The sequence below is a fragment of the Narcine bancroftii genome, chromosome 7, assembly GCF_036971445.1.
Source record: "Narcine bancroftii isolate sNarBan1 chromosome 7, sNarBan1.hap1, whole genome shotgun sequence".
NCBI lineage: Eukaryota > Metazoa > Chordata > Chondrichthyes > Torpediniformes > Narcinidae > Narcine > Narcine bancroftii.
Genome location: NC_091475.1, coordinates 90745382 through 90889560, shown reverse-complemented (window position 1 = coordinate 90889560; position 144179 = coordinate 90745382). Strand labels below are relative to the sequence as shown.

General features: G+C 42.7%; 2 long non-coding RNA genes across 2 annotated transcripts; one reads left to right on the top strand and one right to left on the bottom strand.

The window, feature by feature from the left end:
• Nucleotides 1–29623: 29623 nt before the first annotated feature.
• LOC138739112 (uncharacterized) lies at nucleotides 29624–48139 on the top strand. The gene is made up of 4 exons (XR_011342012.1): nucleotides 29624–29727; nucleotides 32441–32542; nucleotides 36561–36839; nucleotides 47441–48139. It is a non-coding gene; the product is annotated as an uncharacterized lncRNA (long non-coding RNA).
• LOC138739113 (uncharacterized) lies at nucleotides 47764–89313 on the bottom strand. The gene is made up of 3 exons (XR_011342013.1): nucleotides 89149–89313; nucleotides 49302–49393; nucleotides 47764–48701 (listed from the first exon to the last, which is right to left on the bottom strand). It is a non-coding gene; the product is annotated as an uncharacterized lncRNA (long non-coding RNA).
• Between the last annotated feature and the right edge of the window lie 54866 nt (nucleotides 89314–144179).

Here is a 144179-nt window from a genome sequence, read left to right as displayed (position 1 = left end):
ACCGGGAGCCGGAAGTCAGACTACGAAGAATGAGGTAAGTTCAATGGGATGCAAGCTGTATTATGATAAACTAACGGCTCTGGTGTCAGATTTTTCACAACAGGTCACAAGTCCCAACAGAGAAGGGGAAACACCGATACCTTCAGTCGCGGAGTGGATTCTGCTAAAGGTCATCAAGAGAAAGTGGTCGGAGCCCAGGTGGACAGGACCCTACCGAGGGGTGGAGAGGACGTCCCACGCGGTTCGACTACAGGGAAAAGGCGAGACGTGGTATCATTGGAGTCAGTGTGCAGCCACGGACCCACCAGCACGGACACTGGAACAGATTCGTACGGCGGCGACTGAGAACCTGTGAGCAACTACGGACTAAGAACTTTCTGAACGGGTCCCTTTAAAGAACATATTGGACTCCGGGGACTGTTGATGGTAGAATCTATTGTTGTTTAAAAATCGATGACAATGGGCAAGCAGTAAAGGAGATTTCTTCAGGTATTCGCAAATTAGCTCACGTCCCGGTTCAGACCTGGCGACCCTTGGGCAGCGCATGGCTGGGAAATTTGTTCTCTGGAGACTGGGGATGGATACATACTATAGTGCTAGTTGCTGGATTTGTGGTTTTGGCGTTGATTCTGATCCCATGCATCCTTCCCTGCCTCCAGTGCCTCATTCAACGAGCGCTGTCACAGAGAGACATCCCCAGACCCCAAGGCATGTATTTGTCCCTACTGCCCTCTCAAGAGTGTAATGATTACAAGGGATCAGAAATGCCAACCCTGGCATGTAACCTGGATTTCTCTATCTAATAAGTTAACTGGTGGTTGGTCTCATTTTCATGAGACCAAAAGGGGGACTGTTGGAATCTAGGGGTTAAAACAGTATGAAGTAAATGATTAATCAATAAGTTTATTTGTACTGCATGAGTCAGGGAAAGAGGAATGTGGCTAAGTGGCTGTCACAGCATGGAGCAAAGTTGGCTGAACAAAATTGGCTGCTCCCAAGATACAGGGAGAGGATATGCATAAAACGATTTAGGAGGAATGCTCAACTGAAGGAGGTGGGAAGTAGCACAGGAGACACAGGCCAGATCAGAACAAAGAATGGCCCGCAAGAATCAAAGGGAATGGAAAACCAGTCTAGGAGGAAGATTAAGGCACGAGGAGGTGTTAAAGAGAACAGCAGAAATTGGCCAGACAGGGACCGAATGGTGATTAGAAATATCTGGGGATGAATTAATTTCAGATCTAAACAACAGGATAGTCTGGCCTGGAGGATTAACATGGGAATGCTACATCCCAGAAATCTGCAAAACAGGAGATGACTTGTGATAACCCTTATGCAAAAAGATCTAGCAGGGAAAACAACTTTTGTTCTGTGTGATAAGATTGACCTATATAAACTGTGCCAACTGGACAATAGGGGTCAGTCTCGGGGAGTAGCTCACTGGCAGGTGACCTATGAACTAACAGACTGACCCAGAGCTCTGTTAAGTTTTATTCTTGTGCTGTGTAATAAATTGACTGTTGAACCGAATACCTTCTCCTATCACTTCATTCAAAGAACGCGCTGGACTCAGACTACACATAGACTAAATTAAGAGTAAGTTAAAGCCAGAGTCCGACAAGAAACAAATAACTATCACAATACACCTTATTCTAATTGGCCAAGTGTCTAAACCTATCTCTCGAGATCGCTACGAGGGGACTCTAACCCTGTTCTACTAGGGGGACTCTAACCCCCTTTTTCTACAGGGGACTCTAACCCCGTTCTACTAGGGGGACTCTAACCCCCTTTTTTTGCAGGGGACTCTAACCCCCGCTTCTTACACGGGACTCTAACCCCAGTTCCTTACGGGGGACACTAAACCCCGTTTCTTTTATTCTTTGGCTTTAACTAGGGGTTTTGCAGAGTAGTGACAACACACAATTTTATCGTTGCCAATAGCAGAACTTCGTTTAAACAGGCGTCTGCTTACCTCCCTTTGTTGAATGGTCACTTGTTGTTATCACCACACCACAATCGACCGGTGTTTCGTATCTTTTTCTTCCGTCACTTCTCCATCTTCATCACGTCGGGGTCACCAAATTGTCGAACTCTGGCTTTACCTTACTCTTAACTTAGTCTATGTGTGGTCTGAGTCCAGCGTGTTCTTTGAATGAAGTGATAGGAGAAGGTATTCGGATCAACAGTCAATTTATTACACAGCACAAGAATAAAACTTAACAGAGCTCTGGGTCAATCGTTAGTTCATAGGTCACCTGCACAGTGAGCTATTCCCCAAGACTGACCCCTATTGTCCAGTTGGCTCAGTTTATATAGATCAACCTTATCATCCAGAACAAAAGTTGGCTTCCTTTTTGCTAGATTTCATTATCATACAGAACAAAAGTTGTCTTCCTTTGCTAGATCTTTTTACACAAGGGTTATCACAAGTCATCTCCTGTTTTGCAGATATCTGGGGTGTAGCACTCCCATCTTAATCCTCCAAGCCAGACTATCCTGTTGATTGGATCAGAAATTAATTCATCCCCAGATATCTCTAATTACTATTCTGTCCCTGTCTGGCCAATTTCTGCTGTTCTCTTTAACACCTCCTCATGCCTTAATCTTCCTCCTAGACTGGTTTTCCATTCCCTTTGTTTCTTGCAGGCCATTCTTTGTTCTGGTCTGGCCTGTGTATCCTGTGCTACTCACCACCTCCTTCAGTTTGAGCATTCCTCCTAAATCGTTTTCTGCATTTCCTCTCCCTGTATTTGGGAGCAGACAATTTTGCTCAGCCAACTTTGCTCCATGCTGTGATTGCCACTTAATCATATTCCTCTTTTTCCCTGAACCATGCAGTAAATATAAAATTATTAATTAATCATTTCTTTCATAATGTTTTAACCCCTAGATTCCAACACCTGTTACACTCCTTGTAGAAGAATCCTTCTTGACTGCACTGGTTATAATGTAAGACATAAAATGTATTTCAACCAAGTTCGAACACATGAATAATTTGTTTGCATAATTAATTGTTTCACAGTATGCGTGAATTGTTTGTATGCCTATCGTTGGCATATTGATACCAAAAGCAGAGGTGCAATGTAAGCCAACAGGAATCAAACTGGTGAGGAGACCAACATCCTTTAATATTTTCATTGATATTTTTCATATTTTGCATGAAAATTTTCAATACACGCAAAAGATTTTGGGGGAAAAACAAAGTGACAATAACATTTTTATTTGAAATACTTTGCTAAGATTGAAGGATAGCAATAGTCGAAAGAAAGATTTACAGATCACCCATAATCATTGTAGGATATCCTACAGCTCAATGACACATGGAGCACTTTCTATATATAGTCAAGGTTGTGTCAAAAAGCAGCCAAATTATACATAAAATTATAGATTAAAGGATGGAAAAAATATTGAAAGTAAAATAACACATTTAACATTCATAACCAGTCTATACATTCACAATGTTGACATCTGTTGTCATCAGGTTAATACATTCTCTGCGCAGGCACCAAATGCCACTCTTGTGGCCCCTTTGAACAATGCAACCACTTAGTCACCAGTGGCAAAAGGATCATAGGCTGTAGGCCTTTGAGCTTCAGTGCATCCGTCAGCATGTACTACTGATGTTTTGGAAGATCAATGCACTTCAGGCAGAGCAAAATGTGTCTTTCATGAAGTACTGAAGGATTTCAGTAGACCATCTGACAGGTGCTTATGTACATCTTCAAAATATCACTTCAGCAGTCCATCATCCCCGTAGGCTTCAAGACAGCTACCGTTATCCCAGTACCAAAGAGGCCAATGGTAAACGGCCTCAATGACTTCTGCCGAGAGCACTGACCTCCACCATTATGCAGTGCTTTGAGCATTTGGTGATGGAAAACATCAAAGCACACCTACCAGAGGCACTGGACCCATTTCAATTCCCCTATAGAAGAAACAGTTTCACAGACGGTGCAATTGTCACTTCACTTCATCTTGGCCACCTGGGGAACGATGCCTCTTACGTCAGGCTGTTGTTTATTGACTTCGGCTTGGCATTTAATATGATCATTCCTCAGAGGCTGGAGGAGAAGCTGTCCTCACTAAGACTCAACACCACTCTCTGTAACTGGATCCTGGACTTCTGTATTGGGAAGGATTGTGGCTGTCATGTGCCAGCACTGCCCCCACCTAGTAGGAGGACACAATAGCTACCAATCAAGGATTGGTTCCGCCCCACCTATTAATGCATTATCTTGCTGTTGGCTCCATGTAAATTACCAGGACTCCACTCCCCAGCTTGCTTGTACTTGGCCTTGGGCCATTGGCTATTGTAATTAGATTAACCCTCCTGCCACCAAGCTATTGGCCCCCAGTGAATGATGTGGGCTTGTCCCTCCAACACTATAAAGGTCCCATGTGCTCTTTGTTTTCTTTCTTTGCCATCTTGGGACCATCCTGCTTCACTCCAGGCCTAGAACTGTGGAAGGGTGCTGGAGAAACTGTTGGTAAGATGTGCACTGTTAAAAGTCTCCCTTGTAGCATAGAGCCGTGCCTGCACTGAGTCAAGGGGTGGTGGGCCATCGTAGTGATTTTACCCTGATCATTGTATGTACCAGTTCATTGTGTGTGTGTGTGTGTGTGTGTGTGTGTGTGTGTGTGTGTGTGTGCACTGCATCAGTTGCCATTTTCCCCCACTTGCCTTCTATAATTAAAACCCTTCCCTACATCAAAACTGTTCAGAATCCTTGCCTTTGAAACCTACCAAATCACAACAACTTCCAAAAGGAAAGAACACAGCCTGTCTGGATTGGTCGCAGAATGTTGAGCACAATAACGCTGGCATAGCTCAGGACTGGGTGCACAGCCCACTCCTGTTCACGCTACTGAGCCATGACAGCATCACCAAGCCAGCTCCAACAGAGTCATCAATTTTGCAGTCGTTGGCCTCATCAGCAACAACAATGCGTCGCACTATAGAAAAGAGGTGAAAAATCCCGTGAAATGATGTAAGAATAACAACCTGCACCTCAATATAGTCAAGAGAAAAGAGATTATTGTAGACTTCAGGAGGACCAGAGATGACCACACTCCATGATGCTGTTTACATCCGGTACTGCACGGATGGCAGTCTCTTCAATCTGAGGCGCCTGCAAGCTCACACCAAAACACAAGAGCAACTTGTCTGTGAACTACTCTTTGCAGATGAGGCCGCTTTAGTTGCCCATTCAGAGCCAGCTCTTCAGCGCTTGATGTCCTGTTTTGCGGAAACTGCCAAAATGTTTGGCCTGGAAGTCAGCCTGAAGAAAACTGAGGTCCTCCATCAGCAAGCTCCCCACCATGACTACCAGCCCCCCCATATCTCCATCGGGCACACAAAACTCAAAACGGTCAACCAGTTTACCTATCTCGGCTGCACCATTTCATCAGATGCAAGGATCGACAACGAGATAGACAACAGACTCGCCAAGGCAAATAGCGCCTTTGGAAGACTACACAAAAGAGTCTGGAAAAACAACCAACTGAAAAACCTCACAAAGATTAGCGTATACAGAGCCGTTGTCATACCCACACTCCTGTTCGACTCCGAATCATGGGTCCCGTACCGGCATCACCTACGACTCCTAGAACGCTTCCACCAGCGTTGTCTCCACTCCATCCTCAACATTCATTGTAGCGATTTCATCCCTAATATCGAAGTACTCGAGATGGCAGAGGCCAACAGAATCAAATCCACACTGCTGAAGATCCAACTGTGCTGGGCAGGTCACGTCTCCAGAATGGAGATCCATCATCTTCCCAAGATCGTGTTATATGGCGAGCTCTCCAGTGGCCACCGTGACAGAGGTGCACCAAAGAAGAGGTGCAAGGACTGCCTAAAGAAATCTCTTGGTGCCTGCCACATTGACCACCGCCAGTGGGCTGATATCGCCTCTAACCGTGCATCTTGGCGCCTCACAGTTCGGCGGGCAGCAACCTCTTTTGAACAAGACCGCAGAGCTCACCTCACTGACAAAAGACAAAGGAGGAAAAACCCAACATCCAACCCCAACCAATCAATTTTCCCCTACAACCGCTGCAACCGTGTCTGCCTGTCCCGCATCGGACTTGTCAGCCACAAACAAGCCTGCAGCTAATGTGGACATTACCCCTCCATAAATCTTTGTCTGCGAAGCCAAGCCAAAGAAGAAGAAGTGGAAAGAGTAGAGAATGCCAAGTTGTGATGAGTTCACTTAAGAATTGACCTATCCTGAACACACATCATCCCTTCACTTGTCAGGAAGACATAACAGCGACTACTTTTTGAGAAGACTGAGGCGGGCAAGGGTCCTCATTTCTATTGGAGCTCTATCGAGAGTATCCTGGCCAGCTGCATCATGGTGTGGTATGGTTGCTGTAGATCAAGTCAAATCAATTCAAGTAAAATTTATTGTTACCTGATTGCACAAGAAGAACCCAATGAAACAGAGTACTCTGTCCTCGGTGAAAAACATGCAGACAGACAACCAGACATAACACATGTACAAACAGAGAACGATAGAGCAGAGTACATATCCTTCAGCCCTCACTGTTGTGTTCACCCTTATATTCCTTTAAAAAAAGTACTAAACCCTCCCTGCTCCAAAACCCTCTTTTTATTTACATCCATGTGTCTGTTTGGGAATCTCTTAAATTTCATCCTCCATCATTATACCCACCAAGGCATTCCAGGCACCCACAACTCTCTGTATATATATTTTAAAAAGTTACCCCTGATGTCTCCCGTAAACTTCCCTCCCTCAACTTTGTACGTTTGTCCCCTGGCGTTTGCTGATCCTGCCCTGGGAAACAGTTGCTGGCTGTCCACCTGATCTATGCCTCTCATAATCTTGTAGACCTCCGTCAAGTCTCCTCTCATCCTTCTTCAATCCAAAGCGAAAAGTCCCAGCTCTGCTAACCTTGCCTCATACGACTTGTTTCCCAATCCAGGCAACCTGGATGTTTCAATTTATATGCAAATGCAGGACATCTCTACAAATAAATAAAGAAATATTGTTTCATGTACAAATCTCTGATGATTAGTGTGAGCTGTTCCTTTGGTCATTCAGGAGTTGAACTGCCCGTGAGAAGAAGCTGTTCCTCAGCCTGGTGGTGCTGGCTCTGATATCTTTATTTATTGTTCATACCATGCTCTCACAATAAAGATGAGATAGCATTTCTCGAGGACCATGGAGCATGTTTACATAAATATAAAAATATAATTTAGAAATGAAGTTAAACCCAAAAAAAAACATTAAAATATTAGGATGTATACAGTAAAAGTCCATGGTATACTATTCACAGATGTTCTGGGAATTCAGGAGCCCAATGGTTTGGGGGAACAAATTGTTGCCCAATCTTGTCATAAGGGCCAGAGTCGATACCTTCTACCAGATGACAGAAGGGAGTACAGTTTATGTGAGGGAGGTGTGCCTTTCACCTGCATCGAGTGTTATAAATGTTCTTTATGGTAGGAAGACAGCCGCCCATGATCTTTCCCACTGACTGCAGGGTCTTGCGGTCTGAGGAGGTCCAGCTTCCTAACCAGATGGTGATGCAGTTGCACAGGATGCTCTTAATACATCCTCTGTAGAATATAGTAAGGACACAGGGTGGGAGATAAACTTTCCTCAGCGTTCACAGGAAGTAGAGGCACTGCTGGGCTTTCTTGGCTATGGAGCTGATGTTAAGGGACCTGGTGAGATTCTCTGCCAAGTGCACTGCAAGGAACTTGATACTCTTGACAACCTCAACAGTCGAGCTATCAATGGTCAGTGGAGCATGGTCCCCCTTGGGTCCTCCTGAAGTTGACAACCATCTCTTTTGTTTTTCTTAATGTTCTGTTACAGGCTGTTGGCTCTGCACCAGTCTGTCAGTGACTGTACCCATCTCTGTATGGCTGACTCCTCATTCTTACTTATAAGACCCACCACGGTCATCTCATCAGCAAACATGATGATGTGGTTCGAGCTGTGTTCAGGTGCAGTCGTGTGTCAGCAGAGTGAATAGTAGTAGGCTAAGCATAGAGCCCTGGGGTGAACCTGTGCTCAGTGTGATGGTCTTGGAAGTGCTCACAAATCAGTGAGGATCCTTACTACCCCTTTCATACCATCTTCTAACTACTCCTGTCAGGAAAGAGATACAAGAGTATCAGAGCCAGAACCACTAGACTATGAAACAGTTTCTTCCCATGGGCAGTGGGACTCCTGAATGACAGATGATCTGCTCATACAAACCCTCTGAGATGACTATTAATTCAACACTATCTATTTATTTATTTATTATGTACACACACACACACACACACACACACACACACACACACACACACACACACACACACACACACACACACACACACACACACACACACACACACACACTATATACTTATGCATTGTTTTTCTTTTCGTTTTATGTTGGATATTTTTGCGCCGAGGACCAGAGAATGCTGTTTCATCGGATTGTACTTGTACAATCAGCTGGTGATAAACATGAACTTGAACTCTAGGTTGCTTATCTTTCAGTAACAGGTTCGTCTCTGTGTCCTGAGTTTGAGATGATCACCTATCTCTTTGTAGACTATATGTTTGCAAAGTTCTCGAAAAGAATTAAATGGTTCTTGTCACAATTCATCCCAAACAAGTGTGTTGCAGAAAATTCCCTGAACACTGGGTATTCCCAGTTTTGCTCAGTGATTTCAAAATTAACTTGTATCTCTCATAAAACAAAGTATATACAAGTACAAATAAATAAAAACAGTGATTGAGGGTAAGTGCTAGTACTGAATGAAGTGCACGCGGGGTGAGCAGAGGTTCGGGTAGGAACAGGTAATATCCTTCATCTTTTCAGACTGTGCATCTTAGCTCAGTGCAGTAGGGAGGTCAGTCAGAGCAGAGCTCTGCTCCTCCTGCAGGATAGATGTGGGACATCAGGGAGATTTCATGTCGCAGGTGACTAACTACACCTGCAGAAAGTGCATCAAACTGCAGCTCCTCAATGAACATGCTGAGAAACTGCAGCTGGAATTGGATGGACTCAGGATCATCGAAGAGTCAGGATAAATTGCAGATATAATATTGTGGTCATACCTAAGGTACAAGTTGCAAGGAATTGAGTGACTACTAGAAAGAATAAAGGAACAAGACAAATTACCCCTATGACCATTCCCCTTGGTAACAAGAATTCCTCTTTTGATATTGCTGTGAGAATGACCTACCAGAGGGTACCAACAATGGCCAGGTCACCGGCACCAGGACTGGCTCTGAGGATGAAGTCAGGTAAAGCAATAGTGATAGGGGACTCCAATAGTCACAAGCACAGATATGCATTTCTATGTTGGCTCCCTGATTCCAGCATGTTTCTGAGTGGGTACAGAACATTTTGAAAGGAAAGGGAAAGCAATTGAAGGTCATGGTCCACATTGGTACTGATGACATAGGTAGGAAGGAAGATGTGGCCCTGCAGAATTAACTCAGTGAGGCAAATTTAAAAAAAACATGATTCAGGATGGTAATTTCAAGATTACTCTCTTGTCAATTGCTAGTGATGCCACAGAAAGATAATGGCATGGCAAAGGAGCTGGAACAGGATGTGGATCATTGGTCTCTTCCAGTGAAGGTCAGACCTGTATAAGGGCGGAGAGGTTATACCCGAACTGGTAAAAGACCAATATCCTCACAGGGAATTCTACTAGCACTCTTTGGGGTTTTCAACTTAAGGGGCAGAGGGACTGGTAAGTTGAACAGTGGGGCAGCACGTGGAGGAGTTGAATCAATGCTGGGGAATACTCCGCAAGCCTAAAAAAGGCAGTAGGGGACAGATGAATGGTTCTAGGGAGACTGATGACCAATTATTTTAATACAAGGAATATTATGGGTGGGTCAGAATAATTTAGAACTTGGATTGTATTTGGGATTATGGGGTTGTGGCCATTATGGGAGACAAGGCTGCAAGAGTTTCAAGATTAGCAGCGTAATGTCACTGATTTTTTTACATTTTACGTGGGATAGGAAGGAGGAAAAAGAGGGAGAGTGTTTGCATTGTTCATCAGGGAGAGTGCCATAGCTGAACTCAGAGAGAACACAGAGCGGACCTGCTGACACAGTGGGGTGAGATCAGAAATAAGAAAGATATAATCACTCTGATGGGACAATACTATAGGCCGCCCAATAGCCAGTGGAAAGTAGAGGAACAGATATGCAGAAATATTATGGAAGGTTGTAAAAGCAACAAGATTGTCATTAGCATGAAACCTTAATTTGCCCACTATTGACTGGGACATCTCTAGCGCCAGAAGCTTAGATAGGCAGAATCTTTTTTAATACATTCATGAGAGTATCTTGAAACAACATGTAGATTGCCCAACCAGGAAATGTGGCAGTGGGGGGGGGGGGAGGTGGAATTCAAGGTAGTTATGGGCAAGAATAAGCTTGGATCTTTAGAAAAATATTTAATTTAGTGATTGCAAATTATGTCAGGATTAGATAGGAGCAAAGAGCAGCTATTTTGGACAAGCTCAGAAATTACATGTGAGAGTTGTGAAGGAATAACTAATTCCAGTCCAGCCCTGCATGTTCCAGTGTGAAGGAACAATAGGGCTGCCATGGAAAGAAAACCTTTCATGATGAGAGCTCTTGAACAGTGAAAAAGGCATATGAATGGTTCTGCCCATCAGCAGAGTGGGCACAGTTCTCCGTTACCATTGCCAGTCATATTATGACTCCAGGGAAAACTTTCACACTGGAGTCAGCCCATCAATGTCTGTCAGCATTGTGCTAAACGTAGCAGTTAGCACAAAGCTATTACAACACCAGCGACCCATCGTCGAATCCAGTGCTGCCTGAAGGGAGTTTGTGCATTCTTCTTGTGTCTGAGTGGGTTTCCTTCTGTGCTCTGGTTTTCTCCCACCCTTCAAAACATCGAAGGATTGTAGGTTAAATGGAGTATTTGGACAACATGGGGTCATGGGCCTTTTACCATGTTGAACATCTACATTTTAAAAAAAAATTAGAAGGACCTCAGACCTTGGACTAGATTGCACAGTCTGCTTAGAGGGAACCTCTCCACAAAGCCTTTGTGTTGATTGCTCCAAGCTTTGGTGGATCCATCAACATGTACTCCTGCAGTCTGAAATGTGTAGTCAGCAATATTTCCTTATAGAAGATCCTTGTATTGGAAGACCAATAATATTCAGTCAAACCAATCCAGTTTTTCATTTAGTTAATGTTCCAGCAATTTAATGAAAAAAAAATGCCTGTACCCATGTGTTCCTGGGAAGAGTCTGTAGGTTAATGAGTCTTCTGTTGCACAGCTGCTCAGGACGAATCACAACAAGGAACCTTGCATTCTTCTCCAAACATTCTTTGCAAATCCAGTCCACAAAAAAAGGTCAATCATTTTCTCCTCATTTCAAACATCCCTATTTTGGGTATGAGATTACAATTGTACAGTAAGAATCTAACAGGGTGGGCCCCTCTCACTGCCAGCCAAGCAAGGACTTGACACTTGTTCTGATAATAATGCTAGGTGGCTTGAACAGTTTACTCAAGAAACCACTCCATTGCATCCATCAAGTCCTTATTCCACAGTGTCTGCAGGACTGTCTGATGGACATGTGATCGATGGTGATTTTACAAAGTAATTATTTCACGATGTATAGGTAGTGCAGTGATGTCAACCTGACTGGGTCATTGCAATGCAACGAAACAAGGCTTAACCTTTGCAAGACTTGGTACAGATAGAAACACAGCATGTGGATGCACTTGGTACTCGTGTAATTTGATGCCATTCCTGGTCTGATGAACGGTGGTCATCAGGCTGAGGGTAATGTTAGGTAGGGCATAGAAGCAGAGAGTCAATCAAGAGCAACAGCATCAAGACCTCGTCTCACCCAAAGAACAAATTATTGCCAGTTATCAACATGCACGACCTCTCCCTCTGTGCAAACCTTGCATATCCACTATAGTCAATTTATGTTACGAGCCTCTGCATCTGCAAACCAGATTCCTTGCACCTTCAGGTAGTCGATGGAGAGGATTTATTGGCAAGCTCCATGGGTTAAAGTAGCCATCCAACCTACATCATCGCTATTTCTCACTCATATTGTAAGCAGCTGGGAACATTAGGGTGGATTTCAACTCTAGAGGTTCTACTTCTCCAGGAGTTAATCCTCAGCACTTCCACATTAACTGGCTGTTAACTCCTCAATATAACTATGAAAATACTTCAACCTTTGGATGAACCCTGGAGAATTCTTGTTGGTGTTTTTGTTTTATGTAAATAGTTCTTCGCAGCTATTTAGTGAACAGGTCAGTGTAATGTAGTGATATGAATATATGTATATACTGCTGCTGTGCTGTACATAAGTAGCTGGCCCGCCCACTGATGACTCGACCCCATGTAACCCCTCCCCCGTGACCTGGCCATTAAGGTCGACCTCCCTGCCCCCTTCCATTCATTCGAGCACATGGAGTTGGGCCAGCCAAAATCTAATGTGTATTAATTGATACACACTATCAATGACTCTAAAGACTGAGTGAGGAACGATAGGTGCTGCAGCAGTACCTGTTGGCTAGAGGCATAGCCATTAGTAGGACTATGAGCTATAACTCCAGGTGAGGTGAGATAATGCCACCATTTGGAAGGGAATCCTCCTGGCCCTTGTCAAAAGGCCTGGTGGTGACTCATTGGCAATAAGTCCTGCCAGAAGCACTCCATGCCATCGATCCCTCCTTTGCACTGCTACAAATATGACCCCTCATGAACATATGTTTTCCTTCCCCAGGAAATTGGCGTACCAGCAACTCCCCCTTTGCTCAGGGGACTGCAAATACATTGCCTTTGAAGCAAATGATAGGCTTTATCACTTCCTCAGGGTCCCCTTTCAAGTTCAGAGTCTCAGTGTTCCAAAGGGTGATGGATCGGATGGTAGACAGGCATAAAATTACAGCGATTTTCTCCTACCTTGACAATGTCACCATCTGCAACGCAAACCTGGCGAAATTTCTCAGCACAGCCAAGTCCCTGAATCTGACTTATAACAAGGAGAACTGTGTGTTTAGTACCACTCGCCTGGCCCTCCTTGGATGCATCATGGCACATGGTCTCATTGCCCCTGACCCTGACCACATGCATCCCCTTATGGAGCACCCAATACCAAACAACCTCAAGGCACTAAAACGATGCCTGGGGTTCTTTTCTAACTATGCCCAGTGGGTGCCCACTTATGCCGATCAGGCCTACCCCTTAGTAAATTCCACAAGCTTCCCCTTATCAGCAGAAGCCCAGGCAGCATTCAACCAAATCAAAGAAGTAATTGCTAAAGCCACGATGCAGGCCGTGGACAAATCTATCTCATTCCAGGTGGAGAGCGATGCCTTTGACTTAGCACTGGCCGCCACTCTCAACCTGACGGCAGGCCAGGAGCATTTATTTTCTGCACCCTCCATGGCTCCGAGACACGGTACCCCTCAGTTGAGAAGGAGGTGCAGGCGATCGCTGAGGACACGCACCACGGGCATCACTACCAGGCCGGGAAAAGATTTATCCTGCTGACGGACCAACGGGCCATTGCCTTCATGTTTAATATGAAACTACGGGGTAAAATCAAAAATGAATCGAAGTCTCCACCTATAACTATGATATCCTGTAATGGCCAGGCAAACTTAATGATTCCCCCAGATGCCCTATTCCGGGGGACGTGCACCAGCGTGCATCTCGACCACCTCCAGTCCCTCCACGATGATCTCTGCCACCCTGGAGTCATGAGGTTGTTCCACTTCATAAATGCCTGGAACCTCACGTACTCCATTGAGGACGTCAGGTCCTTGACCAGACACTGTCGGGTCTGCAGGGAATGTAAACTGTAGTTCATCAGGCCCGACAAGGCACAACTCATCAAGGCCACATGCTCTTTCGAGCGACTGAGCGTTGATTTCAAGGGACCCTTGCCATTGACCAATAGGAGCGTCTTATTTCCTCAACATCATAGATATGTTCTCCGGATTCCCGTTTGTCATCCCCTATCCCGACATGACCTCTGCCACAGTTATCAGGGCAATCCACAGCATATTCACCCTCCTCAGGTACCCGGACTATATTCATAGTGATTGGGGGTCCTCATTCATGAGCGATGAGCTACGGTAGTGCCTGTTGGTCAGAGCCATAGCCACTAGTAGGACCACAAGTTATAACTCCAGAGGAAACAGCCAGGTGGAGCAAGAAAACCATTTGGAAGGCGATCTTCCTGGCCCTTGTCAAAAGGCCTGGCAATGTCTCACTGGCAGAAAGTCCTGCCAGAGAAACTCTATGCCATCTGATCCCTCCTATGCATGGCTACAAATATGACTCCTCATGAACGCATGTTTTCCTTCTTCAGGAGGTCAGCAACTGGAACCACTCTGCCGCCCTGGCTCTCATCTCCGGGACCTGTCCTGCTGAGGAAACATGTGAGGGGCCATAAGACTGATCCGTTGGTGGAAGAGATGTAGCTCCTGCATGCAAATCCACAATACTCATACTTCCAGTACCATGCCAGCCATGAGGACACAGTCCCTGTCCGGGACCTGGCGCATGCTGGAGACACCCACCTGCCCCCAGCTCCGACCACCACATACACACACATCGGCCCCTACAGGGACTTGGTACAGGCTATCGACACCCCCTGGGCACCCCTACCACATGCCCAGGTCCCTCGCCCTGCTGAGCCAACCACCATGACCACTCCCACAGACAACCAGACCCCACTCCCTACAGCAACAGACTTACCCTCCCTCCCCCAGCCGTCTCAAGACACCCAACCAGTCACAGAGCCAACCAGTGCACCCCTAGTGGATCTGCGCAGGTCACAGAGGCAGAGGAAGCCACCTGACTGGGTCTTGTTTTTTTAAAGAGCTGGTGAATGTAGAGATATGTATATATGTATATACTGCTGCTGCTCTGTACATAAGTGGCTGGCCCGTCCACTGATAACGCAAACCCATGTAACCCCTCCCCCTGTGACCTGGCCATAAAGGTCGACCTCCCAGCTCCCTTCCATTCATTCGAGCACATGGAGTTGGGCCAGCTGAAATCTAATATGCATTAAAGCCCATCGTTTCTCACTCAGTCTTTGCAGTCATTGATAGTGTATATCATGTACCTTCACCAATGTCTCATCTGAAAACCCAGCCATTTTAATTGAAAAGCATTTTAATTTCAAATTCAAATCAAACCTTTAACCTTCTTTAGTGTAAATGCTTTGAATTCCAGAACCTTTATTATTAAAATCCACTGGACTCTCAGTATTTCTCAATATTGTGTTTTCAAACCAATTTCTCACTTTGATTTGACTTTTGCATTTCTGAAGGTCACTTTATTACCCCTTTTACACAGATATCCCACTCAACTGGCATGTCATTCGCACTGAACCAAGAAAACCAGGTCAGTCCCACCTTTTACATAGCCACCCAGCATCCCAGAGCAAAAGGAGGCGGGACCTGCAGCCTTTCAGCACCAACGTCCTATGTGATGCATAACATATGCGCCAGGCAGTGACTTCATCGTGACCTTGTTGCTGCCATTTCAAATTTGAATCTCCTGCTGGTAAGTTGGACGCAGTCAACTTCATCAAATCGTCACAGCCTTCGACCGTCTTAGACCCGAGAAGGCAGGTAAGACTTTAGACAGAAGCCAATGTGAAATAATTCAGCTCTGACACAACATACCTTAACCCTCCATCCTGCGTTCGTTGTGTTCACACAGGTAAGTGAAGCAGTTAAAAAGTGGCTAATTACTCTATTTTAGTGGCAGTGTAAAAGGAATTTAAGTTTCTCAGGATCAACTCTTAATGATCATTTTGCATTTTTAAAAGTGGTATGTAAATAACACAATTTTTCATGATACAAGTACAATGTGTATCAGCTCTGAAATAAAACAAGGAAAGATTGAAGAACACTGATTTAATGAAGTAACATCTGTGAAAAAGTCAAAAATTTAGGATGAAAGATAAAAATGCCAATGCTAGAAGCACTCAATGGTCAGGCAGTAATGAGGGAATGAGAAACAGTTAACTTTTCATGTCAGTACTGGGGACAGGGCTCGGGTCAGTATTAGTGTGAGCATAGACACTGGTTGAAGCTATTTAATGAATTTTCTTGCTTGGCTTCAAGTTGAGAGATATGATAGTATAAACTTTTTTTTATTCAAGAACTGTCTCATGTTTGGCTCTCCTAGGAGGATGTGGCTCAAGTACCTCAACAATGCTCCAAAAGGTGCATTGTACAGGCCATAATATTTTCCTCTCTTTGGGGTTACAACGGTGATACCCAACCAAACATATTTTTTTCCAAATGATGCAGGTCAATCCAAAAAAGAGAAAGTTTTCAAATGGATCCGTGTTATGCAATTGATTTTCGAGCCAGATGAAATTTAAATTTAACCAACTGTTACTAATGAATGGTCATTGGCCTGAAAATTAACATGTTAGTCTCTACAGATGTTGTGGGGGTGTTTAAATGATTTTCTGTTTCATTACCACCTTTATTTTTGTCCCATGCATTTACAGTTATCTAACGGTACTAATTCTATGAACTACAGAATATTTAACAATGTTAATTTCAGTGATGATTTAATATTCTTCTCCATCACATAGAAACAGAAGAATGCAAATGAAGGTCAGATGACGTGATGAAACAGGAGGCCATTCAATTCAATGGGTTCGTGTTGACCTTTATCGGAGCAATCCCATCTGTCCCATTCTTCCACAGTAAAACAGATCTGCTATCTGACCATTCAGAAACCTGAATAGCTCAGCATCTGAGTCATCAGGCTCTCTTTCAACTTGCAGGGACCACCAGTTCCTGCTCTCGTTCATCTTCCTCAGTGAACTAAAAATGTTGGGGTATTAATATGAAAAACATCTAATAATCTGGAAAATAAATCCATCAATTTTATAAATGAACTCTGCACTTGGATAGAATAATAATATTGCCCATGTGCTGTGCTTGTTGAGCTAACCTACGTAATTAGTCTGAACCCCAAATCAAGATTAGACTGAGCATGTTTTTTTTTCCCCTATATTGAAAGGGATCAACAATAATCAGGATGTATTCCTTGCCCTAAAGTGGGATTCTCTTGTTTATAAGTGATGCACAGTGGAATACAATTGTTTTTGCACTAAAACATGTTATGGCAATTTAGTAAAGCTAGATCATGAAGTCCTTTATAGAATTCGAGTGGTAATAATGGCTCAAAAATGAAGCAGGCCCAAGCACCCTTGTGCATCATTTATAAACTCTTCATTCCCCTTCAAAATCAGAAAGATTTCATGGCAAAACAGCAGTTAAATAGTATCTTCCATATTGCAACAGTCTGCATTTCAAAAGTTTTTTTTTATTGGATATAAAATGTTTTAGGCTTTCCTGATGCCGTGAAAGGTGTATAAAAATATAACTTTTGATGTTACCATTGTCACATATTTCAATAGATATGGTGTAACAGCAACCAACAGCTTTGCCTTAAATAATTTCTTTGTAACTTGGTTCTGAACAAATGACATACAGACTCTGGTCAGGTTATCAAACTGTACTGTCATGCTGAACAAGAAGGGTGCAGCCTTTAGCAAACAAAGATTAGGAGGGAAAATTTGACCAATTTCACATCACCGTATTCAAATAGACTTTTCCATATATGTAATGGACAGACACTGCACTAGGAATATTAAATACACCCAAAATGTCCCTATTGTTAAAAAAGGATTAACAGTCCTTATTTATACTTGAAGAATAATGTTTTGGGTTAATAGAACCCAACATCTTTGAAATAATGCAGACAGAAAAGAAAGTGACTAAATATGAGTTCATTTGACAGAACATCATTGGAAAGAAATACAGATTTCCTGAACGAACAATTCCCAATTTTTTTTAATATATATCCCAAGGAATAATTTGTTTTCCCACATCTTATCTCGGTTCATCCCAAAGTGGTTCATAGTCAATCAAAAAAACACCAAAAGGAGAGTCAATTAGCAGAGAGTCAATGAGCTCCTGCAAACACAACATAACTATGAACAGTCTGATCCATTGCTATAGTCTCTGGCTGGATTCATTATTCATGTTATAATCTTCCCTGGCTCAGTCGACAGATATTTTTTCACTTTTCCATGTATGTGTTTTAATTTTGCTTTTACCAATAAATGACCTCTTCTGATATAAAAGGCAGATCTTCAGTCACGCTCTATTACAGGGCTCCTCAACACAATGACAGGCCCTTTGGCTCTTAACATCAGTATAGACCATGATACTGTCTTATGGATTATACCCTTTCATTTTCTGCCTATTCATGTGCCTATCTAAATGTCTCTGAAATTATAGTCCCAAAATAACGCTTCTATCTCTACAGATGCTGCCTGAACTATTGAGTGATTCCAGCATTTTCCTTTGTTTCAAATTTACAACATCTACAATGTTTTGATTTTGTCTGAAGAAATTCTACAGGTGAGTTTAAATTGAAATCCATGCTCTGCCAGGCACATATTGTAGCAAGAGAAGCACATCAACATCTGGTGCCATTGACTTCAATGGAAGCTAAATTCTGCAACTAGAAGGACAATTTTTTGCTTTAAATACTTAAAAAGCGAACAAATTTCCACTTTAATATAATGAAAGCTCTCCATAATTGGTACAATTCAACAGAAAACTCTCAATATGACAATTTCCCAGCTTGATATCTGACAGATGAACGTAGGGGAGCAATACTGCAGATATAAATGATAGCAGATGGTGGAATTCAGAGCAAATAAACAAAACAGAGGAACTGTTAGACAGTAGTTATGGAGGAAAATGAATATTTAATGTTTTGGTTTGAATCCCTGTCCAGGACAAGGAAAGGGAAGCATTGGGGAGGGGGGGTGAGGGGGGAAGGAGGGGGGGTCAGTAGGTAATAAATGGAATGAGAAGGGTGAAGGATGATGGAAAGCTGAAGCCAGTCGGGACGCGGCGGCCGGTGTTTTTGTTGGGTTCTTTACCGCTCCGTGTTGTTCTGTTCGCCCCGCCCTTGCCCTCGCCCTCGCCCCCGCCCTCGCCCTGACCCTCACCATGGCGTGGCAGCCCTATATCGACAAGCTGATTGACCTGCACGAGTGCCAGGACGCGGCCATCTGCGGCATCAATCCCTTCTCCCTTTGGGCCTCCTTCCAGGATGGCGACTTCAAGAACATCAAGAAAGAACAAGTTGAATGCATCCTGAATGACCATGCTGATATAGCTACTCAAGGGGTCATGTTGGGAAATAGAAAGTTTACTGTCCTAAATAACTATCTCAAAGAAGAAAATATTCTGCAATTGAAGGTCAAATCCAACGTCGATTGTGAGAAGTGCAATGCAACGATCCACAAATTGGAAAAGTTACTGATTGTTGTAGAGGCTACTCAACAGCCTGGTGCCATTGGCAGACTGAATATGGAGGTGGAGAAAATTATTAAATACTTGAAAGCTTTCAATTTCTGATGTTGCCATGGGCCGACTGTGCTACTCTGAACCTCCTTGTAAGCTTGCCTGCTTCAGCACCCGTTCCTCTACAAACACTGAAATTGATCATAAGATCTGGTTAAGATTTATTGCAATGTTACTCCTTAATGATTTCTAGACTTTTTAAACTGATTGCAAATGTAACAGGAGCACAAGTCAAAACAATCTTCTATGCCAAGTGTAACAGGTGTCAATAAAGTTCAAGCACCCACTTCTTAAAAAAAAGAAAGATGAAGCCAAGTGGGGGAGGCGCATTTGAGAGACAAACACCATTTGTTTATTGACATAAGCATTTCAAAGTCCATTTTTTTTCAAGAATGCTTAGAATTTAAAAAAAAATAGATTCACAAGTAGTCAAGTTTATTGTCACCTGATTGTACAAGTACAACCCAACAAAACAGTTGTTTTCCAGTATTTGGTTCATAATTATTCAGACACACAAAGACATAACACACATACAGACAAATAATACATATGCAGGACAAGTATTTTATCTATAATAAATAAATAATATTGTTTTGTACGAATGAGAGCCTTGGATGGTTAGTGTGAGCAGTTCCTTTGCTCGTTCAACATTTTCACTTCCTGTAGGAAGAAGCTGTTCCTCAGTCTGGTGGTGCTGGCTCTGATGCCCCATATCTCTTCCCCAATGGGAGCAGCTGAAAGATGGTGTGTGAATGGTGGAAGGGATCCTCAATGACAACGATTCAGATAGATTACGTTGATGGTGGGGGGTGAGGGGTGCAGGGGAGGGAGACTCCAGTGATCCTCTCTGCCACTCTTATGGTCCTGTGGATTGACCTCTGATCCAATTCTCTGCAGTAACCGTATCACACTGTGATGCGGCCAGCCAGGACGCTCTCGATAGAGTTTCTTTAGAAAGTTGTCCTAATCGTGGCCGGCCGCATCAGTCTTCTCAGGAAGTGCAGCCACTGTTGCACCTACCTGACATGTGAGGAGATGTTGAGTGACAATGGAGGAGACATGAGACTGCAGATACAATGGTCTGGAGTCCTCGTACAAGGCTTGACAAAATATTTTGACCATTCCTTTGCCTTCAGAGATAATGCCCGGCCCACTGAGTTCCTGCTGCAGGTTTTTTTTTAAAAGACTCCAGATTATAGTTTCTGGTTTCTCATGTCTCCAAGTCACAACAAATGATGGACATTTGAAGCATTGTCATTACGACATGATAAACAGAGTCGTGAAATTGCACACAGCAAGCTTCCTGAAATAGCAATAATAGACGAATGACATGCTTCAGGTGCTGAATAAATGGATTAGCTTGGATTCAAGACATAAAGCTCCTTTGAAAGAGAGCAGAGCCCACTGATATCAATTAAAGGTGATTGGTTGTAAATCTTGCAATATGCAAGGCAGAATTGAAAATTTGAATGCAGAAAGGTTCCATAATAGAACCATAGAAATATAGAACATTATGGCACAGAAAACAGGGCCTTATAGTCTGGGCCGAACTACTAATCTGACCTGCACCCAATCCATAACCCTCCCATCCATGTAACTGTCCAATTTGTTCTTGTGTTAAAATTGAGCCCGCATTCATCACTTGAGCTTGCAGCTCTTTCCACACTCCCACTACTCTCTCTATGAAGCAGTTCCCCTTAATGTTCCCCCTAAACTTTTCCCCTTACACCCTTAAAACATGTCCCCTGGTTTGCATCTTTCCTAACCTCAGCGGAAAAAAAGCCTACTTGCATTAACTCTGCCTATTCCAATCATAATTTTGTGTACCTCTATCAAATCTCCCCTCATTCTTCCACATTCTAGGGAATTAACTCCTCACCTGTTTAAGTTTTCCCTGTAATCTGGTTCTTGAAGTCCTGGTACCATCCTAGTAAATCTGCACACTCTTTCAATCTTGGTGATATATTCTTTGCAGTAAGGTGACTAAAAACTGCCCACAATACTCCAAATTTGGCCTCACCAATGTCTTGTACGACTGTACCATAACATCCTGACTCTTTCACTCAATATGTTGATTTATGCCAAAAGCTCTCTTTACAACCCTATCTACCTGTGATATCACTTTCAGGGAATTATGTTTCTGTATTCCCAGATTCATCTGCTCTACCGCACTTCTCAGTCCCATACCATTTACCATGTAAATGATAACCTGATCAAAGCTGGTAATAGGCCCAGGCCAGATGGGAAATGTAGGCCCCATTTCAATCTGCTCATTAAGTATTTTTTTGTAATCAGTGCTAAGTACATGTGATTTATGTATGGGTATATGTACATGTAGTGTACATGATGTACTTACAAGTAACAGATCAGAATAAAAGAAATAGAATAATTTATTAAAAAAGGTGATGGCAAAAAAATATTCAAAATGTATATAAGATAACAGAGTACAGTATTGTAATATTCATGTAATATACATGTAATATACATTCATGTTTATTCTGTATTCAGAATTTCAATCAGAAATGGTCATCACTTCTTCACATTCAGAAATCCTTTACATCCTTCTGGGCAAATTCATCAATTACACCAGAAAAATCAAGCAACTTTGCCCTCTCACTGTTGATGCTCAAAATTGCTAATCCATTGAAATGTTCTCGTACCATTGTGGACCATAAGTATGATTTAATTCGTTGAAGGACACTAAAGCTCTTCTCATTAGAGGCCTCTACTGCTGGGAACGACAGAAAAATGCACAATGCGATGAGGACATTGCCCAGTCTCAAGTTCATGATATGACCATAAATTTTCTTCAGTAACACAAGAATTAAGTTGGAAATTCACACCAAAAGATTCTTTTAAGAAACACTCCACTCTGAATGTCACTTGAAGCATGACTTGAGTAAACTGATGAGCTTTTTGTAACAACTCATTCTCGTCTCACTGTTTAAAGTGCCACAAAAAAATCAAAAAGTCCACTAATGTCCCTGACCGCAGAAAAGTGACGTGAAAGGCCATTGATAACAAGGTCAATTGTGTTGAATAACACATTCACCCTGAAGTAATTTTTCGGCATTCTTTTGAGTTGGAAAATCACACCCATTTTGATTGACACATACTGTGCTTCTTCAAGAATATAATTCCATTTTTCTCTGTCACTTTCAGGATATCTGCCTGTAGTTGATCAATGTTGTCCTTTTCCACATCTAATGTGGCATCACGAGATTCTATTACCAAGTAGACCTCATGGATCATTGTGAGAACTTTAATCTAAAGGGCTGAAATTCAAAGGTATCCAAGTATTTTTTGATACAATGAAGATCAGATTTACCCTCTGCTGTTGAATTAGTAACTTCTCTCAGCTCTGCCACTGCATTTCTAACACTATCCAATTGTAAATTTGAACACAAAATGGAAATCCTCAAAAAACAATCCCACCAAAATGAATCCCGGGGTAGCTGGGGAAGAGGCTCCAGCTCACCAGCTGCTCAGTGGGGTTGTAATAAGTGATTCACAATAAAGAAAAAAATATGTAAGCAATTCTGTGAGTTAAAAATGGTTGAGAACCACTGCAGTAATTTATGATCTTATTTTCTGAAGTTTAGTTCCATTCCACATACTGCCTTACACATCATGAAATAGATAACTCTCTGACCCCAACACATCTGGGCAGTGTAAGGCCATTTAATCCTACATGGAAACATCATTCTGCATTTAAGTGTGCGATAGCATGGCTTGAATGCACATCTAATTCACTTGAAAAAAACCAGACAAATTACAAATGCTGGAAATTTGAAATAAAAGCAGAAAATGTTGGAAATACTTAGCAGGCAAGGGAGTACATTTCACTCTTCATATACTTGAAGAAGCTTTTAAGATCCAGCTGCGCTGGATGGGTCACGTCTCCAGAATGGAGGACCATCGCCTTCCCAAGATCGTGTTATATGGCGAGCTCTCCACTGGCCACCGTGACAGAGGTGCACCAAAGAAAAGGTACAAGGACTGCCTAAAGAAATCTCTTGGTGCCTGCCACATTGACCACCGCCAGTGGGCTGATAACGCCTCAAACCGTGCATCTTGGCGCCTCACAGTTTGGCGGGCAGCAACCTCCTTTGAAGAAGACCGCAGAGCCCACCTCACTGACAAAAGGCAAAGGAGGAAAAACCCAACACCCAACCCCAACCAACCAATTTTCCCTTGCAACCGCTGCAATCGTGTCTGCCTGTCCCGCATCGGACTTGTCAGCCACAAACGAGCCTGCAGCTGACGTGGACTTTTTACCCCCTCCATAAATCTTCGTCCGCGAAGCCAAGCCAAAGATTTGATAATATACTTTCATACTTCATTTTTTAGTTGCTTTCTGCAAATTTTTAAAACACCCCAATCCTCTATCTTCCCACTAATGTTTGCTTCCTTCTGTGCCCTCCCTTTTGCTTTTACGATAGGTTAGACTTCCCTTGTTAGGCCATTTTTCCATTTGAACATTTCATTATTTTTTAATATGTATTTATCTTGCACCTTCCCAGTTTCTGGCAGAAACTCCATCCATTACTGCTCTGTCATCTTCCCCACTAGAGCCCCCTTCCAATCTACTTTGGCCAGTTCCTCTCTCATGAAACTATCATTTCTTTTACTCCACTGAAATACCAACTTTATTTTCTCCTTCTTAAATCTCAAATTGAACTCAGTCATATTGTGATATCTGCCATAATGATTCCTTTAGTCCAAGCTCTCGAATCATCTCTGGTACATTACACAACACCCAATCCAGTACCGCTGATCCCCTCAGTGGCTCATCAACAAGCTGCTCTAAAAAGCCATCTTGTTGGCTTTCTACAAAATCTCCACTGCCCCCTCTGCTCACTTGCCTATCCTTTCAATACACTGTGTATCCTTGAATGTTCAGCTCCCAATGGCATAGATCCTTTAGCCATGAATCTGTGCTGGCCACAACATCATACCTGTCAATCTGCAGCTCTACTACAAGATTATTGGCTTTATTTCTTGCACTGCAAACATTTAAGTACAAAACCTTCAGCTCAGTGGTTCTCAACCTTTTTCCTTTCCACTCACATACCACTTTAAGTATTCCCCATACCATAAGTGCTCTGTTTTTAGAAAATAATTGCTTAAGGTGGTATGCGAGTGGAAAGAAAAAGTTTGAAAACCACTGTTTTGATTCTACCTAATTGATTGATTATGTGCAGGGTTTTATAACTCCAAAGGAAATGGGCCAATGACAATTTTTCTCAAGCAAAATACTTCAGTAACAATTGGGTCCAGAGCAGTGATTCTCAACCTTCCCTTCCCACTCACATACCACCTTAAGCAATCCCTTACTAATCACTGAGCACATGGCATAAGGATTACTTAAAATGGTATGAGTGGGAAGAAAAGGTTGAGAACCAGTGCTTTAACTTGTACTGAGTGGAGCAGTGAATAAAGCACAACAGAAGTTGTCTGTGAGGTGAACCAACAGAATTATTTAATGGAATCTTAGCAGGAGTTTAAATAATTCCAGTTGGTGCGCTATCACAATTACACGACCTCTAAAGTCTCGTGCCTCCCAGAGTTCTTTGTGCCTCCTGGCCATCAGGAACTCCTGATCCTCTGGGGGCCCACAACTACGGATGCCAGTTTGATAATGGTGTGGTGTAGTTCACCACATAACCTCCTCCCCCCACCCCTCGAACCAGATTTTGGAGGTGTCAGTATAGTCTCACCTATACGGCTAGAATGGGCTGGTGGACATCCCCCCGCACCGGGGACAATCCACCTGTATCGGCTGATATAGGACCACATGTGCTGGCTTTAGGCGATCTACTAAACTGTTTCTTACCTGGTGCCCATGTCTAAAACGTGGAGTCGTCATTCCATACCACCTTGAAAGGATCTTTATGTGGCTCTTGCAATGGCGTCCTGTGTGCATCAGTGCACAAGAATACATAGAGGCAATCCTTGAGTTCAGGAGGAATGTATGAAGTCATAGACTCATGCTGGGTGGCTGAGATAGACGCCAGTGTATCTACCTTCTCCCTTAAGCATGTGAGTACCAAAGTGGGAGATTCCTGCTGCCCACGTGCTTCCAGAAAGAAATCCCATGGATTGTTAGGGGGCTCTGTTAACCAATTCTGCTGACGATGTAACCAGATCTTCCATTGGTGAAGGTACTGATACCTAAAAGCACCCAAGGCAGTGCATCTATCCAATCCTGGCATAGGCTGTCAACTGATGCAATTGCGTGCCCAGCAATTGTGTAATTGTAAACCATAGCCCGGATGTAAAATAAACTCCTCTGTCAGAGGAGATATGCATGGGTAATCTGAAATACACTATCCAATTAGTGATGACGGCTCTCACACAAGCTGAGGCAGAGGTGTCGGAGAGAGGGACAACCTCTGCTATTGTGAAGAGGTGAGTAGCATCCTTGGGCAATGGGCCAATGATATCCACATGGATGTAATCAATCCTGCACTATATGTATGCAGTGATGACATTACTAACACCCTTTTCCAGCAGAGGGACAGCCTGAAGACCTGGATGCATCCCCGATACAAACACTGGCACCTCCTGGACTACGTTCTGGTGCGAAGAGAAGACAAATGAGATGTGTTCCACACCAGGGTCATGCCCAGCGCGGAATGCCACACTGACCACCGTCTTGTTCGCTGCAAGCTCAACCTTCACTTCAAGCCAAAGTCCAAGAACAGTGGAGCCCCCAGAAAGAGGTTCAATGTTGGAAACTTGCAGTCAGACATAGTGAGAGGAAACTTCCTGGCAAACCTCCAAGCAAAGCTCGAGGATGCAAACTGCCTCAAGGACGCGTCTCCTGAAACCCTCTGGGATCAGCTGAAAACGGCCATACTGCAATGCACTGAAGAGGTATTGGGCTTCTCCTCCAGGAAAAACAAGGACTGGTTTGACGAAAACAACCAGGAAATCCAGGAGCTGCTGGCAAAGAAGTGATCTGCCCACCAGGCTCACCTTCCAGAGCCTTCCTGGCCAGAGAAAAAATGAGCCTTCCATCTCGCATGCAGCCATCTTCAGCGCAAACTCTGGGAGATCCAAAATGAGTGGTGGACTAGCCTCGCCAAACGAACCCAGCTTAGCGCTGACATTGGTGACTTCAGGGTTTTTTAATGAGACACTAAAGGTGGTGTACGGCCCCTCACCCCAAGTCCAAAGCCCTCTGCGCAGCTCAGAAGACGAAGTCCTCCTCAGCGACAAGATCTCCATCCTCAATCGATGGTCAGAACACTTCCAATCTCTTTTCAGTGCCAACCGCTCAGTCCAAGAATCCGCCCTGCTCCAGCTCCCTCAACAACCCTTGGGTCTAGAGCTGGATGACGTCCTTACCCGGGAAGAGATATATAAGGCAATTGAACAACTGAAAAGTGGCAAACCAGCAGGTATGGATGGAATCCCCCCCCACCCCAGAGGTCTGGAAGACTGGCGGCAAAGCTCTGCATTCCAAACTGCATGAATTTTTCATGCTCTGCTGGGACCAAGGAAAGCTGCCTCAGGACCTTCATGATGCCATCATCATCACCCTGTACAAAAACAAAGGCGAGAAATCAGACTGCTCAAACTACAGGGGAATCACGCTGCTCTCCATTGCAGGCAAAATCTTTGCTAGGATTCTTTTTAATAGACTAATACCTAGTGTCGCCGAAAATGTCCTCCCAGAATCACAGTGTGGGTTTCGCGCAAACAGAGGAACTACTGACATGGTCTTTGCCCTCAGACAGCTCCAAGAAAAGTGCAGAGAACAAGACAAAGGACTCTACATCACCTTTGTTGACCTCACCAAAGCCTTTGACACCGTGAGAAGGAAAGGGCTTTGGCAAATACTAGAGCGCCTTTGATGCCCCCCCAAGTTCCTCAACATGGTTATCCAACTGCACGAAAACAAACAAGGTCGGGTCAGATACAGCAATAGGCTCTCCGAACCCTTCTCCATTGACAACGGCGTGAAACAAGGCTGCGTCCTCGCACCAACCCTCTTTACTATCTTCTTCAGCATGATGCTGAAACAGGTCATGAAAGACCTCAACAATAAAGACGCTGTTTACATCCAGTACCGCAAGGATGGCAGTCTCTTCAATCTGAGGCGCCTGCAAGCTCACACCAAGACACAAGAGCAACTTGTCCATGAACTACTCTTTGCAGACGATGCTGCTTTAGTTGCGCATGATGTCCTGTTTTCCAGAAACTGCCAAAATGTTTGGCCTGGAAGTCAGCCTGAAGAAAACTGAGGTCCTCCATCAGCCAACTCCCCACCCTGACTACCATCCCCCCCACCCCCCCCCCCACATCTCCATCGGGCACACAGAACTCAAAACGGTCAACCAGTTTACCTACCTCGGCTGCACCATTTCATCGGATGCAAGGATTGATAAAGAGATAGACAACAGACTCGTCAAGGCAAATAGCACCTTTGGAAGACTACACAAAAGAGTCTGGAAAAACAACCACCTGAAGAAACACACAAAGATCAGCCATTGTCATACCCACGCTCCTGTTCGGCTCCAAATCATGGGTCCTCTACCAGCATTACCTACGGCTCCTAGAACGCTTCCATCAGTGCTGTCTCCGCTCAATCCTCAACATTCATTGGAGTGACTTCATCACCAACATCAAAGTACTCGAGCTGGCAGAGTCCACAGCATCAAATCCATGCTGCTGAAGATCCAACTGCGCTGGGTGGGTCACATCTCCAGAATGGAGGACCATCGCCTTTCCAAGATCGTGTTATATGGTGAGCTCTCCACTGGCCACCGAGACAGAGGTGCACCAAAGAAGAGGTAGAAGGACTGCTTAAAGAAATCTCTTGGTGCCTGCCACGTTGACCACCGCCAGTGGGCTGATATCGCCTCCAACCATGCATCTTGGAGCCTCACAGTTCAGCGGGCAGCAACCTCTTTTGAAGAAGACCACAGAGCCCACCTCACTGACTAAAGATAAAGGAGGAAAAACCCAACACCCAACCCCAACCAACCAATTTTCCCTTGCAACCGCTGCAACCATGCCTGTCTGTCCCACATCGGACTTGTCAGTCACCAACGAGCCTGCAGCAGACGTGGACATACCCCTCCATAAATCCTCGTCCGCGAAGCCAAGCCAAAGAAAAAAGATATGTATGTAAAAACCTGTAGTGGGGTTTGATGTGGTGTTGAACATTTGAGGTCTGGTACTGAATGGATGTCCTTGCCCAAGTACTGACTTGCTTGTGCAGATCATGCCATATGAATTTGCCCACCACGAGCCTTGTTGTCATCCTAATCAAAGGGTTTGCCAAACTGTGCATGGCTAAACCACCCGATGTCGCTATGCAGCAGGTACAATGGGCCTCAATTGGCTGGTGGATACGTCACAAGACAGGAATGCATTTTCTGGACCAAAATGTATGTCTTCCAATTTCAGTCCCAAGATGGCCATGCAATACGTGACCATCTCTTCATTTTCCTGCTGAGCTGCTTCCAAAGCCATGTAGTCTATACCGGGAGCAGGTGAACAGAGGGAAGTGATTGTGGAGCGGGATAGTGGGTTGGCAACTGGATTGTTCTTCCCAGAAATGTGTTTTATCATAGTCGTAAACTCTGAAATGTAGGAGAGTGGTCATTGTTGTCCTGGTGACCACGGATATGACATCTTGTTGAATGTGAAAGTCAACAGCTTGTGATCCGTGTAGACGATGAACCCTCTGCACTCTAGAAAATAGCAAAAGTGTCATATGGCTAAGTAGAGGGCAAGGAGCTCCCTGTCAAAATCACTGTACTTTTGTTCTGATGGTCTCAAATGATGACTAAAGAAAGCTAGGAGTTTCCAGAGGTCATTGATGAGCTGCTCCAGGACTCCACCTATTGCATTGCCTGATGCATCCACTGTCAGAGCTGTTGGAATCTCAACCTTCGGGTGCACGACCATCATGGCTCTTGCTGCTGCTCATTTGGCAGTCTTGGATGCGACAGCAACCTAGTCAATCTATTTCAGTTCCTTGGGATGTCCTGATAATTGTTTAAAAGGGGGGTGCCTAACTTTGGCTGTAGCTGGCACGAAACAATGGCACCAATGATCATACCAACAAACTGCTGCAGGCCTTTAATGATAGAGGGTCTTGGAAATTTGACTAATGTGATGGCCAATGAAATTGATCGATGAGAGTCCAAAATGGAATTTGGCCAAGTTCATCACTAACTCATTGTCACCTCGCCACTGACAGTTGACGTAGATGGGCCCGGTGCTGCTGGCATGAGTGACTGGTGAAAAGGATGTCGTCCAAATGAAATTCAGTCCCAGGGTAACTGTGTTCATTAGGCGTTGTAATGTCTGGTCCACATTATTTTAAACCCAAAAGCGTACGGATGAATTTAAATAGCCAAAACATGTTAATCAAGGCAGTCTTAGGAATGTATCCGGGTGAACTGGGATCTGATGGTACCCACATACCAGGTTGATTTTGGAGAAAATCTTAGCATTATGAAGGATCACAGAGAAATCCTATATAAGGGGAACCAGGTAGTGATCTGTCGCAATGATGTCATTCAAATACCAAAAGTTCCCACAAGGTCTCCACTATCCAGACGCCTTAGGTACTATATCCAGTGGTGTGGCTGAAGGGCTGTCACAGTGGTGAACAATCCTCATTTCCTCCATGTGTCAGAATTCACCTTTAGCGAGAGGAAGCCTGCACACTTAAGCATGCAGGGGATGTCCATTAGTCGGAACGTGGTGCTGTACTCCATGTTTCGGTTGGGGATTTCTGCTAGGATTCTAACATATTTAATGTGCTAGTGTCACTAAGTGAAGGCAAGATGTGGGCAAAGGCACTGAGTGCAAGGCTTGAGACTGAAAAGTCTTCAAATTAACTAGGCAACAACCTTTGAGATCTACTAGAAGGGAGTGTGCTCTTAAAAAAAATTCAGCTCCCAGGATACATCAGCAACAGTGAAGAGCCAGCTGAACTTTGACATGCCAAAATTGAATAGAATTGACCGTGACCCATATGTCCGGATACAGCTGTTGTTGGTGGCCGTGAGAGGAGGGTCATTCTTTCCTGAACATCTGTCTGGGTTGGAGGAGGGAAACATGCTAACTTCTGCTCCATTGTCAATCAAGAATTGACATCCTGAGCATCAATCCCAGAGGAAAAGGAAGTTGTCCTTGTGACTGGTCGTCACAGATGTGTGCAGGGGAACAGCAGCGGTAGGCTACAGCTCCCAATCTCTGATGGTAATAGCACCAATGCTCTGTCCAATCAAGTCTGATACAGCATCGCTATCCGGAGCGGACAGGGTTTGTGCCCTTTGCCAAGGCACTGCTATGCACCCAACTGAAAGTCCACCATGCTGCTTAGTGTGTCACAACTCATCAATTCAGGCTGCTAAGTGATAGGTGGTCATTTGCAAGCAGCAAACAGATGTCTTTTGGCATTTGCTTGAGAAAAACCTCTTGAAAAGCAAACGGGTTGTGTCCATCCATGAGCAGTAGCATTTCCTTCCTTAGTTTGGAAGGAGTCTGGTCACTCAGGCTATCCATATAGAGAAGTTGTGCTGCCTTGCTGTGTGGGGAAAGGCTGAAAATACATATGGCTTTATACCTGTCATTGGCTGGAGGCTGATGTAAGAAGGGAACAATATGTCCTGAGGTTTCTTGGTTCTGAGATTCAATGACATCGTAGTACTTTGTTGCATCAATGGTAATCTGGCATGCAACAGAAGTTGTCTGTGAGCTGAACCAACAGAACTGTTTAATAGAATCTTTGAATGAGTTTAAATAATAACAGTTGGCCGCTATCATAATCACCCAACCTCTGAAGTCGCATGCCTCCCACAGGTCTTTGTGCCCACTGGCCACTGGAAAATCCTGATCCTGATCTTGCATTTCACCACAAGCTCTTTATTTGTTACATTTTACTTTTTGTCACTAATATTGCAATGCATCCCCATGGCTGCAATTTTGCCCAATCTGCTGGTCCTTCCACACAAAAATATACCTTTTTCATTCCACTCAGAATTTCTCATTCAATTGGGGTTCCTACTCCAAAACACGAACTACGTAGGTCTGGAGAATTGGACCCCAGATGTAATTGTGCTGGAGAGGAATGAGGTAGCAAAATGAGAGTTCAGAGTTACAACCCTGATCTCATGCTAGCAGCAAAACATACATTTTATTTACAATTTATAACAAATATGAAACCAGAGGCAGAACCAATTTTGCTAACATGCAAGTTCACTAAACTACAAATAGCTAGAGGAGATATTTAGATGTCTGAGGATTAGAAGAAACAGCACCTGCCACCTCCTCCTCCCCCCACCACCCCCAACCCCGATGTACAGGCACGGTACACAGTGGCATAGGGGAGCGACTGCTGTCTTGAGCATCTTCTCCAAAAGTGCTGCCTTTTCAACAATTTTTAAACTCTTTAGTTCCCTTGTGCAATCAAAGTCGAACCTCATAGATTTTTTTTTAATGTTATCGCCTGGCCTTGGAAGAACTTTCTAGATTCATTCCTTCCTCTATTTGACTAACCTCCTGGTGTTTTGAAATGTGTGCTCAGTCTCCTGTGAAGCACTGGGAGCCTGGCATCTGGGGAACCAAAAGCAACTGTGATGCCATCACCTCCTCTCTGATGCTGGGTGATTCCGTGGAACTTCATCTTTTTTTCATGTCACAAGTCACAACCCCAGATGAGACATATGTAAGTTTCATACATAATGACACTATTACTGAAATGTGAAATTAATGAATGTAGTACATAATTATGTATATTATAGCTAGGTAATGAAATAAGCATTAAAAAGCTAGTTAACTGCAGAATGATAAACTGGTGAACCAAAATATAACCCTACCCTGTCAACTCTCCCCTTACAGTACACACCTCACAAATTGTCCTCTGGCTCTGCCCACATAGCCAGAAGCAGGCTCAGGAAACAGAAAAAGGAAATCATATGTGCTGTTTTTTATACACCTGGGGAAGAGGATAGCACATTTATCAAATCATGTGATTTCAGGTGATGAAGATGACTAATCGAAAGGTGGCTTTGAATGGGGAATTGTGACACATGATTTCGTTGGAAGATAACCAATCAGAAGGGGATTTATTTTGTATGCAGGTATGATTTTGATTGACAACCTATAAATTCCAAACAGTGTAGCATCCTGATTGATCAGTTAGATTATCCTCTATGTTACAGTTCTGAATGTGGTTACCTGTGAATATTTGAATAGTTGAATGAAGTAATGAATCATCCAATTTAAAGGAGCTGGAGGACACAGATTCAATGGTGACCAGTGCAAGAGATGAGCGTGGTAATACACCACTGTTTACTGTTACTTAGTTACTGGCAGTGTGCATATGTTTGGTTCATATGTATGGTTGGCCTGCCTTCCCTCAGTCACCCCAACTACTGGAAACTCCTAATAAAGGCAGTTAAGCCAAGTCCTTCTCTCAGTATGAGTCCTGGGATTGGGCCAGAACAGGAGCATGGTCCAAGACTTGTGGTCGTCCAGCAACTCCAGACTTTTGGTATTATTGATACTGTATCAATGAGAAAAATATTTCAAGGGGAAATTGCAAGGATATGTGGAAGAGCCATATGAGCAGGATTTTACTGGATTGTTTTCTGAATGATTTTCGTGATCTTGGACTAAATGGCCTCCAGTTATCACAGAAACAGGCCCTTTGGCACAACTCATAAGTGATGGCCATGTTGCCTTACCTGCACTAGTTTCATTTGCCTGCACTTATTTGGTCTTATTCCCACTAAAATCTTGTAATTGCCCCTACCACTTTCTCTGTCAGCTAGTTCCATATAACCACCACCCTCTGAGGAAAAAAAATCCATCTTGAGTTCCCTTTAAATCCTTCCCCCTCACCTGAAATCTTTGCCTTTTAATTTTACCCACTGAAAAAGGCTGTGACTATTCACCTTATCTATATGCTCCATCTTTCAATTAGTCTGTAAATCGATCTGCTGAAAGCAGATATTACCTTTAAACTTGCAAAGGAGATGTGCAAAGTTGATTGATTTCATGGAGAAGAAAACTAAAATTACAGTATCTCATTCAACCTTGACTTTGTAGATTTGTCACCCTGGTTGAGGAAATGGAATATATCTAACAAGGGAGGCACTGTCGTGCACCAGGTAGTGCCCATGCCTCATTATGTGTACAGGTTTTTTTTGGACTATCAAACAAGTGGTGATTCTGCCTCACCGGCAGGAAAACAAATCTCAAGATTGTATGTGATGTCATGTATGTATTCTGACAATAGATCTAGAATCTGAAGTCTGAATCTGAGGTGATCTGGGTTCATTCCTAACCACCATTTCTGACTGTGCCGAGTCTTCATGATCTTCCTGTATTGCATGTATTGCCTCCGGGTGTTCCAGCTTCCTCCCACATTCTGAGACCTGTGGGTGGTTGGTAAGCTGGCTGCTGTGAGCTGATCTTAATGTGCATCAGTTGAGTGACAGGCTCGAAGGAGTATTGATGGGAATGTGGGGTGGGAAGGGGGGAAGAATCAGCAATAGGTGCATGAGAGTCATTGGGACTCTGTCAAAGGGTCAGTTTTCACATTGTATGAATCCGTTGATATTCTCAGACTTTGCATTTGAGTTTTAGGTTCCTCCACAGGAGGAACAATTATCGTAGTGGGGGTGTAGGTGCGGGGTAGGTCCGTAGGAAGTGGGGCCCTCTGGAGAGGTGGAGAGAGGGTGTCAGTTACCGGCGATCCTGGATGGGCCAGGTTTTCCAGGGTGGGTAGGGCTGGGCCCCTACTGGTGCCAGGTCCATGGTCGAGATGGTGTCCTCACGTCCACTGGGGAACCTGACGTAGGTATAACTTGGGTTTGCCTGAAGGAGGTGCATCTGCTCAACCAATGGGTCAGATTTATGGATACTCATGTGTTTACAGAGGAGTACTGGCCCTGGAGATATCAGCCAGTGTAAGTCACTGATTTCTAGGAAAGGAGAAAAGGCGTTTGTGAGGGGTCTGATTGGTGGTCATACACAAGAGCAACTGTATGGCATGGAGCACCTCGGCGAGGGCCTTTTGCCAATGGGTAATAGACCATCCTTCGACCTCAGGGCCTAGAGGATTGCCTTCCAGATTACCCTAGTTTTATGTTCCATCTGCCCATTGTCCCTAGGGTTGTAGCTAGTCGTGTGACTAGCTGCAATGCCTTGCACCGCCAGGTGCTGATGCAGCTCCTCACTCATTAAGCTGGACCCCCAGATGCTGCGGATGAAGGCCGAGTATCCAAACAAGGTGAAGATCTGCATTAATGCTTTGATAACAGAGGCAGTGGAGATGTCAGGGTAAGGGATAGCGAAGGAAAAACTTGAGTACTCGTCTATGACCAGAGGAAATAGATGTTCTTATTCATGGAAGGCAGTGATCCCTTGAAGTTGATGTTGAGTCGCTCAAAAGGCTGTGGCCTTTAATACGTGGGCCTGTGGTGAGCAGAAGATGTGTGGTTTTTTAATGAAGTGGTACAGGTGCGTGACACCCAGGTGGCAAAAGTTAACGTGCAGCACCTGAAGTTGTTCAGACTATGCACTGGGGCAGGTCCAGGAGAGCGCATCGGGTGAGCTTCCCCTGCCTATACTGTATGTGGTAGCTGAATTGGCCAGCTCAACTCTCCAATGCAAGATTTTGTTGTTTTTGGTCTTGCCTCTGTGGGTGGTGCTGAAACATGAATGCCACTGCATGCTGGTCTGTGAGAAGGGTGAAGCTCCTGCCTGCCAAATAGTGGCGGCAGTGGCGGACCACTTCCATGATTGCCTGGGCCTCCTTTTTGATGGCAGAGTGCCCAAGCTCTGAACCATGGAGGGTCATGGAGAAAAAGGCCATGGGTCGGCTCCCTTCATTGAGGGTGGCCACGAGGGTAAAGTCGGAGGCATCTCACTTCACTTAGAATGGGGTGGTCTCATCCACAGCATGCGTCGTAGTGATGGCGGTCCTGTCTGATTTGGACAAAGGCCACTTGCCCCTCACTGGGGAGGGGAAAAGTGGTGGCTGTGTCAGTGGGTGGACCTTGTCTGAGAAGTGGGGGACCCACTGGAAGAAGTAAGAGAAGAGCCCTAGGCACCTGCAGATGGCCTTGAGCATGTAGGGAAGGGGCAATTCCATTAGGGGGCACATGTTTTTGGTGTTGGGACCGATGACACCATGTTCCACAATGCAACCCAAGATGGCGAGACAGGTAGTGCTGAACACGCACTTCTCCCTGTTGTAAGTGAGGTTCAGTGCCTCTGCTGTCTGGGAAAATCTCTCCAGGTTGGCATTGTGGTCCTGCTGGTCATGGCTGCAGATGGTGACATTGTCCAGGTACAGGAAAGTCTCTCTTAGGTTGTTTTGGTCTACCTCTAAAACACGGACACTCCATTTGTGACCACAAACGACCCGGTGGAACTGGTAAAGGCATCTGTCTGTCTCAAAGGTGGTTTAAGGTTTATTCCAGACATGGATGGGGAGCTGATGGTAGGCCAACTTCAGGTCAATCATGGAGAAAACCTTGTACTAGGCTATCTCATTGAATATGTCAGTGATGCAGGGCAGTGGGTAGGTGTACAGCTGGGTGCACCACTTGATGGTCTGGCTATAGTTGATGACCATCCTGGGTTTGCTGCCCCCTTTTATGACAAGGACATGGATTCTCCAGGGGCTGGTGCTGGGCTCTATAACTCCTTCCACCAGAAGCTGTTTCACCTCAGTCTTGATAAAGGTCCTGAGCCAAGCGAGTTGAATTCGTGGTGGAAGGGGGTGGCTGGCCCATGATGGCGCCATCCAGGAGATGCACATGGAGTTGGTGGGGTCTGGCAACCCAACTGGAAGTGACTTCATTGGTGGCGCCATCAGTGGCGGGTGAAGTAATGGCGCTGCCCATGGCATTTGCACGTGGGGATGTCCAGAGTGTTGAGAAGGGCTCCCGGTTGGTGGCAGAGGACTGCCCCACTGCCGGTGGGTTTGGAGGGGCACACTTTAGCCAAGTGGCCTTTCTTTCCCCATCGGGAGCAATGTGAGTTCTTCACTGTGATTTTTTTGCAGGGGCGCCTATCTGACCTACACCTGGATCCTCTGTGCTTACAGTGGTGGACTCCATCAGTGATGGTGATCGTCTTTTCCAGGTGGAACCCCTCAGCGACTGCTGCTGTCAGCATCAGCCAGGCCAAAGAATGGGGGAGGCGAGCATTGAAGACCTCCACGTAGTGAGCTGCAGCTTCTAGGGAGCGGACCACCTCCATGATCCTGGGAAGGGAGACATTATTCTCCTCCAACAGCCTCTGTCGGGTTGCCCTTGACCACAACCTTCGTACACAGGCATCTTGGATGAGTCACTCCACCTCCCCAGCAGTCACCCCAGATTCGATCGTGCACCAGCGTGCTAGCTCTCGCAATGCCCCCAGGTAAGCATCTGCCTTCTCACCTGGCTCCTGTAGTCTGATGCTGAGCAGGTACCAGGCATAAGTATGTTCTTCAAAGACCGGTACATGCCTTCCATTGTTGGTTCAAAATCTGTGCAATCTCAGATAGCCTGAAGAGCACGTGGGCCCAGCTTGGTGCATAGTACCATGATTTTTTTTCTGGTTTGTATTATGACCTCAGCCTATCGGTGGATGATCACCTCGATCGCATATTTCCAGATCTCAAAATATGTTGGAGCATCCAGATACTGAGGGTCAATATTCAGCCTCTCGATGTTGAGAAACTTCTCCATGGTCCTTTAATTTTAAGCAAATTAAATTGAGCGCTTCTGTGCAAAGAATTCTGACACAAAGTGCACGGACTGTATACCAGCTTAAACTGGTATATGCCAGGTCTCAGTATCTTGCTGTTTCCTTGTGTCTGACTGTTCCTGAATGGGCTGCCTCAAGTCTTTATATGGGCCAATGACTGACAGCAGGCAGGTGAGGCCAGCCTCCCAGGTTGCCTACCTGCAGGTACAGTGGTTGTTCCCTCTTGTAGGTTGGCAGGACTAAGGCCAGTGTAGTGGTTGTATCCCCAGAGGAACCTTCCCTGAACTGCCTCCAGGACAATTATATCTTTCTGAAAATAAGGAGACCTTTCAGCTAGCAGGGTTGGTGTAGCAGTTAGCCAACACCTTTTCAACACCAGGGACAGGTGTTCAAATCCCGCGCTGTCTGTAAAGACTTTGTATGTTCTCCCCATGGCTGCATGGATTTTCCCCTGGGTCTCTAGTTTCCTCTCACCATTCGAAATATACTGGTGGTGTAGGTTAATTGGGTGTAAATTGGACGGGATAGACTCGTGGACCGAAATGGCCTGATACCGTGCTGCATGTCTAAATATTTAAAAAAAATAAACTTACTGCAATTCTCCATTTACAGCTTGACCAAATCCCTGCTCCAATATTTTTTTTTATTTTACAATGTTTGATGCAACATTGTATTAATTTATACACAACACTTTACTACACAAAAAAAGTAAAACACATTTAGAAAAGGAAATTACTTGTAAAACTAAAGAGCAACATCTGCTTAATATCAGGAAAGAAGCAATAAAAGTTGTAGTTAAGCACATAAATGCTTCTCATCACACCATCTGGCTGTTTAAAGTGCCTGCCTCGTAATATTTAACATTGATTAATGCTTAATGTAGCTCAGCTCTGTTTTCTGGTGGTTTCAAGAAACAACAAAGCATAGTATTTTTCCGGATGTTGCAAAATGTTACATAGTCATTGAACTTCTGAAGAATAGCCATGTTGTGATGTAAATAATGAAACAGCCAACCTGTGCACAGCAAGATCCCACAAATGACTAAACCATCTGTGTTGCTGAAAGGATAATCATTTCATTGAGCACTGGGAGAACTTCCAAGTTCTTATTCAAAAGGGATTTTCTATGGTCCCATGTGAGAGAGCATATGTGATATTAGCTTAATATCTTGAAGGTAATTTGCATTGATAGAGACTGATAATCTTTGCTAGGATGTTCTGCACCTGGCCTATTGTCTGGACTCACCATCACCAATCTCTGCCTGCCTACATTCACTTTCTCTATGTGGTAACATACCCAGAATCATCAGGTGAGATGGACTGGGCTACAAATGGCAGTGGATCCTAATTCTTTGCCCCTGTACATCTTGATTAGTTGTGATAGCTCCCTGGTGGTTAACAAATCTTTGAACAACTGCTAAATGCATCTGACAGAGATCTATAAATACTATTCAAATAAATTGACATATTTAAACAAAAAAAAATTTAATTCACAGCACGCAACTCATTTAAAACACTGAAATAAAAGGGAGTGCAACAGCAGTTTTTAAGAATTGTCATCAGTTTGAAAACTTGTTCTCTTCAGAGCTGCCGTCTGAGCTGCTGAGTATTTTTCGGCATTTGCTACTTTCAGTTAAGTGAAAAATATCTGCACATACAAGTTTCCACTGTTCAGTAAATGGCATTGATGAATTTGTACTGTAAATTTAAATTTTAAAAATAAATAGTAAAGATAAGGGCCAAAGACAAAATTCCAATAGGATGTGTGGGGTGTGTGGGGGAAACCAGGAGAACACGCAAACTCCACACAGACAGCATTCTTGGTCAGGATCGGATGCAGGTTGCTGGAGCTGTGATGCAACTTCGAGACCTGGTGAATCATATCCTGTGGAATGATATTCCCAGCTGCTCAGGAGGCATTGGGTCTAAATCCAGGATGAGTTAGTTGAAGAAACAATTTTCTGGTGGTGTAATTTTCAAAATATGTATTTTATTCATAAAAATATATACAGGCAATGCAGTACAATTTATATGCCTTGTTTTACATTCTTTGATCAAATCAATGCATTCTATTAACAATACATCAAAGCCACTCATGTTGCCTCTTTAAACAATATACCCTTGAGATTTGGTCACACACAGAAATTAATAGGCTACAGCCCCAAAACGAAGCAAAATTTAATCATGAAAGGTATATTCAACCAGTTTTAACAGCAACTGCATCTACTATTTAGGACATTAGGAGCATATTTCTTTTTTAACACTTTATGGATAACCAGGTTAGATTTATGTTTCAAGCTTCTCTGTTATAGTTTTAACTCAGTGACAAAGCAGAAGGCCATTGATACTAATAAGCCTCAAGGGTGAATTTCTATGTATGGCCATGACGATACATCTCACTGCAAGGGGGAAAAAAAGCACACGCTTTGTGAAAACATGTTGTACCTTGGTATCTGAAAATGTATTACACTTGTCAGGGGTTTGGCTTTAACCAAAATGAACACTACATATTAATGAAGCATAATAAAATGAAGAACCTAGTGACATCAAACAGTAAAATATAGTCATAAATGTTTAGGAAGTTAAAAAAAAGGGGTTAATCTGAACTGTCAAATGAGAGATATCGACTAAGCAAGAAATTATGCAGTCTAGCTCAGGAGTAGAAACAGAATTCAATTTTCCCAATGAGGTAATTGCAAGTTTACAGGGTTTCATTCCAAGCTCTGCCCCAAGGCATTGCAAACCTAACTGCTAATGAGCAAAATCTCTGGTCTTCTCAGTAGTGGAAAACTCAACAATTCATGGCTCTCCTTGAAGTTTACACTTCCTGCAATATCCCTCATCTGTGGGGAAATGCTGACAGATGGGCTAAAGTTCTAAAATTACTTCAGTGATTGGAATACAATTCAGATACTTGTTTTACAAGAAAAGAAATCTATAATTCACTGAGAATGAATAATATCAGTATGATTCATAAACCCCCCTCCCCCAATATGATGAAGCTCTTCACAAATTCTCCATGTATATAGCCTTGGATGACCGTGTCAGCAAAGGTGTGGTTGGCCCAGTGGATCAGCTGGAGGAGTTGCTGCCCTAATGCTCTAAAGACCTACAGTGCTCTCTATGTGAAGCTTGCAAGTTCTACTTGTGACTCCATGGGTTTACCCCAGATTCGCTGGCTTCCTCCCACATGGTCCCACATAATTAAACATGGTGCTTAATTTATCATCATAAATCAACCTTGAATGTACAAGTGAATGGTGGGACCTGGAAGCTTGTGATGGGAATTTGGGTATAGATTGTCGGAAAAAAAAATATTGGGAATGGAATAACTCTTCAGACTGCAGATTTATATGCTGAGGGATGCGCTCAAGCATCAAACACAAAGGTTTTGCATGGAATTGACACAGTGCAAGGTTCATCTGTTACTGGAAATTGAAGAGCTGAGACCAGAGGAGAAGCCTCTAGTCACCCGAGGCATCCACCCAGGGTGCCACAATAATGGCATTGGTGTTTTATAGAAGAATGACTGGCAAACACTACAATGAACAGAATCAAAATTTATAGACAAAATAGCAATATGAATTTATACAGCATCTGACACTAAGAATGTAAGAAAAGCATTGCATTGTTTTCCTTTGTATTTTTTTAAAATTATGACAAGTTTATATTTGAATTTTAAAAACTTCACCTGGCATAGGTTTGATGAGCCAAAGTATTCTCCTTCTACATCATTAGAAAATATGGATCTCACAATCTTCCATCCCAGGGTGAGAGAATGTCCCACTGAGCCAGTTGATGTTTTTGGGCTAACACCCAAAACTCAGGTATTCCGTGGCTGGATTTCTTTCTGGCTAAAATTGAATTAGTTGGATTGTTGGCCGTGAACAGCAGTCAGAGAAAGCTTCAAAAGCACTTGCCTTCAAGACCATTAAAGGCACTTTGATATCAGGGTTGAGAGGGCCTGACAGACGGAATGAGGAATTAGAGAGTAAATGGAAGGCTTTTAAAATATGATGCCTATGTGGACAATCAAGCAAGGAAATGAGATGTATTGATAATTACTAACTTCTATCTGCATAGATCTGTAGCAGAATAAATGATGATCAGACCCACTCTCTCTTTCATTTTCCCTTCTCCATTGTTAAAAGAGAATTCTATAGTCACACAGGTAACATTGATTACAGACCACAGTAAGCGGTTTTACTATAAACCAATGCCTGCTTAGTTTATTATCTCTTTAGGTCATTGGTCTTTACAAATATTTTTTGGAGAGATTTCTGAACACAGTCTATGTATGCTCCATTATCCTGCAGATAATCTTCATCATATTCCATCTATAAATCCCTTTTATTTTGTTTATTCAGTTTCCTCTTAAATGCTGCTCTGCTATTAACTTCACCCTGCTTTTGTGGTAGTTACTTGTTGAAAGGAATTTAGAGATACAGTGCAGTAACAAGCCTTTGCCTGCCCAAATACACTCATGTGACAACAATTAACCTGCTAACCCATACGTCTTTGAAATGTGGGAGGAAACCAGAGCACCCGTGGGAAACCCATGCTGACATGGGGAGAACATAATCATTGCTGAACTCTTTACAGAGTTTTGCTTATGGTTTGCTCAATAAACAATCTGACTGTGCCTTGTTACATGTGATCACATTACGTGAACATTAAACATGAATATATTCACATCAAGTATCTCGGTTGACCTGGTAAATATTAATAAATAAGAAATAAAAGAGAAAATATTGGAAACACTCAGCAAATCAGGTAGCACCTGTGGAGAGAGAAACAGAGTTTGCATTTCCAGTCAATAACCCTATCATCTGAAAAATTAGTCAATAAACTACAGACACTAGAAATCTGAAATTAAATCAGATGATTTTGGAAATACTCGTTGTAATCTGTTGAATGGTCTCAGCATTTTCTGTTTTATTGAGCAGAAATATCAATTTGGTTTCTCTCTCCACAGATACTACACACAATTTTCAATTTTTATTTCCGATATGCAGTTTGGTTTTTCATTTTCAGCATTAAAATTAGCATATCTGATGATAATGACCAAAGGACCTGCTCACATTGACCATCCAAGGCTCTCATTCGTACAAAACAATATTTATTTGTTTGTATCGATAAAATACTTATCCCGCATATGTAATATTTATCTGTATGTGTGTTACGCCTGGTTGTGTGTCTGGATGTTTGGCACAGAGGTCCAGAGAATGATTGTACTTGTACAATCAGATGACAATAAACTTGATTTGATAATGCAGTGTGAAATAATGCAAACTACAATTAACCATGGACTTTCAGAATATGCCTCCAAAGAAAAAAATAATGTTTTCCTTTGAAGTTTTGCACTCAGTGCTCCTTTAATTCGTGAGCAGAGGGAGTTTAAAGTCACAGATGGTCCTGAAAACATTTTCTTCTCAGCAGCGAAGTCTGGGAAGCAGAGATTACTATATTTGTTATGTTGGCCTTCGTTACTATCAGATCTCTTCTTGCTCCTTATGCTACTATTAGCTGGCATCAGGTGCCAGATGCAAACCTTGCCAGTGGGGTTGCATGAAATCTCCATTTCATGTCATTAATCTGTGATGATTAACTGCATTTTCAACATTAATTGACTGGAGCCTCTTTAGCCTTAAGTTAAAGTCCTGCCTAATTATCGACTCCTTAACAAAATCCTTTGTTAGACTAAGGCAACACTCCAACTAACGTTGGACCAAGAAAAATACAGTTGAGCAGTACAAACCTCCCTGCTCTTAAGTTCAATTCCTCTACCAATGAAGACCAACATTCCATTTGTCTCATTAGACACTTTTACACTGCTACTCAAAATTTCAGGAAAATTTTTGCTCAGGTGACAGTGTAAAAATGTTGGGACGGAATTTTTTATGCAAATTCCATCCCGTAATTTTTCCACTCGTACCCCTACACATTTTTATGGAGTGGCTACTGTGTAAATTGACCGCAGCCACTTTGTAAGAAACAAGCCTAATGAAATCGATGTTTAACCCTCCGAAAAACTCCGCAACACAAGTAGGCTGTGTAAAAGTGCCCCTGTGTAAACGACCACATCGGGGCACACCTGATGAATGTATGCTAATTTGTTTTTCAGTGTAATTCTGATGTTTCTGTGTAAAAATGCTAACTGATTACCTATTGCACCTGCAAACCAAGTTTTTGCAATTCATGCACAAATATTCAGAAGACCTTCTGCAGAACAACATGCTGTAATCTTTCCTTTAAATAGTAAAATTATCTTCTATTTTTCTTTTCAAAATGGATAGCCTCACATTTACCCACATTGTACTCCATCTACCAGACCCTTAACATATGTCTAATTCTCCTCAGACACACTGCATTCTCTGCAAAATTTCCTCTCAATTTTATGTCATCAGCATTCAAACTTACTGTCATGAACAAGTAATGAAATTCGGTGTTGCAGCAGCAAACATTCATATAACTATCTACAAAAAAAATAATAGTGGATGAAAAGTAAGGCAGTGAGGTTGGTTCATTGATTTTTCAGAAATCCGATGGCAATGGGGAGCAAGCTGTCCTTGTACATTGAGTGCTCGCCTTTACTCTCCTGTACCTCTTTCCTGATGGTAGCAGAATGAATAGGACATGGCCTGGGTGGTGGGTTATTTGAAGATAGAGGCTGCTTTTCTTAAGATATTGCCTCATGTCCGCGATAAAGTGAAGTCTGGTGCCTGTAATGTCACAGGCCGAGTTAGCAATACTCTGGAGTATGTAGTTGTCCTGAGAGTTGGCACCTCCATGCTAGGCAGTGATGCAACCTACCAGAATGGTCTCTCTGGAAGTTTACAAGAGTCTTTGGTGACATAACAAATATCCTCAGACACCTCACAAAGTTTAGTCGCTGACGAGCCATCTTTGTGATTACATCAACATTGAAGCTCTAGGACAGATCCTCAGAAATGTTGTCACCCAAGAATGAGGACTGGGTTACATTCCCCTGACTTCCTCCTGAAGTCCACAATCATCTCCTTAGTTTTGCTGATGTTGAGCGCAAGGTTATTGTCATTACACCATTCAATGAGCTGATCTATCTCTCTCCTGTATGCTTCCTCATTACTATTTGTGATTCTGCTGACAACTGTAGTGTCATCGGAAAACTTGGCCACACAGTCATTGGTGTATAATGAGTAGAGCAGTGGCTAAGCACGCATCCTTGAGGTGTGCCTGCATTGTTAATCAGTGAGGAGGACACATTGTTTCAAATTTGTACAGACTTTGATCTTCCAATGAGAAAGTCATGGATCCAGTTGCAGAGATGGATACAGAGGCCTAGAGTTTGTAGCTTCTTGACCAGCACTGAGGGAATAATGGTATTGAAGGGCAAACTGTAGTCGATGAAAAGCAAAAATTTCAGGTAGATCCTGATTACGTAACTGCCCTTTTTGAAGCGATCCAGAGCTGAGTGGTGAGCCAGCAATATTGCATTTGCTGTGGAGCAATTTTGACGATAGGCAAATTCCAATGGGTCCAGATCTTTGCCTAGGTACATGTTAATTCTGGCTATGACTAGCCTCTCAAAGCATTTCATCGCAGTAGATGTTAGTGTTACTGGGCAGTAGTCATTGAGGCAGTTCACAATAATCTACTTGGGTACCGGGATGATTGATATCCTTTTGAAGTAGGTGGGAACCTCTGACCGGAGCAATGAGAGGTTTAAAATGTGTGTAAACACTGCGGATAATTGGTTGGCACAGATTTTCAATGCCCTGCCAGGTACATCATCAGGGCCTGATGCCTTGCGAGGATTCACCCTTTTAAATTAAATTAAAACAGACTTAGATAATCAACACTTGGTCCCTTCTTCCAAATCATTAATGTATACTGTAAACTGTTACTGGCCATGCAGCACTCCACTCACCATTGATTACCAACCAAAGAAATAACCTTTCATCCCAACTCTCTGCCTTCTCCTGGTTAACTAATCCTCTATCCATATTAATATATTACCCCATATCATATAACCAAAGAACTCCAATAATTTGTCAAGCATGCTGTGTCTTCCTGATGGAACAATTTCTATCCAGATGTCTCACTATTTGTTCCCTAAGTATAGGGGCAGCAGGGTTAGCGTAGCGGTTAACTCAATACCTTCACAGCATCAGCAATCAGGACTGGGGTCCGAATAACCGTGCTGTCTGTAAAGAGTTTGCACATTCTCCCGATGTCTGCATGGGCTTCCTCCGGGGCTCTGGTTTCCTCCCACCATTCGATATGTACCGGGGGTGTAGTTTAATTGGGTGTAAATTCGACTGCATGGACTCGTGAACCAAAATGATCTATTTCTATGCTGTTTGTCTAATTTTAAAAAAAATAATAATGATAGCTTGAAGCATTTTCTTGACTACAGATGTTAATTTAACTGGCTTATAGTTTCCTGCCTTTTGTCTACACTTTTTTTTAAACAGTGATGTAACATTTGCTCTCTACCAATCCATCGGGACAGGCTCAGTGTTCAGAAAATGTTGGTAAATTATCATAAACCACTCTGCTTAAATGTACTGCATATTTATTAGTGCCCTGGGGTGAATTCCATCAGAACCTAGTGACTTATGTACCTTTAGATCCATTAGTTGTCTCAGTACCTCTGCTTTAATGACAGCAATTGTATCGTGGTCCTCACCTACCATTGCATCCATAAGATTTCACATTTCAGATTTATTGTATTTATTGCATAACATCTCTTATGATAATTTTAATGTGCCCTCTATTGTGAAGAACAATACAAGACAGCCATTTCTACACTACTCAATATTAATTCCCCCTTCTCATTTTCCATAGGAACTACTGAATGTTGACTATAGACACCCTTTCCCAGTTTTTATATTTATAAAAACTTTTACTATCTATTTTTGTATTTTGTGCTTGTTTACTTTCATAATCTGTCTTTCCTTTCTTTTTGCTTCCTTTGTGATTCTTCGTTGCTTTTTAAAGTTTTCCCAATCTTCTCGTTTTGTATTAATCTTAGTCACATTAATTATATGACTTGAATCAAGCTTGTGCCAATTAAACAACAACTACAACATAGAAACTAATATGTGGAAGCAGAAATGGATAGATGGCATGTGTTCAACATATCCAAACATCTCAGGTTGATCCTGCTTACGTAACAAACTTTCACCTTCAAATCAATTCATCTCATGTCTAAATGAGTAACAACTTATCTTAGAACAATATCATAGAATACAACTATTCACCCACTTTAATTTTCAATCAGAAGTTCAGGGTATTTCTGGAACTGTTAAAAATTATTATCCAAGCCTATTTGCTCTTTAGAAGGTGAAAGAAATTTATCTTCTTGCACGACTGCAATCTTTCCACAGAAGATGCCCCATGGTGTTTTTAGTACAGAGGGGTATGGGTACACCAGACCCACAAACTTGGAGGAGAAGCTGCATATGGTTCATGTCCACATGCTTACTTTCCTTGTACTTAATGATGGCTGAAACTATGGATTTAGGAATACTCCTTGAATAGCGTGGGTGGTAAATGTAAGGTGTTTTATTGATGGTACACACTCAAGTCATTGCATCCTAGTTGCAAAGGGAATGGATTGTTGGGTGTTGGATGTGATGACGATCAAGAACGCTGCTTAGTTAAGCCTCTTGAAAATTATTGGAGGTGCAGTTAACTGGAAAAGTGAAGAGCTTTCCATTATACTCCTGATGTGTCTTATAGATAACTGGGAATCCCTGGTGTCAGAATGAATCCATACTTTGTTTCTGTGAAATGTTTCTAGTTCCATTACTTTCAAAAGTGTTCTGATAAGTTGACCAGCTTGCCCCAGTTGCACTACATTTGAACCAATTTAGAGGCACATCTTATTTGTCAAAATTCAATCTTCTGCCACCAAACCAATAAAACATTGGAATCATAGAATTTTATAACAAAGACACAAATACTTTGCCCCAAGTTTTCCATGCCAACCAAATTAGTACCATTGTCTCTTAATGAAGAACTATTAGGCTGTTGAATTTCTTTTACAAAATATTTTTATATCAATATATAAAAGGAGTCAGGCAAAAAAAAACAAGTATTTCCTGACAGCAACTGATCATTTATAATGTGTCAATTGATATCAAGATGTACACAATTATTGAATTTCAAGTTTGGAATTTTACAGTTTAAGATAGCCATGAGTAAATATATCTGAACATTTATTTCCTATCATAATTTTATGCTCCTGTCGAGAATACTTGTTCTTACCATTGTGCTTTTTCGTAGAACCACAAAGCTCATTCGGACCAATAAATTCAAGCTGACTGGAAAAAAAGTACTTAATTTGAATTTCTACGTCTTCATCTATAACCTTGTATGTTAAATTATATCAAATAGATATCCTGGTACTTTTAAATGCAATGTGTTTCCTTTTTTTGCCTCTAACTCCCTTCCAGCAATGTTTCATTTTTACTAATCTGTTATTTTTTTGGCCCTCACATCCTTTATCATTTTCTATCATTTACCACAAATCAATGTTCCACAGTTATTTTCATGTATGCCGAGGGAAACTGACCCTTCTCATTCCCTTTATTTGTCACTTGTGTTGTTTTAACCAATCCACTCAGGCTCCGCTTTTCCAAGGAAAATAATCTGAAGAAAAATAATGCTTGTCTAGATAATCTTTTAGAATAATTATAATTCTCCAGTCCTGAAAATTTCCTCCTGAATCTGCTTTAAACCCTCTGCAATGCTATCACACCCTTCCTCCCATGTGGCTATAATTCCGCTGTCACCATAGTAACATAAAGCATTAACAAATATCAAATTAACTTTTCAGCATTGCATGCCCAACCTCAGTCTTTTTATAAAGGCTATTATCTATGTTGCTATTTCCTTATGAACAGACATTGATGGTTTGGCTTAAAATATCTATTTATTAACATGATGTTTTGTCCATCTATTAAAACAAACAGAATCCTGCTATATGTGTGTTGTATGGCGTGGGTTTTTTTGAGTGTCTCCTCCCCACTCCATTCACTGTTCAGGGTCCCAGAACTCTCTGGTGTAATGTGGAAACTACAGGCTAAGAGAATCTGGGACTCCATTATTAAAGTCAATATTTTAAGAAGTTCTTTGAATGACCTGCAACTATATATAGAATCTTTTGATCAAAGCTGCAGATGCTGCAATCACAGACTTCCATTATCTCACAATGGTCTCAGGTGGTCAAACTCAGAATAACTGTGGTGGCACTGCATTGAAATCAGTGGTGAAAAGCATAGGTTATTGTCGATTAAAGTTCCCCCTGGGTTTTAAACAACATCATCATCAGTCCCATATTATCAAATACACTGAGGGAGATTTTTACATGTGTCTATTCCAAGCCTGTGGGGCAGAGGTCAGCCTCCAGTCATCCTGGACCTCTTTGCCATTGGACCAAGTCACGACTTTCTCAAATCTGTTTGGTAGTGAATACATTATAGTCATCCCATGTTAAAATAATGCATGGCAGTTTTCTTCCATTCCCAAGAACTTAGTCCTCAATCTGAAAGGTCAGGAGAGGAAGAAAAATGAAAAGAAGAATCCATTATTTTGCAATGTAGCTTAACAAGAAATACATTGAAAAATGTTACAAACATGAGGGTGTCTTGAGGTGAGGGATAATTATTTGACCTTGATTGCAAGTGGGTGTGAGAATTTTGCTTCTTTTTGGATATAATTGTCAACAAAATCACAGAATCACAAAAATATCATGGGATGGAAAGTCACATTAAGGGATGGAATGGAATGGGGAACAGAACTAGATAGTCTGCACCAGCCATTCTCTACTGGAGAACTATCTTAGTTCCTCTCCCACCCACCACCCCACCTCACTTGAGGTCCACAGCACATTTGGGAGGGGGTGGGGGCGCACAGACAGAAATCATAAAAAGTGTTTGTTTTTTATGTAGTTGATAGGAGAGAAGTATGGATGAAATCAAGTAAAGTTGGCTGCTTCACACGGAAGGGGGACCCTTAAACTGAGTCCTAAGGGATTATAGCCAAACAAAAAGGTTGACTCCTACACACCACTCCCCCCCCCCCCCACCCTTTCCCTTAAACGTATGTCCTCTGGTTCAGACAAGACAAAGGTGTCTGAACGCACCATCAAGGTTGGATCTTCTTTGATGAGTATATTCTTGCTTCCTGCAACCATTCTCAGGCATAATCAAAGTGATGGCTCTAGTTATGATGTATCTGTGGATAATAAATGAGAATTTCACAATCAAATTGTGAAGAGAGCATTTGCAGTTAGTTGTAGAACACTTTGGATAACACTGCATAGTCAGTTCTAAAGATGGCCAGTCAGGTTTCCCAATGACAGAAGAATATATTTAGTGGGAAAAAGCAAAAACTTAGCGTGGCATACATCAATTTCTATTGAGCTTTATGACAAGCATAGGTTGAATCTTTAAGTTAAGTACACTCGAGCAGGTAGAAGTAGGGGTTGCATGAATAATTTTAACACCTAATAGCCTGAATACACCTGAGATTTTCTGATCTCAGAAGTTAAGCAGGCTCAGGCCTGGTCAATACTTGGAGGGGAGACCTATAGGTTTCTGTGAGGGACACTGGACAAAGTGGGAACTCTCTGCCTTACTGTGGACAAAAGAATGTCATGTCTCTTTACATTCTAAATGTAGTATTACGCGACAGTAATGGAACTTTTACTTTTACATTCTTGCATCAGGAAATTATTTGGTTCATTTTCTTAAGTATTGTGATTTCACACAGAAACTGCTATCAGCTTGGTTGACACATAATAAAGCCACAAAATGGATTGTATCATCTGATTTGTAGCCTATAGAGTGTTACATTCACAGGATCAGTGTGCTGTTGGAATTCTGACAACAGTTCTGAACGCACATTAGGATATTATGATCTTTTGAGTTAAATGCATTATTCCCCACATCACATTAACATAGCATGAAGTTAAAGCACAAGAACTGTGCTAATAGCTGTGAATCTTTACAACATGGTTGTTGATAGCTCAATATATTTTGTTGTTATTTGATAGATTTATTGCTCTTTGTACATGCTTCCTGTGTGCCAACAGAAATAATTATCTCAATATAGAAAACAAGTTTTAGGCATTACAACATTTTATTTGTATTTGAAATAGTGAGATCATTTCTTCATCTCAAGTTACAGTTTTCTTCATGCCTCCAGTAAACTATTTGTTTGGCTCTTGGCCCTCACCCACAACCTTCAGCCACCAGTGGTGGTAATCATGAGTAAAACTAATTCTTCAGCTCTGGATTAAGAGTAGAAAATTATGAACATATTTAGTGGGGCAGAACCTAGATTTTGGAGACACAAGACACTGCAAATCCTGGAATCTGAAGTAAGAACTATATGGCTGGAGGTACTCAGTGTGTCAGGGTGAACCTGTGGAGGTAAAGGGGTGGTTTATGATCTGTATTGAGACCCTGCATCAGGAACTAATTCAGGGTTTTGCCCTGAAACCTTGATTATCCCTTTACCTCCACAGTTTGCTGACTTTCTCCAGCAACTTATTTTTAATTCTCGAGCACCCTCCCCAAAGCTTTCCATTTCCATCCTCTTGTGAGATGCTCTTTAAAACATATCATTGATCTATATTTTTTGCTACCTCTCCCAGTGGTATGGTAATAATTTTTTCAGGATATTGGCATTTCTGATAATGCTATCAATTCAACCTGTTTTCTTGAACTGCTGCAACACTTTGGGTGTATATGCTCCCATGGTGTTGATGGGGAAGGAGATTCTTGATTTAAAGCCAAATAACAATGAAGAAATAATGGTATATTTTTTAAGTTGGAATGGTGTATGACCTAGAAGATAATGCTGCAGGAAGTAACATTCTCATGTGCCCCATCAACACCAGATGGGTGCATTTGGAAGATGCTGTTGATGTGTATTGACTGCTAAATATAGGCTGCACAGACAATAGAGAGGACACACACAATGATCTTTAGCAAAGAACCTGTCTCATCATTTTAATTCTTCCAACAATCCTTTCTTCCTTCCAACCAATCTCGCTTGACCATGCCCTGTGCTTCCCGATTCACACCTGCCCCGCAGGTGACAGTGGACGCTCATCTGCATACAAGTCGGGTGGTCTATTAAACGATGATCCTTCAAGTCCAACAGCAAGGAAATGTGTGAAATAAAATCCACCCTAAAAATAGGTTTGGATACTTTTGTGACCATAAAAACCCACCTAAAAGGCTCCCGGAGACCAAAATCGAGCATGAGAGCTCTCCAGCCAAATGTCTGGGTATTCAAATTATTTGTGGTGGCCAGAATACAAGATGAGTTAGGGTGACAGAGCTCTTGTGGAGTCGAAGGAATCACTAAAATTTCTGTGCCCGAATCGATAAGAAATTGATTACCAGAGAGGCGGATCTGCAGGAAAAGGCAGTGGCTGAGTTGCCCATGGGCCACATCGTTTCAAGGGAGGGGGGGGAGGGGGGGGAGGGGGGAAGGAGGCGGGGGGGGAGGGAGGTTCCCTTATTAAAACTTAGTCTAGGGGCCCGACTGGTAGTTAATCCACTGGTTCATTTCTAATAAATTACAATGTAACATGTGAAGTTGCAAGGAAGCTGAAGTACCAAAAGTCTGGTGGTTCCAGCAATTAAAATGTACCCCATCCCTAACCCGTACAATTTGAGTTGAACTGGAAACAAGGGTGATTCAGCTGGGTCATTAAAGCCTCGACTTGTGCAGTGAGTGCTGCCACTTATTGCTCCATCTCAGATTTTACCGGTTTACTGGTTGCTGGAGCGACTGTTCCTCACTGCACTGCAGCGGTCGAGTCCATAATGAGGTCGGCATGTCATGTTAGCTCATCGATGGTGGCTACTTGGAAGATGTCTATCAGGTGCCCCTGAACCTGAGCAGGCAGTGGAGGAATTTCTGCTTCCAAACATCTCTTTCAATTCTCTCATCTCCAGCCAGCCTGCGCCATCTCTGCAGCATCTGTGTCGGCCTTCTATCACCAAGCTTGTCATCGACTAGCGGTTCCACAATGGGCTTTGTTGGAACAGCTGCATTCATTCTAATATGGCCGCTTTAAGCATGTTGAATGGCATCATTTCATCCGGATTCAGCAGCATGTATTCTACCTCACAAGCAATCTGCTCAGGGAGGCAAGCCACAAGCAAGCAGAATTTTGTCCGTCTCATTACATTAAGTGACAGGAAACATGTCTTGAGGATCAAAAATCATGCCCACACTTGTCTATAAAAAGGGTGGGGACTTCAAGCCTGACTTCCTTGACTGATCCCATAATGCTTTTATCAGGCATTTTCATTTTTACACAGAACCTGCTGTGAAGCAACGGTGTCACTAATTCCAGCGACTTCTAAATGCACACCTCCTGAACGTTAAAGAGGACACACAGATTTGCTCCAGCTCTACAGATTGCTGCCATGCTCCTGATTCTGGCCCCATGCATTCATGTTACATTACCCGAGCGTTGCCACTGAAGTGTCACCATTCGTGACCAGCCCTATGCAAGGCCTGCATAGGTATGTGGCCCAGTTGAATAATTAAAAGTAAAATTTGTAGCTAATACAGCAGCTCGGTGCATTACTGGTGAAGGAGGAGATTGCTGAGGGTATTGGATGTGGTGCCAATTAAACAGGCTCCTTTACTGAGCTACGGAGTGTTGTGGAGCTGCTCTTAAATTTTTATGTATATTATGTGTTAAATTCAATGACAGTACGGTTGAAGCTGATTCTGGCCATTGAAACCTGTGTAGACCAATTACACGCAATTCACCCACTAACCCCATACATTTTTGGAGGATGGGAGGAAACTAGAACACCAGGAGAAAACCCATGTAGAATATGGAGTGAACCTGCAAACTCCTTATAGACAGCATTGGTTTTGAATCCGGTTCATTGCTGCTGAAATGGCATTGCACTAACCATTATGCTAATTATCCTGCCAAAAAGCAAGCGAGCAAACAAAGAATATTCCATCATACAGTGGCATCTCGTAGGTGGTGAATTAGCACTCAGCAAGGGATAATCTGACTCAGTTTTGCAGCTGTAATGTTCAAGTGGCTTAGTCTGATTGAGTTTCTGGTTGATGATGACCAATGCAATATTGATGCAGTAGCTTAGCAATCATAATGTTATAGAATTCCAAGGATAAGTGGTTGGACCCTCTTCTGCTGTAGACAGTCATTACTTGGCACTTTAAAGGTGCAAATAGAATTTATTAGCACTTGTTTAAATTTTGGCTAGATCTTGCTCTTTGCCAGTATAAGATATCTTTTTTTTATTGCCTCCTCCTTATGGTACTCACCATCAATTTTGTTCTGAGTTGTTCCTCTAACAAGGTTTGATAGATTTTCCAATTATAAAGATGACCAAGAAAGAACATTTGCCTTTAGGTTCCTATCATTTTCCCTGTTATAGTTTACTGCATAAAATGCTATAACTGACTCTGATTCCAACATCCTTCTGCAACTGAAGAATGATGCAAATGCCAACTTATATTTTCAGCTAAATGTTTTCCATATTGAGGAAAACTATGATTTGAACGTAGCAGAGATTTTCATTAATAGCTTCATAACACATTGTGAATTCCATGACATCTATCTGATTCCCTCAAAATGACTTGAGTTGACACATTTGGATCCTAACCATCACTTGTAAAATGTTGGATTTCGTAGACTTTGGGAATAGAACAACTTGGTTTGATAAAGCATTAATATACAAACATGTTAAATACTTTAATATAAATACATAACCTTACAAATTATATCCTTTCAGTCTTACACCTTGACGACTCAAGGACACTATTCTGATAAAATTTGCATTTTCCATTGGGAAATAAAAGAATTCACCGATTAATATTGTCAAATTAGGACAGTGCAAATTAAATGAGAGATTGCAACTGAAAGGCCTTTTTTTTGTTATTTCATATTAATGCACCAAAGCTGTTCTTTTATTGAGAAAGAGAGAGAGAGAGAAATCAAGTTGTTCTCCTATCTGCACTGATCTTTGAGAAGATCAATGATATACTGATATAGCTGTCCTATTTGAAACTGCCTGAAGGGTTTCTGGAACACAAAACAAGTTTACCCCATGGTGATTCTGACAGGATTTACAAATAAACATACCTTCAGAGATAGTAGTTCATCTGTATTCAGTGATAAGTTGCTACTATTTGACAGAACAATTGTTTATACATTCTCAGTTTCAACAGTAAGCTCAAATCCAAACTATTTATTATTGCATAAATCATCAATAGGTGATGAACCAATAACTATATATTTCCAAGGTCCAAATAATAGGTGTTTTTGATTCCACTGTTAAGATGCATTGGATTTATTGGCTCCAAAATAAAGAACAAATGCTGAACATTTGTCAGATCCATAAGAGGCTTTGACAGAGGAGATGTTCAGATGTTTCTGCAGCTGGGAGAATCATGAATAAGGGGACATAGCAACAAAACAATTGGCTTGTCATTGAACGCTGATGGAGTAGAAATGCCTTCACTCAGGTAGTAATGAATCATAGGCGTATCTAGGGTATGGCGGCCAGGGCACATGCCCAAGGCGTCATTTGCCGGTGGGGGGCTGCCACTGTTCTCATCTCGTCCACCCAATATCCAAGTCCCTAGCCCAACACAGATTTTCCATCCCACTTGAGTGCCCCAGAGCGTCACTCTGGCATCTCACCGGGCCTCTCCGAACTGGCATCTCACTGGCTCGCTTTGGGACCGCAGCCACTTCAGAGCAATTCCAGCCCCTCACAGCAGCAGCAGTTCAATGTGGGATCAATGGGCAAAATGGCCATCTTCCTTAGCCATAATCCCCCACACAGCTGAAACCACTCTACCAGTGCTAGGGAAACGCAGAGTACACTGACAAAGTACTGACTATCATCTTCAAAATGTGAATTAAAAGCTTCTTGGTGTGGGCCTGAACAGGGTGATATAATCTGAAGAATTGAATGACCATTTCACCACTCTGTATTGTACTATGAAGCACGACCCAGCACTGCTAATCAAGGTTTGGCCTGCCTTACTCATTAAGTGCACACCTTGCATCGGCCAATTAAAATTCCTTTGTAATTGGCTTAACCTTGATGGCTCTGAGCAATCGGGACCCTGTAAATTACCTGTGCTGGACTTCCCAGTCTCCCTGCATTTGGAATTGGGCCATTGACTGTTGTAATTGGGTTAACCTTGTTGGCACTGAGCCATTTTCCCCCTCTAAATGACCTGGGGGGAGGGGGAGAAAGGGGGGAGGGGAGGAGGGGAGAGGGGTGGGGGGGAGGGGAGGAGGGGAGAGGGGTGGGGGGTGGGGGGTGGGGGGGAGGGGAGAGGGGTGGGGAGGGGGAGGGGGAGGGGGAGGATGGGAGGGGGGAGGATGGGAGGGGGAGGGGGAGGATGGGAGGGGGAGGGGGAGGGGGGAGGGCGAGGGCGAGGGGGGGAAGGGGAGGGGGATGGGGAGGGGGGAGGGGGGAGGGGGGAGGGGGAGGGGGGAGGGGGAGGGAGGGAGGGGGAGGGAGGGAGGGGAGGGGAGGGGGAGGGGGGAGGGGGAGGGAGGGGGAGGGGGAGAGGGGGAGGGAGGGGGAAGGGAGGGGGAGGGGAGAGGGGAGGGAGGGGGAGGGAGGGAGGGAGGAGGGGGGAGGGGGGTTCCCTTATTAAAACTCAGTCTAGGGGCTCGACTGGTAGTTAATCCACTGGTTCATTTCTAATAAATTACACTGTAACATGTGAAATTTACAAGGATATGTCAGATGACATGGTTCGTGTAGTGATTAGCACCAGCCCAATTGTGTGTGAAAATCGCCCAACTGTCAACTTTCTGTGTTTTTTTAAAGGGGGGGGGGAGAGAAGTGCATTTGCAGTGTTTGCCATAGGCGCCATTTTACCTAGATACGCCATGAATGAATCTCTGTAATTTTCTTCCCCAGTGGATGGAGGAGGCACATCTTTAGATATATTTAACATGTAAACAGATATATATAAATATTTGAAAGATCGAGGAATTGAAGGTGATGGTGAATTGGCAGAGGGGACTGATCTGTGTAGATCAGCCATGATTACATTGATTGGCAGGGCTAGCTTGAGGGGTGGAGTACTCTTATCCTGATCCTATTTTCATGTTCTTTCATGTGATTTCTGGCACAATGGCAGGTCATTGGACCCACCTGGTCCATATTCTATGCAAATCTTTTCCCACTTTACAAAATGCACCCTTTCAGCATTATCTTCCATGCCAGTTCTTTCGCTTTTAATTTATCTCTGCTGTTTATTTCAACCAATACTTGTGGGAACTGGTAACCCATTCTAACCTCGGTGTCCTTGTGCATCACCAAATCTGTCAATTTCCTTCTATCAGGGGTGTCAAACTCAAATTCACAGAGGGCCAAAATTAAAAACTTGGACTAAGTCGTGGGCCAAACTAAATATTTATTGAAAATTTTCAACAACATCTGCATGTTTTCTCTTCTTTCAACATATCTAATGTTAAACTTTTTCTTATTAAAATAAATGTTTAATAATAGTTTTGGTTAAACTCTTTCCAGAAGAAGCATTTACAAATGAGAAATAAAATATTCAATAATATTTCTCTATAGTCTTTAAGCTCCTTTTAAATGTTTTTTTTTTTCACAAGCCCGGAGAATTACATAGTCTGCATCAGTCAGTTCCTCACTCCACTCCCATCACCTCACTAACATCCTGGTCCAATTATTTATTCCTTAATTTTGAAATCCCAAATTCTTTGGTTACAGGTCTGACTTCTTTGTTTCCCCTTCTCCTGATCTTTCTCCCCATACCCATCCCCTATGTGACCTCAGGATTTTTAGATTAGCTCCACCTTGAATGGTATACATGACTGAATATTACTGCTGAGAAGGTTGTGCCAAAAACCCTTCACTACAGCTCAAGTTAAATAATTTCTGGGATGGTGAATTTTTTTTTTGTTGCTTTTATTTCTAATTTAAAGCATCCAGAGTTTTAATTTAACATTGTTTTTATTTTAGCAGTTACTCATCTCTTACAGCACTGGAAAATGAGAATAAGAGAAAACACAGCTGGAGTAAACTCCACAAATAATTTTAATTAAAAGAAAGCAAGCAATAACAAAACGTATTTTGACAAAAATAACCTTGATTATTTACAGTCAAAGGTGTTTTGCTCATTTTGTGCCCTCGCTAATAAGTATTTATATATACAGAAAGCTCAATGTCTTTCCATTTATTTTAAAAAAGGTTGTCACACCTTTCCGTTACAGGGTGAAGTCTTCTGAATCTGTCAGGGACTGTGCTAATTTAAGGATCAACCAAAGCAGACAAGGATATCTGCCCTTGCTGTCATAATTCATCTCTTTAGGGACAAATACCTGATCTGATATTGTAATGTAGTTTGGACAGAATTTAAATGTTTTAAAGATATTTTTAAAATCATTTGAAGTTTGAAGGTTCCTGTTCTGAGGTGTTAACTCTGGTTCCTTTTCTATATATGCTGTCTGACCTTTCTGGCCTTTAATATAGGAAACCCCTCGTATCCAGCACCTATGGGGATTGTTAGGTGCCGGATAAGTGAGTTGTCTGTTTACTTGAGACTGCGTGTTGTGTGAATGGAAAACTAACGTCGAGACATGCCAATTTTAAATTTCCGTATTTTTTACCCATTTATTTCCACAATTTTTATTTTGCCAGCTGCTTGATGTTTCTTGAATTTTGGATAACAGGGATTTTTACTGTATATTAATTATAAAACATAGAGCAATCTATCTATAATACCCTATCACACTAGGGTATTATCTGGAAATTATGTTGTGATTCAATTGTTGAAGACACATTTGAAAATTATTCTCTCAGCTTTCTCAGACGTTTATCTTTTAATGCAAACAATGATATAAATAACAAAGCAGAAAGTGACATTGCCACTCTGAGTTGTAAGGGTTCTAGTGGGAATAGATGTGAAAATTGAAAGGTTATGACAACTAGCTCATTACTCCAGCGATGTGGTAGCTGGTGTTAATCTGACAAATGTCAGTAGCAGTAATTTGTACTAATAGTTCAGGTGCACTGCAGCAACTCACCACAACTCCTTAGATAGCACCTTCTAAACTCACAATATCAACTGGTTAGAAGGACAAGGGTGGTGAAAGCATGGAGATAACTGCCACCTGATAGTTACCCTCCAAGTAACACACCATTCTGAAATATCTTGTTCATTCACCATCCCTGGGTCAGTTCAGGAACTCTGGGAATTGATAAGCATTATCCAGTGAGGGGAGAGAATGTGGAACTCTCAGCCCCCTTTGGTTTGACCAAAAATAGGCTTCAATATCAGGTAATAAATTCCCTAAAATAGATTCACTTAAAAAAAATCCTTTGGCAATTTTCAATCCATAATATTACAGCCACTTTTATTTCATGGCCTTCACTCTTCTCAGCCTTTTCAGATCCACATCATGATAAGCAGATGGAACACTTGTTCCATCTTTAATAAGATTACCTGTCAGTGAGGATTTGAAAACCATGAAGTTATGCTTTCTAGGCTAAATGAATATATTGTGCAATGAATTCTATGGAGATACCTAGCCAACACAGGGCATTTCAGTACTTGAGTTTGTTGTGGTTTCTTCTGCTCCATATTACAAGCATCTGATTTCAAGACTCAAGATTCCTATTGTCATGTATTTGCACTGAACAAGTAATATTACATGAGATCACCTTCTGGCTGCCATAAGGAAGACATGGAGTGTACAATAAGAGAGAAAGAGAAGCAAGTGATTTCCTTCAGAGTCATTGAGCATCAGCTGATTTGCTCCCAGTGCTCCCACGGTCTCTGCAGCACCACAAACTCCTCTGTGATCTATTGGCAACACAAGCTCCAGATCCAAACCTCTAATACAATCAGAAAGCCTTCCTTCCCCAGGGCCATTTGGGAGCCCTTCTTGCCTGTAGCACCTTCTCCAATACCTGATTTGAATGAGCCAGTGTCCCAGCAGTCGAAAGCTTGTGTGAGTCCCTTGACTGTGTCGCCAACAGCTCACAGCCTGAAAGAGTCCTTCAGCCCTTGCTGATCTGCTGCCATGGTCACCTGCCCTGTAGGGTTGTTTTTACAGACTTTTTCACAACAGGACGCATTTTCCTCATTTCTGGTGCTGTGCTCCCTGGAGTCTGCAACCCCTCGTGGCAGCTGCTGAGCACAGACAACCACCATCCTGGGCACAGAATTCTACAGTTGAAGGATTTTAATTACAAACACTGTCAGCTGCTTTAACAGGCCATTCAAAGCCTGTATGGAGCCGTCGGCATTAGACGCAGCACTGTCTCCACTGTCCACTCCTCTGGGTTTGCACCAGCAGCGGCGCTGCCCTTCCAGCAGCCCCAGCGGTGCTATCATGTTTCCTGTGCAAGTTCAGAGTAAGACAAATGGTGAAAATTGAAACTTCAACGTGAGTAAAAATTATAATTCTATTGGGGGTTTGTAATAGAGTTACAAACCATTTAGGCAATGTATAAGTTTCTTCACTGACTTGAGCAGGAGTCACAGATTTGCTCAATTTCCAGGTATTTATTATTTTGGATGAAATCCATTTTATTTCCAAAAAAATACATGGGAGCTTGTTTCTTAAGGTTATTGCTAGTAGCCCTATTTAGCTCTGACACAGACTGTGTGTGAGCTGTGCTTTAGCAGCTATGAAGGCCAAACAATGCCCTTGAGGCTCAGTGTCTTCGTGTCGCATCATCACTCACTCCAATTCTCTTCAACCATGGTGTGAAACCACTTGGGGCAGAAGGCTCCAATGTGTTATGATATTTGAAGTACATCCTGGTTTTATGGCAGCTTATTTATGTGAATCATGGCCTTCATTTGAGGAACAGTGAAGCAAGTCACAAGGACAGAGGTGGAGCAAAAGAGAAAGAGGAAAGGCAGGAAATGTTAGGAGGGGGAGGGGGAGGGGGAGGGGAAGGTGTTGACCCTCTTTTGAAGATATGAAGGAAGGGGAAGGGGAGGGGGAAGGGGAGGGGGAAGGGGAGGGGGAAGGGGAGGGGGAGGGGGAGGGGGAAGGGGAGGGGGAAGGGGGAGGGGGAAGGGGGAGGGGGAAGGGGGAAGGGGAGGTGTTGACCCTCTTTTGAAGATATGAAGGGGAAGAGCAAATTGACATTTATGAATGGAAGGTGACCATTTAGTCTGGCATGTCCAGCTAATAGAGGAAGAGCCAACCAAATGGATCCCGCCTCAGCACTCGATCAGTAGCCCTGCTCGTTAGTTCTCAAGTAAATGCAGGTAAAATGGAGGGTTCCTTCCTTGACCATATTGTACAGCAGAGGGTTCCAGACCCATTCTAGGCATAGAATATTTTTAAATTTAAAATTTGTAAATTTAGACATATAGCACAGTATCAAGTCATTTCGGCCCCAAGTCCATGCCACCCAATTTACTCTCTGTTGACCTACATTCCCAGTACGTTTTGAATGGTGGGAGGAAACTGGAGCCCCCGGAGTTAAACCCCCGCAGATATGGGGAGAACATATAAACTCTTTACAACTAGCGCAGGATTCAAATCCCAGCGCCAATCGCTGCTTCTGTAAAGGCATTGCGTCAACTGCTACATCAACCGTGCCACCCCATTATGTCATATAACCCCAAGTCCCTTCATGTATGACTTTAAATACAACTCCAATTATCTGAAATGGTCGAGGCCGGGCCTATTTCAGATAAACAATATTTTTGGAGAACTGGTCATTTTTGAAAAAAAAAAGCCCAGGAGCAACAGCAAAGCACTTGCAACAGTGTTTCAACAACAAGGAAAAGTTTTTCAGCATGAAATAAAAGTTTAATTCTCACCAAAAAACATGAACAAAATAAGATAAATCCAATGCCAAAAACTCAAAATTCTACTCAGAGGTATTTCCAAAATTCCAAGAGTTTTTCAACCTGTGACATCAATTTAGATCCCCCAAAAATTCAGAGAACTGAGCATTTCTGATTGTTTCAGATTTCCTCATTTATCCAAAAATTGCAGAGGCAAAATGAGGTCCAAAAAATTTTCAGACGACAGAATTTTGGATAATAGGAGTTGTACTGTATGTGAAATGATGTCAGAATATAAAATTGAATCTGCATGTGTGGTGCCAGGGGAAAAAGAATCTTGATCTCGACATCAGCAAGACAAAGGAGGATATTGTGCCTTCTTTGACAGGATGGAGGTGGAGAGGGTTATTTACTCAAGTTATTGAGCCCATATATCAGAGATCCTCTCCTGAAGTGTAGTGAACTGGGATTCACTAGAAGTGTACTATATTGACGACTGGTCCCATCTTCTGGCTCCTTCCCCTGGGGCCAGTATATACCTTGGTTTCCCCCCCTAAACCCAGAACCCCTCTGAAGCCTGTTCATGAACCCAACCTGTGTTGAAAGCTAATAAAAGTGTTTGTTCTCCCTCCAATTGAGTGTGAATTTTTATCTACGCTACAGTTTTATTAGCTTACAAACAAGGATGGAGGCATTACTCAAGCTCAATATCCTGTTGATAGAACACCCCCCACCCCCAGTGCCCCGACGCAGCTGAAGAGTTTGCATATCGGCTAGACTGCTTCCAGGCCTACCTGAATGTGACCAGGGACATCTTCCATACAGACAAGTACCAGAGGTTGGCCCTCATTTCAAGGGTAGGGACAAAGGGGTATGAAGCCGTCCAAGACTGCCCGATGTATGAGGCTGCTGTAGAGGTGCTGAAGGCCCACAACATGAAGGCCCCGAATGAGGTCCTAGCGAGGCACTGGCTCACCCTATGCCACCAACGGCCTGGAGGTTGGAATGACGACTACCTGCTGGATGTGAGGATGCTGGATAAGAAGTGCAGGTATGAGGCTGCTTTAGGCCACGTCTGGGAAGATAAACAGATCCTGGACACTCTAGTGGCAGGGGTCCGCTCAAGGTATGTGAGGCAGTAATTGCTCAAGTCAGGAAAGACAGACCTTGCTAGTCACATTGAGCTGGCCAAATCACTGGAACAGGCCTGTCTTGAGAACGACGACCTTGAGGCCAGTGAACTTTTGCTCTAGGTTAAGCACCTCCAAGGACCAGCTACTCCCGCTATGGCAACCCCTGCTCCAACAGCTGCTGCTTCACAAACCTGGGGGTGCTTTATCTGCGGCAAGGGACAGCACCTTTGTGCCCGCTGCCCAGCTAAAGACTCGACGTGCTCCAGCTGTGGGAAGAGGTGACATTGGGCTAGGGTCTGCAGAAGTCCATGGCCTGTACCACTCCGAGATCTGATTACAGCCCCAAGCTGTCCACCCCAGACTTGCTCGAGATAGCCTGCTGCGCAACTCACTGCCTACAGAAACGGCACAAAAAGGCTCAGCAGCCATCTTGCAGTGGCCAGATTTTTGTATTCAGTGCTATCATCATCATCAAAGGAAGGAGGGCGGCCATCTTGTCATGTCACAAGGTTGGCACCATCTTACCTGCAAAGGTTGACTCAGGATGGAGGGGGCCACTCAAGAGAAGAGGGCAGTGTCTCCAGCAACCTGGCATCTCTGGTCTTTGACCAGAATAGATCTCAGCAACTCGTAGGTGAAGGTAAACGGATATTTGACCAAATACCTGATTGACACAGGCTCCACGGAAAGTTTCATAGACTGATGGACTGTTCAAGAATATAACTTAAAAATGTACCCCTCTAATTGCTGAATCTTCTTTGTGTCCCAGTCCTATTTGGCGCATGTACAGAAACATTGTATGGTTCATATGTCATTTGAAGGGGGGAATTTTGCATGTACATTTTAGATGATGTTGTGCTGCAGTATTGTTGGGTCTGGATTTCCTGTGTCACCTTAAAAGCATGACCGTGGAGTTTTCTGGTCCCCTTCCCGCGGTAACATTTCAGAACGGAGGGCCCTCAAAAGCAGGACCCACTTGCAGTCTCTCCACACTGAACATCGACCCTCCCCGTTCCCAAACCTGTCTGCCGACTGTAAGCCCATCGCCACCAAGACCAGGAGGTACAGTGTGGCAAACAAGAAGTTTATAAAGACAGAGACCCAGCGCCTGCTGGAGGAGGGGGATCATCGAACCCAGCACCAGCCCGAGGAGAGCGCAAGTGGTGGTAGTAAAGGGGGAAAACAAGTCCAGGTTAAAGATCAACTATAGCCAGACAATTACCAGATACAGAGTCCTGGATGCTTACCCCACACCCCTTGCATTTCAGATATGGTGAACGATATTGCACAGTATCAGGTCTATTCGACCATCGACCTGAAAACTCCAAGGTCATGCTTTTAAGGTGACACAGGAAATCCAGACCCAACAATACTGCAGCACAACATCATCTATCTGTTCTGAGGACTGCCTGTACATTGCATTTGAGGCTAATAGTTGACTCTATCAGTTCCAGAGAGTCCCTTTTGGTATTACCAATGGGATCTCTGTTTTCCAGCAGCAGAGGGACAGGATGGTGGATGAGTACGGGTTGAAGGCTACTTTGACAATGTCACCATCTGTGGACACACCGTGGAAGACCATGATGCCAATCTCCAGAGCTTTCTCCATGCAGCAAAAACCTGGAATTTCATCTACAATTCTGACAAGTGTGTATTCAGGACTACACGACTGACTATCCTTGGCTACGTGGTGAAGAATGGTGTAATTGACACCAACCCTGAAAGGATGCACCCCATGTTAGAGCTTCTCCTCCCTGGAAGAACCACAAAGGCTTTGACGAAATGCCTGGGGGTTTTCCTATATTACGCCAAGTGGGTCCCTAAATATGCTGACAAGGTTCGTCCCTTCTTAAAGGCCACCACTTTCTCCCTTTCGGCCCAAGCCCAGGCGGCTTTCAATGGCCTCTGAAGTTATTGTGAAAGCCACCATGCACACGGTAGACGACAATGTACCTTTCCAAGTGGAAAGTGACGCATCGGATGTAGCTCTGGCCGCTATTCTCAATCAGTTGGGCAGGCCGGTTGCCTTTTCCTCATGACGCTTCAAGGCCATGAACTCCAGAACCTGTTTGTGGAAAAGGAGGCTCAGGCCATTGTAGAAGCTGTAAGGCACTGGAGGAACTACCTGGCTGGTAGAAGATTTACACTCCTCACTGACCAGCGCTTTGTTGCATTCATGTTCAGCAATGCCAAGAGGGGCAAAATAAGAATGACAAAATTGCTAGGTGGAGGATTGAACTCTCCACTTACAGTTTTGACATCACCTACACACCAGGGGCCCCAACAACCATCCAGACGCCTTGTCCAGGGGATGCTGTGCCTCCGCACACACCAGTCAACTGCGGACCATGCACAATGAGCTCTACCATTCAGGGGTCACCCGCATGGCTCACTTTGTCAAGTCCTGCAATTTGCCCTACTCAATAGAAGACGTTAGGGAAATGACCAGGTCCTGCCAGGTCTGTGCTGAGTGCATGCCACAATTTTTTCGCCCTATGAAAGCACACCTGATTAAATCATCCAGGCCCTTTGAATGGCTCAGTGTCAATTTTAAGGGACCTCTCCCCTCCATGAATGGAAACATCTACTTTCTCTCGGTCATCAATGAGTACTCCTGCTTCCAGTTCACCACCCTCTGCCCAGACACATCCAGCTCAACTGTTATGAAGACCCTAGACTCTATTTAGGCAGTGAAAAGGTTCGTTTTGGTGCACTCTCCAGCAAGTCTCTCTATACATAAGTACAGCAAGTTAAGCATAGTATAGGGAGTAAGGGAAATATTTATTGGTGTTCTTGAAGCATATGGTGGGAGGATATTTGAATTCAATTTTTTCTCTCTCTCCCTCTCCTCTGAGAGAGAAAAAAAGAGGGGGGAGCAACGAACAAGGATGGGAGATAAAGATAGAGATAAGACTGCCAGGTATTGGTTGCAATAAGCTCAAAATGTATTATGTCAACCTGGAAATTAGAAGATAACCTGAGAATACAGCAATGGTACATATAAATGAATTAATGTATTCCATTGGAAAAAAAAACATATCATTTAAGAAATAACATCACAGTACTCGAACAAATTTGGGAACCGTACATGGAACACAACAGAGAGGCCCTACCGCGGACCTCCACCACCTAAAATGACAGAATGAGAAGAAGACTAAATGAATTGACCCAGTGTGTAAAAGTAGATGACACAATATTCTTGTTTATTTTCATTGTGTGATGATATTGTTTAATAGGTTTAATATATTGTATATGTTGAACGTTAAGTGGGTGGGGAGGGGGGTGGGAAGGAGGGAAGGAAGGGAGGGGGAAAATGGGGAGAAAGTTACACTGTATATTCAAGAGAGAAATGTTTGTGTGTATTTTGATCAATATGGTTCATAGTGTGAAAAATTTAAAAAAAGATGCTCAACATCATAAAGGATGCCCATCAATCGGTTCACTCACTCTTCTCACTGCAACCTTCAGGCAGAAAATACAGAAGCTTGAAGTTTAGCACGTCTAGTTCAACAAGAGCTTATTTTGAGCAGCTGCCAGCCAATCCTAATCATAAACTAGTCTGGGGCTATCAAAAGATCTGTTTGCACTATTAAAACATGCACTGGCTGAGTTCATAACTCTCTGTAGTCTTTTCCTGCCATGTGCATTGGGAGAACATCTAGGACCATCTCGAACAAATGCACTTAACGTCTGATTATGGAGCATAAGAGCAACCATTTTGAATTTATACTCATTTAGATAATATTTATTGCTTTTTATTATTTATGTATTTATTTTTTCACTATAATCATAGACCTATGGAGATTTATAAGATTGAGTATACAGATGGAGTAGGTAATCTCATTTCCCATCTAATGGAGTTTAGAATTATGGGGGACAATGTGTAGGGTGAGAAGGAAGACATTTAAAAATATCTAATGGACATTTTTTGCACAGTGTCTGGCATATGGAATGGGATGCCAGAGAAGGTGGTACAACATTTAAAAGGAACAGATAAGGAGTGGAGGCAAATGGGATTAATGTAGGCAGACATTCCACTTGGCATAGGTGAATTGGCCAAAGGGTCCACTTCTGTGCTCATGTTTCCATGACTTTATAACTCTTTTCAGGGTGAAGATATCAAAGGATCAACTATTGGATTTGAAACTTTGATTTTAATTTGTGATTTGATCGTCCCTGTTGATAGTTATTTCACTCCCAGTATTTGCGAGTATGAATAAACTCAATCGTAGGTCAGAGCTCTATGAATGAGCTATATCCTTTCAGTGTAGGACCAGTTTCACCCAGATTTGTAAACCGCTCAGGAGACAAGGGGATATGGCAAAATACTTCATAAAGAAATTCATCAAAATAATTCTATTCCCATGCAATGGAAAATTCTTAAATAATAGACATAGAGATGGACATGGAAACAGTCCTTTCTGCCATTGAGTCCAAGCTGTTTGTAAGCATTCAATTTTACATGACTCCCTCCCTAATTATTTATTCCCCCACATATCTGTCAACTCATCTACAGACTAAGGACATTTACTATAGCCAATTAACCTCCTGACGTGCATATCATGGGGAAGTGGAAGATAACTGGAGCATCAGCAGGAAACCAATGTCATTATGAGACATGGAGACTCCACACTGATAGCACAAGAGGTGAGGATTGAACCTAGTTCACTCTAGCTGTGAAGTCCCTGAAAGCATGACATGAGCTTGATGTGTCAACTAACAACAAAATAGCTAAGGAAAGGAAATGAACTGTACAGCCATGATTATTTGAAACATTTGCAGAATGGGAATATAATCATTCTACTCATTGGTTCATGTTGACATTTGTATATTGCTAATCCTCTTCATCTCCTCAGTTACTTTGAAGTAGTTCTTGATGCTAGAAAATTGCTACTAATGTTGGGGAATTATAATATGAATAATGTAAAATTCATAGTGGGGTACATTTTGACCATAATAATGTTACATGAGTAGCTGAGGATTATCTTGTATCTGTCAGATCATTATTCTGCAATCGCTGCTGCAGAGTTTTGTCAAAGATGTTGTCAAAATCCTTATGTTAGAGCAGAAGTCTGATGTATGGGCCCCCTGCATAGCCTCAGCCGAGGTGAGGAGAACCTTATTCAAGGTGAACCCACACAAGGTGGTGGGACCAGACCACATACCTGGTTGGATACTGAAAGACTGGGCAGACCAATTGAAGGAGATCTTCACAGACATCTTCAACACCTCACTGCAGCAGTCCACCATTCACACAGGGATCAAGACAGCCACCATCATCCTGGTATTCAAGAGGGCAACAATGACATGTCTCAATGACTAATACCCTGTAGCACTGACCTCCACCGTTATTAAATACTTTAAGTGTACATCAAAGTACATCTCCCAGAGACACTGGACCCATTTCAATTCGCCTATAGAAGAAACCATTGCATAGACAATGTGGTAGCCTTGATAATGACTGGAGAATGACACCTCTTATGTCAGGCTGCAGTTCTTTGACTTAAGCTTGACATTTAATACCATCATTCCCCAGAGGCTGATGGAGAAACTGTCCTCACTTTGACCCAACACCCCTCTCTGTAACAGGATCCTGGACTTACTAATGGAAAGACCACAGTCTGTCCGGGTCAGTAGCAGTACGTCGAGCACTGTCATGCTGAGCACTGGTGCACCTCAGGGCTCTATGCTCAGCCCACTCCTGTTCATGCTATTGACACACGACTGCATCACCAGTTCTAGCTCCAACAGTGTTGTCAATGTTTGTGGATGACACAACAATAATTGGCCTAATCAGCAACAATGGTGAGTCACCCTACAGAGAAGAAGTGGAAAATTTTGTGAAATGATGCAAGAGTAACAACCTGAACCTCAATGTGGACAAGATGAAGGCAATGATCATGGATTTTAGGAGGACCAGGAAAGCCTACCCAGCATGACGCATCAACAACTCTGTAGTAGAGAGAGTGGAGAGCACCAAGTTCCTCTCCACTTAAAAGAGTGACCTATTATGGACACTCAACATCTCTTCACTTGTCAGGAAGGCTTAAAAATGACTTCACTTCCTGAGAAGACTGAAGTGAGAAAGGCTACTGGCCACCATTATGTCAACCTTATATAGGAGCTCCATCGAAAGCATCCTGGCCAGCTGACTCACAGTGTGGTACGGCTGCTTCAGAGAAATAGATTGGAGGTCAATCCACAGCATCATATGAGTGGCAGAGAGGATCACTGGAGTCTCCCTCCCACCAATTGATGGGATCTATCAGGATTGTTGAGTATAGAGAGCGGGCAAAATCACTGAGGACCCCTTGCACACTGCACACAGCACTTTTCAGCTTCTCCCATCAGGGAAGAGATACAGGCGTATTGGAGCCACCACCACCAAGCTGAGGAGCTGAGGAAAGCTTCTTCCCACAGACAGTGAGAATGCAATATGACCAAAGGAACTGCTCACACTAACCATCTAACCATCTGAGACTTTCATCTATGCAAAACAATTTATTTATTTATGTTTATGTATAAAATAATTGTGTTGTTTGGATGTATGTGTGTTATGTCTATGTGTTTGAATGTTTTGCACTGAGGACTGTAAACGCTGTTTTGATCAGTTGTATTATAATTGCAAGATCAGGTGATAATAAACTTAACTTAAAATGCAATATTCAGCAATTTATTGGTCCACAAGATCCTACAAGCATTAAAAAATATCTGTCACCTGCTGACTGTTCATTTGTCAGCAACGTTTGCAAGATGGGCCAAGGCTTCTGTGAAGTTACAGACATAAAGATTTGCATTAACAGTTTTTGGCATTAACATTGTTTTCTTTGGTTTCTGTTAGCTAACATCTGCCCCCCAACCCACATGTAGCTCTGACTCTCCCTTCCTTTTTTCCTCTCTCCTTTACTTCCACTCTGCATTCACAGAGTCAGCTTCCTGCAGAATATTTGGGTTCAGTCCCATAATGGTTACATCAGCATTAGGGTCTTGTCAGCTGCTTTCTCTCAGTATCTGAACAGCTGCTCACTGAATGGAATTGTGGATTCTGTCCATCTCCAACCAGATTGCAGTAACATTGACCTCTACTTTCATTTAGGTCCCTCCCCTGTCTTCCCTTGTTGCCTCTGTCTCCTTTCCACCAACTCCCCACCCCCTTCCCTCTAGATTTAGAAAGTTGCCCTTCCCCCTATCAATTCTCATTGTTTTTCTCTTCTGCCCTCACTCCCATCTTCTTTCCTGTTAACATTCTCCTCCCCTTCTTCCCTCCCATCCTCACCTTTTTTTCTGGTACCTGCCTGCTTTCTGCTCCTACCTTGATGAAGGACTCAGGCCCGAAATGTTGTTTACTTTTTTTCTTCCAGTGGAGGCTGCATAACATACTGAGATTCTCCAGCACTTTATGCATGGAGCTGGATGGTAATGGACCCAAATATATTGCAGGATGTTGGTTTGGATTTTTTGCCTAAATTAACACTTATACCAAAAATGGATTCATTTTTCTGAAGCAATGGATACCAGTATGATACCAAACAAGAGATATATTTTAATGTCCACATGCTTGAGGGGTTTCCATAGCTTCAGGGAATTGGGCTCAAGGAGATACAATGGCAGCTGGATACAAGGACTCAAGTTAGCAGGTGTGGGCAGAAGAGGTGACTACATGAGAGGATGCAGCTTAATCCTTGACCACTTGATCTCTTTAAGGGACTTTCTTTTCTTTCCATTTTTTTTTCTCATTTCCCTATTTTGTAAAATAGCACTAGAGTATGACTATTTTGCTAGCTTTGATGTGGCCCTCAAATGTAAGGCTTTTTTTTCTCCACCTTGGTCCATGTGACAATAAAAAATAAGTCTGAATGTATCTGAATACTGCTCTTTATCTATGATAAGCTTTTCACTACAAAGTTGCTTATCTTTAGGAGAAATGGGCAACTATGTCATCTCCACTCAGCCTACCCTCAGTCATTGATATGTGGTGCACAAATGTAGCGTGTGTTCAGAAACCATGCTATGTCATCATCAACTCATTCAATATCTTCAAATCAAGTATTCTCCACTTGCCCTAACCTCCGTCACCCACTGTGCAACAGAGCCCTGTCACAATGGGTGAGCATGAAATGACCCTGGAAAATATGATCCATTTCCTGTCTCTCAGGAACCACCTCAAAGTGAAGTTAGGCATAGATGATGAAATTTAACATCATCTTCTCGAAAGAAGAACAGGTCTGAGGATAAGGAGATCTGGAGATCAAAAGCTCCAACATGGTTCAAAGTTCATGGCCCACTTAGCAATAATGATCCCTACCTACCTTCCAGACTTCATGATCTACCAAGGGAAGGTACTTCAAATTGCTGGACAAATACCAACAACACAATCTGGACAAGATCTTACAAATCTACTGGCACCAATACCATATCTGATTTCAGGCCAACATACTCAGTATTAAGGTCTTTGTTATACTCACTTAGCTACATTGGACATGCCATTTCTTTGGTGTGTCTGACTCTGGGTTTCTGAAATCAATACCATATTCTGAGCTGCGTCAATGGATGAGATTATCAGTTAGGGAGAGTACAAAGATTAAGAATGTTATCATGTCTTCCACAACATAGTGAAACATGCCTTCAGACTCATAGTCATGCCTGGCCCATAACCATTCAAAGTAAATGAAGAGTATAAAGGCCACATTGAGAACATATATGTATTGGATGGACAGCATAAAGAACAAAGGAAGCAGACGGCCATCCAAACCAACCAATCATCTAGCCTATCAGACACATCCTGCTCCATCTGTGGAAGAGTCTGCACCATCAATTACCACGGATCCCACAGAATTTTAGTGAAAGCAAATCATCTTCAACCCTGAGGAATGGCTTGAGAAGGTGCAATTTAGTTTATTGTATTGCTCCAGAGCAAAATTTGGCATTAAGAATATTCCTGCATGCAAACCTTTTAAGTTCATTATTTCTTCCTCAAATGCGAGATTAATACTCTATGATCTATATTATTTTCTAGTCAGGAATTTTGGATGATAGTTGAGTTGTAATCATAGTCATTTCAAAGAAAACATGAAAATAGTTTCAGTTCTGTTTTGTAAGTGGGCTTCCACCACTTTTCTTCCTCAGACTAATATTTTCCATGTATTAATTTAGCTCCAGCCATCAAATTTATATTCAGAAATGAAAAGTGCACCCCTGTGTTCAAACATGTGTGCAATTTAACTTGATTGACAGACAACATTGTGATTATTTCAGATGAACATGGCAACTGCAACATTTTCATGTCACCATTTCAATGCATGAGGAATGAAATGATAGCAGTCTGGTCTTGGAAGGGTCTGTGCATTTCAGGGCATATTGCTTATTTTAGAGCTTGGCTGAAATATCGTGAGCAGTGGGGATACTTTGTCAAAATGATGCCAGGACTAGAATAGGTGGCACCATGGCTCTGAAAACATAGGAAGTCAGGACAGGGATAGGTAGGGATCATTGAATAGTCTGGCACCTTGCAGGTTGAACTCTGTACAGAAACCTTTTTTTCTGCTAAGCCTTCTCAGATTGCAGCTGAGGAAACAATCTCCTGCAGAGCATGTGCAAAATGTGGAACTGATTAGCAGAAATACATTCTCCATCATATTTTTAATTAAAGGTCAAATTGCCCATTGGTTTCCTAGAATTTAATTTAAATCATACAGCTTTAAATGGTAAAACACAGCCATTCATTTGAATAATAGTTAAGGCTCTTTGTAATATCTTAAACAGTACTGCAATTTTTTAAAAAAGTAATCCTTTTTTCACACACCTCACTATCTCACACCTCCTCCCTAAAACTCTCTTCGATGCAGGAAGGAAGCTAATATCAAGAGACGGACATTCAGACAGCAATTTTATTGAAATGGAAAGATGACTCATCCCCTACTCACATACAATGGTTATATGATGTAATATCCTATTTAAGTTTAGAGAAAAATAAATATAATATTAAAGATAGGAAGTTTCAATTTATGAAATTCTGGGACCCATTCTTGGAGTTTTTTTTTTGTAATTGGAATAATTAATAATTATTGATCCAGTTGTTCATTGCCTGTTCTCTGGGTCTCCAGGGGTTGGGGGGTGGGGGGAGGGGTGTTGCCAATGGTTCCACATTGATATTCTTTTATTAATTCAAAAAGTAACCTTGATTAGAAGTAGGGTTAGATTAGAGTTAGTTTTAGTTTGTGGCAGCCCACCACCATGGCAATCGAGCTGGCGTTCCAGGCAGCGAGTGCAACCAAAGGCCAGCAGCACTGGCCCCAACAGGTGAATAGGCAGGTGAACGGCAAGGGCAGCTTAAATGCCAGTGACCCCAAAATGGCGCTGGCCTTGCTGCACAGTCAATGGACAGGGACAGTGCATGGGAATGAAGGGTTTTGTTATGCAGGAAAGTATCTGCGTGTGGAAAACCCGCTTTTGTTATGAATGTTGTGACGTCAGTGAAGGGGGGTCACAGCGGGAACAATGCAAGTATAAAAGTCGGGCCTGATCTCTAATAAAACTCAGAGCTTAACCTGACTAAACAATGTGTCTTTTTTCGAGTAGTGCATGGCTACAAATTTTTAGATTTTTTTTCTCCTTTATTCTATACAAGTTATTTCAATAAAAAGGTTTAACGTGATTGCATGGGCCAATTCAATGTTTTTGAGGTGTTACAAGCAATTATTGATGTTGTTTTATCGACTTTTTTCATTGGCTTTTCTTGTGCATGATTACTTGTATCTTCTTTGGCTTGGCTTCGCGGACGAAGATTTATGGAGGGGGTAAAAAAGTCCACGTCAGCTGCAGGCTCGTTTGTGGCTGACCAGTCCGATGCGGGACAGGCAGACACGATTGCAGCAGTTGCAAGGGAAAATTGGTTGGTTGGGGTTGGGTGTTGGGTTTTTCCTCCTTTGCCTTTTGTCAGTGAGTTGGGCTCTGCGGTCTTCTTCAAAGGAGGCTGCTGCCCGCCAAACTGTGAGGCGCCAAGATGCACGGTTTGAGGCGTTATCAGCCCACTGGCGGTGGTCAATGTGGCAGGCACCAAGAGATTTCTTTAGGCAGTCCTTGTACCTTTTCTTTGGTGCACCTCTGTCACGGTGGCCAGTGGAGAGCTCGCCATATAATACGATCTTGGGAAGGCGATGGTCCTCCATTCTGGAGACGTGACCCATCCAGCGCAGCTGGATCTTCAGCAGCGTGGACTCGATGCTGTCGACCTCTGCCATCTCGAGTACCTCGACGTTAGGGGTGTGAGCGCTCCAATGGATGTTGAGGATGGAGCGGAGACAACGCTGGTGGAAGCGTTCTAGGAGCCGTAGGTGGTGCCGGTAGAGGACCCATGATTCGGAGCCGAACAGGAGTGTGGGTATGACAACGGCTCTGTATACGCTTATACAAATGAATTATTATGCAATTGTCAATTCTGTATTGATGCTTATACGTTAAATAATAAAAATATTTTAAAAAAGAAAGAAAATAATCTAGAAGTAGCACTACTTTTGAATCAAAATTTACAACTCTCTGGGAAAAACATACGCAGACTTTATGAAGGTGATAAATATCAAGTGTAGTTTTGATCCCCTTATTTAAGAAGGAATGCCATTGTCACAGAGGGAGCAGAGAATGGACAAGAATGATAGATATGCTTTGTCAAGAGGACTTAATTTGATGAGGCCTATATTTTCTCGAAGTTAGAAGAATAAAATAAATTTTTATCAAATTTTATGTTATGTATTGTAGTATTGACAGTGTGGATCGAAGGAGTGGGAGGTATTCCCTATAGCTGAGAAATCTGCAACCAGAGATATGTTACACTCATTTTGCAAGACGTGTGGAAGTTAAATGTGAGTTGACCTGCCTGGATAGCATCCAAGAAAAAAACAGTTCTCTTTATATGCAGCAATAATAAATGAATCATTTTAAAAAAAGGGCTGTCGAAGGCAAATTATGTAGAGGATAGTGAATTTACTCTCAAATCACTGCAAAGACTTGGAGCTTGCTAAATTGCTGGACATTAAGGGAATGAAATGAGATGGGGATCATGCAGGAAAATTATTGCTGAGGTAGGAGAGCTGCCATAATGTTTGTGGATGGTGGAGAAGGCTTCAAGATCAAGCTGGCCCACTCAATCTCTTATTCCTGATGCTTTCAATGTGGGAATTTTTTAGCAGTATGGGTAAACCAGCCAAGTCTAACTTCTGTAACAATCTTGTGTTTGCACCTCTCAAGTAGCTGATGAGCCACTTAATTAGTATAAATGCTTGTTCATTCAGCTGTGAAATGCACAAAAGCAACAGAGAGCAATAGATCAAAACCAAAGACAGAGCCCTATGGTAGTGCAGACAATACAGCTTCTCCCTTGCAGCTCCAGAGACAAGACTTCCAGTGCTATCTATGTGGATTTTTCATATTCCAGGGGCTCCATTTTATTCCCACATCTTAAATATGATGTGCAGTAGGTAGGAAGGTTGATTGGCCACCATAAAGGGCCCCAGTGTGTAGTTTGTAAAATATAGGGAGGGTTGTTGGTAATATTGGGAGAGAAAGAATAAAATGGGATTAGTGTAAGGTTAGTGTAAACGAGTATTTGATGCTTGGCATGGATTCAATTGGCCAAACGTCCTGTTTCATACTGTGTCACTCTGCAACAAAATATGATTTCAGGTGACCCGTGTAACACTGACATGCAGTCATTAGGTCTGGAGGAAAATTGCCTAACACAGTATACAATGCATGAAGCATAGAACATGGTAATCAACTTGATGAAGGGCTCGTTGATTATGTATCATTATCTTTGCTATATAAAGCACACTATTTGACCTGTTGAGTTCCTTGAACATGGTGCTTTCACTTCAATCACTGCACCTGCAGTTTTGTGTTTAAGTGCATTACAGCACAGTACAGGCCCATCAGCCTACAATTTTGTGTTGACCCATACACACCTACCCCACAATTTGATCCTTCCCTAACTCACATCCATAACCTTCTCTCTTTCTTCCACCCATGTGCCTATCTAAGATTTTTTTGAATGGGCCTTTTGTAGAAGACTCCACCAACATTTCCAACAATGCATTCCAGGTGCCCATTATTTCTCTGCATGAAAGACTCTGATATTTCCCCTACACTTTCCTCTCCTCCACTCACCTTAAACAGATGTTATCTTCAGGTGAGTGGAGAAAAGTTAAGGGGTAAGGTCAGAAACTGATGGCTGAAGGGAAAGTTCGCCAGATCTTTATGCCTCAGAGACTGTTTTTTTAATTATTCTTTAGGATCTTAGCTAACCAGGGAATGCTGAAAATTAAATGTACAATTAAATGTAGAAGGGATTGAATAAATGGAATAAGCACAGCCTTTGCAGTGGAGAGCAGAACTAAAAAAATTATTGTAGCAGCAGGTGAGAGACTGCAAGAAGTGAAAGGCCACACAAATACACAGCATGATCCATGCTCAAAATGTCAATGTACCTCAGGTGGTGATTTTCATGGCCAGAAACATATTTGTGAGAAGTTGTGGCACTTGCACATGAAATCAATAACTTCAGGGGGCTATCATGGAGTTGTTCATGGGAGGGTGGTAAAGAGCCTTTGTTGTGGAAGTTTAGTCCTGTGGTTAACAAAGCACATTGTATCTGATGCACAATCAATTGCACAAAGACTGAAGTTATTGGCACTGAAGACTTTTATTAGTAAGAGATGGGCAGTATCCCTTGTGTTTCTGGCTCACACTGATCTGGACTCAAATTGGCAGCAGGCTTATGGCATGACAGCCCTTATGAGGGAGAAAGGGCAGGAGTCTGGGGGTCCATGGTGATCTCCATTGGCTCGAGGTGAGCCATCTCAGTTGCCCCAGCTGGGGGGTGTGTGTGTGTGTGTGTGTGTGTGTGTGTGTTTATTTGTGTTTATTTGTGTGTGTGTGTGTGTGTGTGTGTGTGTGTGTGTAGGTTGCTACATTGGCAGGGATGGTGAGGTTAGGGAAGTGAGGCCCTGGAGAGATGGGGGGGCATACCTGTCTGCTGGTTGGGGGGGGGTCCAGATGCTCCTGTATGTGCGAGGTCCAGGATGGATGCTGTGTTTTTGCATCCATCCAGGAATGCCACATAAGTGTAGGGTATGTTTACGTGGAGCAGCTGGACCCTCTCAACCAGAGAGTTGGACTTATGGGTCCCTCACGTGCCTATGAAGTAGGACCATCTCGGAGAACATCAGCCAGGTATGTAATGTTTTTCCCGATCCCGATCTCCTGGGGAATGTAAAGAGTCTTTCATGAGGTTACTTGTTGGTGGCCATATACAGGAGGGACCAGATAGCATGGAGGGGCTCTGGGAGGACCTCTTACCAGTGGGGATCGTGAGACCCTTGGAGTTTAATGCTAGTAGCACTGCCTTCCAGACCATGCTGTTCTCCTGCTCCACCTGGCCATTCCTTTTGGGGCTATAGCCGGTGATACGGCTAGAGAACAGCAAATATTGATGCTATGGAGATAGCAGGGGTACCCAAAAATGATGAACAGGTTGTTCAGAACCTTTATGACGGTAGCTGCAGTCATGTCCGGACAGGACATGGCAAAGGGGAACCGCGAGTACTTATCTATGATGTTGATGAAGTACATGTTCTGATTCATGGAGGACAGGGGTGCTTTGAAGTCCATTCTAAGGCATTCAAAGGGGCAAGTAGCCTTGATCAGGTGTGACCAGTCGGGCTGGTAGAAGCGCAGTTTGCACTCTGCACAGGCCGTGCAAATTTTGGTCAGTGACCTGTTGTCCTCAATGGTGTAGGGGAGCTTACGGGCCTTGATGAAAAGAAAAAAACAGATTTGTTCAGCTTTCTAGGCCTGTACAGTATATCATAATTGTAGGCGGAGAGCTCAATTCTCCACCTCAGGATTTTATCAATGTTGATTTTACCCCACTGCTGATTGTTAAACATGAAGGCAATTTCCCATTGGTCAATCAGCAGGGTAATGTCTCCAGTGCCTTATCGCTTCAAGGATAGCCTGGGCCGCTTTCTTGATGGAGGAGTGCCGGATCTCGGGCCACCTGGTTAAGTGTGGCAGCCAGGGAAAAGTTGAATGCCTCGCTCTCCACCTGGAATGGGATGGACTCATCCATTGCGTGCATCGTGGCCTTTGCAAATCAGCTTTGATACGGTTGAATGCCTCAATGGCTTCTGCTGACAAAGGGAAGACAGTGGCCTTGATGAAGGGGTCATACCTTCTCCTCATAGCTGGGGACTTACTGAGCATAATAAGAGGAAAAACCACAGGCATCTTTTCAGGGCCTTGAGGCAGTGCGGGAGTGGAAGATCTAATGGGGGCGCATGTGGTAAGGGTCGGGCTGATGACTCCATTCTCCACTATGCAGCCTAGTATATGGGAAAGTGGCCTGCAGCCCGTGTTCATCCACCATCCCATCCATCTCCCTTTGAAAGACGGACACCCCATTCGTGACCCCAAAAGGAACTCTCAGGAAATGGTACAGTTGGCCATCCACCTCAAAGGCAGTGTACTGGCAGTCTTTGGGGCAGATGGGGAGTTGGTGATATGCAGATTTAAGGTCTATGGTCAAGAACACCCTGTATTGTGCGATCTGGTTCATCATATTGGCTATGCGGGGCAGGGGGTATGCATCCAGCTGGGTGAACCTATTGATGGTCTGGGAGTAATCGATAACCATCCAATGTTTCTCCCCTCTCTTCACCACCACTACCTGGACTCTCTATCACCCCCATCAGCAAGGAGGCGTTTCACCTCTGACTTAATAAATGCCCTGACTCCAGCGCTATATCCCTAACTTTTAGAGGTGATGCACTTACAGTCAGGGGTGAGGTTGGTGAACAGGAGCGGGGGGGGAATCCGGAGAGTAGAGAAGCCACATTTCGGATGCGGCGATTGAGTTTGGGGCTGCTGGTTAGCCATGTGGCGGGGGGGGGGGGTTTGGGTGGTTTAAAAATTGCTCTTTATAGTCCGTGAGAGTGGAGGGTGGGCCTGTCGTACTCTACGGTGGTGCTCTTTAAATTACACTGGGTCTAATTGCAGTGCACAGAGCTGTGGCAGTACTGGGAACCTATAGTTATGGTATACCATGTCCTGGACAGGCAACTGCCACAAACTTCTGCAGAATGGGATTGGGACGCTAGAGAGACATTGTGTTTTGCGGGCTTCACCCCAAGGGAGTAGTGCTGTACAGTGTTTGGGTGAATGAAGCTCTGTGCATCCACTGTCAAATAGGCAAGTGTTGGGGTGGCCATTTACCTAAACATCCATCATGGCTCTGGAGAATCGATGTGTCTGTGTTGATTCATGGTTTCTGACGCCAGTGACAGCTCGTCATCTGAGGAGTTCCGTTGTCTGCCATCAGTCCAGTAAGATGGCAGTTGAGGTGGGAGCCTCCATGGCATGCATGCGGCCCCATCATCGTTCACTGGAAGAGAAGAGGGAGAAGATACAAGTGACGTAATTGTGGTTGGTGATCTTGGTGGTGCATGTGCGTGGGCGTCCCAGTTCATCAGAAGAGATGCCAGAAGTGACTGCATCAAAGATGGAAGCTCCCTGCTCACACACAGCGCTGCTGGACTTGGGGATTTGCTTGGATGTATAGACCTTCACTAAGTGTCCCTTCTTCATGCAGTTAGAGTAGGTGGTGTCCCTGGCAGGTCAGCATTTCCTCAAATGCTTGCACTACCCACAGAAATAGCATGTTAGATGGTCATTAATGGCAGGAGAGGTCAGTTTAGGATGGGATGGGGGCTTGCGATCCTGCCTCCCAAGATGACAGCACCCATGTTCCCCACGAGGCAGTCATGTGTTCACTGGAGAACGGTTCAGCGTTGTGGGTGGCAACTTCCAGAGTGTTCGCCAGTTTGATGGTCTGAGGTAGGCTCAGTTGTATCTGTTCAAGTAGCCTCTGCCTCAAGTAGTCGGAGTGGACGCCTGTGTAACAAGCGTCTCTGATCAGCAGCTGAGTGTGTTGTTCTGCACTCACAGCCTGGCAGTTGCAGTCCCTTGCAAGCTCCTGCAGGGCTCTGACAAAGTCATTGAAAGTTTCCCCAGGTCGCTGTCTGCGTGAGTGGAGTATGTGCCATTCATAGACTTCATTCACCTGTACCTTGTACTGAACTTTCAGGATGTCCATGGCGTCTCCGTATGTCTTGCAGTCCCGCATCATCTGGCGGTAGACTCGATGCCCGATGTACGAAAATAGCAGATGGAATTTGTCCTCGTCGCCATGAGTCATAGCTGCAGAGGCTGTGAGGAACTTTTAGAAGAAGTGGCACCAGAGTGGGAATTTGCCAACTGCTTCGGGTTCTCTTAGTTTGATTTCTAGGTGATCCAACGTCAAGAATTTGTCCTTGTTCCAAGGAAAACAAAATTTTGCTAATAAAATTGATGCACGATCCATTACACAAAGACTGAAGTTATTGAAACTGAAGGCTTTTATTAGCAAGAGATGGACAGCATCCCTTGTGTTGATCACTCACACTGACCTGGAATTGAACTAGGGGCAGGCTTGTGGCATGATATCCTTTATGGGGGACAAAGGAGAGGAGTGAGTCACAAGCCAGCAAGCGAGAGCAGGGTCAAACATAAAAGGTCATGTCATTTACATATACAAATTGTGGTTTCACCACAGTATCACCAAGGAAGAATGCTTCAGAGGATAAAGATCCGCAGCTGATGAAAATTCTGACGAAAAGCCTTCGATCTAAAATATAACCCAATTTCTACTGTTCTGATCATGCTCTTCAGGGTTACTTCTTTTAAGTATGCAACAGAAATGATCTAATCCACAGATCCTGAAAAAAGATACTCAAAAAGACTGCATTAGTTCATGATAGTTTGTGTTCTTGGCAAATGAAAATGTGTCTGAATGGGAATTCAAGGGAAATAAATCATTTTACAAATCAGCTGCAATTTTTGGACGCATCTTGCACCAGAATTGGTAACTGAGCTAAAGGCTGACATTTTGCCTCAATATTGTTTTAATGTCTTTATGATAGTTACAGAGATAGAGGAGTATTTGAATTCCCTCTGGTTTGGAGATGCCAATGCGCACTTATCAACAGGTTCGCAAGTGAGGAGAAAACATAAGTTGTGTAAACAAGAGGACTGCCACAGGAATCTGACAAAAGAAATGAACAAGTGGGCAGGAACAGAGTTACTGATTTGTACCATTGCGGCACAAAGTTCGAAAATCAAGGAAGAGCTGTTGGTGCTGGAAATCTCCAATCAAAGAGAAAATTCTGGAAACTCTTAACAGGTCAGGCAGGCTCTGTGGAAGGGGAAAGAGCTAATGTTTTAGATTGAAGACTCATTTAATGACTCTTACTTTACACATTATTCATGAATGAATATTTATTTTCTTGGGTACAGATTATTTGCACAACTGTTAAGTACAAATTCTGCCTGGCCTCCAAGAATAAAAGAATTTCAGGGTTCTATGTGATGTTATGTATGTACGTACTCTGACAATACTAATGAACTTTGAACTGTGAGCCCAGTCTGACTGTGTTAACAAATCCCACAAATTCACTACCCTTTATCTGAGAAAAGTTCTGTTCGAAGTGGATGTTGTTCTTTTCTTCTAAGGATGTGCCGTCTGTTCTTAGATTGTCCTTCGCACTCCTGGAAACATCTTCTTTACATCCACTTCCAGATCTTTCAATATTTGGTCTGTTTCAATAAGATCACCCCCTCATCCTTCTGAAATCCAACAAGTACAGGCCGAGAGCCATCAAATGCGATCATGCTTGTAATCCTATTATCCCCAGGATTATTCGTGCATCCCTCCTGTGGACCCTTTCCAATGCCAGCACATGCTTCCTTTAGGTATGGAGTTCAGTACAGCTCACAAAACTCCACATGCGGTCTGACCAACATCCTGTGAAGCCTCAGCATTACATTCAAGGTTTATGGTTCAGTCATTATACCATTGCACAAACAAAGTGGGAGGAAATAAAGCTGCAAAATCTCTGCTTCTCTCCCCCGGCACCCTAATTGAAAGAAACTGTTAAAAAAGGGTTGCCACAAAGATTAATTAATTCTTGTGCCATTTCAATTCACCGTTTGACATCGATAGAATTAATATCACTGGGACATCCACCAACCTGCCTTGTTTAAAAATAAAAGAAATCCTGTGGCATCTGCTCCATGCCATTGAAAATTCTCATTTTCATTAAAGTAAAACACATATTTTTTTGTAATTTTGCTGCTCAATAATCCTTCTGGCTAAAAACATTTTGGTTTATAAATACTGAGGCAGATGGTATAGTAATGAGATATGTTATTAGATAAAAATTTAAGACATGCACAAAATCCGTATATATTCTGATTAAACTCACATCTTTTGAGATGATCAAATGTCCTAATCTTGTTTTTTTGAGTTCCTGTGCATCTTGCATGAATTATAAGTAATCTAGGAGTAACTTAATCTGTATTCTTAAAGAAAATTTGATGGAAGATTGTTGACCTGAAACACTTGATTGGACCTGGACCTTACCTCCCAGATCAGAATGCTAACTATGAGGCCACACTGACCTCTGACTACTCCATAGCTCCCAACAACTTCAATGCTTTACCAATGGAGTTGTTTCATGTGTGGTGACAAAGCCCTAGGTGCCCATAGTTTGATGGCCCGACCTTTAGATGTCTTTCTGCCAGCTTGAGTTGCCAAAAGCTTTTATTTTAACTGCTGGTCAGGGACATTTAAAAATAGATTGAAAAATAACACACAATTTAAGAGAGATTAAATAAAAATTAACAACATAGACAGTTTAAATGTATTAAGCTGCCGCCAATTAAAACTATAAATATACAGTAAAATAATGAAAATAAATTCTGTAAAATTATCCATTAATTGAAGGACAATGATTACAATGGCTGGCATAAAAAAAATGAGCAGTCTGTTGAATCAGGAATCGAAACATTGCTCCTGGAGTCACCAATATTCCAAGGTAGAGTGAGAGAAAAGATGTGGCTGCATCTGACATTCTATGCAGCCAGCACTCTTACTTCCTCCATGAATGATGCCTCACCTGTTGACTAGTTCCATTATGCCATATATTCCTTAAGTGCACTTGTGGTCTGATTTTAAATTTCACCAAGTTAAGTGTGGAATTTAAAACATTGGGGAAACAAAAAGGATACATTAATTATATCTTCTTAGAAACTCGCCCGGTTTAGAGAAACAAGAAAGAAAACCCAGCCTGCCTGAAAATATACATGTTACTTTTAAAATATGAAATGTCTTGCAAGTCCTAAAAGCTATACAAACCCATTGTGACAAAAAATGAAACTTGTGGCGAACTGTGCCACTCCATTATCAAACCAGTATCTGTAGTTTTGGGTCCCTGCAGGATCAGGAGTTCCTGGTGGGTGGGGGTGGGGGGGGGCACAAAGAACTCTGGAAGGCGTGTGACTTTAGAGGTCGGGTAATTGTGATAGCGCAGCGACTGTAATTATTTAAACTCCTGTGAAGATTCCATTGATCAGTTCTGTTGGTTCAGCTCACAGACAACTTCTGTTGAGCTTTATTCATTGTAACACTCACTACACTGGTGACCCCAATGGTCCAAATTACAGTTTGGACCTCAGTATGGATGTGAAGAAAGCCATTATCCTCAAACTTCCAGTATTTTGGACCTCGCAGCCTCAGATCTGGTTCGAGCAGGCCAAGGCCAAGTTCCATCTATGCCAGGTTACTGCTGATGCAACAAAGTACTACTATTTCATTGAATCACTGGACCAAGACACCATGGGGCCTTGTCAATTTCTTACTCCAGCCTTCAATTAACAACAGGTATAAAGCCATCAAAGTCCTGCTCATACATTTTTCGGCCTTTCCCAATGCAGCAGGGCAGCACAACTTCTCCATATGGACGGCCTGGGTGACCCCACTCCTTCCGAACTAATGAACGAGATGTTAGCACTCATGGATGGACATCAGCCCTGTCTGCTTTCGACCAACTTTTTCTCGAGCAAATGCCAGAAAACATCCTCTTGCTGCTTGCAGAGGAAGACTTTAATAAGCCCGTCACTTAGCAGCCAGTGCTGATGAGTTGTGGCAGGCTAAGCAGCATGGTAGACTTTTGATTGGGTGCATAGTGATGCCTCAGCAAAGGGCAGGAACCCTGCCAACTTCGGATAGCGATGTGGTGTCAGACTCAACTGGATATAGCCTCAATAGTGCTATTACCATGAGAGATGGGGAGATACAGCCTGCCACTGCCACCCCCCTTGCACACATCTGGAAATGCTGAGGCTAGGTGTGGATGGTGGTCACTGTGACTAATATCAACCACACGAGACAGAGTGCAAGTTAAACTTTAGTTTTAATAAATTAATATATACAGCTAGGTCTTGCCTCTGTGCAAGCCTAGGTTAGAATGGAGGAGCCTAGCTCTGGTCGGCTTTATACACAAAGTCGTCAGGTGGTGGCCCCTGGTGACCTAGTGGTATAATAGCATTTCACCACAGTCATGATGCCTGGCCACAAGAGTAACGTCCTTTTTCTCTGGGATCAACACTCAGGATGTCAGTTCTTGGTCTGCACTGGCATGGAGGTTAGTGTCTTTCCCTCCTTCAGCCCAGATACACAACAGGAAAGAAGGGCCCTCCACTCACAGCAACATGTGGATGTACAGGTCATGGACAATTCCGCTCAATATCAGCTTGTTGCGGTTCAGCAGGTCCTTCGTCATTGCTGATGTATCACAGCGACTCCTGGGAGCTGAGTTTTTGTGAGCACACTCCCTTCTAGTAGATCTCCACTTTCGAGTCCCTCACCTTGAACCCTGTGGCGTTGCCCACACCTCACCTCAACTCAGTGATGCTCTTGTACATTGATTATGCCAGAATCACAACAGAATTCCCCAGCATTATTACTCCGCAGTTCTCGACAGTCCAACTGAAACATGGAGTACAGCACCGCATTCCGACTCATGGACGTCCCCTGCATGCACAAGCAAGCAGGCTATCTCCAGATAAATTGCAGCTGGCTAAAGGCAAATTCTGACACATGGAGGAAATGGAGATTGTTTCCAGCTCTGAGAGATCTTGGGCATCACCGCTGCATAGGGTACCTACAGCGCTTGGAGCATGGAGATCTTGCAGTGACTATTGGTGTCTGAACGACATCACTGCGGCAGATCACTACCCTGTTCCCCATTCACAGAATTTCTCTGTGATCCTTCACGGCGCTAAGATATTCTTCAAAATTGACCTGGTACCATCAGATCCCAGTTCACTTAGACAATATTCTTAGGACTGCCTTGATTACACTATTTGGGCTATTTGAATTTGTATTTCAATGCCTAATGGACACAGTTACCAGAGGCCTGAATTTTGTATTTGTTTATTTGGATGACATTCTTATTGACAGCCACTCACGGCAGCCGCACCATCTCCATCAACTATGTCAGTGGTTAGATGACCACAGGTTAGTGATCAACCTGGCCACTCACATCAGCCATGGCATCAGTCAACAGGAAGCGGTTCCTCTACCTTCCAAGTTCGAGACCATTTACAAATTTCCAAGACCCTCTACCATTAAGGGCCTGCAGGAGTTTGTTTGCATGATTAATTGTTTTGTGCCAGCTGCAGCTAAAGTTATGCAGCCACTTTTAAACTTTGGCTGGACATCCCAAGGAACTGAAATGGAATGACGAGGCTGTGATCGCATTCGAGACTGCCAAAGGAGTGGTAGTGAGAGCCACTATCTTCATGTACCCGAGAGTTGACATGCCAATGGCTCTGACAGTGGATGCGTCAGGCACTGTGTTAGGTGGGTCCTGGAGCAACTCACCGATGGCATCTGGAAATCCCTAGCTTTCTTTAGTTGCCATTGAGATCATCGGAGTAAAAGTACAGTGCTTTTGACAGGGAGCTCCTTGCCCTTTACTTGGCCATGTGGCATTTTCACTATTTCCTAGAGGGCAGAGGGTTCACCATCTGCAAGGATCACAAGTCTTTGATTTTCACCTTCACCAAGATGTCAGGTCCATGGTCAGCAGGACAATGGCAACTCTCCTACATTTCAGAGTTAACAACTATGATAAAACACATTGCCAGGAAGAACAATCCAGTCACCGGCCCACTATCCTGCACCACCATTGCCTCACTCCATTCAACTGCTCCCAGTATAGACTACACAGATTTGGCAACAGCTCAGCAGGAAGATGAAGAGATGGCCACATATCGCACTGTCGTATTGGGACTGAAATTTGAGGACATACATTTTGGCAAATCCCTTGCTACTTTGTGACCAAGGGCCATTGTACCATGCAATGTTGGGTAATATGACACCATACACAGTTTGGCTCACCCTTCGATTAGGACGACAACAAACATCATGGTGGGCAAATTCATTTGGTGCAGCCTGTGCAAGCAAGTTGGCGCTTGGGCAAGGACAATAATCCTGTGCCAGACCTCAAAGGTTCAGTGCCACACCAAAGCCCCACTATAGGTTTTTGCACCCACACAACACAGATTTGATCAAATCCACATGAATATCATTGGCCCGTTGCCCCTGTCCAAGGACGCTACTCATCTCTTCGCAATAGTAATCAGTTTCACAAGATGGCCATAGGTTCTCCCGCTCTCCGACACCTCCACCTCAGCTCGTGTGAGAACCCTCATCACCAATTGGACAATGCGTTTTGGACTAGCTATGCATATCTCCTCTGACAGAGGACCACAGTTTACTTCTGGGTGATGGTCTACAATTGCACAGTTGTTGGGCATGCAATGGCATCAGTCGACAGCCTATCATCCCCAGTCCAATAGATTAGAGGAACATTTTCACTGTCATATGAAAATGCCTCTTTTGGCATGAATTAAGGGACTGGAATGGATAGGTGAACTAACTTGGATACTTTTAGGTATCTGTTGTGCACCCCAGAATTGGTTTACAGTGCCCCCTTGAAGGTCCCATGGGATTTCATTCCAGCAGTACGTGGGCAGCAGGAATCTTCCAATTTGGTACTCACATGATTAAAGGAGAAGGTAGATACACTGGCACCTATCCCAGCCACCCGGCATGGGTCTACAGTTTCATACATTCCACTTGAACTCAAGGACTGCCTTTATATAATCCTGTGCAGGGATGCACACAGGACACTGTTGGAAGAGCAATATGAAAGTCCTTTCATGGTGGTATGGAATGACAGCTCCATGTTTGATATAGACATTGGCAGCAGGCAAAAATGGTTTTGATAGATCACCTTAAGCCGGCATATGTGGACCTAGATCAGCTGGTACAGGTGGCATGTCCCCAACACAGGATGCGTCCACTGGCCCATTCTCTCCATATAGGTGAGACTGCAGTGTCACCTCCAAATTCTGGATCTGGGGGTGGGGGGGTTGGGGTTATGTGGCGAACCACACCACACCATTATCAAACTAGCATTAGTAGTTGCAGTCACCTGCAGGACCAGGAGTTCCTGGTTGCCGGGAGGCACAAAGAGCTCTGGGAAGTGCGCGACATCAGAGGTCAGGTGATCATGATAGTGCACCAACTGGAATTATTTAAACTCCTGATTCTATTAAACAGTTCTGTTGGTTCAGCTGACAGACAGCTTCTGTTGTGCTTTATTCACTGTACCACTCACTACATCTTCATCTTCCATCAATCAATTCATACATTTGGACTAACCAATTGTTTTCCACCTGAAAAGTTAACTGCTGTTCTCTCTCCACAGACACTGTCTGATTCCTTGAGTATATCTGGCATTCTTAGTTTAATTTTCCAAGCCATCACCATTCTGATGGTTTACATTGACCATGAACAGGATTTAATCTTTGTACTTATAATAGTAAGGGAATCACAACTTGTTACCCCAAAATCTTATCACAATCTACAAATTACAAATATGGTGGAATACTCTTCATTTACTTCTAAAGAGGTAAACACAAAAATCTGCAAATGCTGGGGTCAAGTGCAGTCTGTAAAAGTGCTGAAGAAACTCAACTGGTCATGCAGCAACTATAGCGATTAAAAGGTAGGCAAAGTTTCAGACTAAGCCCAAAACTGCTCTTGTGTTCTTATGTTGAGCTTGAACACATCATCCAGCATTAGGTGGTCTAATTAATTTGTATCCAAACCAACAGCTAAATGTTATTAGTCTCCACCAATGATACACAGTGGTTATACTGTGGACCATCTACATTATTCATTGCAACAACCCATCAATGCTTCTTCCAGAGCTTCTCTCTAATCCTCAGTCTCTAATATATTGGAAGTTAGGGCAAAAGTGCACTTCTTCTCATAGGTTTTCGATCGACAGGGCCATTTGGAAAAGCTCTTCAGTGCCAACATGCAAGTGTATGTGAAGCAACTCCTGGCAGTTTCAGAGAAATGTAGGGTGGCACAGTGAGAGCTTACTTCACACTTCCAGTGACTCAATTTTAATCTTAGCCTCCGGAGCTGGCCTGATTCCTATATCTTTTATCCTTTCTCTTAAATCTAGTCCTTAAATAATTGTTAAATGTTTCTTCACTTCCCACTCTACCTCATATTGCTTTTCACTCTCATTCTTTCTGTCATTTTTTTTTCTTCCAATGATCTACCATCACAATCCATCCTTTCTATTCAACTCTTACTCTATTCACACTTCTGAGACTTCCACTGATCTGAAATGCTAGAATTCTGAAAATTGTAGGAAATTTAGCAAGTGAGATATCATCCATGGGAAGAGAGTGTCTCTTTCTTTCCCTCACTCTCTTTCCATGGACGACATCTCACTTGCTAAATTTCCTACAATTTTCAGAATTCTAGCATCTATAATATTTTACTTCAACCTCTTCTAACTGCTTCTGACTGAGCTATGCTTGTGTAAGACTTGCTGTTCTGAGGACTATGTCATCTTTGCAAGTTGCTTTCGAGCTTCCTTCTGAATCCTGAATATCTAGAATAGTTCTTGCAAGTCAAAATATTTTAGAGAACTCTAAAAATCAAAAGACCAACAATTTCTTCAGTAAACATGTAGAATATTGAATGGGGAACAGTACAGCATAGGAAAAGATCTTTCGGCTGATGTGTCTGCACCAAACGTGATGATCAAATTAAGCTAAAACTCTGCTCCTTGCACGTGATACATATCCTTCTAACACATATTCATGTGTCTATCTAGAAGCCTCTTAAATGTTACATAGTATCTAATTCCATCACTACTCCAGGCGCCCACCACCGCTCTGTGTTTTTAAAATAAACTCCTAAACACATCCTTTAAACTCTTCCCACCCCGCCCCCCTACACCAAAATGGTGTCTCATCTTGAGCCTCTTTCACATTTGCCAGTGATCCCAGGAATTAACCAACAATCAGCCTTTAAAGTGCCAAGTGTGAAACCAAATTCAGCTCAATGCCAGCATCAGATGATGTCATCTCACATCAGGGAATTGACAGCGTCGACCGCTAGTACAATCCCTGGCATCTGCACATGCCAGCGTTTCAATCAGGCAAGCGTGAAACAGGAAATTGGAAAGTGGGGATTAAATGACATCATTTTTTTGCGTGATCACGTTAAGCTCTGGGTGGATGTGAGCTGCAGACGTGCTGGGGTCCAAACGTGTTACAGACATTCTTCCTCCATCTCTCCTCTAAAGTTATAACCAACAGGCACATTGGCTGGGCTTGTTAAGTACAGTGATTTATAAGATCTGAGTTTATTTGGGTTGACTTTAAAGAAGTTCAAAAGTTAAAAGGAAAACAAAAAAAAATTGGCTTCTGCAAACTGGGGTGACAGGGAGGTGCAGCAGCTCCTAATCCGAAGGTTGGAGGAAGGATCTGGACATGAGTTAACAGGCATAATTAAGGATGGGCGATTTTATGAGGGCATTGCAGTAAGGCTCAGGGAACTGGGGTGTCTGAAGGTCAAAAGACAGTTCATCAACCAGTTAAAAATGCTCAAGAGGAGGCTTAACTCGGTCATGGACTATAACGGGAGAAGAGGTGCAAGCTGTTGGACTGATCTTATTTTAACCTGTCATTCGACATCTGGGGTACAAGCAGGCAAATTACACCACTCACCCTTCTAGGCAGCCTTCAGGCTAGGAGGGAGCTGATGCGGAATCCAGTTTGCGATTTGAGGAAGAGGAGGATAAGGAAGGTGAGGTGCAGGAGCAGGATTCCCCTTGTGCTTCATCTCCCACAGACCCATCAACCACCACTGCTCCCTCATCTGCCACTAGTGCCTTCCCCTCCCCCAGTACCTGAACCCTCCCACTGCCTCATCCCATGTGATTGTGATGTACTGCTGCAGCATTAAGCAGACACAAAACTCAAGAAAGACTACAACAGGCTTTATTCAGTTAAAAGTCTCTGCTACAGTGGTACTTGCACTGGTAACTCTGGAGTGACTGGCTTGGGAGGGGCCAGCTCAGGATTATATCCCGGGTGACTGATTGACAGCTGGCCGGGTGGAATTATATCTATTCAGGTCGGCTGATTGACAGCCGGCTAGGTGTGGTCTGTCCTCTGGTTATCTTCCTGCAGGTACAGAGATCGCCCCCTGCAGTAGGCTAGTCGTGTATCACCACAGCCACTAACTTGGATGACTAGCAGACTGCAACTGACCCAACAACAACTGCAGATAATACAGGGATCACACCTCTTGCTCTATTGGGAGCTGGTAAGACTTGCAATTAATATTTTCAAAGAAAATTCCTGCTTTAGTTAAAGGTGAGGGTGTGGCATTTAATTCACATATTTGTCTCACCAGAAGGAGGCAGAAAGGCCATGAAGAGGCAGGAGGCGGCAAATGAGATGTGTGTGCTCTTATCCAAAATAGACAAGGTGAACTGGGAAAGAGAACTAGACAGAAGGGAGAGGCATTCGGAGATGTTGCAGAGGCTGATGCGGGAGCAACAGCTGGCACAGTAACAGAGTACAAGTCACGGACGTGTCACCGACAGACAGGAGTGCCAGGCTATAAATGAAGGATTTGCATGGAGATTCGACAGGAGATGCCAGCACAGATTGCAGTGATAACCAGACTGGCTTCATCATTCAAAGTGATTGGGTGAGTCCAACCTTGGCCCTCCACCATTTCAGTCTCCTTCCACCCTTGGCAGGCCTCCTTCATCCCCCTTGCCACCGGCCTCCCCATCATTCCAACCATCCTCTGCCACCATGATGCCATGTGCCTCTTTGCATACCCCTCCTACTGTGCGCCACCATCAGCCTTCCCATTCCATTCTCCTCCATCTTGCCAACTTATGCAGTCTTTCCCTTCCCAAGGCCGTCTTCTGTCTCCAATGGTGCACTCACCCTACATGCCAACCGTTATCAACCCCTCAGGTGGGACACACATGTCTCCAGTAGGTGCTGACGGTTCAGCCATTATTTCAGCTCCTACATTCACCTGCTAGAGGATGAGCATGCTCAATGATCAGTTTACATCATTTGCTTTTCACTGAAGTCAATACGTTCACAATTCTGTAGCATGTTGAAGTAAAGTTAAAGGTTAATGTGAAGGAAAAGTTCGCTAAAATCTGTTTTCAAGATGTTAAAGTTTTATTCAAGAAAGTTTTTGAACTGCCCTTATTGTCCATGTTTACACTGAGATGTTGCACATAAAGTTCCAATTTTTATTATACAGCTTTTATTTTAAAGTTTGGATTTTACAGTGCACTATGTTCAAAGATTAGCAATATAGTTTTATTGACTTTTAAAGGATTAGATTCAGCCATTACCCACATTTCCACACAGCACTGCCATAATTGCTTCATGTATGGCCTGCGGACCACAGCCTGTGGTACCTCTGTAAGAGACTCTTTCTGGAGGAGGGAGATCAGAGACTTCAGCCCTCCACTTTTCCAGGAAGAGCTCCTTGTTAAGCTCACAGATATTATGCAAGACACAGGAGGTAACAGCAACCTCTGAAAAGTGGTATTAATATCTATTTGTTTGGACAGGCACCTGCAGCGACCTTTGAGACGACCAAACACCTTCTCCACAACCATTCTAGCGGAGCTCAGACTGATGTTGAATGTGCTCTTACAGTATCAATGACATGATGTTGCGTGAACCCTTCATCGGCCATTTTTGCAGTGGGTAGACAGGGTCCCCGATCAAATGCACAGGTAGTTCCACACCATTCACAATTCTGGAGACTTGTGATACAACCAAATAGAGTGTGTGGGTGAGAAGGAGCAGAAGGGAACAGTGGCAGTGCCAACTCACCAATGGCATGTGTCATGTTCGCAAACCTCACAGGATCACATGCCCTTGTTAAGGCATCGTAATGTCAGAAATCACTTGTGTCACTGGGGAATAGCTGACCACCTGCATCTTCAGCGATTATGTAAATGAGAGAATTGAGAAGAATATGGCACGATCTGGCCAACCCACATACACGTCCGTGAAGCTGCAAACAGAGGGACAACTGAAACCCTATAATGCTTATATTTTCAAATGAAGATAAAAGTTAATAATGGAAATATCAACCTTACTAGCAATTGTGGTCGACAACAGCTTGCAGAATGATGGAATGCCACCCTTTTCAACTGTAATTGGATGCTGGATCATCCTGTGGGGAACTGATGGGAATATGTGTGCCAACTATGGCACCAGCACACATTGGATAACCACCCCTTCTTTCAAACGCCTCCATAGTCTCTTGAAGACATTCCCCATTCTGCAGCCCTATGATATGTGGCATGAGGTACCTTTTCACCACTGCAGTCACCTCCATCACTACTGTGAATACAGTGGAGATACCAACACCAAAAAGCACACTGACGGAAGGATACCCTCCTGAAGAGGCATACCATCACAATCTGTTGAATCTGACCAGAGATTCCAGACGTCTTCAGAATTTTGTGTTCTTACGCCTCAGGTGTGGCCCCAGTATCCCAACAGTGAAATTAAATGGGGCAGGGGCATGAGACATTCATAGATTCTCACGCCACTGGGCATCATCGTATTTTACATATGATTCTGAAATACGGGTCCCTGAGGTCCCTCCCTCTTCCACATCCTTCTGCAATTATGCACCCATTCAAGATATTTCATTTTAACCAAGCACTTTTAATGGTGGACTCACAGCTCAGCCAGTTCCTCCTTCTCAAACACATCACAGGTTATATGCAAGAAATCAGTAAAGTTATATCACATGAGATTAGGAGTTTGCTGCCTTTTAAGACCAGTTGCTCTTTGCACCAACTTCCAGATAAGTACATTGATAAGACCTGACTGGTGATGGATTCACACATCTTCAGGACATCCAAAGCAATCTGTCTGATGTCCGCCATTGTACAGAATGAGATGATATCACTTACATTTTTTTTGCATGCCGCAACATACAGGCACTTCTGATTGAAGGTAAAACAGACCAAATGCCAGGGGTAGACCCTTGCAAGTGTGAATGCTCTCAGTGTCCCAGATGGGAGTGGCCTAGTGCAAAAAGCCAATTCCCCCATTCCTATCCCAGGACACTGAATGGCTGATTTAGTGGAACGCAAGTGAAAAAAAGAGGCTTCGTATTTGACATTCTTACCCTGGGAAAGAGATTCTGACTGTCTGTGCCTCTCATAATTTTACAAACTTTTTTTCAAGTCACCCCTCAGCCTACGATGCTCCAGAGTGGAGCAATAGTGGAAATTGAAAGCCATCATCTGGCACCAAATTTCCCTCTAAGGGTCTGTAATTTCAGAATTTCCTTCTTGACATCCCTAAGATTCTTCATGTTTACTTACTCCCTGTTGCAGTAAGTATAATTTAGGGACTTAGCATTACCTTTAATTGACATGAGGCACAGCATGACTTCTGCAAAGTGGAGCCTATATCATTCATCTTAATTGACAAGGGGTCAACTTTACCCAGAACTCCTCTGGAGATGTTCACATAACCCATTGCCCCAAGAGGATTCGATGTTCAAACCGTTCACTTTTCTGTTGCTGTTATCTAAAATTACTTCAGTGCTACTTACCAACAATGCAAAAACACTACAACCGGTACTGTCAACCAAGGAGACTTTACAAAGGCTTAGAACATATTCCACTCCTGTCACAAAGAATAGGCCACACACTCCTTGAGCTACATCTTCCATTCAAGAGATCATGCAGATCATTTGCTGTATGCCTGCAAAATGGTTTGAAGTACTTTTTTGTGCATCTTTTTGGAGCCTTGTTCTTGTAAGATGTTTGAAGCACCCAAATCATATGTCAGAACAATGCAGCCAAAGCAATATAGGCCTAATGGAGTGAGTAGGATATTGATGGCTGCAATGCTAAAGACTTCAAAGACACCTGTGTCTTGTCAGGGTAAGGCAAGGGCTCTGAAGATAGGAGTAAGTTGCAAAGGATAAAGCCATGGGCATCCAACCTGATCATGATCAAACAATATTAAAAATCAAAAAAATGTGTGATCAATCAAAACAAACACCCTGTGTGTTTTACCCAGCATCAATGGTGGATTATGGATTAATTTTCCATCACAACAGTTTTAAAATGAGCAAGGTTTATTCAGTTCATGGCCCATCATATCATGACGGATTCTTTGCCTGAAACAAACTTTTTCTCCCTTAAATTTCTTACAGAGGGCAGAAAAATCAGAACCATCCTAGGAAAAAAAGTTCAAATTTTCCTCTTTGAAACTCCACAAGACAGAAATATCCAGAGATTCAACAACCTCCACTGGGAATTCTTATGCAGCTCAGTTTTATGTGATCAACCCCAAATTATATAGTCTTGCCATTTGAAATTCTCTCAATAGTGGAAACAATAAAAACATCCCTCCATCCTTCATTCTTCTAAGCTCAAAAGAATATAGATCAATGATTCTCAGTCTTCTGGTCCCAAAAATTGCAATGGGGTATTGGCCTGAATATTGGATATAAACTTAGTCCAGGAGATGAGAGAAATTCTCTTGTTTCTTCAACGAATAACTACGAAAGCTATTATCCCTGGTGCAATATTGGTTCAACGTCCCATTCTTTCAAAAGCTGCTATGAGTTTGCGACATCCTCTCAGTATTCTAATAGGCTTCTTGATTAGATTGCGTAAGAAAAGTTAGATTTGACCTACTCCTTCTGATATGTTGTCAAAGATCTGTAGGTAATTCATGAAAGCATTTAACACTGGAAAACAATGATCTAAATTTGTGTACATTTAAGGTTGAGCTTCAAGCAGGTGTACAGGGCATTAAAAAAAAAACTAAAGATGTAGGTGCTCGGAAAACGGTGCCAGGGATAATAGTAGAAGCACATTTGTTACAGTACATATCCCCATATCTGAAATTCGGTTAACTGAAAAGTTCAATTTTCGTAATATTTTCTTGGCAGCGACATGATGCCACAAGTTGACATTTTTTTTTTTGACGTGCTCATGTGGACTCTGATGCTCTGTTAGCACCAATTTGGTAACAGCAGAGCTTAGAACCAGCCAGGAAGACAGACGCTGAACAGAGAAGCAGGCTGGAATCTGAGCGCCTGGAGGAAGTTGGCAGGTCAGGCAGCATGTGGTGAGATTGCCCTTGTTTCAGGTAACTCCCTCATCTCTTTCTTTCAATTTCTTCCTTACACTACACTGTACCGGTTCTCCATTGTCCCAGCGTCATCAAGGAGAGAGGACCCCCAGGCAGGAGTGGGGACCTCTGGCTCCTGGGCAGGATCGGCGACATTGATGGGGAGGTGTCAGAGATCATCGATGGCAGAGGCAAGGTGTCAGGGATCAGCTAATCTTTTATTTACTTCCGTTAACTGAGACAAGGATTCTACTGATGCAACTGGGCTGCTTAAAGCCATTATTCAGTTATCTGAAAAGTCCAGTTAACCGAAAAACGTCCTGTCCGAAGCTTAACATTTAGTAACGTTTAGAAGGCTTCTCAATAAACACATGAATATGAAGGTAATGGAGGGATATGTGCAGGCAGAAGAGATTTAGTTTAATCTGGCATCATGTTTGGTTAAGACATGGAGACTGAAGGGCTTGTTCCTGTGCTGTAATGTTCCATTATATTTTCAGAACCCTTGAATGCAGAATTTACCTGAACAGAAATTTCAAAGCATGGGAAAGAAATGAAATTAATTAGATGAATGGATGAGACAGACGTTGACATAAACGATATTTACTTCACCAGATAGCTGGTGAAAATCTGCAGAAACCCTTTACCTCACAATTTAATTCTGTTTTCTTCTTTTCCAGTGCAATTCCCTGGGAATCTTTTGCAGACATAAACGGTCATGACATACGAGTTAATGATGCTACTTTGGTGCTTTTTTTTTAATATGTTGCTTTAATTAAAGAATATTTACACTGCAATATATCCGACACACTGTGACTAAACTATCTTACTTCCCATGTGTCATTGCTCTGGATAATTAAGAAACAGAATGGCACAGGTTTATCCCTACAGTCACTTTTAGATATGACACTGATACAAGAGAAAGTAAATTATAAACCCATTCAAAGTATCTCATTTATTAAAGTGGCATCAACTTACAAAAGTAAAAGTTCACACATTTTGATCTCACAGCAACAAAAGGAATCGTAGCAGAAGTAGACGAGTCAACATGCTAGACCTTCCTTGATGTTCAATGTCATGGGTGATGCTGTACCTCATCCGCGTTCCTCCCACTTTCCATACAAGAGCGAAGATACAAAGTAGGAGATTAAGTTGTCATTCAGCCCATGCACTATATTTTAAGGTGAAAACAGTGAAGTTACCGAGATGGAAAGGGGTGAGGGGACAATAGGAATGGAATGGTGAGGCAGGTATGAGGGCTAGAGCAGCCAACACCTGCTCCAAGTTCACATGTTGATCTCTCTACAGCAGTGGTTTTCAAACTGCCCCTCCCCCCAAACTCACATTCCACCTTAGGTAATCCCTATGCCATTGATCCTCCGTGATTAGTGAGGGATTGCTTAAGGTGGTCTGTGAGTGGGAAGGTTGAGAATCACTGCTCTAGATCCAATTGTTACTGAAATATTCTGCTTGAGAAAAAATGTCATTGGCCCATTTCCTTTGGAGTTATGAAATCATGTAACACAATGAGTCAATTAGGTACAGTTAAAACAGTGGGTTTCAAACTTTTACTTTCCACTCACACACCACCTTGAACAATCACAGCACCTATGGCACAAGGAGGATTGCTTAAGGAGGAATGTGAGTTTGGGGGGCAATTTGAAATCTATTGATCTAGAGCCACATCATTTTTCTTCAAACACTATTTCCTGGGAATAACCCTACAAAGTCCTAGGTGTTTTACAGCACAGAAATAGGCCCTTTGACCAAAGATATCCAAGTTGGAAACGTTGTCTACTCATGCTGGTCACATGTGCTTATGTTCAGTCTATATCACTCTGAACCTTGCTATCCATGTATCTATCTAAATATTATAATCAAACTACTTCTACCACTCCTTCTCATTCCATATACCAAACACTCTCAGTTTTTTTTTAAAGGTGTCTCTCAGGCCTCTTTTGCCAATCAATTTAAATTGATTCCCTCTGGTATTAGTCTCCCCCTACTCTGAGAAGAAAGTACTATGATTATTTACCCCATCTATTCCCCAAAATATTCCTCCATCTCCTATATTCCATGGAGGAAAGTCCCAGCCTATCTGGCTGCTCCTTCTAATTCAAGCCCATCTTGGTAAGATTCTCATGAACTTCTCTGCACCCCTTTCTGTTTATGATATACTTCCTATAGCTGGGAGTCCAGAACTGTGCACACTACTCCAAGTGTCATCTCACCAATGTCTTTTCAGAAAGTTAGTAGAGCCTTAGAGCAGGGGAACAGGCCCTTTGACCTATTTTGATGAGGCTGACCATTTACAGTAATCAGATGCTAGTTCTATTTGATTCTTACTTCATTCCCCTCAACTCCCCCAAATTCTACCAGCCATTTACATACCCAGAGTAAATTATGCTGGCTAATGAACTGACTGAAGCATATGTTTTAGGAATGTGCCAGTCGCTCCGAAATGTAGTGGAGTATGTACAACTAGAAATCTCTGGAATGGGACAAAATCCCGTGAAATTTCTGCTTCAGAAGCAAGATTCATACATCTGGAGCAGAATCAAAGCATTGTCCATGAATACCCTAAGCTGATTCCACCATGCCTAAGAGTTTGATCTAGCCCATCATAAGACATTGGGCTCTAGTAACAGAAGGCCTCAGCAATCCAAGTAGCACTCTGCTGCTGGGAGAAACAAGAGTTAACATTTTAGTTCAAGGGCCTTCCACTAAATTTCAAGTGGCAATGAATGGTCATCAAACAAAACTATTGACCCTATTTCTCTTTCCACCGTTGCTGTCTAATCTACTGAGTATTTCCAACATTTTCTGATTTTATTTGATTTTTTGAAATATCTGCACCAATTTTCTTTTGCACCTTAGAATTATCATTGTGATAATGTTTACTCCTTGATTTTTTTTAATATGATATCCAAGCTATCTGTCCATGTCTCCACCAGAGCTAAATAGTTTTTATTCCTTCATGCAAAGTTGACTATCATTTCATTTCCTTTTTTTGTTATTCCCCTCAAACTTTCTGTCTCTAGGTTCTTTCCCTGTTCCATCTTTACCCCCTACCTCATGCTTAATTCAAGCTCTTTTGACCTGTCAACCTCCTGATTCTCTTGTGTTCCAGACTCAAAGAACCCTGCTCAAGAATGGGCCCAAGGAAGCATTTTATACCACCCTGTTATATTCCCTGAATCATACTGTCAGAAATGATACAACACAGAAACAGATCCACAACAGGTCCATCACACCAACCTTTGACTATCCATCTAAAACAGTGATTCTCAACCAGTGAGCCATGACATGTTTTAATGTGGCTCTTTAAAAATGTTAAATAAAATACTTTAAATGAGATAAAGATGTGTCTCTTACTGAGCTGCCTTTCACTTGAAAATATTGCTCACTCATTGCCACTAATGGGCTATGGTATGTTAGACTTGAAGCCACGATGGCCTTAGACTGAAAAAGGTTGAGAACTATATCCCATTTATCTGCAATCGGACTCTAGCCTTCTATGTCTTAGAAATGCGAGTACACTTCTAGAAATATTTTAAATATAATGCGAGCTTCAGTCATCTCCACCCTCTCAGGGACTGTGTTCCAATCCCCTCTCTCACCCACTTTCTTGACTGTCACACGAGGAGATGTGTGTTTCATTATTTTGGTTCTGCATTGATTGTATTTGTGAATAAAAGTTGTTGAAATTTCAAGAACATTGGTGTTTGAAATATTGCTGGCTCGTGTGAAAGCATGGTTGGAGAGATGTGAATCAATGGGGCAAGTTATTTTTCAACCCAAATTTTTGGTGAATTCTTATTTTCAAAGGAAATATATCCTTGCAGCTGACAGCACAATTTGACAGTACAGTATGATCATTAAAGCAATGGGATTCTGTTTCTCATTGCTTCAGGCTCAACATTTTATCTTTGAAATTTTGCCTTATTATCTCACTGCTTGATGTTTATACAATTAAGACTTAGAGAAGTGGAATACATTGTAATTTTGTCAGTAACATGACAAATATAATCAATTTATTCCTAATGTATGCTCTAAGTGAATCACTCTGTTATTTATCTAGTGAAAACATATCCTTCTCAATATTCTTTATTTTCTCCAGAGAGATTCATTGAATAAATGTACTGGTTTCTGCTCATAGCAGTTATATTAAATTAACATACCGAAGAAAAAAGAAGCAGGGTTGAAAAATTAGTAAGTAAATGCAATCAAAATGTGATGAGGCAGTCATGCATAGTATCTAAAAGGCATTTGTCCCCAGGTTGACATGATTAGTTTGGAACAAAGTCATGTCTCTATCTTAACAAGTTACTAAATGGTAATTGCTCTTTTCTTGATTACTAAGCAATCTGGATCTCTTCCAACTATTTCTCCCTTGTTTTCATCCATTGGAATCCCCTGCCATATCCTATACCTTGCCTTGGCATTAAGTTTGAACTCAGATCTTTAGAATGAGGTTTGAACCTGGAAACTAGAAATTCAAAGGGTGAGAGATGTGGAAATTTCTCCTTAGGGAATAATCATTTCCCTATTACTTTGACTCAATCTTGCATTCTTTAATATCAAATAACTTTAGTATTAACTGGAGCTGTGTTTATATGTTGGAATGATGACAACTTTTAAGAAAGTGACTGAAATACATGGCGGGGCATCCTAAGGTTGTATAAGTTGATGAAAATAATTAACTTTCATATTTGCGTGAGGCTGATGTTCAACAACTGAAAGAACTGTGTGAGTTCAGAAAAAAAACTAGGATGAAATTTGCTTCATAATATTAAAATTAAAATCTGTAGATGTTGGAAATCTTAAGTTTATTTATGATCATAAACTGTGCTTTACACACACACATATGTATGTGTATGTATATGCGTGTGTGTGTATGTGTATGTGTGTGTGCATACACACACAAACAAACATACATAATATATAATGTGTGTATGTATATAGATATATATTTATGTGTGTGTGTATTAGATTACACACACACACACACACACACACACACACACACACACACACACACACACACACACACACACACACACACACACACACGTATAAATATTGTTTAATAAATATACAGCCTTGGAGGTTTTGTATGAGCAGTTCAGCAGTCTCACTGCACATGGAAAGAAGCTTAGAAATTCTGGCTCTGATACTCCTGTATCTCTTTCACAATGGGAATAGCTAGAAGATGATGCCATGTGAGTAAAAATAAAGAAAATAATGGAAACACTCAGTACGTGAGGCAGCATCTGTGAAGCAAGAATGGTTAATGGCACAGTTCTGGAAACTTTCAATAGCATGAATTTGGGGCGGCATGGTTGGCGTAGCGTTTAATGCAATGCCTATACAACACCAGCTATTGATACTGGGGTTCAAATCCCACACTGTCTGTAAGAAGTTTGTACACTCTCCCCATGTCTGCATAGGATTCCCTGGGAGCTTTGGTTTCCTTTATTGTTCGAAACATACGAGCAGTGTAGGTTAATTGGGTGTAAATTGAGTGCATGGACTTGTGGGTTGAAATGGGCTGTTACTGTGCTGTATGTCTAAATTAAAAAAATTAAATATTAAAAATTTAAACATTTAAAATTTAAAAGCTTGCTGAATAATAGAAAGGAAGTGTAAAACATTTTGCAACCACTTGACCAGTTTGTGGGACAGAGTTAAAGAAAACCCAAAGTGTTAGCTAAAGTTAAATGACTAAGACTCCAGAATAATGTAAATGTATTCTGGAATCAAATGCAGGTATCCTGGAGCCTTTTGTGAGATGATTTTTAAAAGAAAGAGGAACAATTAGGAGAATAAAAACAACAGTCTTTCACACAGTCAAATTAAGGGTGATGTTGGCAGTTTATGGTAAAATGAGGCTGTCAAGAGCACCACATCCAAGAAAATTCATTGAACTTCAAATGAATTAATGGAGCATTGCTTGAAATAGTAGGAGTGGGCCATTCAACGCTTTGTACCTGCTCTGACATTTAAATATATTTTGGCTGATCTTTTACCTTAATACCACTTTTCACACTAACCCCATAATCCTTTTAATTCCTAAAGTCTATTGATGTTTGTTCAATATGGGTGAATGTAGGAATTTCTCATCTCTCTCCTGAATAAATGGTCCTTTACTTCTTTGCACAGCTGGTGGGGGAAAGTCAACCCCTACGTCTGCTTTTACCCTGTCAGGTTTGTAGGATTTTTGTGTGTCCTGCAAAAGAGAGCAGCACATTTATGCTGACAGTCAACCCCCTGCCTCAAATTGCCAGAGACCTAGGTTCAATCTTTACTACTGGTGTTGTCTGTGTGGAGTTTTCACATTATCCCTTTGACAATGTTGGTTTTCTTTGGATGTTCTGACTTCCTCTCCCGTATCTCAAAAATGTGCAGGTTAGCAGTTTAACCAGCTGTTGAAATTTGCTGCTGATGTCTAACTGAACAGTTGAATCCGAGGATATTGCAGGGAATGGGGATTTGTGAAATGAGTGTCTGATGATCAGCATGGATTAAATGAACAGAAAAGCCTGTTTCTGTACTGTATAGTCTTTGACTATTTGACTCAATTATATCCTTCCTTAGGCATTTTAAACAATAAACTGCTTGTGAATGTCAAGTGAATAAAATAAAATTGCTTTAAGGTGCATCTTGGATAATTTATGTCAACAGTGAAGCACAATACAAGGTGTTGACAGCACTGGTGAGCCTAATGATCCCACTTTCCCCAAGGACATTTACAACTCCAGTTACTCAGGTGATAGGTCAGTACTTTTCCTTGTGTTCATCAGTGAGGTTAACCTAGGGATACAATGTCCATGCAATCTGAAGTGGGTGCAGTGAACTAGAATTCACGGTCTGTGTATTGTTCAGATGGCTGACTCCTCCCTTGCCTTGACCATCACCTACCCCAATATAAACCCTGGTTTTCCTGCCTTATCTCATTCACCTGGAGACTATTGTAGCTACTGGCCATTGATTGTAAGCTATTAAATGTGTGTTTGTACCCCTCACAAGTCTCTGAGTGAAATCAATTCTGTTACAATTTTAATCGCTAAACTTTGAAACAGGAGGTTGACCCTCTGTCCCCAGAGGCCCCAGAGGAATTTGCCAACTGGCTGGAGTGCTTCCAGTCCTACCTGATGGCCATGCAAGACGTCTTCAACTCCGATAGTCTATGGAGGTCTGCACTTCTCCCTCGAGTCCACCCCAAGGGATTCGCTGTCATCAAAGTCTGTGCAACTTATGAGTCAGCCATAGAAGGTTTGAAGGCCCGCTACATGAGGCCTCAGAACGATGTGTTGGTGAGACATGGGAGTTGCCTTAGTGAGTCGCTGGATGATTATATCCTTGAACTGTGGGCCCTGACTAGGAAATGGCACTATGAGATGGTCACAGTCCAGGTGAGAGAGAAGGAACAAATCCGGGACACCCTTGTGGCAGGAGTAAGGTCAAGGTACATGAGGTAGTGACTGCTAGATGTGGGGATTAAAGACTTGGCCAGCACCCTGGTGTTAGCAAAAGCACTCAAACAGGCCTAAGTAGGAGCAGATGACCTCATGGGTGAAAGCGGTGCCTCTTCAGAAGACTAGGTCAGTGGGGCGCCAATGACCCCCACAGCCCCAGCATCGACTGCTGCATCCATGCATGACCAGGGTGGCTAATTCTGTGGATGGGCACAGCACCCCTGCACCTGATGCCCTGTGAAGGATGCCGTGTGCTCAGGATGTGATAACTATGTGCTCAGGATGGGTCAAGGTCTGTAGGGCCAAGGGGAACCCAAAGAGGGAAACTGTGTGATCAACCCCCGAATTAGCATTCGACTCGTTCCCGAGTCCTAAAGTGCTGGCCCCAGCCTCTCCATTCTTCTTGCCTCGTGGCAAGACCCGCCACCGGATATAAAGCATTGCGGATAGCAATGAAGGCCATCTTGCCGTGCCTCGTGGTCAATGCCATCTCGTCTGCCCGTGAGCCAAGAGGAGAGAGTCAACATTGTCATGGGGAGTGACGGGGTTTCTGGGCTTTACCTGACCAATTGAATAACTTGATGATGAAACTGAGGGTTAGCGGACACTTGACTGATTGCTTGTTTATAAACTTACATAATTAATCTTTGCATAATAATATATTGGAACTGTAGGCATTTCTCCATGCATGTGCCATTATGTGTATTGGATTGCTGTGTACTCTATATGCAGGAGTCCTGTATGTGCATTATTGTAGGTGGTTTCCTAGCTTTCTGCTGAACAGTGCTAAATTACATCAGCTTTCTATTTGGTTGGATTTATTGTCTTGTGTGTCCAGATGCAGTGAAAAGCTCTCTTTTGCATGACACCCAAAGATTAGCAAAGAGCCACCATGCTCTGATGCCATCCAAGGAGAAAGAGAGCACATTCAGTGTTAACAAAAGGTTGAAGATCACATGCTCCTGACATGAGTTGGCCTTCTCCTCCCCCTCGAGCACATTCAGTGTTGACAAAAGGTTGAAGATCACATGCTCCTGACATGAGTTGGCCTTCTCCTCCCCCTGCCCTTCCTTCCCTGAAGTGGTCAGTGCCTCGAGGGACACCAATGACATGCTGGATCAGTGAACAACCATATGATACAGGTGCCTGTTAGGCTATTTAACCACTAAAGGTTGCTCCCCCCTCCTATAGGATCATGGCTACATTCCTCTCCTTTTTCCATAACTTGTGATACCATTATAGATTAATGACGGATTAGAAATGTTTTTATTTCAGTCTTACATATACCCCTGTCCCCAACACTTTCTATCACAATGTGTTCCAAAGACACACAGCCCAAAAACTGAAAATGCTCTTTATCTCGGCCTAAAGTTGGTAAACTCTTATTTTGAGGCCATCCCCTTGATTCATCTATTCTCTCCAAGGAAACATCCTCTCAACCTTTACAATGCCTACCTCAAAATAACCTTTCATGTTTCAACAAGATCTCCTCTTATTCTTTAGAACTCTGAAAGGAGCCAGTTTTTTTACTCTACCTCCCAAGATAAGCCTGTACCTTGGATAATCCTTGTGAGTATTCTCTGATGTCCACAATAAAATATTGCCTTGCCTTAAATAAGGAGGCCAAAAATGTTCACAGTGCTTGAGACAATCTCTCAGATGCCCCTTTACTGTACTCTCATTTACTGTACTTGTGGTCTGATTTCATTCACAAGGACTCACAAATTCTTTGTGTTAAAGATTTTTGCAATTTCTCTCCATTTAAATTGTATTGTTCTCTTGCTCTTCCTTCCAAAATTAACTTTACATTTTCTCACATTGTACTATATTTGCCAACTTTTTGCCCACTCACTCACTCAGCAAAAGAATTAGGAACTTGCCATCTGGCTTGTCAAACCTGCTCAACCATTCAATACCAGGATTCCTAACCATGCCAATGTATTCACTCCATCACTTTGAGCTTTTATGCTTTAATCTTTTGTACATTACCTTGTTTCAATTACTTCTAAAAGTCCAAATATATTGTCAGGTTCCCTTCTATCAACTTCAATCGAGACTGTCATAAAAATCTAATTCATTAATCAGGCAGGATTTCCCTTGTGGAAACCACACTGAATGCCTGATTAGATAGCAATTTCCAAAAGCGAGTAATAAAAATGGATTGTAATATCATTCTGACTTTTGCTGTTAGGCTCATCAGTCTACAGTTATCCACTTCTTGCCTCTCTCCTTTTGTTAAATGGACCTGTTATGGTGCTATTTTCTATTCCTCTGGCACTTCTCCAGAATGGAGAGGAACAGGGTGAAAGTTAAAGGTGAGTATTGGAAAACTTATAATTTTGCATGAATGAACACAGGGCAGTACAATACAGGGAAAGACCCCTCAGCCTTTTATATATGTGCTGAACATCATGCCAATGTTAACTAATGCACCATCTGCAGGGAGGTGGCAAATCCTTCCATCTTCTGTCTGATCATGTGCCTGTCTTAACACCTCTTAAAATCTACTATTGAATCAGCTTCCACTGCCTTCTCTTACAGGACATTCCTGGCACATACCACCCTGTTTTTTTTTTAAATGCCTCAAATCTTCTTTTTAAATGCTCATTTTAAATTTAAATTTACATTCTAATAGGCCATTTCAGCCCATGAGTCTGTGCCGACCAGCTTACACTCAGTCAAGTACGTTTCGAATGGTGGGAGGAAAGCCCAGCCCATGGGGAAAATCCATGCAGACACAGGGAGAATGTACAAACTCTTTACAGGCAATGTGAGATTTGAACCCTGATCCTGATTGCTGGAGTTGTAAAGGCATTGCGCTAATTGCTACACCAACCGTGCCGGCCTATATATTCTTAAATTGTATGGGAAACTTAAATGTGTCTAAGTACTTCACTATCAGTATAAATTTTAATAGGTTTTGAATGTCAGGCATATTTGTATATTTTCAACTCTTTTAACCAATTTGACAGCAAGTTAAGTTGGGTTTATGATTTAGTGAACTATTCAGTTTTCTTTCTTTGGCTTGGCTTTGCGGACAAAGATTTATGGAGGGGTAATGTCCACATCAGCTGCAGGCTCGTTTGTGGCATACAAGTCCGATGCGGGACAGGCAGACACGATTGCAGCGGTTGCAAGGGTTACCTTTATGATAAACTACATGATTCATCAATGGATTTATATTTGGGATTATTGAATACACAATGCCAACTTCAGGCTGTGAAGCATTTCATTTTCTGTAAATGATGCTGTTCATAACTATCTTCCTGAGTAACCTCACTTCCTTGGTGAAAACTCTCATATTACTTTAGATTACATGCACAATTGTTTTTGTAGTTTATCAGCTCTTCTTTAACTGTCGCTGGATCTAGTCAGACCACTGCCAACAACTGAGGAGCAATGGTTCATCCAATAGATTCATGACACTACACAATAGTTTAAAACAAAGTAGCAAACTGATTACTAGTAATACCCTAACAGATTGAGTATATGATTAAGTTCAAGTTTGTCAAGGGCTACAGTGAGAACATTGGTTTTGTGTACAATAAAGTTAGTCAACTTATACATATATACTGCCCTGTTTTTGTTGGTGCACTGACTTAGAGAGAGAGAGATCAGTTAGTAAAGAGCAAAGGCAATACTATTTTACTAGTGTGAAGTTTATTAACGATGGGAAAGAAACAGTCCTTGAATCTAGTGTAGCTGACCTCATGCTCTTTATTATAATTTAAGACACAAAGGTGAACAAAAAAGTACATATCGCCAAATACATCCAGTAGAACAATAATCAGAGTTTCTCAGAATGTGAGACCATCGATAATGGGGTGACAGGGGTTAGCGTAATAGTTAGCACAAAGTGGTTACAGGGCTAGCCACTGGGACTGAGGTTCGAATCCCACACTGTCTCTAAGGTGTTTGTACGTTCTCCTTGTGTCTGCATGGATTTCCTCCAAATGCTCCGGTTTCCTCCCACCATTCAAAACATTACGAGGTGTTGGAGGACATTTGGGTGCAATTGGGCAGAACAGGCTCTTGGGGCAAAAGGGCCTGTTACTGTGCTGTATGTTTAAACAAAAAAAGGCTCATCTTGCCTCATCAAGTGCTTATATTGCCTGTCCTATTTCTGGATCCAGAGAGCTGAACTTACTTGACTCATGACAAATAAGCGGTGTCCAATATGGCAAACAAGCTGAAGTCAAAGGCCTTTGATTGTTTTAGGAGGGTTTGCTAATGGATTGGATCTTTGATGTAAATCCTTCAAGGATTTCTAGTGTAAGTTTGTAGATTTAGAATAATAGCTCAAAATTCAGCACCATGCTCAAAGTCTAATTTTTCCGGCTGTCAAATTGAAATGTTTATTTTGTTATCCAACTGCACGAAAACCAACAAGGTCGGGTCAGATACAGCAATGAGCTCTCTAAACCCTTCTCCATTAACAATGGCGTGAAGCAAGGCTGCGTTCTCGCACCAACCCTCTTTTCAATCTTCTTCAGCATGATGCTGAACCAAGCCATGAAAGACCTCAACAATGAAGACGCTGTTTACATCCGGTACCGCACAGATGGCTGTCTCTTCAATCTGAGGCGCCTGCAAGCTCACACCAAGACACAAGAGCAACTTGTCCGTGAACTACTCTTTGGAGACGATGCCGCTTTAGTTGCCCATTCAGAGCCAGCTCCTCAGCGCTTGACGTCCTGTTTTGCGGAAACTGCCAAAATGTTTGGCCTGGAAGACAGCCTGAAGAAAACTGAGGTCCTCCATCAGCCAGCTCCCCACCATGACTACCAGCCCCCCCCACATCTCCATCGGGCACACAAAACTCAAAACGGTCAACCAGTTTACCTATCTCGGCTGCACCATTTCATCGGATGCAAGGATCGACAACGAGATAGACAACAGACTCGCCAAGACAAATAGCGCCTTTGGAAGACTACACAAAAGAGTCTGGAAAAACAACCAACTGAAAAACCTCATAAAGATTAGCATATACAGAGCCGTTGTCATACCCACATTCCTGTTTGGCTCCGAATCATGGGTCCTCTACCGGCATCACCTACGGCTCCTAGAACGCTTCCACCAGCGTTGTCTCCGCACCATCCTCAACATTCATTGGAGCGACTTCATCCCTAACATCGAAGTACTTGAGATGGCAGAGGCCGACAGCATCAAATCCACGCTGCTGAAGATCCAACTGCGTTGGGTAGGTCACGTCTCCAGAATGGAGGACCATCATCTTCCCAAGATCGTGTTATATGGCGAGCTCTCCACTGGCCACCGTGACAGAGGTGCAACAAAGAAGAGGTACAAGGACTGGCTAAAGAAATCTCTTGGTGCCTGCCACATTGACCACCGCCAGTGGGCTGATATCGCCTCAAACCGTGCATCTTAGCGCCTCACAGTTCGGCAGGCAGCAACCTCCTTTGAAGAAGACTGCAGAGCCCACCTCACTGACAAAAGACAAAGGAGGAAAAACCCAACACCCAACCCCAACCAACCAATTTTCCCCTGCAACCACTGCAACCTTGTCTGGCTGTCCCCCATCAGACTTGTCAGCCACAAACGAGCCTGCAGCTGACATGGACATTTACCCCTCCATAAATCTTCGTCCACGAAGCCAAGCCAAAGAAAAAACAAAAAATTGAGATACAGTGAAAAGCTTTGTTTCATGTGCTATCCAGCCAAATCATCCTATCTCTGAGTACAATGGGTAGTGCAAAATAGAGTAGAGATACATGAGGAACTGCTGGGAACAGCATGCATAAAGTCACCACACAGCACCATTGATGAGACCATCAGAGGAGGAAGTTTTTTCCAATTACTAAGTCACTTGAATCAGTTGCAATTCCCTGCTGTTATTCAACTACCCTTCAAATAGGAATTGTATATTTTGACAACCTGCCACTTTATCACTCACAACATTCTACTGACCAGAAAGAACATTACTCTTGTCAAATTAATCCACGTGTTAAGAAGAAAAAAATGACAACACGAATAGATTAATAGTCATGAAAGGCGAGTGGAGGAAGAGAAATAGTTGCTTTACATTTCTACAGAAATTATGTCAACAATCTCTTCCTTTTGGATAAGTTTCATAAATATGAATGCAGAAGAAAAATAATAACCTTTTAAAATGCTGGCGACAGCTGCTCCACTCAATTAACAGAATGAAAATATCATGCGCCTGCAGAAGACACCTTTCTAATGTGTTATTTTTTAATACAGTGAAATGGCAGATGGTTATTATTGAATTAGAGCCACAAGTAAACTTAAAATATTGATAAAATCAATCTTCTATTTCTTTCCAACAAAATTGAAAGCGCCAGCAATGTACAATGAAATTGAAATATATTTCGAGGACTATCTTCATTTGTTCAGTTGTTTAGAGATTTAGTTGAATATTTTCAGCACATTGCAGATATTTAGCAGATCTAAGAGGCAGTGTCTTGTCTTTGGCTTGGCTTCGCGGACGAAGATTTATGGAGGGGGTAAAAAGTCCACGTCAGCTGCAGGCTCGTTTGCGGCTGACCAGTCCGATGCGGGACAGGCAGACACGATTGCAGCGGTTGCAAGGGAAAATTGGTTGGTTGGGGTTGGGTGTTGGGTTTTCATACATTCTGGAATTAACCACAAAAATAAATATGATAAAATCATTCAGCTAATGGAATCATACTACACAGAAGTAGGTCCTTCAGCTCAACTTGAACTTGCCTACCAAGTAGACTACTTGAGCTACCTGCATTTGGCTTTTTAACCCTTTTCAGTTTTCCTCTGCATGTACTCACCAAAATGTTTTTTTAAACCTTCGAAACTGATCCGTACACATACACAAGTGCCAACTTGACACTTTTCATCTCTGCTATTGTAGATCAAAAAGAACAGATGTTGGCATTGACATCAAAATGGTAGTGGCACATCCCAATGGATACAGAAGTTTTAGACCAGAAGAGGAATGTGGAAATTGTTGGTGTTTTACTGTTGAAAATGAGCACATCTGGAATCGCTGTGATATCCTCTTTGTTGAAACATGATCATCCAGTGTATTCTTACCGAACAGGTAGGTTACACTCATTAACACTGTGTCTTAATCACGGAAATTACAGATGAGCCCAAGGATGACTATACTCTAACCTTGAAAGAATCTTCACCTACATCTGGCAGAAATCAAAGTGGCTCTACTGGGAAAACATTGCCAGGTTAATACAAGTCACATTCTCTGGAAAGGTGTTATTAATAACAATTTAGCCCCTATTTACAATCAGGCAGTCCTGACATACAGACCACATCATTCATATTTCAGGCACTGGTCACCATTCCAGACTATCAATTCCGAGCTCTGAAAAAGCAAGAGACTATTGACTGTGTGGAGGGAGAAATGTACGGGTGGTTTCAAATGGGTATAACATCTTTACCAAGTTGTGGGAATCCCTGGGCCCAACACCTGACTCCATTTTTGTACATGCCTCTGAACCCTCTCGAAAATCATCACATTTTGCTGGTAAAGTAAAACTGAATAGAATAGAGGAATAATTAATAATGTGTATAAGGATTTTTGCCCTGCCATTTGTTTGGTTTGTAAAATTATCTTCTGTTTTATGTAATTGATGTGCAACATGGTAAAATGAGCATCTTGAATTCTACTAAAATGTGATTCTAAAGACTTCAAAGGAATAAAATCTTGGAAGCAGAGCTCAATGTGGATCTGGTACTACACTGCACATTCAGCGCACATGACAGAGGATGAATGTGTACGTGCGAGTGTGCGTGCGAACTTGTGCACAGATGGTTTCAACCACAGTTTGGTGTTCATGATGGATTTGGCAAGATTTGCCACTTTCCGTGACCTTCTACATTCCTGGCATTGGAGCTTCTAAACCAGGCTGTGAAGCAACATTCAACGGTACATCTATAGAAGTCAAATTGTATATTTGGCCACATGCCAAATCTCCTCAGATTTCTTAGAATGCGGAGGCATTTGTGTTCCCACTTCACAGTTGCTTCAATTTGCTAGCTTTAGTAGAGATCCTTTGATATATGGATGCCCAGAGAATTTTGTATCTTGCTGAATGCTCCACTTTAATCGTGAGCTGGAGGCTTAAAAAGGAGTTAGTGGGGGTGTTGTGATTCTTTAAAGGAAGCTATGCGCACATCTTTGAAACTTTTGCTCTGTCCACTTGGTAAATTCCAATGGTGCCAGTGCTGGGAAGGATGTGCCAGTTTCTGGAGTCTGATGTCAAGTTCATTAAAGACATCATTGAAATCTTCCAAGCTTTAGCTAATATATCTTTGGTTTGATACTTTGGCACACTAGTAATACTTCTGCATTCTTAACACAAATCAGTAAAGCTTCAATGAACCACTTATTATGGATGTGAAAGGAAAACAAATTCACTTGAGGAAGGAGCACATTATTTTTATGTATATACAGTTGTTGACTGCTCTTAGAACATTATAAATGCTGGAAATTTCAAATTCATATATTGTTTTAATATTTCTGATAAGATGCTCTAGGAAAAGAGATGTATTGATTTAAATACCAGGTTTGCAACTGTCAGCTGATTTAATGCTTTGTGATGAATGAGGAACTCATATTTTATGATGAACTAGTAGTAATGAAGAGAGCAATATGTGCACCGTATGGATGTGTTTCCATAATTTAAAGGGAATAATGCGATCTGATATTTTTGAATGAAATTTAGGGAGGAATTTTGGAAATTTGATGGTCTATAAAATTGAAAGCAGCATAGAGAGGGTAAACAATCAATCTTTTTCCCAGGCTAAAAATGTCATGTATTAGAAAACATGTGTTTAAAGTGAGGGGAAGTTTTTATTGGTCATAAAGTAGTGTTTGACTGGAATAGGCTACTAGGGGTAGTGGCAGAAGCAGGTTCAATAATAATGTTTTAGATGTTTTTAATTAGAAATATGAATATGTAGGGAATAGAAGAATACATATCATGTACAGGCAACAGAATTTTAATCAAGACAACATGAATCCTGGGATCTCAAGCCTGTGACCACTCAGAGGTGGAGAGGAAGCGCTTAGAATGATGTGGATAATCTCAGGACCACATGTCAGGAGCTCACATGTACGAAGAAATAAGTGCACCACTTCAAAAATCACTCACCCTCCTCTTACCCCATATATGGAAGAGTCCGCATTTCCCACATTGGCCTAGTCATCCACCTCAGAGCTCACAGAACCAAAATGGATTCAACACATAAAGATTATTGGAAAGTTGAATAGCACCAGAGGAACTTTACCATCATGTAAAAGAGAAAGGTTATTGATGATAAGGTGAGATGAAGATGCTTGGGAGAAGAAAAATATGATTCATAAACACTGATGTTCACATCCTGTGTGGGAGTAGTTATTCCACATAACTATATTTCATGCTGTTTAGACTCCAGATCATACTTAGTGATTTGAGATTCACAATAGTTCTTCCAAATTGATAGCCTCCCCAATCAGCTATTGTCAGACCAGTTTTATTTTATTTACTCCGCTTTTTAAAGAATTTGAAGAAATATTCAACACGGAATGAATGTTGATGTATTAAGAAGCATCCGCAAACAAGGTGAACGTTGCTTTCATGCACAATTCCACACAACCTATTTGCATTACATTTTACTTCTGAACCAAACTGGTGTTGAAGCATGAATCCAGAACAAATGTATCCCATTTGATGACCATCTGTTGCAATGATTATCTTGATAAAAATAAAACCAAGACGGCCAACAATTTTAATTGAGCAACATTCAAGACATCTACTATGGAAGCGTGAGGATATTTCTTAAATCTATCTCCCATTTGCTCTTTCTTACTGGATATATAAAAATACCCGGTCAGTTTTGAAGAAGAACTATGGAGATTAGCCGCATGTCCCAGCCAATATGAATCCCTTAATCAACATCACTAAAGAAAATATCATTTGGTCATAATGAAGTTGCTCATTGTGAAAGCTCAGTGTGAAAATTAGCTGCTACATTGCAGCAGAGAAAAGATTACACTTCAAAATCACTTCATTGGCTGTAAAGTGCTATTGAACCACTGGAAGTTTGAGAATGATGTCATAGAAGTGTCATTCCTTCTCTTTAGAAATTTGGAATATTTTTTTTGTCCTGGAGGAAAGTTAAGAAGATGCTATTCAACATTCCAACAATATTTATGTGGGTAGCATGAATAAATGCTTTCACGACTGGAGGGAGAACAAACACTTTGATGAGCTTGTAACTCAGGATGGGTTCAATAGTAGCCTTCAGCAGGGTTTAGACAGGAAACCAGGGATATATGTGGGTAGATGGGGACACAGCCAGGAGGTGGAACCAACCATCAGCACAACACCCTACCAGTGAATCACAGTTCACTGCATTTAACCCTTCCTATAAAATTTAGAGTCTGTGAATGAAGACGGAGAACATTGATTCAGGCACAAGTGGTTAATTTTTTTTTTGGGTTATTTACAAATTTAAGCAGTCTGGGGGTGTGGAGATCCTGGTGGAGTGCCTTAGCACTCCTTGGGTCTCCTGGTCCCCTTGTGAGGGAGGAGAGGTGGGGTGGGTCTCTGGCTCAGTGATGGAGAGGGGTGCACTCCCCTTCTGAACTGCATCCCCCAAGGCCCTTACTGTGGGCAGTGAGAATGAGCTACATGGCTTGTCGGGCACCTAAGGCAAACAACCCTCTGTTCGAGCAGATGCCAGATCTCTGTTGGAGACGGTGTCCTCCCTGTAATTCAGGTACTCCATGTAGGTGTACGTGGGATTGGCGTGGAGCAGTTTCACCCTTTCCACTAGGGGGTCAGTCTTGCTTCTTCTCACATGCTTCTTAAGAAGAACTGGACCAGGAGTAGTGAGCCAGACTGGGAGTGTAGTTCCTGATGCCGATTGGCGTGGAGCAGTTTCACCCTTTCCACTAGGGGGTCAGTCTTGCTTCTTCTCATATGCTTCTTAAGAAGAACTGGACCAGGAGTAGTGAGCCAGACTGGGAGTGTAGTTCCTGATGCCGATTGGCGTGGAGCAGTTTCACCCTTTCCACTAGGGGATCAGTCTTGCTTCTTCTCACATGTTTCTTAAGAAGAACTGGACCAGGAGTAGTGAGCCAGACTGGGAGTGTAGTTCCTGGTGCCGATTGGCATGGAGCAGTTTCACCCTTTCCACTAGGGGGTCAGTCTTGCTTCTTCTCACATGCTTCTTAAGAAGAACTAGACCAGGAGTAGTGAGCCAGACTGGGAGTGTAGTTCCTGATGCCGATTGGCATGGAGCAGTTTCACCTTTTCCACTAGGGGGTCAGTCTTGCTTCTTCTCACATGCTTCTTAAGAAGAACTAGACCAGGAGTAGTGAGCCAGACTGGGAGTGTAGTTCCTGATGCCGATTGGCATGGAGCAGTTTCACCTTTTCCACTAGGGGGTCAGTCTTGCTCCTTCTCACATGCTTCTTAAGAAGAACTGGACCAGGAGTAGTGAGCCAGACTGGGAGTGTAGTTTCTGATGCCAACCTTCTTTCGAAGGTGAATAGAAGATCATGAGAAGTAGCGTTGGTCCTGGTGCATAGCAGTGACCAGACAGAGTGGAGCGCGGTGGGGAGGATATCCTTCCAGCGTGAGTCTGAAGGCCTTTTGACTTCAGGGCCAGTTTGACAGCCTTCCCCACCATGGCATTCTCCTTTTCAACCTGCCCCAGTGGGTTGTAGCTGGTGGTTCTGCTGGACACAATGCCCCTCACCAGCAGGTACTGATGCAGCTCATCACTCATTAAGGATGAGCTTTGGTCACTATGGATATAGCTGGGATACCTGAACAGTATGAAAGTGGAGTCGAGGGCCTTCAAAACAGATGACGAGATGGATGTGTCTGGGCATGGAATGGCCAAATGGGAAGTGGGAGTACTCATCAATGACAGAGAGGAAGTAGGTGTATCCACTCGTGGAGGGGAGAGGTCCCTTAAAATCAACACTGAGCCATTGAAGGGCATGGATGACTTAATCAGGTGTGCTTCTGCGGGGTGATAGAAGTGCAGCTTGCACTCTACGCAGATCTGGGAAGACCTGATTATTTTCCTGATGTCTTCTACAGATTAGGGCAGATTGCCAGCTTTGTTAAAATGAGCCAAGCAGGTGACCCCTGGATGGTAGAGCTCAATATACAGAGACTACATTTGGCCGGTGTGTGGAGAGTCACAGCTTCCTCTCGATAAGGCATCTGGAGGGTCTTTGTTTTCCTGGCTGATCGGCAATGTCATAATTGTAGGTGGAGAGATCGATCCTCCATCTTGTAATTTTGTCATTCTTGATTTTGCGCCTCTTGACGTTTCTGAACATGAATGCGACCGAGCTCTGGTCAGTGAGGAGCGTAAATCTTCTACCAGCCAGGTAGTGTCTCTTGTGCCTTATGGCTTCTACAATGGCTTGAGTTTCATTTTCCAAGTAGTTCCAGAGCTCGTGGCCTTGTAATATCCATGAAAAAAAATGCAACCAGCTACCTGCTTGGTTGAGGGTAGCTACCAGGGCTACATCTGAAGCATTGCTTTCCACTTGGAAAGGTACATTCTCATCCACCGCATGGATGGTGGCTTTTGCAATGTGATTCTGGAGGTAGTTAAAAGTCATTTGGGTTTCAGCAGAGAAGTGGAAATTAGTGGATTTTAAGAGAGGGCTAACCTTATCAGCGTATTGATGGATCCATTGGGCATAAAATGTCAAAAACCCCAGGTATCTCTTCAAAGCCTTTGTGGTCTCGGGGATGGGGAGCTCTAACAGGTAGCACATCCTATCGGATTGGGTCCAATGATCCCATTCTCCACCACATAACCAATGATAGTCAGCCAGTTAGTCTTGAACATGCACTTGTCAGAGTTATAAGTGAGGTTCAGGGATTTTGCTGCATGGAGAAAACTCTGGAGGTTTGAATCATGGTCTTCCAAGGTGTGGCCACAGATGGTGATGTAATTGAGGTAGGGGAAGGAAGCTTACAACCCACACTTGTCCACCATTTTGTCCATCTGCATCTGGAAGACAGAAACCTCATTAGAAATAATGAAAGGGACCCTCCAGAATTGATAGACATGACCGTTAGCCTCAAATGACATATATGAATGGTTCTTGGAATGGATTGGCAGCTGATAATAGGCAATTTTCAGGTCGATGGTTGAATAGACCCAATACCTCGCAATATCATTCACCATGTCCAAAATCCGAGGGAGGGGGTGTGCGTCCAGGAGTGTGTTCTGATTAATGGTTTGGCTATAGACAATTACTAACCTGGACTTGTGTTCCCCTTTAACTGCTACCACTTGTGCTCTCTTAGGGCTGGTGCTAGGTTCGATGAGACCTTCCTCCAGCAGATGTCGTCTCTGACTTTATAAACTCTCAGTCTGTTGAACTGTACCTCCTGCTCTTGGTAGCAATAGGTTTGCAGTCTGGAGACAGATTTGGGAAGAGAGGAGGAGGGTCTATAATTAATGTGGAGAGGCTGCATGTAATTTCTGATTTAGGGGCCCTCTGTTCCGAACCGTTACAGGGGGAAGGGGACCAGAATACTCCAAGGTCACTCTTTTAAGGTGACACAGGAAGTCCAGACCCAACGTCACCGGAGCACACAGTTCATCAAGAATATACAATCGAAATTTACAGAATTCACCCCCCTCCAATGACAGATGTACTATACAGTGTTGTTGAACATGTTGAAATTCATTATAATTATTATTTTTGTGGCTTTGCTTTTACCATGTAATATTCTGTATGTATCTAAATGCAAAGAAGGTGACTTTTTGTATTGCCTGGAAAGCATGCAATACTAAGATTTTCACCATGTCTTGGTGCACATAACAATCGACTGAACTGTTAGAAGTACTGTAATTAATGTTGTTACACATTATGGAAACAGACACTTCAGCCCACCAAGATCATCTAATCAATGATATACCCATTTACTCTAATCCTACACTAATCCCATTTTTATTCTCCCCACAATTCCATCAACTAACCCTGGATTTCCTCCTTTTATTCACACACTGGGGATCATTCACAGCATCCAAGTAACTGCCAGAATGCATGTCTTTCTTGGAGGATATTTACAAGTAAGGTGGGAGAGTTCTATGCAGATAGTGCAGGAGATCTGGATTGAACATAGATTGAGGGAGCTACAAGATAGTAGCTCTATTATCTGCACCACTGTGCCACTCCAGGAATTTAATTTCCATTGCACTCTCAGTGCATTTTTGTGAATTAATGACTTTCCTTGACAATACAAATGTCTCAAGGTGTCAGGTGCCACACTGCTATGAGCTCAAATAAAAGTCAGCCTTTATTTTCTAAGAACTCAGGATAATACATAGATCTAAGTAACTCTTGGCCTTGCCACGATGAGTGGCTCTCTTGACTCTTGAGTCAGAAGATCATGAGTTCAATTCCCACTCTTGAGACCTGAGCAATCTCACAGATGGTCCAACGCCATAGAGCATAGTACAAGTGACAGATTTCACTTGAAACAATGAATCAATGCTAGCTGTCTCAGGTAACTGTAAGTACTTAAAGTATACTATTTCAAAGAACTGGACAGTTCTAGCTCTGTCCTGTTACACATCTTGCACTTAAATTCTGCTGAACATTTGATCTGGTCATTTTTATTTCTCGAAGTTTGCTAGGCATGACTTCATTGTGGTGTCCCGATGTTTATTTATTACCGCAGATAATCAGGCTATTTGGTCCATTAGAGCCATACTGGCTTGCGACAAAGCCATCCTATCCAACGAGTCTTCTCTTAATTTATGCCCCTCTAGCCCTGAATCATATTTTCCTTGCACCAGGGATGAATTGTAGTTGCCAATTAATCTATCAGGATATCTTTGGGATGCGAGAGGAAATCAGAATACTTGGAGGAACCCACATGATCAAAAACAGCACCCCAAAATAATTGAATGCACACAGTTGGACCTGTGAGGAATTGGAACTAATTGCTGCAATTACGTGACACTCTTCACTGATCAAGCGATTTAATTTGCACGATTCAGGTGGCTCCTTTTTTGATGTGGCATCATTTTACACAACTTCCTCTGAAACTTACTCCAAGCTATATTTTCAAACCAAGTGCAGCAAAAAGTTGCACAAGTGAAACTGTGGCTACAATCTGAACTTACCAGCTAAAAAAAACCATATAAAGCGCCACCAATTTTTCCTGTCCTATTCCATTGACTATTTCCTACTTTGTTTAAATCAATTTGTTCTGGCAAAAGCCAATGTAAAGTGATTAATGAACAAAGGGATATTAAAATATGTTTCCTAGCAAATGTCTACTATTAAAAAGATTACTGACTGATTTATCTTCATTCAAACCCCTTCATTGTCTCTGTAAGTGACATTTAGATATGAATTTAGTGGAGCCTTTGCACTGCAATTATCTTTCGTACAAATTATTGCATAATTCATAATCCTCTAAATCCATTCATGGGTGCAAATTATTGTATTTTTTTAAGAACTGCAGCACAATTTAATTACCTCTCAAACTACTTTGAATTCAAAACCTTGACCGTTAAACCAAAAGGTTAAACCAGGTGAATTAACTTTGATTTAGTTTGGTGAATTATATTTTTGGAGTAAGCTTAGTTCTGCTTTTTCTTTATTAAGGTGTTTCATAAAAGATGTTTCCAGACCCAAATTCCCATGTTACCACTATGTAAACATATCTGATAACTGGTACCCATCACAAGTACTGCAGCCACTTCCATCAGAAATCCATCAGGTCAGAGAATAAAACGCGAAATATCAGACACAGCTGTCCTGAGGTCATTTAGCCAATTGATCCTGCTTCACCATATGAACCATGGGCTTATTTTTCCATTCAACACCATTCACCTGCCTTCTCCCCATAATCTTTGACACCTTTACTAATCAAGAACATATCAAACTCCTCATTGACTTGGCATCAACTTCTCTTAATAAGAAAGGTCTTATTATTCTGAGGTTGTGTCCTCTGGACCTAGACTATCACCACTTGAAACATCTTTTCCATGCCCATTCTAAACAGCCATTTCAATATGTGGAACATTTTGATGAGATCATACCCCCATCCTTCTCAACTCCAATGACTATTTAATTTTTTTTTAAATTTTTCATACTATGAACCATATTAACCAAAACACACACAAACATTTCCCTCTTGAATATACACAGTGTCATTTTCTCCCCTTTTTCCCCACTCCCTTCCCTCCCTCCTTCCCACCCATTCCAAACCCATTAAACGTTCAACATATACAATACCATAAACCCATTAAAAAATGTCATCACAAAATGAAAATAAACAAGAAAATTGTGTTATCTACTTTTGCACACTGGGTCAGTTCATTTTGTATTCTCATTCTATCATGTACGGTTCCCAAATTTGTTCAAATAATGTGACTTTATTTTTTAAATTATATGGTTTTTTTTCCAGTGGAATACATTTATTCATTTCCTTTACCATTGTTGTACTCTCAGGCTCTCTTCTGATTTCCAAGTTGACATTATATATTTTTTTGCTACTGCTAAGGCTATCATAATAAATCTTTTTTGTGCTTCATCCAGTTTGAAGCCTAATTCTTTACTTCTTATATTACTTAGAAGAAAGATCTCTGGATTTTTTGGTATGTTGCTTTTGTGATTTTATTTAATACCTGATTTAGATCGTTCCAAAACTTTTCACTTTCTCACATGCCCAAATTGCATGTACTGTTGTTCCCGTTTCCTTCTTACAGCGAAAAGATCTATCTGATAATGTTGGATCCCATTTATTTAACTTTTGGGGTGTGATATATAGCCTGTGTAACCAATTATATTATATCATGCGTAACCTCATGTTTGTTATATTTCTCATAGTTCTGGAGTTTCATTTTTTATCTTTATGTTTAGGCCTTGTTCCCACTTTTGTTTCAGTTTATAGCTTATTTCATCATTTTCTTCCTCTTGCAGCTTGATGTACATGTTTGCTATAAATCTTTTAATTTTCATTGTGTCTGTAATCACATATTTAAAGCTGCTTCCTTTTGGCAATCTCAGTCTGCTTCCCAATTTGTCCTTTAAGTAGGTTTTCAGTTGGTGGTATGCAAACATTGTACTGTGAGTTATTCCATATTTGTAGTTCATTATTTCAAATTATAATAAATTATTTCCCAAAAAACAATTTTCCATACTTTTAATACCTTTTCTCTCCCATCTCTAAAGGAAAGGTTATCTATTGTGAAAGGGATTAGTTGATTTTGTGTCAATAATAATTTTGGTAGTTGCTAATTTGTTTTTTTCCTTTCTACGTGAATCTTCTTCCAAATGTTGAGCAGGTGGTGCAGTACTGGTGAACCAGTTTTTCATCCCATTTATAAAGTATATATTCTGTTACCTTCTCCCCTATTTTATCTAGCTCTATCCTGGTCCAATCTGGTTTTTCCCTTGTTTGATAAGAATCTGATAGATATCTTAATTGTGCTGCTCTATAATAATTCTTAAAGTTTGGTAGCTGCAAACCATCTTGTTTGTACCATTCTGTTAATTTATCTAATGTTATCCTCGGTTTCCTCCCTTTCCTAAGAATTTCCTTATTATTTTCTTTAGCTCATTGAAGAATTTCTCTGTTAAGGGAATTGGTAACTATTGAAATAAGTATTGTATCCTTGGGAAGATATTCATTTTAATGCAATTTACCATTTAGTGTTAGTGTTAGTGGTAAATCTTTCCAATCTTCTAAGTCATCTTGTAATTTCTTCATTAATGGCTGATAATTTAATTTGTATAGATGGCTTAGATTATTATCTAGTCTAATACCTAGGTATTGGATTGCTTGTGTTTTCCATTTAAATGGTGATTCTTTTTTAAACTTTGTGAAATCCACATTGTTCATTGGCATTGCTTCACTTTTATTTACATTGATCTTGTACCCCGATATTTCTCCATATTCCTTCAATTTCTTATGTAGTTCTTTATTGATAATTCTGGTTCTGTTAAGTATACTATGATGTCATCTGCAAATAGACTGATTTTATATTCCTTCTCTTTTATTTTTATCCCTTTTATTTTATTTTCGGTTCTTATCAGTTCTGCCAATGGTTCTATTGCTAAAGTGAACAGTAAGAAAGATAGTGGACATCTCTGCCTAGTTGACCTGCTTAATTTAAATTGGTTTGATATATATCCATTTACTGTCACCTTCATCATTCGACCCTTATATAATGCATTAATCCAATTAATATATTTCTCTGGTATGTTGAACCTCCGTAATATTTTGAATAAATAATTTAATTCTACCCTGTCAAAGGCTTTCTCTGTGTCTAAAACAACAGCCACTGTTGGTGTCTTATTTCCTTGTACTGCATGTATTAAGTTAATGAACTTACAAATGTTGTCCGTTGTTTGTCTTTTCTTAATAAATCCAGTTTGATCTAGTTTTACTATTTTTGGTACACAGTCGGCCAATCTGTTTGCTAATAGTTTTGCTATTATTTTATAATCTGAGTTAAGTAGAGATATTGGTCTATACGACGCTGGTGTTAGTGGATCTTTCCATGTCTTTGGTATTACTGTAATTATTGCTGTTTTACATGAATCTGGCATGTTTTGTGTTTTTTCAATCTGGTTCATTACTTCCAGGAGAGGAGGAATTAAAAAGTCTTTAAATGTTTTATAGAATTCTATTTGGAGTCCGTCCTCCCCAGGCATTTTATTGTTTGGTAGCTTTTTTTAATATATCTTGTATTTCCTCTATTTAAAATGGTTTTATCAATTTGTTTTGCTCCTCTTGCAATTTTGGTAGTTAAATTTTAGCTAGAAACTCATCTATTTTGTCTTCTTTCCCTTCGTTCTCAGTTCAGTATAATTGCTTGTAGAATTCTTTTAAGTTTTCATTGATCTCTGTTGGGTTGTATGTAATTTGTTTGTCCTTTGTCCTTGATGCCAATACCGTTCTTTTAGCTTGTTCTCTTTTAAATTGACAAGCCAGTATTTTGTGCATTTTTTTCTCCTAGCTTGTAATACTTCTGCATTATTTTCATTATGTTCTTCTCCAGCTTATACATTTGTAGTGTTTCGTATTTTATTTTTTGTCCGCCAATTCTCTTCTTTTTGTTGTATCTTCCCTTGTTGCTAGTTCTTTTTCTGTACTATTTTCCAGCTGTTCTATTTTCCAGTTGTAGTCCTTTTTTATCTTAGTTACATAACTTATGATCTGCCCTCTGATGAAGCCTTTCATTGCATCCCATAATATAAATTTATCTTTCACTGATTCCACATTTATTTCAAAGTACATTTTAATTTGGCATTCAATAAATTCTCTAAACTCCTGTCTTTTAAGTAGCATGGAGTTTAATCTCCATCTATATGTTCTTGGTGGGATGTTCTCCAGTTCTATTGCTAATAACAGGATTGCGTGATTAGATAACAATCCAGCTTTATATTCAATTTTCCTAACTCTCCCTTGGATATGGGCTGACAACAGGAACAGGTCAATCCTTAAGTATGTTTTATGTCTACTCGAATAATATGACTATTCTTTCTCCTTTGGGTGTTGTCTCCTCCATATATCCAAAAGTTGCATTTCCTGCATTGATTTAACCAGAAAGTTGGCTACTTTGTTCTTTCTGCTAGTCTTTTGTCCAGTTTTATCCATCTTTGAATCCAAATTAAGGTTTAAGTCCCAGCCTATCAATATATTCCTCTGCGTATCTGCAATCTTCAAAAAAATATATTGCATAAACTTTTGATCCTCTTCATTAGGTGCATATATATTGACCAAATTCCAGAGTTCTGAACATATCTGACATTTTAACATTACGTATCTCCCTGAAGTATCAATTATTTCCTCCTCTATTTTCATTGGTACATTTTTATTGATTAATATAGCTACACCTCTGGCTTTTCAATTATATGATGCTGCCATTACATGCCCTACCCAGTCTCTCCTAAATTTCTTGAGTTCCACTTCAGTTAGATGTGTTTCCTATATGAATGCTATATCTATTTTTTTTCTTTTTTCAGTAAATTTAATAGCCCCTTCCTTTTGATTTGTTTATGTATTCCATTAATATTTATAGTCATCTAGTTCAACATGGCCATCTCATACTTTGCTTACATCTCATTTCCACTTCCTCACCTTCACCTTTCCCCTTTTCCCCATTTCCATTTCTCAGTTTTCTTTTTTTGAACACACTGTATGTCAACACTTCTAAAACATAAAATATTTCAACATCTAAAATTTCCTTAACCCCAATTGTTCCCCCCACCTCTGAGTCACCCCTTGTCCCTTGCCGGGCAACGACAAATCCCCTCTCCATTCGGACTACGAACCTGTTCGCAAGTGTCAACTGATTTCGCAGTGACTGTTATTCTCTCCAACCCAACCCCCTCCAGAAAAGACTTCATCTTCACTTTACAACAAAGCTCCCCCTCTTTTCTTCTCTTTATCTTTTTTCTTTTTTTAACCCCTCCTCTTTTTTCCCCTTCTCCCTTGCTTCTCTTTTCTTCCCTCCTTTAGTTCTTACTTATACATCATTTTTACTTTATATGTAGTTTTTCATTGTTCTTTTTTCTTGTTACATCTCTTCATTTCTCTTTCTGTCTTGCAGGCATTCTGCAAATTCTCGTGCTTTCTCCAGATCTGAGAACAGTCTGTTTTGCTGTCCTGGGATAAGTATTTTAAGCACCACTGGATATCTTAACATAAATTTATAGCCTATCTTCCATAGGATCGATTTTGCTGCGTTAAACTCCTTCCTCTTCTTTAGGAGCTGAAAACTTGTCTGGGTAGAATTTTTTTTTTGACCTTTGTATTCCAGTGGTTTATTGTCTTCTCTAATTTTATTCATTGCCTTCTCCAATATATTTTCTCTTGTCATGTAGCTCAGAAATTTTACTTAAACTGATCTTGGTTTTTGTTGTGACTGTGGTTTCGGAGCTAGTATTCTGTGTGCCCTTTCTACTTCCTTCCTTCCTGCATTTCTGGCATTCCCAGGACTTTTGGGATACATTCTTTTATAAATTCTATCATATCTTTGCCTTCTTCATCTTCCTTATGGCCCACTATCTTTATATTGTTTCCCCTACAATAGTTTTCCATTATATCCATCTTCTGAGCTAACAACTCCTGTGTTTCTTTAACATTTTTTGTCATTTACTTCCAATTTCCTTTTTAAGTCATTCACTTCCCTGTTTACTGCCATTACACGTTCTTCCACATTTTTTAATCCTTTCCCTACATCTGTTATGACCAGCTCTATTCTACTCACTTTCTCTTCTGTACTTTTCATTTTTATTTTCATTTCACCAAATTCTAGAGTTAACCATTCTTTTAATGCTGTGATAGTACAGATTCTATCACTAATGTGTATATGTACATATGGTAGTGTAGGATGACTGTGATTGGCTGAGAGTGTAGCCACACCTACTGGCAGGTCTTAAAGGATTGCTCCTAGCCAGACCAGGTCATTCTGGATTGGTCAACCTACTTGTGATATGCTCCAGTCTTTTAGTTAATAAAAGCCTTGGTTTGGATCAACAAGTCTTTGGTTCTTTTGACGTGCATTACAAATGCTTTCATTTGTTCTTGAAATTTTTTTTATCTATGTACTGTCCATTCTTTTTACCTATTCCTCTGTGCAGAGCTCCTCCTCCTCCTCCTCCTCCTCCTCCTCCTCCTCCTCCTCCTCCTTCTCCTTCTCCTCCTTCTCCTTCTTCTACTCCTCTTGGGTTTGTGTCTTCTATTTCTCTTCCATGTATCTGTGTCTCATCTGACTTTCTTGTTGAGCTGCTTGTCTCAGTTTGTTGGGTATTTTTTTTCCCATGGTTTCTTGATGTTGGTCTTCTTCTTCTGGGCTGGTTATCTCTTGTGTCTCTTGCTTCCTTTTTTTCTTTCTCACCCCACCTGTTCCCGTTGCTTTCTTTATCTTGCAGCTGGGGGCCCTGCTCCACAACTTGTTCCCCCTCCCATCAGTATTCTCCTTGTCATACGCATCGCTCATGTGCAGTTGCACACCCCTGTTTGGCTCCGTGAGCCAATTTTGCAGTCCCACGGTCAGTGGGTCGTGATCCTGCGGGGTCTCCACTAACCTCAGAGAGTGGGATCCTCTTTCCACGGCGGGTCCCTGCTTTTTCGTGCAGGTAAGGCCTTCACCTTTCTCTTCTGGTGTCTTTCTTTCTTCTTTTCTTCCCGTTGTTTTTTTACTTTTCTTTCTTAGGTGCCATTTTCTCTACACCTTTATTTTTTATTTGCTGTGATTTGTGTGTCTGGGGCTTTGCTTTTTCTTCACTTTTTTCCTTCTTTTCTGGAGAGGGCTGGTATTCTCCTACTGGCCACTACTCCTCAACTCCAGTGACTTCAGGCATCGAGCAAAGTTCAGGCAAACACTCCTCAGATGTTGATTCTCTCACTCCTGGGATCATTTCCTAAACCTTTTCTGGACCCTCTCTAACAACAACACATTTTTCCTTTGATGTAGGACCTTAATGTAGGACCTTGATGTAGGAGCCACTTAAAATATAGCAATGTGGTTTGATGTAAAGCCTCATCATTACATCTTTACCTTAATATTCTATTCCTCTCAAACTGAATATTGACATTGCTTTAGCCTTCCTTACTACCAACTCAACCTGCAAATTAACCTTTAGTGAATCCTGTATTGGGACTCCTAAGTCCCTTTGGACCTCCACTTCTTGAATTCTCTCCCCATTTTTAAAATAGTCTATGCCTTTATTCCTTTTACCAAAGAGCATGACCATACATTCCATCTGCCATGTTTTTGTCCGTTCTTCCAATCTGTTGAAGTTCCTCTGCAAACTCCTTTGTTCCTCAGCACCATCTGTCCCTCCACCTATCCTTATCTCTGTTGGGCTCTACCAGTTGCCCCAATAATTACAGAGACAAAGACTGAGGGGAACAACAGGTTTATTACACACAAGACTGTTGGCCCGGGTCCAAGCTTGAGAAGTGCAGGGAAGGAAGAAGTGACTCGACCTTTATGGCCTGGGTCACAGGGGAGGAGTCTAGGAGAGGATGTCATCAGCAAGGTGGGCCAGCCATGACTGTACTGGCCAGTACATACAATACCATATCGTTACAATATCATGTGCAAACTTCATCACAACGCTATCATTTCCATCATCTAAATCATTTACATATAGCATGAAAAGTAGCAGACATTAGACCCACCCCTGCAGAACACCACTAGTCACCGGAAGCCATCTAGAAAAGGCCACCTTTATTCTCACTGTTTGCCTTCCATCAAGTTCAAGTTCATTATCATTATCTGTTGTGTACATACAATTGGTGTAAAAAAACATGCAAACACATATTTACAAGCAATTTATATGCTGTATGCATATAAATATTGTTAAATAAATAGTATGGTCTCAGAGGGCTTGTATGAGCAGTTCATCAGTTGTTCAGCAGTCTCACTGCTTGTGGAAAGAAGCTGTTTCTCAGCCTGGTGGTTCTGGCTCTGATACTTCTGTATCTTTCCCAATGGGAGTAGTTGGAAGATGCTGTGTGAGGGGTGGTAGGGGTCCTTAATGATTTAGCAAGCCCTATTCAGATAACGATCCTGGTAGATCATGTTGATGGAGAGGAGGGAGAACCTAATGATCCTCTCTACTGCTCTTATTGTCCTGAGGATTGACCTCCGATCCAATGCTCTACAGCAGTGCTTTTCAAACTTTTTCTTTCCTCTCACATACCAACTTAAGTAACCCTTATGCCATAGGTGCTCTGTGGTATGTGAGTGGAAAGAAAAAAAGTTTGAAAATCACTGTTTTAATCGTACCTAATTGACTCGATATATGCACGGTTTCATAACTCCAAAGGGAATAGACCAGTGGCAATTTTTCTCAAGCAAAATATTTCAATAACATTTGGGTCTAGAGCAGTGGTTCTCAACTTTTTCTTCCACCCACATACCACCTTAAAGAATCTCTTGCTAATCACAGAACAAGGCTGAAAACCATTGGAACCACACCATGATGCAACCAGCCAAGACACTATTGATGGAGCTCTTGTAGAAGGTTGACAGGATAGTGCCTCTCTTGCGTGAGTCTTCTCAGGAAATGAAGTTGCCGTCGTGCCTTCCTAACATGAGGAGATGATGTGTGTCCATGTTAAGTCGCTACTTAAGTGGACTCTGAGGAAATTGGTGCTCTCTACTCTCAGCCAGTCTGTCAACCAATCTTCTATCCATGCTGGTGCCTTTCCCATAATACCAGCCCCCTGTGCGAGACCTTGTCAAAGGCCTTCTGAAAATCCAAATTAAAACATCCACTTTGTCTCCTTTAGTATGGTTTCTGCAGAGCATTAGATCAGAGATTAATCCCATCCCCACCCTCGTCAATGTGATATAGTGGAATTATTATTTTAAGCGTGCTCACAAAATGACTGATGACCCCTACCACCTCATACAGAGCGTATTCCAGCTACTCTTGTCAAGATTATCAGAGCCAGAAACACCGGGCTGAGAAAAAGGTTTTTTTTTTCCCACAGGCAGTGAGACTGCTGAGCAATTGAATGAACTGCTCGTGCAAACCCTCTGAGATTCTAAGATTTATTAAACAATATTTATTTATTTTAATATATGGACATATGTACTGCATATGAATAGTTTTAATGGATGTGTTATGTCTAGATGTGATTTTGCACCGAAGACCAGAGAACGCTGTTTCATTGGGTTGCATTGGTACAATCAGATAACAATGACCTTGAACTTGAACTTTATCTGTCCAATTGGTTACTTCTTCAAAGAATTCCCAACAGATTCATCAGTCAAGATCTACCCTGAAGGAAATCTTTTTTATCTTGTATTTTCAAATCACCAAAACCTCATCCTGAATAATGGACACTAGAATTATGCCAACTACCAGTTAATCTAACCAAATTGTAATTTCTTATCTTTTGTGTTCTCCTTCCTGAAAAATTGGAGTGGCATTTGTAAATATTCCCGACTCTAGCAATTCCTGAAAGATCACTACCAATGAGTTCACAAATTCTTTGGCTATCTCACTGGTTTTCAAACTGCTCCTCTAAACTCACATTCCACTTTAAACAATCCCTGTGCCATAGGTGTTCTGTGACTTGTAAGAGATTGCTTAAGGATGTATGTGGTATGTGGGTTCAATGACTCATTATGTGCACATTTTCATAACTCCAAAGGAAATGGGCCAATAACAATTTTTCTCAAGCAAAATATTTCAGTAACAATTGGTTCTAGACCAGGGATTCTCAACCTTCTTGTCCCAGCCACATACCACCTTAAGCAATCCCTTACTAATCACAGAGCACTTATAGCATAGGGATTGCATAAAGTGGAATGTGAGTTTAGGGGGGAAGTTTGAAAACCACTGGACTAACTCTTTCAAAACCCTGGGATATAGTCTGTCCAGACAGTACAGGCAACTTATCCAATTTCAGTCCTTTCAGTTTTTTAAGGACCTTCTCCTACACTCACTGCTGCCTCCAGACACTCTTGAATATCTGGAACATCACTGGTATCTTCCATCTTATTGTTGACAGAAGGGAAATACCCTTATTCAGACACTGAATCTACATGTTGGCCAGATCCTGTTATGTGAGTTCTGCATGCAGAGTGACCATTCACAATCTTTATTGTCTCATTGGTCCTCTCAATCCCATAAACCTCTAGTGAGGTTAAGGTTGGGCACTACGGAGATCCTGATCCTGAAATGTTCCTGAGGGCTGAAAAAAACAAGGCCAAGCTGTACCATTTGCAAAGCATCACTGCTTATGCATGTTCTCTTTCCTTATCAATGTATCCATTGGATGTCTTATTTGCAAAGTTCATATCTTCAAAATTTCTTATGATCTAGAAAAAGGGCATTGAATCCATTAAGTCACTCTTGGATCTTTGTTCAATTCCATTAATTCACCAAGTTATTTGCTCGTAAGCTTAGATGCCCAGTAATACCCCACTCTGACTTTCCTCCTTCCTACTCACACTAGACAATTAATGCACTATCCATCTTTCAAATATGGGAATAAACCAGAGCACTTCTGTGCAAACTGCATGGGCTACAGGGCAAATGTGTAAACTCCACACAGACAGTGCCTAGTCTCTAAACCTGTGAGGCAATGGCATAACTGCTCACCACTGCACCATTTATTGTCAGGAATTAGCCACAAAGATTTCAATGAATTTATCAGCTATGTTTCAGGCATAATTCTTTTATTCATTTAAGGGCTTTTGACAACTGATTTTGCTGAGATGTCTCCAAGATCCTTGACATGATAGGTATGAGCAAAAATTATGAATATTGCACACTGCAGAGGAATTCTGGCAGGTGCCAATGTGATCATTCCTAGAAGAAACAGAAGCCCAGGCCAATTTAGCACAAGATTCTTCAGAATTTTTAGACCAGCTTTGCTTGACCTGCCTTCCAAAATCTTTGCATCACCTCCGACTTCTGAAGTTGGTCACCCAGCAACCGTTTTACCTTGAGTGAAGTATAAGAATTAATGTTTGTGTTTCCAATCTTTAAGGTTATTATTTCAGGACCTAACTCTGACATCTCTCTCTTAGTGAATCTTGATTCATTCATTTAAAATTATTTGACAGGGTTCATAGCATTTATTTTGCACCAAGCACATCAATCTATGTTTGCAGACAGAAACACATTTGACCTGCTGAAAAGAGGCAAGGCAGTAAATGATACTGTGGAAATAAAGTAGTTGATTTCCTAATTGCATAGGGGGTGCGCCTTCAGGCCTGTTGGGGTCCTTCTCAATCATAGCAATAGAAGAAAGAATGTGACTCCCAATGGGGTCATGAAGGCCAGGCTAATGAGAAGAAAGATTGATTATTGCCTTTAGGGATTTGGCTAATGTCGTTACCTCTGTAAACAATGTCAGAAAGAGAATGAATGTTTCTCCTCAGCCGGCAGAACTGGATTTAACTGAGACAACTGGAATAGTTTTCCAAAGTTAAAACAAAGCAAGGGGTAGATGTTCTTCCCCTCAACAGAGAAGAGATGAGCAAAGCAGTTTTGGGGGAAAAGCTTCATTCATAATTACTTGCATTAAACACGTGAGCATATTGACAGGAGGTTGTAAATATTTCCTGCACACTCCCTCCATCAACTATGTAAAGCTAAACATGCAGAGGTGGGTAAAACAAGTGACCAACACTCTCCGTACGTTTAGCACAGGCAATGAAATGTGAATTGCTTTCGCTTGTTTCGTCAACAACATATTTTAGTTTTATTGCATCAGTCCAGAGCCATTTAAAAAAAAATACATCTTATACAAGAATATGATATTCAAAATGAAAAAAAAATCATATTTTTGCTGAATATTTTGCATCAGGCTCATACAGTACTTTGTTTATTTATGTACACTCAAGGTTTATATTTCCAGTTTGTAACCCAGAATATCGAAAGATTTTCCAAGTGGATATTCAACTAAGATACATTAAGAATGTCAAGCTACTAAAATTGAATTTTGATGAAAATGATCACATTAGCACCTGCCAGAATTCTCTGCAGTGTGCAATATGGGCTTTGTAACAGAAATCGGAGTTCAGACCATCAAGCTTTTACTGCCAAACAATGTATTCACAACTGCTCTGAATCTCAACACAATAAATCTTACTTTGATCTGCAACCATTCATAATTCTTTCCCATCAAAAATCAATCATTTGTAGTAATGAAATTTTAAAATGATTCTAAACCTCAGCGGATTTTTGCAGAGCCTGTTTTAGATTTCCGTGACACTTTGCGTGAGCAAGTGTTTCCTGGCGTCATGCTTGAATGACCCACAAGTTATATTTCTTCCTCCTTGTTCTGGTCTCCACTTGAAAAAGTGCCTTTTCTGTGTGCATCTTTTCTTTTGAAATTATTCAAAGGTGACAAAGTTGGCATTCATAGCAAATGACCTAAAGAGTCATTCAATGAGATGGGTGGGTCAAGTCACATTAAAAACTAGGAGGGTTTTGCAACAATTTAGTTGATACATGCTGAACTTAAATGAAACAAATTGCTAATTCTTGTTTTACTTAATTAATGTTATTTCAATAGCCTGGTTGCCATGATGAGATTTGTCTCATACTTCAAGATTAATGACCATGGTAGCAAGAGCAAGACATTGAAGAGATAACATATTTCTCTTTGGTCAGCCCTCCAACACTTTGTAACAACTTTGCTAATGTTATCGATGCTGTACTTTAATCAAATGTGAAAAGATTATTTGCATCACAAATTTGAAAATTGAAAATTATTAACCCCTATCTTTACCCTTTCACCCCAATTCCCATGCCCTTTCAAATGAATGAAAAATTAGTTGGTGTGTATGTCCAGACATCCAGAAAACAGTCTTATGTGTTGTAAAAGTGTTGTAAAAGACTTTTACAACCATGATTAACATCAGAATATCTTCTAAGGTATAAATATAATCATCATCAGATTTCAAGCAACCCTGAATCAGGAAGAGCCCAGACAATTGTTACTTCTAAAGGACAGTTACTGTTTTTGAAATGGACCAAAAATGAAAGATACTTAATCATAGAACTAATATTGGACTATTATAGCCAGTTATTGTTTGAAGTTAATGCCCAAGCATGCATGAGGAGAGTGGGGATATTAATATATTGACATCATTGTATGAATGTTAACATCACTTAAAATATGTAGCGTAAAATCACTGGTATCTGGCATCTGTGAGGATTCGTAGATGCCAGATAAGTGTATTTTCTGGTTGCTTGAGACTTACTCTTACAATGCCTAACTAGTATACCTGCATTAAAAATGAACAGTTTAACAAAAAAAATTACTATACTGTACTTCACTAAACAAACTCCACTTGGATGAATATATCAACCTTAAAGCATTTTACTTTATTTTCAATCACATTCTTTGTTGCTGCATCTGCAGGTTTGTCACCTTCACAGAGATGCCTGAAATACAAACAATAACATTATACATAATTAAAACTTTCCCCCAAGTTTACAGATAAAGCCTCTGACTGGGGTAACTCTTACTAAGCAGGGATAGGGAGATACTTTAAGAGATTCCCGCCAAAGTCGAGTGGCATCAACCAGCTCTTCATTATGGGTGACGCCATTGTTGTTTCACACAACTTTATTCAAACAGCTGCTACAATCATAACACGGCCAGGGCACTTTGCTGGATGAATATTTGCTCTCATTTTCACCAAAGGTTTATGTGTTACTTCAGAGAGCATTTACTTTTACAATTTTAAGTACTTATTTGTTACCCATTATTTTTATTTGATTTTATTTTTTTGCCAGTTGCTGGTTGTTTGAATTTGGATTCCAGGGGATTTACTTTAAATCCAGAGCAATGGAAACAGGCATTCTATTCTTCAAAGTATTCTGCCCCTCAATTCGATCATGGTTTCACAGTTCTCAATAACTCTTGTAAACAAACATCGCACTTGGAATGCCATGTACAATATCAGAAGGATGCCATTAAGCTGGAAAGGGTGCAAAAAAAAATCACAAAGACATTCCCAGGACTGATGGGGTTGAGTTACAAGGAGAGGCAGGGACATTTTCTCTTGGAGCCTGAGGGGCGACCTTGCAGAGGTATATAAAATAATGAAGGGTATAGATAAAGTAAATAGTCTTAGTTGGACAGTGAGGAAGGATATTTAAGTTGACAACTTAATCTAGATCAGTTGGGAAGGTGTGCAATGTAATTGAACTCTGACAATTGTGAAGTACTGCAATTTGGTAAGTCAGACCAGGTACAACATAAAACACAAAATTCTGCGACACTGTGGTTGAAGTAAAAACACTAAGCTGGATAAACTCAGTAGGTTAGGCAGTGTCCTTTATATAGCAAAGGTAAAAATACATAACTGACGTTTTGGGCCTGAGCCCTTCATCAAGATGAGGAAAAATGTCAGCAGGTGTCTAAACAAAAGAGTATGGGGGGTCACAAAGGCAGGAGGTGATAGGAGGAGAAGGGAAGGAGGGATAGTAGCAATCAAGGATGGCTAGGTGAAGGGAGGGGGAAGGGATGGAGGAGAACTGGAAAGGGAAGGGGTAAGGGCAAGAGGAGAGTATGTTAGCAGAAACCAGAAAAGTCAATGTTAATGCCACCTGGCTGGAGAGTGCCCAGAATGAAAACTAGGCGTTGTTCCTCCAAATTGCAGGTGGTCTTGGCTGGACAGTACAGATGATCATGGACAGACATGTGAATGTGATACAGACTGAAATGGTTGGCTACTGGTGCAGATGCAGTGAAGATGCCCAGCAAAGCGATCTCCCAGTCGGTGCCCAGTTATTCTGATGTAGAGAAGGCCACAAAGGGAGCACTGGATGCAGTAAATCAATCCTGTGGATACACGTGAAGTGTTGATTCACTTGAAAGGCCTGTGTGGAGCCCCGGACCGTGGGGATGGAAGCAGTGTGGGTGCAAGTGAGGCACCTCCTGCAGCCATAGAGGAAGGTGCTGGGTGGGGGGAGAATTGGGGTGGAGGAATGAGAGCACAAGGGAGACATGGAGGGGCAAGTCCCTACAGAAGGCAGAGAGGAGAGATGTAACTGGTCGTGGGATCCTGTTGTAAGTGCTGGAAATTCCAGAGGATAATGTGTTGGGTGTGGAGGCTGGAGGGGTGGTAGGTGAGGATGAGGGGAATTCTATGTTTGTTTCATCTGAGGGCAGATGGGGCCAGAGCAAATGAGCAGGAAAAGGAGGAGATGCAGTTGAGGGCTGAGTTGATGGTAGTGGAGGGGAAGCCACGTGTGTGGAAGAAGGCAGATATTTCAGAAGATCTGGATTGAAAGACCTCATCTTGGAGCAGGTGTGGTGGAGATGGAGAAATTGAGAGGAAGGGATAGAATACTTGCTAGTTGTTTGAATTAGTAGGTTTGTAATTTATGTCAGTGGAAAGCTCGTCTCTCAAAATGGAGACAAAGAGATCCAGGAAGGGGAGAGTGTTGTCAGAGATGGACCAGGTGAGTTTGAGATCAGCGTGGAAGTTGGCTGAGAAGTGTACAAAGTTGAAAAGCTCACTATGAGTGCATGAAGCAGCCCAATGTAGTCATCAATATACTGGAGAAAGAATTGGGGGGTCTTGCCTGTGTAGGCTTATAGCAAGGATTGCTCCACAAAGCCCACAAACAGGTAGGCACAGCTGGGACCCATGCAGGTACCCATGGCTACTGCTTTGATATAGAGGAAGTAAGGTGAGTTAAAAGAGATGCTGCTTAAATTGAGGTCAAATTCTCCCAGGCGGAGGGGAATGGAGGTAGAGGGTGACTGGTAGGGTATCTGGTCCACAAAGAAGGGAAGTGCTATAAGAACTTTTGTTTGGGGCATGAAGGTAATAAAAGAACTGGACATCCATGTGAAGATGAGGTGGTCCTGTTTAGGGAATTATGTCATTGAAGAGATGGAGGGCATGTGACGTATTGTGGATGTAGGTTTTGAGGGATTGAAACAGGGGAGAAAATATAGAGTCAAGGTAAGATGAGCTAGTTGGAGGGATTTGAACAAGCATAAACAATGTGTCTACCCAGATGGTTAGGTTTGTGTTTCTTGTGGTTAGAACACTGGTCTTATAAACCAAGGGCCTCACTGGGGCTTTATTTCTGTGAGAAGTGCTTGACAATGTGGCAACTCTCTGTTTTCCTTACCATAGACAAAAGTTAAAGAATTTCATGTATGTATAATTCTAAATGTAGTATTTCTTCGGTCCGGGCGAAGGGTAGACGGCGGCGGCCCCGATACGGGCAGGAGCAAGGGGGAGACAGCGGCCCCGGCCTCGGTCGAGTGAGGCAGGCGGAGGCCCCGGTCCGGACAGGGAGTGGGAGGCGGCGGCCCCAGTCCAGGCACAGGGAGAGCAGCAGCGGCCCCGGCCCCGGTCCGGGCGAAGGGTAGACGGCGGCGGCCCCGATACGGGCAGGAGCAAGGGGGAGACGGCGGCCCCGGCCTCGGTCGAGTGAGGCAGGCGGAGGCCCCGATCCGGGCAGAGAGTTGGAGGCGGCGGCTCCAGTCCGGGCACAGGGAGAGCAGCAGCGGCCCCGGCCCCGGTCCGGGCGAAGGGTAGACGGCGGCGGCCCCGATACGGGCAGGAGCAAGGGGGAGACGGCGGCCCCGGCCTCGGTCGAGTGAGGCAGGCGGAGGCCCCGAAGAGAGTGGGAGGCGGCGGCCCCAGTCCAGGCACAGGGAGAGCAGCAGCGGCCCCGGCCCCGGTCCGGGCGAAGGGTAGACGGCGGCGGCCCCGATACGAGCAGGAGCAAGGGGGAGACGGCGGCCCCGGCCTCGGTCGAGTGAGGCAGGTGGAGGCCCCGGTCCGGACAGGGAGTGGGAGGCGGCGGCCCCAGTCCAGGCACAGGGAGAGCAGCAGCGGCCCCGGCCCCGGTCCGGGCGAAGGGTAGACGGCGGCGGCCCCGATACGGGCAGGAGCAAGGGGGAGACGGCGGCCCCGGCCTCGGTCGAGTGAGGCAGGCGGAGGCCCCAGTCCGGGCAGGGAGTGGGAGGCGGCGGCCCCAGTCCAGGCACAGGGTGAACTGCGGCGGCCTCGGCCCCGGTCCGGGCAGTATGGACCGACCTAGGAGGGGAGGCAGGCCCCTCCAGCCCGGGTAAGAAACCTGCATAGGAGAAGGCCACTCCGATATAAAACCTACGACCCAAGGACCTCGCTGCCACGTCCCAGCTTGCTCGGCCACGGCACACGAACCATGGGTGTAAAGGGTGGGGCCAGTACTGCGCGCACTGCACTCCACCTAAAAGCTCCTTTGCGCAGGCCCGAGGACAGGTCCACGTCCTCCCCCTCCACGTCCTCCCCCTCCACGTCCTCCCCCTCCACGTCCTCCCCCTCAAAAGATGCTCACAAACTCAAGCTAGCATGCTGGAACATCAGAACCATGCTAGACAAGGCTGACAGCCACCGACCTGAACGTCGGTCTGCCCTCATTGCACATGAACTCCTCAGACTTGACATCGACATAGCCGCTCTCAGTGAAGTCCGCCTGGCAGATGTAGGCAGCCTCCAAGAACGCGGCGCGGGCTACACACTCTACTGGTCTGGCAAGCCTTCGGATGAACGACGCCTATCTGGTGTAGGCTTCATGGTCAAGAGCTTCATTGCCTCCAAACTCGAAAACCTTCCGACAGGCCTCTCGGACCGAATCATGTCCATGCGACTCCCACTTCAAAACAAGCGTCACATCACCCTCATCAGTGTCTATGCTCCAACCCTCCAGGCGGAACCAGCAGAAAAGAACAAGTTCTACACCGACCTGCGCAACCTCATCCAACGTACCCCTACAGCCGACAAGGTTGTCATCCTGGGCGACTTCAACGCTCGTGTCGGCAAAGACTCAGAAACCTGGCCAGGAATCCTGGGCAAGCATGGTGTCGGCAAGTGCAACGACAATGGGCGCCTCCTGTTGGAGCTCTGCGCAGAACAGCGACTTGTCATTACAAACACCCTTTTTCAGCAGAGGGACAGCATTAAGACCACCTGGATGCATCCCCGATCCAAACACTGGCACCTCCTGGACTACATCCTGGTGCGAGAAAGTGACAAACGAGATGTGCTCCACACCAGGGTCATGCCTAGCGCGGAATGCCACACTGACCACCGGCTGGTTCGCTGCAAGCTCAACCTTCACTTCAAACCAAAGCCCAGGAACAATAAAGCCCCCAGAAAGAGGTTCAATGTTGGAAACCTGCAGTCAGACGAAGCGAGAGGAAACTTCCAGGCAAACCTCAAAGCAAAGCTCGACGTTGCAACCCGCCTCACGGACCCGTCCCCTGAAACCCTCTGGGATCAGTTGAAGACTACCATACTGCAATCCACTGAAGAGGTACTGGGCTTCTCCTCCAGGAAAAACAAGGACTGGTTTGACGAAAACAGCCAGGAAATCCAGGAGCTGCTGGCAAAGAAGCGAGCTGCCCACCAGGCTCACCTTACAAAGCCGTCCTGTCCAGAGAAGAAACAAGCCTTCCGTCGCGCATGCAGCCATCTTCAGCGCAAACTCCGGGAGATCCAAAATGAGTGGTGGACTAGCCTCGCCAAACGAACACAGCTCAGCGTGGACATTGGCGACTTCAGGGGTTTCTACGAGGCTCTCAAGGCTGTGTACGGCCCCTCACCCCAAGTCCAAAGCCCGCTGCGCAGCTCAGACGGCAAAGTCCTCCTCAGCGACAAGATCTCCATCCTCAACCGATGGTCAGAACACTTCCAATCTCTTTTCAGTGCCAACCGCTCAGTCCAAGATTCCGCCCTGCTCCAGCTCCCTCAACAGCCCCTAAGGCTAGAGCTGGATGAGGTTCCCACCCTGGATGAGACATATAAGGCAATCGAACAACTGAAAAGTGGCAAAGCAGCAGGTATGGATGGAATCCCCCCAGAAATCTGGAAGGCTGGCGGCAAAACTCTGCATGCCAAACTGCATGAGTTTTTCAAGCTTTGTTGGGACCAAGGTAAACTGCCTCAGGATCTTCGTGATGCCACCATCATCACCCTGTACAAAAACAAAGGCGAGAAATCAGACTGCTCAAACTACAGGGGAATCACGTTGCTCTCCATTGCAGGCAAAATCTTCGCTAGGATTCTACTAAATAGAATAATACCTAGTGTCGCCGAGAATATTCTCCCAGAATCACAGTGCGGCTTTCGCGCAAACAGAGGAACTACTGACATGGTCTTTGCCCTCAGACAGCTCCAAGAAAAGTGCAGAGAACAAAACAAAGGACTCTACATCACCTTTGTTGACCTCACCAAAGCCTTCGACACCGTGAGCAGGAAAGGGCTTTGGCAAATACTAGAGCGCATCGGATGTCCCCCAAAGTTCCTCAACATGATTATCCAACTGCACGAAAACCAACAAGGTCGGGTCAGATACAGCAATGAGCTCTCTGAACCCTTCTCCATTAACAATGGCGTGAAGCAAGGCTGTGTTCTCGCACCAACCCTCTTTTCAATCTTCTTCAGCATGATGCTGAACCAAGCCATGAAAGACCCCAACAATGAAGACGCTGTTTACATCCGGTACCGCACGGATGGCAGTCTCTTCAATCTGAGGCGCCTGCAAGCTCACACCAAGACACAAGAGAAACTTGTCCGTGAACTACTCTTTGCAGATGATGCCGCTTTAGTTGCCCATTCAGAGCCAGCTCTTCAGCGCTTGACGTCCTGCTTTGCGGAAACTGCCAAAATGTTTGGCCTGGAAGTCAGCCTGAAGAAAACTGAGGTCCTCCATCAGCCAGCTCCCCACCATGACTACCAGCCCCCCCACATCTCCATCGGGCACACAAAACTCAAAACGGTCAACCAGTTTACCTATCTCGGCTGCACCATTTCATCAGATGCAAGGATGGACAATGAGATAGACAACAGACTCGCCAAGGCAAATAGTGCCTTTGGAAGACTACACAAAAGAGTCTGGAAAAACAACCAACTGAAAAACCTCACAAAGATAAGCGTATACAGAGCCGTTGTCATACCCACACTCCTGTTCGGCTCCGAATCATGGGTCCTCTACCGGCACCACCTACGGCTCCTAGAACGCTTCCACCAGCGTTGTCTCCGCTCCATCCTCAACATCCATTGGAGCGCTTACACCCCTAACGTCGAAGTACTCGAGATGGCAGAGGTCGACAGCATCGAGTCCACGCTGCTGAAGATCCAGCTGCGCTGGATGGGTCACGTCTCCAGAATGGAGGACCATCGCCTTCCCAAGATCCTGTTATATGGCGAGCTCTCCACTGGCCACCGTGACAGAGGTGCACCAAAGAAAAGGTACAAGGACTGCCTAAAGAAATCTCTTGGTGCCTGCCACATTGACCACCGCCAGTGGGCTGATAATGCCTCAAACCGTGCATCTTGGCGCCTCACAGTTTGGCGGGCAGCAACCTCCTTTGAAGAAGACCGCAGAGCCCACCTCACTGACAAAAGGCAAAGGAGGAAAAACCCAACACCCAACCCCAACCAACCAATTTTCCCTTGCAACCGCTGCAATCGTGTCTGCCTGTCCCGCATCGGACTTGTCAGCCACAAACGAGCCTGCAGCTGACGTGGACTTTTTACCCCCTCCATAAATCTTCGTCCGCGAAGCCAAGCCAAAGATTTCTTGACAATAATGGAGCCTTACCATTACCTTGGGTAGAAAGTAGAAATGAGCAGTGCAAGGATGAGAGACAATGAGGTTGGTGGCCATGGGGTGGGGGGGGGGGTGGGGTGAGGTGGAGGTGACCAGAGGCAATGAGGTTGGATTTGGTGTTGGAAACATTTGCCTTATGTGCTGTGGTGGGATTTTGTGGGAGGGGTAGATAGGTGGAAGTGTCTGAGGCTGTCGTCTGGCCTCACCAAGATAGAGGTCAGTGCGCCAGACCACAACAGCACCACACTTATCTTCAGGATTGATAGTGAGGATGGGATTGTTGCAGAGAGAGTAGAGGGCAGAGCATTCGGAGAAAGTAAGATTAGAATACGGGGGGTGGGGGGGGAGGGGGGGTGTGGTGGTGAAGTTTAGACAGTTGATGTCTCAGCAGCAGTGGGAAATAAAAAAAGATCCAGAGTGGGCAACTGGCCAGGACAAGGTGCCCAGGAGGAGGAAGAAGGCTTGAAGTGTGAGATAGTGTCTTGGGTGGGTGGGGTCACAGTCATGGAAGTGAGCCTGGAGGCGATAGGAGAAGAGTTTGACATCGTGGCATGGACGTGTGGGCAGAGGGGGACGAAAGTAAGACCTCTGCTGAAATCTGAGTACTCCGTCTCAGAGAGGGGAAGATTAGAGGGGATAGTAAAGACCAAGCAGGGATTAGAGTGGGAATCAGTGATGTGGAGGGTGTTGGGGGGGATTTTGATTGTTGGGGTCAAGATGGAAAGGGGAAGTTGGGAGGATTGAGTGGGTTGGCAGGGGAAGGTGGAAGGTTGGAGAGGTCAGAGGGAGGAGGTGGGGTTTGGGGGATGTAGAGGAGGAGGAGGAGGAGGAGAAGGTGGGGATAATGGGAGATGGGGTGGAGCAGGGAGAGGTGTAGGGTAATATGGAAGGGTAAGTAGTAGTAAGGGGGATGAGTGAATGGGATCCAGCAGCGAGATCAGGACCACATTAGGAGTCCATGACGGGAGCCATGTGCCCCGAGCTTAGGTGGTAGATGGAGACATCAGTGTCAGGATGTCCAGCAGGTAGGCAGACTGGGTCAATGCTGGAGTCAGCAGTCAAAGCATTGGGAGTTCCAGTGAGTAGCTGGTTGGGGTCCAGGTTAGTTAATGGCCATAGCGTTGGGTGCTCCGTTGGATTGGTGGCTGGCGCCAGGGTGCAGGTCGGAGGCCGTGGTGCCGGGAGTTCTGGTGAGTCGGCAGCCGGAGCCAAGGTTTGGGTCAGTGGCTGTGGTGCCGGGAGCTCAATTGGTCAGCAGCTGGGGACCAGGGCTGGAACTGGCAGGATCCTGGAGTGTGTTTCGGGTGTAAAGCTCCTTGAAAGTGACAACTCAAGCAGACAAGCCATTTATGAAGGCATTCGGCAAGTTTCCCTTCTTTGGGTGGGGTATTGAAAACCAAAATTGGGACATCGTGATCCTGCTGTACAAGGTGTACACATCTGGAGTACTGGATGCAGTTCTTGTTACCCAATTCCAGGAAGGGTATGAATAAGTTGGACAGTGTCCAGAGGAGATTCACCAGGTTTAAGTTGTAAGGAGAGCTTGGATAGGCTGGGTCATTATTCCCTGAAGCATAAGAGACTGAGGGATAACCTTACAGAAGTAAATGAAATAATGAGGAACATAGATCATGGAAATGGTTATAGTCTATTTTCCCTGCTAGACAATTCTAGAACAAAAGGGGATCAGTTTAAAGTGAGAGGGGTAAGATTTAAGCGGGATCTTAGGGACAACTTTTTGACTCACTGGGTAGTCCACATCTGGAGTAAGCTGCCAAAGGAAATTACGGTATAATTACCATATTCAAAAGGCAATTAGATAATCGTATATATGAATGGGAAGAGCTTTGAAGGATGTGGACCAAATGCAGGTCCATGAGACTATTCCAAAAATGCCAACTTTGTCAGTGTGGATGTGTTTGGCCGAAGGGCCTGTTCAAACTTCTATGACTTTGTGAATCTATGAAAAAAGCCAAGCTGTGGGATACTAACAGATTCATGGAAGTCAAATCCATAGTCATGAAAAAATAAAGGCACATTAAAAGCAGTGATGCATTAAAATCTCATGCAGCAGAAGTAATTATTAGCAATCAATAGAGAAGGAGGAAAGCCCAGTGATATCAGAGGAACACCATGGTAACCGGCATAAAACAGATGAAAATCGACCAAAGACATCAATGCCAGTTGGATATGAATGGATTTCAAATATTCATTTGAAGATAATAAAAAAGCACTATCTTTTCTTATCTTCTTGAAGGTCAAATAAAGTAACACACATTAAATGTTGTAACAGATATAGCCAGATGTAGGTGTACAAGATTATAAAAAATCATTACAAATGAAATCATGGATGACAGAATAGAACTACAATAGAATTCTGACCGATAAACACAATTATTGTACTGACTTGTATGCTTGACCAAATTTGTTCTGAATATGCATTTGATGCGTAAAACATCGGGGTAGATGTGGTATCAAAAACATGAAATGCATCTTTAGATGTTCCAATGTAACCTCCACAAAATATATTTGCACGATGTGGGTTACATTTGCTGACAGAAAATGAGGTGGCTCTGTTCTCCTTGAAGGAGATGACATTGGCTTGGTTGGTAGACATGGAATCCTGTGCATTTGTTTCTCCAGAGGTCATGATTCTATTTTCCCTTAAATTCCAGCCCCCTCATTACCAGACACCAGATAATCTGACACATTGCCATCATCTCCCAGCAAATTTCAACTGCGTTTCTTAAGGCCATAATGTGCAGAAAACAGAAGTCACTCTCTGCAACTCAACCCCACCCCCCCTTTACCTTTTGTGCACCTCAGGTTTATTTGAGATATGGAAAAATAACTTGGGATTTGAATTTACATGCAGTCTTTCAGCAAGTCAACTTGATAGCCAATGACATTAAGTCATTATTGTTACCTAAAAAACCTTGCAGCCTGAGACCCATGGAAAGAGTTATAGAAGCATGCAGCACAGAAGCAGACCTTTGGCCCAACTCATTCTGGCTCACTGAGTTGCCTACCTAAGTGTCCCATTTGCCTTCATTCACCACTTATCCCTCAAAACCTTTTCTTTCCAATGCACTTGCCCAAATGTCTTTTAAACATTATTACTGTACTCATCTTCACCACATCCTCTGGCAACTTGTTCCATATACCCATCACACTCTAAGTGAAAAAAAGTACCCATCAGGCCCTCTTATTTAAGGAGGTGAGAGAGGAAAGATTGTGTCCTGAAGTTTTACACTTCCCCGCACTGGGATAATGATTATGACTATTCACCTTATCTGTGCACCTCATGATTTTATAAACTTCTAAAAGGTCACCCCTGAAGCTCTAATGCTCTTTGGAGAAATAATGGGAAAGGATTCTTCAAAGAATGCTCCTTTTCTTTTTCAAGGACAACCATGTTTTTCATAGTCAGGAAGGAACTTAAGAAATTACTTAGGAGAACTCAAAGTGGGCATGAGAAGGCCTTGGCAAATTGTATTAAAAAGAACCCTAAAGTGTTCTATGCATACATGTAGTACAGAAGGACGATGAGGGGGAAGGTAGAGCTGGTTAAGGATAAAGGAGGCAACATATGCTTGGAGGCAGAGGAGGGCTGAGAGGTCCTAAATGAATACTTTGCCTCAGTATTCACTAGAGAAAAGTACTTTGATCAAGGTGAGGTCAGAATAGAACAGATGTGTGTGTTGGACCATGTTGAGATTAGGAAAGAGGAAATACTGGATTTTCTTAAAAATATTAAGAAAAGAAAGTAGCAGGGAGAATCCTGTGAATTATAGACTAGCGAGTCTTACATCAGTGGTATGCAAACTATTGGAGTGGATTCTTAAAGACAGGATTTCTAACCATTTGGATAAGCATAGCCTTCTCAAGGATACTCAGCATAGCTTTGTGAGGGGAAGGTCATGCCTAAGAGGAGGTAACAAAAGAAGTTGCTGAAGGTAAGGCAGAAGATGTGGTATATATATATATATATATATATATATATATATATATATTTTTTTTTTTTTTTTTTTTAAAAGACATACAGCATGTTAACAGGCCATTTCGGCCCACAAGTCTGTGCCGCACATTTTACACCCAATTAACCTACACCCCCGGTACATTTTGAATGATGGGATTAAACTGGAGCTCCTGAGGAAAACCCACGCAGACACAGGAAGAATGTACAAACTCTTTACAGACAGCGTGGGACTTTAACACCAGTCCTGATCACTGGCACCATAAAGGTGTGGCACTAACTGCTATGCCAGCCATGCCACCCATGGATTTTATTGAGCCATTTGACAAGGTTCTCCCATGAGAGACTCATTCAGAAAGTTATGAGGCATGGGATCCATGGAATCTTGGCTGCATGGATTCAGAACTGGCTTACTTGTAGAAAGCAGAGAGTAGTAGAGGTCAAAAAGTATTCTGCTGGGAGATCAGCAACTAGAGGAGTTCTGTTCTGGGACTCCTGCTCTTTGTGATGTGTATAAATGACCTAGAGGAAAGCACAGATGGATGTTTCAGTAAGTCTAAGGATGACACAGGAGTTGTAGATTGTGTTGAAGGTTATCGTAGGTTACAAAAAATATAGACAGAATGCAGAGTTTGGCGGAAAAGTGGCTGATGCAGTTCAAATCAGATAAATGTGAGATAATGCATTTTGGAAGATCATACTTGAAGGGTGTATACAGGGTTAATGGTCGGATACTTAACAGTATGGAAGAACAGAGGAACCTTGTGGTTCAAATCCATATATCTCTCAAGGTTGCCGCGCAGGTTGATAGGATAGCGTTATGTCTCAAACCAGCAACAACCGAAGACACAATTCAAAAGGGAGAGAGAAATTACTGTTGTTGAGTTGCCGAAAGCTTAGGTATCCCTTTTCAAGGCCTCCTTAGATGACTGTCCTTGGTTTTCAAATTGTGGTTTTTAACACTTCATTATCTTATGAGAGGCATACCTCTCCTGGCTCGTCTCCGCTGCTCCAACTTCTGCAGTTCTGCTGCTTCAACTACTGCTCCAACTGCTGTTCTGAACTGCTGTCTCGCTGTCTCCGTCTACAGAGCTCGACCCAGCGCACCACAGGTCACGCAGAGTTCCCAGCAGAATTCCATCCTTAGTGAGGACAGCCCACAGTCCAAAATGTCAGTCCATGGTCCATAACAATAATTAAGAAGGCCTATGGGATGCTGGGCTTCATTAGTCAGAGGATTGAGTTCAAGAGAGGTCATGTTGTAACTTTACAAATCTCTAGTGAGACCACACTTAGAGTATTATGTTCACTTCTGCGGAAGCTATGGAGAAGGTGCAGAGGGGATTTACCAGAATTTTGCCTGGATTGGAAAAAAAAAGTCTTATGAGGCAAGGCTAGCAGAGCTACGATTTTCTCCTTGGAGTGAAGAACGATGAGAGATAACTTATTAAAGGTTGACAAGATTCTGAGAACGATAGATAAATTAGAGAGCCAAAGCCTTTTCCAAGGGCAGAAGGAGTGAAATTAAATAAGTTTAGGGGTGGCATCAGGAATATATTTTTTACACAGAGAGTTATGGGTGCCTAGATTCCTTTGCAAGGGTGGTGATGGAGGTTGAAACATCAGGGGCATTTAAAAGATTCATGGACAGGCCAATGAATGAAAGAAAAATAGACAGTTACGAGATAGGGACGGCACAGCTTTTTTTTTGTTGGAAATGTATAGGTCGGCACAACATCAAGGGACGAGGGGCCTGTACTGTGCTGTAGCGTGCTCTGCTCGTGTCATCCACCTGTGGGGGAAGAGCTTGATTGAACACCTGGCCTGATGAAACATGCCTCTTGCAGTATAAATCTGGTCATGATTCATGCCAAGTGTGCTGTCTCTCCACCAAAATGATGCCTCTACTCCACAAGTGGAGTCATCAGTGCTGAGGGAAACAAGGAAGAATTACGCTAAGTACTTATGAGAACAATAAATTCCACCTTTGCATCAGACAATCTGACAGCTTTGATGTCAGGTGCAAAAGTCTGGAACAGTGCTGACTTAACTAAATCCTCTTTAG